Below are 139848 nucleotides of genomic sequence, written 5' to 3'. Positions count from 1 at the left end.
AATGTGAAGCTGAATACTGATCGAACGGACTGCAGTATCTTGCCGACGTGAGTACTCTACACACTATATTCTGATGGCAGATAATAACAAGAACATTACATTTGTTTACTGTGATACTTACAAAGTGAGATATGCAATGCAGTTGTCTGACAGCCATATATCTGTTTGCCAGAGAAGTAGCGCGGAAGCTGCGGTAATTCATTTACAAAACACAATAATCAGCAACAGGCGCTTGAAGCTCTATCAATAAATATATGCATTACCATATCCCACCCACCTAATATACTCTTCAAGAGATCTAACCTGCACATATATTTCGTTGATGGAGCTTCAAGCACCTGTGAATCAGCGAATGCGTATCGTACGCCTGCTGAAGTCCGATCATGATTTTAGAGATATTGTTGTCCTGGCTTCTCAGCTGGTGATTTTAAAAACGGCAACAGAGCTTACATATCTACAATGAATGAAGAATAATGCATGAAAACAGTTGTGAAAGACCGATCTAAAAACGACATATTTCGTCAGATTTGCGAGAATACCGTTAGTGGTGACGGTAAAATGATACACGTAGTTGATGGTGATCGAGGTCTGGTTACTGTAGACGGAGACGGTAAATTGGGCTGAAAGTATTCTGGACAAGAGATAAAGAAATATTGTACAACTAGGATCTGGGAGAAGTTGCCTATGTGATACACAGTTTAGAATACCCGCAGACTGTAGGCTTTGATGTGAGAAGTCGCAAGATTGTTGTAAGAGATGGAAACGAGCTACATGTTTTTCATGTTCAATAGGCATTATTTTCTTTTACATATGAAGTAGAGATCTAAATACGTTATTATAAAATGATTATTTATAATACAATATTGTGTGAATGCATGTGATGTTTCTTTTTACAGAATAAAATTATTTTTGCCTTAAAGCTCGGTTTGATTCTTAAAAAAATCTTAAACGCACGTGCAAAGGGCCTGAAGAGATGATGAAATGATAGAATATACTACATACAAAAATATCAGTATCAAAGAGACATGCTATTCACACAAAAGTATAAAACCTAATGTGAAAGTGTCAAAAGGAAAATGATATGCAGTATTGTTTCTCTTATATAGTGCATTTGCTGTCACATTTGAATCTACCCCATTTTTATTTGTTTTTCCCAGAGTCAGATGCCCTGTGATTTTCATGTCGGAATTTGCCAGGTTTTATTTTTTTAAGGTTTCGTGTCTATTCTATAAAACATGTGTGCAATTTTAAACGTCTTGTAATGCTTGTATTGTTTGATGATTCATTTTCGCGGTAACTAGATATGTAATACATATTTTGCGTGAAACTTTGACTCTGATAGGCGTTGCGTTAAAGTTCCAAGTGAGAACTTTGGTTTCCGAGATAACGAGGAAGTATTAGATTAACAGTTTTTTGTGAGAGTGTATTATTTTCAGAACGTATATTTTCCAATCAGGTAGGGCGTTTAAATACTTTCAACCTTTTTATTGGCATGGAGCAAGTATTCTTTAAATAAATTCAGTAAGAGAACACATTTTAGGATCCCTTAATTATAACCATCAAAGGTTCACAGTTATTCTGAACACAACCATAAGCAGTGTAGTAACAATTAAATAAAGAATCAAGTTATATTAAGAGGAAATGATGGTGAAACGCAATGCAGTGTTTTGAAAAATCAAGTTATCTGAAAAAAGTGAAATTTAATGCAAAGAAAAAAATGAAAATGTATAAGAAGAAAGATAAAAATTAATAAAACAAACACTAGGTTTCTTGCATTTTCGTGTATTGTAAGTATAACATATAAATTGCGAAACTTTCAGGCACAGAATAATGGCCTCCCAACTCGTTTTTATCAATATTATCCTGATTGGGTATTACAAAGTGTGTCAACTTTACGTTAAACTTTCTCTACAACTGTAGACAAATGAAACTTCGCTGGGATTTTCTTTGGATAGTATTCTACTGAAGTTTCTTTAAAAATCCTCAGGTTGCCACAGCAACAGTAAGGAAGAAACCCGCGAATATCTTCTTGTCAGACGTTTTATGCCAGATTGTAAAATACTCTCAAATGATCATTTCATCCTTCAAATTCGGTTGCGTTTCGTAACAAAACAACAAAATGCCGTGCCTACTTTTTCCTATAAGCAAATATATTTTTTCTAGTTGAAACTTTAAAAGTCTGCTGGGTTGATACAAAAAGGATTCCTGTATTCGATGCATATTGAATATGAAATTTTAAAGCGATTTCCGGTAACCACCGTTATTTATTTACTCAAGCAGTAAAACGAATTCAACAATTCATGAGCAAAATCTTGTCTTAGATACTGAAGAAAACGTTAAGTTTATTATTTTTATCAAAGAGCTATAAAATATACTTCTTTGTTTTTATTCATCAGTCCCGAGAAAAACAAGAAAAAATGGAAGCTTCCGATTACGGTGTACAAATTGCTATTAATTAATTGTCGAATTTGCGATCGTATTTCCCGTGATTAAAGAATTATTAAATAATTATGTTTCCTGTGACTTGCCATGTATTTAAAACAACGAAAAAATACGAGAACAAACTTTTGAAATCATCTCCCGTTTTAAAGATTAAATACAGTCTGCTCTTTTTTGTCAATTATCAGTTTTCATATTGATTACCGGACCTCTAGCCTGTCCTGTATGGGTTGTCAAGAGGTCCGGTGACCGGACCTCTAGACTCCTGGTCTAGAGATCCACTTACCGGACCCCTAGCCACTTCCTTTCTGTATGACATACTACTGAGATTTTTAGATTATTCGGATTCGTCAAAAATCATGGCCACCTTCATTATTTGTCATTTTCATAATGTATACTTCAAAATCTTATAGCCAGAGACTGCTGGTTTGATTTTAAAAGAATTCTACACTAACGGCCCTTCACAAAGACTGTTCAAACTATTACATTTCCTCAAGACAACATTGGCGCCAGAGCTGAAAATAGAAAACTCTTCAAACAAAAGCTCCTCCTTAACCTAAACCGCTGGTCCGATTTTAAAATAATTCTGTAAAATAATTTCACGAAAATGATCCTACAATTGATTGTTCCCCGTGGAAACTAATAATTTTGCCAGAAACTGCTAGCCAGTCTTAAAGATTTCACAAGGATGGTGCTCGAGTTACTATCCACAGAAATTGTTCAAATTTATAAGTTTTGTCACATAACATGGCAGCCAGAGGGTGTGATCACTTTGCACTATAGCCTACGTATGTACTTTAAAAACATTATCAAAAATCAAAAAAACTTCTGGCCAGGTTTTAAAATAATTTTACATAAATATGTGTGAGGTGACAAATTATACAGATTCATCAAAAGATGACCGCAAAGTCTAAAAGTTAGAACAATTTTCAAATAACCCCACGGCCGATTTGTAAACCACGGGACTGTTCCTTATAGGTTTCTGTACCATATTTGTTAAAAGCCATCTTAATTGTCTTAAAAAAATCCTACCGGGAAACGTGTCTAGTTTTCCCTATATGTCTCTATGGAAAGCTTTGAAAATCTGCTCTGTTAAATAAGCAGTGACATTCAGCTTAGCGATATAGGGCCATCATGACCCTCTTGTTTTAGAATAATAGTCCGACGGAGAAGACATTTTCACACAAAAGTGCACTACTGCGCAAAGCATGCATGCATTTATACCTTCTTATTAGCCTTACTCGATGACTTATTTTATGATCTGATATTTTATAGTTGTCATCCCAGTCAATTTATTTATTTATTGATTGATTGATTGATTAATTGATTTATAGATATACTTGCCTTAAGAGGATGCTCCAGTTTAAAACATCATTTACTAGTAAAGGGTATTCTCTTAGATTAATTAATACTAAAATTAGAAATGAAAGGGAGATCAATGCACATGTCTTGTTTGTCAATCTTATCAGCTGTAGCAGAGTTATCGTGTAAAAAATGGCGACTAAGGGGAGTACATCGGACGCATCGGATGAACTGTTTGACTATTTATGTTCTCCATGTAACAAACAAGACAAGAATAGTGAGGCAGTGAAGTTTTGTGTGGACTGTCAGGAGTATCTGTGTGTAACTTGTGTTAAAAGTCACAATAGTTTTTCTGTCCTAGCTGGACATACATTGGTTGAAAGGTCAAAATTTGGAAATGCAAGTAGAACAGACAGCAAGGAATTGCCGTCGGTGCCGACAGAGCGATGCAAAGTACACTCATTGAAGCTCGTGGACATGTTCTGTGCTGATCATGACACGGTTGGTTGTCATGTCTGCTTTACGATCAATCATAAGTATGTCTACTTTCGTTTTCAAAATCAGATTCTCTTATCCATCCTTTCAGTGTAATTAGATATCGGACACTTTTAAAGGGTTGATAAAGGGCGAATATTTTCACATTTTCTGTTTTTTAATTAACTTTAGTATCTAACCAATTTTATTTGTGCAGATCATGACTCATTCTGATGTCATGTCTGCTTTATTATGACTACTTTCGTTTTCAAAATAGGGATGAAAAATAATTATTGATTTCAATAAGTCATAAATTTTTAAATAAATGTTTTACTTTAATCGTGACACACACACACACAACATTCTTAAATGGGTAGAGACTTCAAAATTTTCTTTTAACTAATTTAAGCTGTAGTAACAAAAGTAACATTTTGTAAGTGTTGGCTACGATTCCATGCATTAACATGCACTTAAAACAAATTATTTAACTCTTAATTGCACTTGATAACTATTTTATAGAACGTTCACAGAAAATAAATGGAGCTGAAAACATTTTGCGGTTTTAAAGCGAGATACTGTCCTATATTTGATCAGATTATTGCTGTCAAACCTTATTAAGCAGCCAGCCACTGGAGCAAACACAATATGAATGATTAAAGCAGGTGGCTGCTTAAAAAGACAAGTTGAAATTGGAACCGTTTTAGAAGTTAGTTGACTGATTGCTTAAGGCAAGTGGTTGCTTAATACAGGTAGCTACTAAGGCAGGCTCAGCTGTACAATATACTAAATCATTATTATTTTGCTTTCATTAGGCCGTGTCAAGATATCCACTACATTCCCGAGTATGTTGAAACGACTAAACAGGCCGAAAGTATCAGAAAGATGAATGATGAGATGGACAAAGCAATTTCTGAAATGGATAACTTGATGAAAAAGAAACAGAAAGATATAGAAGATAATAAGAAAACAAAGGCTGCCTTGTTAAAAGAAATCAAAGCATTTAGGAAGGAAGTTAACGAAGCTTTAGATCGGCTGGAACAAGCTTCTATCGCTGAAGTAGAAGGGAAATGCGGTAAACAGGATCAAGAATTTCGAGAAGAAGTGAAGAATATACAGGATACTCTCGATAAACTTACTACGTGTAAAGCCGAAATGGAATCATCACAGAGGAATCCTTCGCAACAGTTTGTTAATATGAAGAAATCCGAGAATATAATATCAGATATTAAAAAGGCCGGATCACGAACTGCAGATAAAGTGAAAGATAGTCTATTGTTTGAAAGAAATTCAGAGATACTGCATTTCCTTCAAAATCATGAATCACTTGCAAAGAAGCCACTTCTAATGAAGCATGGGCTTTACGAAGTTCAAAGCAAGCAAAGCTACAATGTAACGTTGAATGACGACGTCAATACCTGTTATATTAGGTCTTCTTGTATACTTCACTCAGGTGATATTTTGTTAGCAGATAATAATAACATGAACATAAAACTTGTTGACTGTGAAACATATAAAGTACGAAATTCAATGAAGATGTCTGCTAATCCTAGATCTATTTGCAAGATAAGTAGCGTGGAAGCTGCGGTAACTCTTGAAATCAAAACAGTGCAGTTTGTGTCTACCAAGAATGAGCTTGTGCCTACACGCTCGCTGAAGTTTGATCATGATTGTAGAGGTATTGCTGTCATGGATGGTCAACTTGTGATTTGTGAAAATGGTAACGTAGCTTATATCTATACAATGAATGGAAGTCGTCTAAATATCATGCAGAAGGACACAACTGGAAATGATATATTTAGTCATATCCGTGAGGTTTGCGTAAGTGACAACGGTAGGACAATTCACGTCGTTGATAGTGATAGAGGTCCAGTAACTATAGATAGAGACGGTAATGTGGTCTGGAGATTTTGTGGTCAAGAGCTGAAAAGCGCCTGGGGAGTATGTACAGATGGAAACTGTAACGTGTTTGTGAGTGGTGCGTCATCGAAAAATGTTGTACAACTAGGACCTGATGGGAAGTTACTAGGAGAAGTTGTCACGAAAGCGCATGGTTTAGAATGTCCACATGCTGTGTGCTTTGATGCGAAAAGATGCAAGCTGTTTGTATCAGATGGAAACGAGCTGCAAGTGTTTCACGTTCAATAGACATTATTCTGATTTATGCAAATAAGAACTAACATTACACATAAAACCTTTCGATTTACTAAAATATAATTATCTATGTACATAAGTTCTTTGTTTTAATTCTAATACATTGCTAAAGGTTTCGTCTTTATTCACAGAACTGATTCCATTGGTTTTATGAGTCCTTTTTGAACACTTTAGGAAATAAAATTTTCTGCCTGAATCTATATACTGTATATAAGTAAGGAAAACGTGAAAACTGGATATGATATTTTGTACATTATAGATATTTGTAAGTGTTCATCCTCTTGATCTGCTTGCATTCTTCAACGGAATATAACTCAGATTTATTAAATACTGATTTATTTTTTTTCACAAACGTCATTTTCAGGAAACCTAATTAATAACAAGAATCTACCGAAAACTAGATATTGTCCAAAAATTGATTAATAAGAATTTCATATAACTCTTTTGCAATAAAGAAAGCGTCACAGAAAGTCATATTCTATGCATATGCTAACATATGTACTTCTGATAATGATTATACTTTGTGCTTTAGATTTTCAGGCAAAAGTGTTAATATATCTGTAATGTGTTTACATTGAAAGGTTATGTAATCTTGCCTATAAAACTGGAATAAATTATAACATTTATACCCTCCCAATCTCAAGAATATGGGGATATTGTTATGATTTTGCTGATCTGTGCGGTTTGGTGTAAGATTAGTATCAGGAAAATATTTGAGCCTCCAATGGATAATTGCTTGAGGTCAGTAAATAATCTCATCTGTGGGTCGAATGTCAAGGCAGCAATAAATAGCTGGAGATCGTTTCATTCTACGTCCGTCTAACGTCAAGATCACAGTGATATCATTAAAAAAGTTCTCTTGTCACTGACTGTAAAACTATAGGATGTTTGTCAGTGGTCAGTAGATGAACCTCTTCATGATTTGTTAGGTCAGTACGTCAAGGTTGTAATGACAAAGTCCGATGAACAATATGAAAAGGTATTGGCTAAGGAGAGTAAAACACCGTAGGTAGACCACAATTGTTCGTAGAGTCAATAACTCAAGAACTGTTTTGCCTACGTCCATTAAACTGCTTTTTGTGGATCCGTAGTTAAAAGATCAAGATCACAATGAACGAATTTACTGATGAACTTCAAAGCGTGATTATCTAAGACGTCAGTGGGTAATCGTCAAGGTGGTATAAATGACCTTGAAACTTTAAACGGATCTTACAGCAGCCATTTCCTGTGATGACTGTCTATGGGGAGTAAACCACCGTAATATGTTGTGGTCAGAGCGTCAAAGGTCAATGCCTCAGTTGCAAAGTTGCAGTGAGAATGAAAATACCCTCTGATCAATAATTAAAGAACGATTGAATCTTCGTAGGATAGCTGACTATATTCCAAACATGGTTCATAGTAGCTGTCCAGACTGGCAGAATGAATTTTAAAGGTTTAGAGTTGTTAGCATGCCTCAGATGACGTACCTATAGGAACTTTGGAAATTCAATTAAAAGTTCAATTTAATAAAATCATGTTAATTGTTCATTATCCGATGCCAAAAGGAACCTTTTTCGGTGTTCTGGATTGTGGAGTGCTCGTGGTCACGTCACCAATCACGTGATAATTTTTTGGCATTGCAGTATAGATATAGCGGTTAGAAGTGGAAATTCTCCAGCGTTGCAGAAATGTCCGAGAAATTCATCTTGATCCATAGACCAAAACATTACACCGGTAATAACACGATTGCAGGCAAACCTCACCTAAAGTACAAATGTCTTAAATTAAAACGAAAGAACATAAATAGAAGGTCATAAACTATAAAAAGCAAAAGCTTTAAACGGATATACAAGATCTATACATTATTTGGTTTTACATATTTCTAACAGAAACTGTTCATAGCTGTATTGTAACCTCATAGCGAAAGATTTTAGATACAGGCACTACTGATTGTCGAATAAATTTCGTGCTGGTGACATTGTTTATACGCCATTTTACAGTCACCAGTAATTGTTGTATTCACAATCGCATGATACGCAATCTTAAAAAAAGTTGTAATTGACGATATGACGTTTCTCTTCAATAAATATTTGTTGAAACTTACAAAAATGCAGTTTCCGAAAAGGTATAGGTAACAGTTACGACCATTTATTTCTGGGACGCCGTTAAAGGAAAATAAAATGGCTAGATTTGATTTAGTTATGGACGTCATTTTGACATTAAAGGTCAACCTATCATTCTAAGCACATTTATTCATTCATATGTATTACGATGGCTGATATCTACTCTTTCGTTCTGACGTGCGTTAGCACCAACACACCAACACGCTATAACGAACAACCGGCACACCAAAAGGCCAAAACGACCAGCTAGCCGGCCAATACAACAAATACCGTATTTCTATTACATGCAGAAATATGTCTTCCATTACTTTGATTCAATATTGTTATATTTCCTTGTTCTTTGGGATCATAGAGTCAATTCAAGTTATTTGTACAACAGAGTGCGTACCTCCTTAGTGGGGGAGGGGTGTGAGAAGTGCTGCACATTTAATAACCTTTCATGAACAATGTCAATCACGCTGCGTTCTAACATTCAAATGGTCTTCTTGTAGATATGATTGAAAATACCAAAAAGCATAACGATTAAATGGACTTTGAATCAAAATTACATGAAAAATGTAATAAAATTTGAGATACTGCTTGCACCGGACTAAATTTCGCGTATTTATAGAATGGGGGTGACCTCCTGTACGAAATTTTACAGCTCTAAAAGACCTGTATTTTTGTTCAAAATTACAGTCCTGAGGGGGGATCAGTACCAAGCCTAGTTGTATATACCGTCGACACATTCGCAGCACAAAATGGCCGCCAGAGCAAATGGTATACATAGGGGCAGACATATGTTTTTGTTTTCAAAACTGCCATGAAGAGGTTGTTTTAGAGGGTTTTTTTCTAGGACAGTTGTCGTGGTCAAAGTACACAGCAGTTAAGACATTTAAGCCAAAACATGTACATCTCCGCAAAGAATGCGAGTAGTATAGTAATTGTTTGTGCGAAAACAGTATAACCCCATTTAACATTCAGTCCCCGGTCCGAACTGACCAATGCCGGACAATTTAAAATCCACAGGTTTTAAACCCAGTAAAAACCAACTAAAAAGTTTTAAATACATATGATATAGATGAGTTTACAGAATAAAATATATTGTTTGAAAGAAAGAAGATTTACTGATAATATAAATCCTCATTATGTTACAACAAAAAACGGGAGAAAAATGATAAGGGCTACTTGTTCATCTTGTGGAAAAATGAAATCAAGGTTTGTTAAAAGTACAGGGGGTAATTTAGATATTCACAAAGCAATGTTACCTTTATTACCTAAGAAAGGTTTAACACTTCCAGGATATAATTATTGTGGGCCAGGAAATCCCCTAGATAATGGACCCCCTGTCAATGAACTGGATGCAGTATGTATGGACCATGATTTTTGCTATGACAGTGGTGTAAAAAAGGGTACATGTGATAAGCAAATGCTTTCCAATTTAAATAAAACTAAATCAAAAACATTTGGAGAAAAGATTGCAAAACATTTAGTTGTAAAACCAGCTATCAAAACGAAATACACACTTGGTCTCGGACAAAAATCAAAAAACGGGAAAAGGGGGTAGAGTATACCCCCGAAATCACTGCAGAGCCGGTAACTCTGAGCTACCGCTGGAGCGATGAATTAGCAGAAGAATTACACAAACCAATTAAAAGAAAATTTAGGAAACGAAGAGTGATAGTTAATGATATTGATGATACTTGGTCAGCTGATTTAGTTGACATGCAAGCTTTTTCAAAATATAATAAAGGAGTAAAGTACTTGTTAACCGTTATTGATATATTTAGTAAATATGCTTGGGTTATTCCATTAAAGAATAAAACTGGAGAATCTGTTACTGAAGCATTTGGAAAAATAATTTTAGAAGGACGATTACCAGTAAATTTATGGGTAGATGAAGGAAAAGAATTTTATAATAAAAAGTTTGAATCATTTTTGAATAAAAATAAGATTAATATGTACCATACATTTAATGAAGGAAAGGCTGTAGTAATAGAAAGATTTAATAGAAGTTTAAAAAGAATAATGTGGAAATATTTTACAGCAAATAATACTTATACTTATTTAGATAATTTGCAGGATATGGTTGATAAATATAACAAAACAAAACATTCTAGTATAAAAATGACACCAACCGAAGCTAGTAAAAACTTAAATAAAGGTACTGTTTACTTTAATTTATATGGTGATTTAAAGATACCAAAGAGTAAAACAAAATTTAAAATTGGTGATCGAGTTCGTTTAAGCAAACTTAAAAGACATTTTGAAAAAGGATATACACCAAACTGGACAGAGGAAATATTTATAATTTATAAAATTAATAATACAAATCCCAGAACATACTCTATTAAAGATTTAAATGATGAAATAATTCAAGGTTCATTTTATGAACAAGAACTTTTACCTACTACACAAGAAGTTTTTAGAATAGAAAAAGTTATTAGACGAGACTATAAGAAAAAACAAGCTTTAGTAAAATGGAAAGGTTATAGTGAAAAATTTAATAGTTGGGTACCATTTAGTGAATTGGAAGAAATTTAATTTAAAAAATATTAATAATATTAATTATATAAATGAGCAATAAAAATCTAATTTCTAATAATGGAATAGAAACAATAGATTAATTAATTATTCACTTAACTAAACTAGCTGCTGCTTACAGAAAAAGTTATAAGTTTTGCGGAAGAGTAAGTACTGGATTATATATTACAGCAGGTATTTTTGGTTGCTCAGCTGCATTAGCACTTGTTCCAGCTATTCCTGTATTTGTAGCAGTTGCTGGTGCTGTTCCATCAGTAATTACCATATTTACTAACAGACTAAAACTTGATGACAAGAAATTTATTTTAAAAGCACATCATCACAAAATAAAACAACTTATAACAAAAGCACGAATTGCAGCTTTAGCTGTTCATGACCCTAATGATCCTGGAAAAGTAAATAAAGAAGATTCAAATAAAGTTATTCAGGATATTTTTACAATACTATTAGAAATGCAGGAAGAAAAAAATTATTCAATGCCTTTTGAAATGTATATGAAGGAATTTAAACTTAACGGATATAAAAGTAAAAAAGAAGAAGAGTTGTATTAAAGATTATTAAAAAATTTTTCTATAAGTATTTTATATAAATGAGAAAAATTATATCAGTTGAAGGTAATATTGCATCAGGAAAAAGTACGTTTTTAGATATTATTAAAGAATATAATCCTAATTTTAATATAATTCCAGAACCAATTCACGAATGGCAAAATGTTATGGACTCTGATTATAATTCATATAACCTTTTTGAACTTGCTGCTCAAGAACCTTCCAAATATTTATTTCCTTTTCAGCTAACAACTTTAAACAGTCATATAAAAATGTTATCTTCTGCTAAACAGTTTGATGGTGTTTCTGTCCTTGAACGTTGTTATTTTAACTAACAGTAACGTTTTTACAAACAACATCACGACAATGGTGTTATAAATGACCCCGAGTGGGCAGTATACAATCTTTTCTTAACTGATCATATTATAAAACCATACGGAAAAAATCCAATTGATGGATTTGTTTATGTTAAAACCGACCCAGAAATATGCTTTAAAAGACTTCAAAAAAGAAACAGAACGGAAGAAAATAGAGTTGGTTTAGATTATTTAGAAAAACTACACAAATTACACGAAGAATGGTTAAACAGAATGTTTCAAGAAGGTATTAAAATTTTAACAGTTGATAACAATTTAGAAAAATGACTTTAAAATCTTATTCAAAAGATATAGATAATATAAACAAATTTCTCAAATCAATATAATTTCATTAGGTGCGTTTTTAAAGATTTTTTTCTATAAGTATATTATATATGATGGTTAATAGAAAGATAGATAGAATGATTATGCCAAATTATCTAGCACTTTAGGAGAAATAATGAATCCAGATAAAAATTCATATAAGTAAAGTTCTTAAAAGAAGAAATGTTATTAAATCAAAACTTGATCAAATAGTTAGCGATGAATATAAAAATCATGTCATTGATAAATTACAAAATGTTATAGATCCTTATCTTTTAAAAAATAATTTATTTGAATGGAACTGTGGTTGTCTATTAACTGAAGAAGAAAATGCTGAAAGATTATGTGATTGTCCCAGACCAAATAATATTCGAAACAATCCTAAAAAAGTTATTGTAACCGACTGTGATACTAATGAAGAAAAAACATATAAAAGCAATTATGCAGCGTCTAAAGACCTTGGTATTAATTCTGGGTTAATAACAATGTGCTGCAAAGGAGAAAACCGAGTAAAATGTGGAATATCAAAAGTTAATGGAAAAAGATATAAATTTAAATATTTTATTTCTTCTTAAAGATAATTTAAAACTTTATTTATTTTATTATTTTTTTAATTATTTTTTAATTATTTTTTTAATCCTTTTTTGCTTAACGAATTTTATTTTCTAAATATAATATATAGATGGAAATCGAGAGATCTACAAAACAATATTATAAGAAATTTGAAATTAAAATTACATATAGACAAGATCCAAAGAATCAATTATATTTAACTATAAACAACTCTTATGAAATACTTAAATCTGAACTTAAAACTTTAAAATGTATAAAAATAAACGTTGTTTTAAAATTAACTTTTGTAAAAATGGATAAAACTGATACAATATATAAATCAGCTTATTTTCAATCAAAGGCTTTAGAAATAATTAATACAAATGAAATAAAAAAACTTTACATCAAGCTTTTGATGAAATAATAAATAGAGTTGGTAATTGGATTTCAGAAGGAAGTGGCTGGAGAATAGAGTCAGTTGATGCTCATTATATAAATAGATATAAGTATAGTCCATTGGCTGCTTCAAGTTATTTAGAATTACCAAAACCATTACAAAATTCAATGAAAGGATTAATAAATATAAAGAATGATGATAACGAATGTTTTAGATGGTGTCATTTAGCTTACAAATTTCCTGTTAAAGAAAACCCTCATAGAGTTTCAAATTATAAAAAACATATAAACGATCTTGATTATACTGGAATAAAGTTTCCTGTTACATTAAATCAAATACCTAAAATTGAAGTTTTAAATGAAATATCATTTAATATATTTGGTTATGAAGAAAATAGTATTTATCCATTGTACATATCAAAATATTATTATTCTGAAAGATGTGACATGTTATTAATTACCAACGAAAAACAACAACATTATGTTTGGATAAAAGACTTTAATAGATTAATGAATAACAAAACAAAAAATACAAACAAGAAACATTTTTGTAAAAGTTGCTTACAACATTTTACTCAAGAAAGAATATTAAATGAACATATTCCAAATTGTTTAGCTATTAATGGTATCCAAGGTGTAAAAATGCCAAAAGAGGGAAGTAAAGTACAATTTAAAAATTATCATAAAGGTTTAGCAGTACCTTTTGTAATTTATGCTGATTTTGAATCAATAACTAAAAAAGTTTTAACTGCTTTACCATCAACTGAATCTTCATTTACTGAACCATATCAAAATCATATAGATTGTGGTTACGGCTATAAAGTTGTTTGTTGTTATGACGATAAATATACTAAACCAACCCAGATTTATAGAGGTCCTAATGCAGTTTATAAGTTTATTGAAAAAATGCTTGAGGAAGAGGAATATTGTAAAGAAATATTTAAAGAACACTTTAACAAAGAACTAAGAATGTCTAAAAAAGATGAAAGTGAATTTAAAAAACAAAAGTTTTGTCATATCTGTGAAAAAGAATATAAGGAAAATGAAAATCCTGTCCGGGATCATTGTCATATAACAGGAAAATTCAGAGGAAGTGCTCACTCAGAATGTAATATTAATTTTAAACTAACACATAAAATTCCTGTTATTTTTCATAATTTAAGAGGTTATGACGGTCATTTTATTATGCAACAAATAGGGAAATTTAAAAAAGAAATTAATGTTATTCCTAACAATATGGAAAGATATATGGCATTTATGATTTCTGACTTGGTATTTATTGATTCATTCCAATTTATGTCTCAATCATTGGATAACTTAGTAAAAAATATTCCAGAATTCAAATATTTATCTCAAGAATTTGATTAAACATTAATTTATTAAAACAAAAGGTGTTTATCCATATGATTACATGGATTCATTTAAAAAATTCAAAGAACAGAATTACCTTCTAAAGAAGAGTTTTATTCAATTTTAAATGAAACACACATATCTGATAATGAATACGAACATGCTAAAAATTCTGGAATAAATTTAAAATTAAAACAATGGGAGAATATCATGATCTATATTTAAAAAACTGACGTATTACTTTTAGCTGATGTATTCGAAAATTTTAGAAAACTATGTTTAGAGTACTACAAATTAGATCCTTGTCATTATTTTAGTAGCCCTGGTTTAGCTTGGGATGCAATGTTAAAAATGACTGGAATTAAGTTAGATTTAATAACTGATATTGATATGTATCTTTTTATTGAAAAGGGACTGAGAGGAGGAATAAGTTATATTTCAAACAGATACAGTAAAGCAAACAATAAATATATGAAAGATTATAATCCTAAACTTGTCAGCAAATACATTATGTACCTCGACGCCAATAACCTTTACGGTTGGGCTATGTGTCAACCTTTACCCTCTGGAAACTTTAAATTTATATCCGAAAAACAATTCAAGAAATTAATTGCAAAAGGTAAAACTAACTTTATAGTTGAATGTGATCTTGAATATCCAAAAGAATTACATAAAACCCACAACGATTATCCTTTAGCTCCTGAAAAAATTAAAATACCAGATCAATGGCTTTCTGATTATAGTAAAAATATTAAAACAGAATTTGAAATAGGAAAAAGTAATGTAAAAAAATTAGTTCCAACTTTAATGAAAAAACAAAATTATGTAGTTCATTTTAAAAATCTTGAACTATATACACAATTAGGGTTAAAAGTAACAAAAATACATAAAATATTAACTTTTGATTCATCTCCTTGGTTAAAAAAGTATATTGATTTTAATACTCAAAAAAGATCTAAAGCAAAAAATTCATTTGAAAAGGACTTTTTTAAGTTAATGAACAACTCTGTATTCGGTAAGACGATGGAGAATTTACGCAAGAGGGTTAATATTAAATTAACACATGATGAAAATATTTTATTAAAATACATAGCCAAACCTTCATTTGTTAGTTCAACGAGTTTAACTCTAACCTTTTTGGTATTCATAGAATAAAAGAAAGTTTGTTATTAAACAGACCTTGTTATGTTGGAATGTGCATTCTAGATTTATCAAAATATTTAATGTATGATTTTCATTATAATTACATTAAGGAAAAGTACGAGGGTAATTGTAAATTACTATTCACTGACACTGATTCATTATGTTATGAAATAAAAACCAAAGATGCATATGAGGATTTTTATAAGGACAAAGATTTATTTGATAATAGTGATTACGATAGTAATTCAAAATTTTATTTTGATAATAATAAAAAAGTAATTGGAAAATTTAAAGATGAAGCTGCTGGCATTCCCATTGTTGAATTTGTCGGATTAAGAAGTAAAATGTATTCATATTTATTAGAAAATGAAGTTAACATTAAAAAATGTAAAGGAATTAAAAAACTTGTTGTTAAGAAAACAATAGTTCATAAAAATTACAAAGATACTTTGTTTAATTCAACCCAAAGTAATCACACCTTTAAAGTTATTCGTTCTGATAAACACAATCTTTCCAGTTATGTTATAAATAAAACATCTTTATCATGTTATGATGATAAAAGATATATTCTTGATAATGGTATTGATACATTAGCTTATTCTTAAATTAATTCTTAAATTAAAACTTAAATTAAAACTTAAATTAAAACTTAAATTATAGAACCATAAATTGTTAACTGAATATTCATAACGTTTAAAGAATTAATATAAATAACATCATTTATTTTAAATTCATTTGCATAATTAATAGAAATAGATTCATTTTTTCTGTTATTTTTTACATGATAACTTTGAAGAATTACATTTTCTTTATTTTTTATTTGTAATTTAGCTTCTCCTTTATCTAATTTAATTGCATCAACAAGAATAATTAAGATGCAATTAAAATTAATTCTTACATTATTACCATTTTGAACTAAACCAGGACTAGCATTTACAGTTTTCCATTGAAATAATCCACCATCAGTATCTTGGGTATAACATGTTAAAAACAATGGAGGTTTTCTTATTAATTGTCTTTCTATTTGTTTTTCTATTTTATTTACTTTTTCATTTATATTATTGAATATTCCCATTATATTAATTATTCCAGTTAAATAAAAACACAGTTTTAATAAGTTTTAATTAAAACCTGGAAGAAAAATTTACATGTCCTTATTGGTTAAAGTAATTTATAATAGTTTGTTCATTTTGTTTTACATTATTAATTTTTAGTATTTTATACAATAAATCATACAACGGTACTTTATCTTGTAACATTTTAATGAAAAATAAACAATAATATCCGCAGAGTGTACTTGTTTTGTCTTGATATTGAACATTGTTGTATTTTACATTTGGTATATACTTAATTACTTCTTTCGGCGGAGGAAGTCCAAATGGATCGAAAAACATATTATTTAAGTAACAAACCCAATGTGTTCCAGGACCAACAGAGTCATCCAAATTTATAATTCCACACTCGTCCTTTACTTTTAATTTTAATAAATTATTTCTACTAAACACACCCCTAAAGTTTTTAATTTTTAATTGTTTTACCCATTGTTCAATTTCAAAGTTAGATATTGGTTTGTTTATAAATTTTATTTTTTTTTTACTATAGAAATTCGTCTGTAAGGTCTTCTCTGAGAATCAATCTGTAGTCCTTTTCCACTTAACAAAGATGTAATCAAAGGTATTCCTAGACTAGCAGCCAACATGCCTAAAAACCCGCCGTCTTGTTTTTGTTTTTGTGTTAATTTAATCACTCCAGATCCTACTAATTGCTTTCTTTGATTAGGTGTAAGATATGGTGATATCATATTTCTCTTATCATTAGCTACTGAAATCATACCATTTCCAAGTATTTTACTAACACCAGTACTGGCTAGCCCAGACAAAGCACCAATGCCTAAAGGGGCTAATATTTTTGGAGCTATTTTTGCTGCCATTGGAAGAATTGTTTTTCCTAACAAACCAGCTAAAGCTCCTAAAAATCCACCATTTTGACCTTGACTGGACATTTGTTTTTTTTGAAATTGTAATTTCTAATCCCTTCTTATTTGCAACAGCTTTTTTAATTTGATTAATTTGTGTTTTTGTTAAAAGTAAAGGGAAGTTTCCATCGTAATTGTTCATGTTTTAATCAAAAATTATATGGAGTTTTGTTGTTGTAGGCTCGGGCTAAATTTTTCTTTTGTCCATCTGTAAGGTTACTTTAAAATTCAATATAATTTGATATCATTATATATAATTTATATTTATTTTATTTAAACAATAACAAGTTCATTTCCAATAGTATTTATTTCAACTGTTTCCTCATATAATACAATTGCGTAAACACGAATATTAGCTGCTGGTGGCAGCATTTAATTTAGCTGTTAATGTAATATGCTTAGGGTCATCTGTAGTTATTTTCCTTTTTATATTCCAAAGTTAAAATGAACAAATCCAAAAATTTTGAAAATTTGATCGATTTAAGAGATTTCCCAGTAGTTTTGTTATTTTGTTTATAATAATAATTAATTACATCATCATATATTTTGATATCCCTTGTATATTCTGTTTCTGGATAAAAAACACCATTACCAACTTCAAGACGACGGGAGCTCAAGTACAAGTACTATCAGCTGCTGCATCAACTTTAAATGTATCTATAAATGGGGGTTTTATGTTGTTGTGAATTACTTTGTCAGGTGTTGTAAATAAAACAAATACATGTTGTGGTTTTGTTACACCAGCTGTTATTCTAAAGGTTATATTTTTTTGGGTTGTGTATCAGTTGATTGTGTCACCATTTCCCGAAGGTATGACCATCTTGCTTTTTTAAATCTTTCAGTAGTAATTAGATCAAACCCAATTCATTGAAAATTAAACGTGGAACCCATAGAATTAATTTTTTTACAATTACCCTACCTGGATCAGCAGCATTAGCTCTAAAAATTAATTCATCATCATCTGTCAGCTTTTAGTGTTATTTGAATTTGACTTGGAGGTAAAATATTAGTTTCTAAACCCCTGAAAAAATGAATAATTATTTAATGGAATTTTAGCATTTACTTCTTTACCACCTTGGATTAATAACTTCCTAGAAGCAAAACCCCGAATTATTATCAGCGGCGCAGTAGCAGTGTATCTAAATAAATAAACTCTTTTGTTCCAGTTGATTTTCATAATCTTCAGATAGTTCAACCAAACTCTTTACATTTATTACTTTGTAAAAATTTATTAAATCATAACAATTTTTCCATTTGTTTAACCACTAATGATCAATAATGAAGCTGCATTTTTAATTAGAGCAATTTGATCTCCATCACCGTAATTATTACCATTAGCAAGCTTATTTACTTTAAAACTTACTTAAAAATAACCATTAAACCAATCAAAATTATGAACTTCTATCATTAATTGAAAAGTGATATCCGTTTTTTTGTTGCTTAACATTATTTCCAGGACAGATATTAAAGCTGTATCTAATTGAATAGGAGTTAATTCATTTCTTTCAAAAATATTGTTTTGTTCTAAAAAATGTATATATTATATATTATTTTTTTTTTATTTTAGTTTTTTTTAAAAAGTTAAAACTTTATTTTTTATTTTATTTTTTAAAAATTTAAAATCTGTTAATACGTTTTTGTTGGGCTAAAGTTCCAGATCCTGACAATATTCTATTTATTCTCATATGAATATCCTCCTCCTCCTTACTATTTTACTGTTTTTTTTTTCTTGTAATTCCTTAGCAATTAAAATTACCAACTGCCGGAGCAGGTTTTTTTTTAAAATTTTTCAACAGCTTCGCTGCAGCTAAATTTCCAGCTTCAGTTCCAACCTTTTTGTTCCACTTTCTAGTGCTGCTTTTCCTGCTGTTTCCAGAGCTTTTTTCCAGCTGTGCTAATTGAAGAGCAACTCCGCTTGAAAAAATTTCGAAAAGTGTCAAAGTTTACCTGTTCAAGGCCGCGTCCTCGGAGACCACAGGTATTCCATGTATGATTTCTTTTCCGCGTGAGCATCAACATAAATAAATATTCCTTTATTTTGTCATAACTTTTTTGTAATTATATAAAACAAAAATTTAAATAAAAAGTTTTAATTAAAGTTTTGAAACTTTATTTTTAAATTTAAATTTTTTTTAAAATTAGTGTAAAACTTGTTTCAACCTCTTTAAAAATTAATTATTCTACCAAATACATCTATAATATAAAATTTTCTAATTGAAATTTATAATTATTTATTGATTTCAGAATATCCAACTCTTGTGGTTCTTTTGTAAATGGATAAGCTCTTGTTAAATCTGCAGTATTAAGCATAAATATATCACTGAAATTACCATCAACAAGTGAATTTTTCAATAAGATCGCAATGAATGTAAATTGTATCCACAGAGTTAGTTATATTTGGTGTTGTAGTTCCCCATTCAGTTTTGTTTACAAATTTTTTTTCAAATCCAAGCAATGTTATGAAATTTGACTTTTTTAAATCCAAATTAAAATTATCTGTAATTGAAATTTAAAAACTTAAAACTACTTAAATCAAATTCCAACTTATTGGAGCAATTTCTGATTTTTTAAATTCAAAAAAAAAATCATACTTATTATGTTTCCCTAATATAATAAATTTAAAATCTGGTAACTGTAAGAACCATTGTAAATATAATATCTTTCCTTTTTTTACCATTATTTTACGATTCTTTTATTGTCATATTCATCACTAATATTTGCCAAGAGTAGGTCTAAGTGTTATACTATCCAAACCAACAACATAAGTTTTATTTTTATCTAAAAATTAAAGAACGACTAAATTGATTTAAAATCACTCGGAGTATTTTTGTTATTATCTTTAACTGTTTCAGGACTTAAAACTTTTTTGTTCATTTATATAATTATTAAACATATCTTTTTAATTAAAAACTAAAGTTTTAAAACTTTAATAAAAGTGAAATCAAGAAAAAAATTTTTATATAACATTTCATGTTGTTTGGTAAGAGTGAATTCATTTTTAATTTGTTCATAATTATTCTAATACTTCATTTTTTAGTTCTTCATTTATTTCCAGCATCAATTTTAACCAAAATTTAAATCCAAGTCATTAACTAATTCTTTTGGATTTACACGGACAAACGTCATAACCTTGTCCCTAATTACGTTTTTTAAATTTCATAGATCTTTTATTGATAGGTAAACCTGATTTTTCTGTTAATTCTTAAATATTTTTCTTGAATGAATTGAATGCTTTTATTATGTTATATCTTTATTAATCAAATCAATTTTAAAATTATACACTTTAGTGTTAAAATCTTTCCAGTTATTCTATCCTTAGCAATTAATTTGTTTTTGACCATAAAGTTATTTTAAGTTAATAATTAAATTACCATATTGCCCAATTGGTGAAACTTTATATGGGTTATGATGTTTTATTCCTTGTCCATATGTAGAAGCCATACCAAGAATATTATTTAACCTGTCTTTGTAATTTATTAATTCATTTTGTTTACGTTTTAATTCTTTTACTTCTTTTTGTTTATTTGAATCTTTTGAATTTGATTTGCCAGTTATTGAACCATTTAATTTTTTAATATCTTCAGTAACCTTATCTATTGTAGCTTTAAGATTGTCTTTATGTATTTTATTAGGATTAGATTCAGCTGCAGTAAAAAAGTCAAACATTTCAGACGGTTTGTAATATTTATATTCTTCTAAAACATTACTATCCAGAAAAACATCTAAATCTACTGTAGGTATTTCCTTTTCTTTCGGTCTTGTCTCAAAATTTCAGGAAATTCTTCAGTTGTTCATCACTTGTTTCAGTTATTCCCCTCTTTTCTCTTCCGTAATCTTCTAATCTTTTAAGTTCATCTTGAGGAACCCATCCGACAGGTTCATCCCCCCAATCTATTGATGTATAAGGAGCCGGTTTTAAAGCTTGTTGTTTTTTAGATTCTTCTTGCATTTTCCCTTTTGTTAATTCAGCAAAACCTTGTGTCAAATCTTTGATATACTTTTTGGAAGTAACGCTAATTGTTGTTTTATTCCAGGTAATGCTTTTAACTGACTTGATAATTGTTCTTTTTGACTTTCTATTTTTTCAGTAATTGTTTATAAATTTCAGTGTACATATCCCGATTTGTAGCTTTTCTTATTTTTTCTTCATTATTTCTTCTCTAAGATCTCTATCTTTTGCCCGAAAAATTTTTTTCTTATTCTTATTTCATTAAGTTTTGATTGCATTTACATAATAATGTAAGATAATGTAAAATAATTTTAAAATAATGGTAAGATATTGTAAAATAATGTAAAATAATGTAATATTATATAAATGGAAATTCCCCAAAAATTTTGATACAAAAGTGATAAATCCAAAAACTTTAAACAATTTAAGGGAATTCCTTTTATGCCAGATTCATGTTTTAGAATGTTAATATGTGGATCTTCTGGATCTGGAAAAAACAAATACATTAATGCAAAACTTCGAAAACCTTATATATTATGATAAATTATACTTTATGCTAAAAAACCTAGAAAAAATCTAAATATCAAGATTTAATTAACAACTTAAACCAAATTGCAAAAAAAATTAAAGTAGATCCAAATGAAATACGTGAATATTCAGCTGATTCCAACCAAATTGAACCTTGTGAGAATCTTGAGTCAGAAAAACAAAAAGTAGTAATATTTGATGATTTTGTATGTGAAGATAAAAAGGTTCAAAATGAAATAACAAAATACTTTATTCAAGGACGTCACAAAAACTGTTGTGTTATTTATTTAAGTCAGTCTTACTATAAAACACCAAAAGATATTCGAATTAACTGTTCACATTATATTTTATTTGAAAAGTCCAGGTAAACGAGAAAATGATATGATTTGTAATGAACAAAATATAGATCGTGATTCATTTGCTAATGCAACAAATCAAAAATATGATTTCTTATATATTTACAAACCAAGGAAGTTTTTAAGAAAAAACTTTACTGGTAATATATAATAATTATATAATGGGAGTTTTTAATAATATAGAACAAATAAGTGAACCTGAGAGTATAAGTAAAGTTAAATTTGATATTGATTTAAGTGATTATGCTACTAAAAACAATACAAAAAGCTTAGAAAGGACATGGAATCATATCTTCACAGAAATAAGGAACTTGATAACACAATGAACAGAGCATTGGATATGGGAGGTAATGAAATAATCAACCTAGGAAATCCAGATAAACCCAACGATGCAGTTTCAAGACGGTTTGTGTATAAAAAAATTCAGAGTGTAATAGATGACTATAAACTTGAAGATGTCAAAAGTATAAAACAAACACTAGAAGCAGAAGTAAAGAATATTGAAGAATTAACAAAAGATTTTAAAAAGAATTCATTATTAATAGTTGAATTACAAGGTAAAATTGAAGAAGAAATGAAAGCTATGACTGATTCTATTAAAGAACTTGAAGAGAAATCTGATTTGACAGATGAAAACATAAAAAAAGTATTTAGAACTAATTTTGAAAAGTTATACACTCAAGTTCAAGAATTAAAAGATAGTATGATTAAACATGAAGAACTAAAAGACAAGATTATTGAAGCTGAGAAAAAGTTACAAAATATGTATCAGTTAGAAATCAGAACAGAAATAAATAAACTAAATACTGAAATGGCAAAAGGGAATCAAGATTTACTCGACACATTTTCAAATAAATTTGCAGAATATAAATCTGAACTGGAAAAGGCAGCTTCACAAAGAGGTGATGATCATGACACAGCATTAGAGAACTTTAAAAAAGAGCTCAATTCTAAAATAGATGACTTTAAAAAACAAATTCGAAATTGGATTAGTATTGTTGACAACCTTCATAATTTAAAGTATGCAGAATTAAATAATATTACAAAAAAATTACAAGAAGATATTAATGAATTTAATGATAAAGTTGAAGAACATAAAAATGAACTGGACTTTGTAGTTGAAAAATCAGTTAAACAAGGAGAGTTAATTACTGCTAATACTGAAGCAATTAAGATAATTAATGATCAAATTAAAAAAATAACAAATGATTTGGACTCTGTAGTTAAAATATCAGCTAAACAAGGAGAATCAATTACTGCTAATACTCAAGTAATTACTGCTAATACTAAAGCAATAACCGCTAATGTCGAAGAAATTACCACTAATGCTGAAGAAATTACAAAAGTAAAAAATGTTTTTTTTAAAACAAGAAACACAATTAGCTAGAACAAAGAATACTGTTGATAGTTTATCTGCTTCTGAAGTTGCTACAACAAAACGACTTGATGATTTAGCTGAAATAATTCTTAAACTTAAAAAGAAAGACAGGAAAATAGAAAAAAGGGTAGAGGAAGTGAGACATGAAATGTTTCTCTTTGAATACTATTATAATCATACTTTTGATTACATACAAATGAAAAAGTATTTTGACCGTCGTGGTGCCTGGATACATTCAACATATGAAAATATGGCCGATCTGAACTATTTAAATATATTTGAAATAAGACCTGGAATTATCGTAGATTATGAAGATTTTATACTCATAGACCAAAAATATAAAATAGATGTACTAGATATGCTTTTGAGTGGTGTGTTTATAGTCAGACAAACCGGAACTTATATAATAGATATTAAATTTTTATTAAAGGGTGTGAGCTCTTTAGGTGAACCGTATAAACCGACTAAAAGCCCAATATCACATTTTATATTTAGGTGGCGGAATTATAGGCCTCAGGATGATGTTTTATTTTTTGATATATTTGATAATGTAAATATAACAGCTGAGGCAGCTGAGGACTTTGACACTGATAAGTTAATATCTATGTATAAGAAAAAAATTAAAATTTATCTAAAACAAGGGACAATGTTTGATATTCATCCTTATAACGATTCAGCATCTACAGAATTAACATTTATGCTTTTGATGGGTAGTTACATCAGATTCTACATATCGGATGAACCTGTATCCTATGATAGAAACAGACTTTTGGATTAAAAGCTTAATTAAAGTTTTAATTACTATGTGTACCCTGATAATATACTTACTAATTGAAAATAAGATCAAATATGTTGTATAAACAACTGAAACCATTCGACGATGCATGGTTAAACAATATTCAAAAGCGTATGTTCAATCATGCATATGCCTATGGCATACTCAAACGGTTGAGTGATTTCAGTTGTTTGTACTTAAATCTTGTAATACTTGTTTAATAGTAAAAGTGCAAACGTATCAAATTTAAAATCAAACAAAACAGGGAAGTTTAAACGGGATTGTACTACAAAGTAAACATATCGGTTAACTTTATGAATGAAAGTAAATACCAATAAAGCGACACCGGTGTCGCTTTACATTGAGCTCACAAACGATATTGATTGATAAACTTGTTAAAGAAAATGACACCGGTGTCGTTAAAATTTATAGGGATAAGAGGTTAAGTCAGGTTAAACTGACCATGTTTTCGTGGTAGGATTTTGACAAATATTTGGTGGAAGTGTTTAATCATATTTTACTACAGGTTTTCATATAGTATTATGAAAACTTGTTTATTTTTTGGTTTTAAATTGTCCGGCATTGGTCAGTTCGGACCGGGGACTGAATGTTAAATGGGGTTATACTGTTTTCGCACAAACAATTACTATACTACTAATGCGTGTGTTTGTAACTACCCTATACATTTAGTTTGCTAATTCTTGACCAGATCAAAGACAAGACCGGTACATCTCTGTTACTTACGCAAGGGAGACAATACACATGGGCTTGTTTATCTAGATTTCATTTCAAGATATTCAAGAACTTGGCCCATGAATATGGGCATCAGCAAACACATGTACCTAGAACAAAGCGTATACATGTAATAATACATAGCAGATACAAATGTTCTATAACATCTTACTATAGGTTTTGAACGGAATATATGCATACCCGACATAACTCGAGAATTTCTGACTAGCACCAAATAAACAGATTTTTCTTTTCATAGAGTAACATACATAACTTTTGTGTAAATAATGCAAGCGTCAAGAGAAGAGTTTTATCAGAACCTTGAAACAAGCATTCAAAGTTGTTATCTTTTGAAATCTGGTAATGAATTTGAATGTATTTCTGTCTATCCAAATTAAAAAATACAACAATCACTCATCACCCAAGTGAGCATTATTATACAAGTGACATATGTCCTCTCATCATGGACAATATTCAAAAATGTATCCTTTTCAATAGGCAACTTATTATTGCGGCATCTGAAATGGCATAAAGGTAACGCAAGATTTGATGGTAATCATTTGAAATAGTCTTTTCTAAATACTTTATATCGCTCACATTTTCGTGAATTTTGAACCATTCTAGTCCAAATTTGTTTATACTGGTCCTTTAATCTAAGCTTAACAATATTACAAAGGAACTGACTGGTTAATCCAATATTCTGGAAATCCAAGTTGTTCTAATGCATCCGTAACATATAAAATCCAAGGGCAACAATATACACCACGAATATGAAGCTGATACATTAATTTTTACAGTATATGGCTGATCTTATCTGGTTTACTTCCAATAACCATGCACTACACCCTCGGGACCAGAAGAAAATTCCGGTTTTTTGAAGGTTTCCGGTACTTGGAAGTACGGAGTATTTTGGACAAACCCAACTGCATACCATTAATAGTTCTCTGTGATTTAGAGCAAGTTCAAACTCGCAAATTATTTACATTTTGTCCTGTAGGAATAGTTAATAGTTCAGTTTTACGATATTTCTACATTGTCTTAAGTCATTTTGATATTAAATGAAAATGACGACAATTTCGTAAAATGTCGTGATTTAAAAAGGTTTACTCCTTTTTTTTTTTGTAAACATACCTACATCTAGCTTTAAAGCTGCGACAGTTTGAGAAACAGTTTGACCATTTTACGTGTTGACAAAGGGTTGACAGAAGGCGAGCACTTTTTTTTTATATATTTTTCGATGAATATCAAGTACCAAATTAACAGTTTTAATAATGTCTCATTGCTTTAATATGTCTGCTTTTGTATTCAAAATAACTATTTATATATAAACAATTGTTTGCCTTTAATCATGACACAAATCCTTAACACTCTTAAAAGTGTCGGAATTTCAATTTTTTTTTTGGGGGGGGGGGGGGGGGGGGGGGGGGGGGGGGGGGGGGGGGGGGGGGGGGGGGGGTGACTTAACTAATCAAGGGTCTAGTAACAAAAGTATCCGTTTGTAAGAGTTGGCTACGATTTCATGCAATTTACATGCACTTCTAACAAATTATTTATCACTATTAAAATTAGCAAATTGAACACGTTTTAAAGGAATGGGGGAAATACATGTATGGAATACTAAAACTGCTTTCATTTGTCCATGTTAGTTACGATGTACATTTTATAAGCGTTCTTTGTTTATTTCTGTTTTGTTTTGTGTTTCATTTTACTTGTTGTTTTTCTGCATTTTAAGTTATTTTATTCAGTTTATGTGTTTATTTATTATTTTAGTTCGTCTGTTTATAACTCGTTCGGGTAGTACTCCTCGTTTAAATAGGCCAACAATAATGTTGTTCTTATAAAATAGACTGGGCCTGTTTATAGGTTGGTTAGGGCTACGGATATGCGATTTGTATTGTATTTTGTCATTATTTTTTAGAGTAGATCCCCTTCAGTTTGGAACCGTCCATGTTTACAAACACTTTTGTTTATTTTATGAGAAGTACAGGCTGTTTGTCGATTATTGATAAAACTAAGGGAAGATTAAAGTATGGATTTATCTATTTGACCTAGTAAGTTTAAACTTTTACAAAATGGCGACCAAGGGGTGTACAACAGACGCGTCGAATGAATTGTTTGACTTTATATGTTCTCCATGCAACAAGAAAGACAGGAATAGTGAGGCGATGAAGTACTGTGTGGACTGTCAGGAGTATCTGTGTGTACCTTGTGTTGAAAGTCACAATAGTTTTTCTGTCCTAGCTGGACATACCTTAGTTGAAAGGTCAAAGTTTGGAAATGCAAATAGAACAGACAACAAGAACTTACCGTCGGTGCCGACAGAGCGATGCAAAGTTCACTCATTGAAGCTCATGGACATGTACTGTGCTGATCATGATTCGGTTGGATGTCATGTCTGCTTTACGATCAATCATAAGTATGTCTACTTTCGTTTTTAAAATCAGTCTTCTTATCCGTCCTTTCAAACTAATAAGATATTGAACACTTACGGGTTGACAAAGGGCGAGGATTTTTTTATTTTCTGTTCTTATATAAACTTGAATATCTAACCAATGTTATTTGTGCAGATCATGACTCTTTCGGGTGTCATGTTTGCTTTATTATGTCAACTTTCGTTTTCAAAATAGGGATGAAAAATAATTATTCATTTTAATCATTCATTTTTAAATAAATGTTTGAATTTAATCGTGACACACATACAACATTCTTAAATGGGCAGGGACTTCAAACTTTTCTTTTTGTTTTGGGAACTTAACTAATTTAGGATGTAGTAACAAAAGTAAAATTTTGTAAGTGTTGGCATTAACATGCACTTAAATCAAATTATTTTACTCTTCAATACACTTGAAAAACTTGATAATATTTTTGAAAGACGTAACGTATATCACAGAAAGTAACTGAAGCTGAAAACATTTTGCGGTTTTAAATCGAGATGCTGTCTAAAATTTGATCAGATTATTACTGTCAAAGCTGTATTAAGCAGCCAGCCAGGATAGCAAAGAAAATATGAATGATTTTAATAGGTGGCTGCTTAAGCGAGTTGAAATTGGAAAAAAGATGTCCGTTTTAGAAATTAGTTGACTGAAGCAACTTGAGGCAAGTTGTTCATTAATACAGATGACCACTAAGCCGGGTTCTTCTGTATATTATACTAAATACTATTGTTTTGCTTTCATTAGGCCATGTCAAGATATCCACTACATTCCCGAATATGTTGAAACGACTAAACAGGCTGAAAGTATCAGAAAGATAAATGATGAAATGGACAAAGCAATTTCCGAGATGGATAACTTGATGAAAAAGAAACAAAAAGATATTGAAGAAAACAGGACAACAAAAGCTAACTTCTTAAAAGAAATCACAGCATTTAGGATAGAAATCAACGAAGCTTTAGATCGACTGGAACAAGCTTCTGTCGCTGAAGTAGAAGGAAAATGCAGTAAACAGGATCAAGAATTTCGAGAAGAATTGAAGAATATACAGGATACTCTCGATAAACTTACTACATGTAAAGCTGAAATGGAATCATCACAGAGGAATCCGTCGCAACAGTTTGTTAATATGAAGATAGCCGAGAGTATAATATCAGATTTGAAAAAGGCCGGATCACGATCGACAGATAAAGTGAAAGGTAGTATGTTGTTTGAAAGAAATTCAGAGATATTGCATTTCCTTCAAAAGCATGAATTACTTGCAAAGAAGCCACTTCTAAAGAAGCACGGGCTCTACGAAGTTCAAAGCAAGCAAAGCTACATTATAAAGTTGAATGACGATGTCAATACCTGTGGTATTTGGTCTTCTTGTACACTTGACTCTGGTGATATTTTGTTAGCAGACTTTAGCAACAAGAAAATAAAACTTTTTGACTGTGAAACATATCAAATACGAAATTCAATGAAGGTGTCTGCCTTTCCTAAATCTGTTTGCAAGATAAGTAGTGTGGAAGCTGCGGTAAGTCTTAACAACCAAACAGTTCAGTTTGTGTCTACAAAGAATCAGCTTCTGCCTACACGCTTACTGAAGGTTGATTGTGATTGTAGAGGAATTGATGTCATAGATGATCAACTGGTGATAAGTGAAGAAGGTAGGAAGGTATATATATATACGATGAATGGAGAACGTGTGAAGGTCATCGAGACAGACGGATCAGGAAATAGTATATTTAGTTATAATCGTGAAATTTCCGTGAGTGACGACGGTAAAATGATATACGTAGCTGATAAAAATCGAGGTCTTGTAACTCTCGATAGAGACGGTGGTGTGTTGTGGAAATTTTGTGGTCAAGAGCTGAAGAGCGCCTGGGGAGTGTGTACAGACGGAAACTGTAACGTATTCCTCAGTGGTGAGTATTCGAAAACTGTTGTACAACTAGGACCTGATGGAAAGTTGCTTGGAGAAGTTGTCTCTAAAGCACATGGCTTAAATTATCCAAGAGTTGTAAGCTTTGATAGGAAAAACTTTAAACTCATTGTCGCAGATGAAAACGAGCTGATTGTTTTTCACGTTGAATAAACATGATTTGGTTTCAGGCATAGTGAAACAGATTTAATGAAATACAGACATTGTGTAAATTGATTTACCTACTTTTTTGGCGTGTGTAATGGTATCTTTCAATTCTATAATGGCATTGCTACTCGGATTTAATTCTCAGAATTTCTTGGAAGGATTTAAATCTAATAAACTAAAGATGAAGACAATCTTAGTTCATTTTTCATGTATATGTGTAGCCTACATTATCTGACAAATTATAACGCAATTACAATTTCTGTTTGAAATCTATATAACTCTGTGTTAGTAGAGCGTGTGAATGTGATTGTATGTCTGTTGTATTATTTTGTCTGCTAAATCATTTTTCATTGAATGACTGCTCTCAGCACTCTTACTGCTTACATACCGGGTATTTAAAAGTATGTTATTTTTATTTACAGAAACGGTATCTAATATTGACACAAAATCAATTAAAATAAAAACCATGCAGCATAGAAACTGTGTAGATCTAGATCTAATTTTACTAACACCTCCTTTTTGTTTTCCACAATATTGTTCACTTTTATACAATATGTCTTCCATGCTAAATAATGTACACTCAAGGACTTTAAAAACGCATCATCTATGCTTTTAGAAAATTGGATCCAAGAACATTTTCGTTATGCATATAGTTATGAAATATGCATAGATCTAATAGATAAGGTATTAAGGTGGTATTTTTTTTCTGCGCTGAACGAAGCATGACTACTTCTCATCCAGCTCATATTCGGATCAGTTTTATTCTGATGTATTTTGAGTCGGTTGCCGGGAAAGAAATAGAGAATAATAGGTTAGTGCCTTAGATGAGAAAGTTTATCTGGCGAGGTGGAGGAGGTTATCGGGTGAGCCGGAGGCGAATAAACTTTCTCCATCTTAGGCACTAACCTATTATTCTATTTATCTTGTCATTACTTCATTTTCCGATATTTGGCAATTTATTTTACAAAAATAAGTGTGCGACAACCGTTTTAATGACGTCATATTCGTAATGACGTAACTTATATAATGACGTAATCACCGACACAGTAATGTGGTTACAAATAAAAAGCGCAATAACTTCTTCGTTTTTGGATAAAAACTCATTATTTGACCACTCATTTTCTTAGTTCGGACATTTCCAACACAATGGTGATGGTTTCAATGCAAAATTTCTTATGACAACAATATCGATCATAAGGTCACATGATCAACTGACCGTATATCACTGGTCACGTGTCAACTGACGGTATATCAAGAAAGATATACGGCACCCTGATATCGGGTCGAAAATACTGCAAGTGACAGGATAATATAAAATATCCGTTTTTATTATATACCTATATAAATTCTGGCAAAATACAGTTTGTATCTCACAAGTAAATAAACACAGGCAAAAAAATCCGTATTGTACATTTTGTATTGTATGTTGCTGGACTACTACTTTTTATTTACTATGCATGACCTGACACAGTTCTATAAATAGCGCAAATAAAAACTTCACTCATTTCTATTTAACATCAGCAAACACTTAAGATTTCGTTTGATAACAAAACAACAAACAAAAAGATGGAGGTATATAATAAAAGTGTCTTTACAACAGTAGATAGATCTAGGATTTCGTATTCGGCTCTCGTGGATTTTCCACTCGAGCCGAATACAGCATCCCAGATCGAGTTACTATTATTAATAATATCTGTCATATGTTTACGAATCGGATAGAAATATCCATCCCGAGGGCACCTGCGCATTGGGCGGTAATGAGGCTTGCCGAACTACCGCCAATGCGCAGGTGGCCGAGGGACGGATATTTCCATTCGATTCGTAAACACATGACTGATATTTTTTCTTGCATATCGTATACATGCTAGCATTTTATTCGGCAGATCATTTTTCTTACATACCGTATTTTACAAATAACAGCTAGAAATACTTTCTTTATAGCACTCTTTCTTACAGTAGAGAATGAACACAAAGCGCGGGAAATTAACGTCCGTAAGCAGAAGTGACGTCGTGATGTTTTGCGTTAAGCACAGTAACAAAGTTCCACTTTAGTTTTATCGTTTGTAGCGTAACGTTATGTTCTTATGGTAAACTAATGTACTTTGAATCGAGAAATATACTATAAGGAACAGAGAAAAACTATCAAGGTACCTGTTTTTCTCGTATTTTACATAAACAATATATTATCAGTGCATGAACCACTAGTTGTCATTAACAGCACAAGAGTCATCTGGCATGGGAGTTGGGGGGGGGGGGGGGGGGGGGGGGGGCCAGATGGGTTTTGCCGGCATGGGTAAAATCACCGGAAACGCCAGTCCGATGTGCAAGAAAACAAGTGTATGAAGTATTGCCATGCAATACAAAGTCCCTTACTGGAAGGCACCTAATTTTCTCTACTGCAGTATAACATAATGAACTGATATCTGTCAGTGATGTATAAACAATATTGTACTATCTATATATATATAGAATCTACAATATGTTATAACAAAGCACTTGGATTAAAATTTGCATATATAAAAACCTACAGTTGTTTTTATTTGACCGATTATAAAAAAGTTATCATAAAAGATATTTATAGTAACAACAATGGGAAATTAATCATAAGAAAAAAAATCTATATAATGTAAGTCCACAAGAAAGTATTTACCAGGTAGAGATAGGTCAACATACACCTAAAAATTGGATGTAACATGGATGTTGTACCACAGAAAAGTGGTCTCGATTTTTCCCTACGGCCAGTAATAAAGAAATTACAATATAATGTATTTATAGTAAAAACAAAGACACGTAATTCTAAAAACAAAGGTGCCTCATGGTGGTCAAAATCCCTCCATGCATAACGAAGAAATGCTCCGGACAAAGTCATTCTTGAATTTGACCTTTAACCTCTAAGTATGACCTTGACCTTAGTCATAGGGCCCGGGTTTTGCGCATGACATGTTGTCTCATCCAGGAGAATACTTGTGCCAATTGATATTTAAATTCTGTTTTGCATGACAAAATTATTGACCGGACAGGAGAAAAATCCTATTGACATTTGACCTCAGAGTGTGACCTTGACCTTTAAGCTAGGGTTCTGGGTGTTGCACTAGACACGTCGTCTCATCATGGGGAACATTTATGCCAAGTAATATTGTAATCCCTTGATGAATGACAGAGTTCTGGACCGGACAGGAAAAATATCCTATTGACCTTTGACATCCAATTGTGATCTTGACCTTTGAGCTAGGGTCCGGATTTTGCGCACGACACGTTGTCTAATCATGGGAAACATTTGAGCCAAGCAATATCAAAATCCCTTCATGGATGACAGAGTAATGGACCGGACAGGAAAAAAGCCCTGTTGACCTTTGACCCCAAATTGTGACCTTGACCTTTGAGCTAGGGGTCCGGGTTTTGCGCATGACACGTCGTCTCATCATGGGGAATATTTGTGTCAAGTAATATTAAAATGCCTTCATGACAGAGTATAATGGACCGGACACGAAATTGCGGACGGACAGACGGAATGACAGAATGACGAAATGACGGAAAAGCGCATTCCACTAATAACCCTATTAAGTCGTTACACCATTGAAATATTGACTAGTTTTTACAATGCTAAAATGTTAAGTTGATTGATTTATACGTTGCAATACGCCCATGCTGTCGACGTTGACATAATTTAAAACGTTCACGTTGTGATGTCAGACGTAGAACACTAGAGCCGCAGACTGTCCAGTATAATTTCGTCGACTATCCCATAGGAAATTACTGAATGGTATTTGAAATTATCGCTTTAAAGAGTTTCTATTTTAAAAAAATCAGAAACGACTACTTTTGAGAAGATTAAATCAATAGTAATTTAGTCGAGACATTTTGAACAAAATGTTGTTCACGAGTTTGTAATCAACTTCAGCATGTAATGACATTTAACTTTTGTAAATGCGCGCAGTGAATATTGTATGACTTAAGTTATAGCACAAGCTACACGTGCAAAGGTAACAACGGTCGTGCTTCAAGTATCACAAACGAAACCACCATATTGGATTAGATATCATGAATTATATTCATAAGAAAACATTTGAATACAAATTTCAAGAATGAAATAATTGCTGTATATAGATGAGTTTTTTAAGGCATTGAGTGTATATTTGATGTCAAGGATAAAAAAGAATAGGCTAAAATATGCTTTGTACATGAAAGTCCAATATATTTCACCTTTCACACGATAGTTCAATACCATTCACACGAAAGTTAAAGACCTTTCACACGAAAGCCAAATACCTAAAGAAAGGGTGTTTAAAAGAAAAATGTAATAAGACACATTTTAAAGGAATAAAATGCAAACGTTACCTCCAGCAGATGACCCCTTTTTACAGGGCCAACAGCAGATCTATCAAACTCCATGCGATGATTACCTGAGTGAACCCTTGTTTATAAAGCAAATAACAGGTACATCAAACTCTATGTGATCTATCATCTGTGGTCAGTAGATGACGCCTTTTGTTTATAGAGCAAATAACTAATACACCAAAGTCCATGTGATTATTACCTGTGGTCAGTAGATGGCGCCTTTTGTTTATAGAGTCAATAACTGATACACCAAAGTCCATGTGATGATTACCGGTGTTAGTAAATACCCGTTTTGTTTATAGGGCCGATTACTCATACACCAAACACCATGTGATAATTACCTGTAGTTTGGAAACGACCTCTTTTGTTAATAGGGCCAATAACAGATACAAAAAACTCCATATAGGGATTACCTGTGGTCAATAGATGACCAGTTTTGTTTAAAAGGCCAATAACAGGTACACCACACTCCATAACTGGTGTTAGGGCCTCCTTGTAATGATTTACTGAGGTCAGTATTTGATCCAACTGTTGTTGGGGTCAATAGACCAAAGGACAAGATCACGATGACATCAAGTTTGAATATCTTTGGCCTACATCAGTCAAAATTCAGATGGTCAGTACATGACTCATTTTGTTTTTGCTGTCAATAGCTGAAGAACGATAATTGGGGCTTCCGTCCGTCATAGTCCGTGTGATAACTAAATGTAGTGAGAATGTGGTAACGGGGTCTGTCAGGATCACAGTGACTTAAAGATTGAAAGGCGTTTTTTTCTGGAAAATACTTGTGTATACAGCTGGAGATTGCATGTGGCTGTATTATTTTGTAATAGTCAGTATGTTAATGTTAGACTGAAAGCGGTTTCCAGTCACTGATAAGATAATAACTGGTTCATGTACAGCCCCACACACTTTGTATAATGATTGTCTATGGTCAGTAAATGACTCTATAGATTTTGGTTCAGTAAGTCATATATGTCAAGGTCACTGACATTGAGAATGTAAGTGCTGTCTAATCAATAATGTGAGAACGTTTGAACCTCCGGTGGCCTTCAAACTTCACAGTTTAATTGCCCATGACCAACTTTTGTTTTTCTCAATAAAATTAAGTCATTGACGTACCGCAGTTTGAGTTCAAATGCTTTCAGTTGTTGCACAAATGGGTAACACAGTTAGAAAATTGAAAAAATAATAAACTTTTAAAAACTTCTCAAGACTTGTTCTTTTGATACAATAACAGAGGGAACCTTTTTAAAAATAAAAACACGTAGCTGACAGTGGGAAAAATACTGCTAATATCATGAATTTGAGACACTTTTGCCAGCGCCTGCATGGAGGATATCTGAGAAGTCCCTGCAGTATACCTAGGAAGTGCCTGGATGCTGTCTGGTAAACAAAGCAACACAACCTGGTGTCTTTGGACAGTTAATTTGCCCTATATTATTTACACATCATAAGATAATGCAGTTTGTAGCCTAAAATCTAACTTTAATATAAATACAAAATTATTTTACCGGTTGAAGACGTTACCTTTTCAACAGTCACCTTTTTGTAGTTTTATATAGATCTATAACTTCAAAAGAAAAATACACCACATTGGATGAATTAAAATAATGTGAAGGAAAGAGAAAACAGAACTGTACGTATAAGATATAAATAACGGTTTAATAATTTCCATTTAGTTATGAAATACAATATTGTGTAATATGTGACTTAGCATGCTTTAAACGGGCCCAACAATTTCATACCTGAATGGAAACTACTTTACTGCAATTTATTTCATAAAACAGGACAAAGAAATATATGAATATGTGTCACAGGAACGTGATTTTCAACAGTATAATTAGTATATGACCTCTGTGCTTCAGGACTTGATCAAATGAGAGACAACATTAGGCGTCAAAGCCACAAAAAGCAATGGTAAGCACAGCGATACCACGCAGTCTTCTGATAAAGAAGAATGGTACTGCCTCGAGTGTGTTGAACCTTATTCTAATAATAAATCCCGCGAAAAATGGCTTCAGTGTTATGGCTGCAAGGGTTGGGCTCATCTAGAGTGTATCGGTACAGAAGAAACAGGAATGTATGTGTGTCATCACTGTGATTCAGATGTCGATATCAGCATTTAAGAATAAACTGCATTTTATTGAAAGAGAATCATGGATTATACTAACATACACAAGCATTATATATATATAATGCTTGTGTATGTTAGTATAATGCTTGTGTATGTTACTATAATCTGATATAATAATGGCAAGAGTAGTAAACTACAACGCTTTTATGAAATGTAAACATGGACGTTGCTAAAATGTATAAAAACGAACAGCACAAGAACAATATTGTTATCATACTTTTCTAACTTTGACGTTTATGTTCGTTCTAAACTTTAAACACCAACATATGAATAACATTTTTCATTTTTTCGCTGATTGTTATTGTCTTCTGCCCCAGAAGGTGTGTATCAACATACCCTAAACATTGTATCAACATGCCCCAGACACTGGGTAAGTTGGTACATTTTAATAGGTCAGTTTTATTTCAAGGTATGGATAAAGTATGCATAATTACATGTTTTACAGTAGAAATTAAGCAGAACCTTTATTTTGGCAGTGATCAGTGATTTGAAAGGAAAAAAGTATTTAAAGATCAACTCTAGCCTTACTCATTTGGCTTATCCGGATAACGTTATTAATGATCTTATATTTATAGTTGTCATCTCTCGACAGTCAAACGTTATCACGCTGTCCCGAAACGTCCTATCATTTGGACTAGATTAAATCTAGACATGCCCTGGAAGGAGGGGAACTTGCGAAATTTTCTGTAGTAATATTTATCAAAAGACGATTTTTTAAAGTCATGGAAACACAAGTTAATATTTCTCATGGTGAAGCATGTTGTTGGAACGAATAAAAAATGAATTCGCTGTCTATTTAAAAACATATGCGTCAATGCATGCAACAAATATCTAGAAATTTGGGAACAAGTTGAGGACTGTTAGATACATTATTGTACTGTCATGTATTGCAGGTACTGTAACTAGATTAATTGTCCATTACTATAAAATATGATTAATATTGACAAAATTTACTTAACGCAACAATTTATGTCATCCCTTGAGAAAACAAGGGTCTATGAAATATTTCTGTGACGATGTAGATTGCTTACATTTTCGAGTGATGTTAAATGTCCTTCACTTCTATATGTATATACTTTACATATTTGATACAAAGATTGGGATTGCTATGGAAGTTTATGTTCTTGTATTTATTTACAGCCATTGCTGGAGAGACAACTGATCTGCCGAAACATTGATGTTGATGGTGAATACCTCAGGTAAATCTTATATATTAAGAAGAAATAGAGGTTTAGAATATGGTTGAAATGTTTTCCATTCAGTGAAACAATATGTACAGTAAATGAATTCAAATTCCATTGAAATCTATTCAATGCGGATTCTTTCAGTTGTCACTACCCTCGACTTATCACAGTTGTTAGCATTTGTCGTGTCTTCGTATCGTCGTGCAAAAGGTGCGTCACATGGGACATTTGTCCATACTTTAAACACTCCAATGTATTCATACACACATGAAAACTATTTAACCGAGAACAATTTCGTATACTTATTAAGCAGTACAATGTAGTTTCTTTTAGTGAATTGAAAAAATGTAGTGAAAAACTTTATATCTCTTGTTATCAGCATCAAAACTTTTGCGTTTTGGAACAATAAAATTTAATTTACGTAATCTGCTACGGTTGTGTATAGATGACACTTTTCAAATTCTTTGATAAAGATATTGTTGAGCAGTGCCGTTCAACATATTGTAAAAATGATTCTTTGATCTTTAAATTTTCTCTCTTGAGGTAGTTCTGCACGTTTGGATCGAAATTTGTTTTACAATGTAGCATTTGATTAAACTCTGATTTTTCAAAACTTCAGAATATACCTAGAAAATTCAGCAAATAAAAAGGGTAAGGTCGTGTGCTTGATTGTTTGCTAGACTGATTTGAGCATTTCGGACCTCGCGCAAGTTTTCATAATGAGAGTCTATGGGAAAATAGCAACTTTCATAACATTTTCGCAAACAGAAAATTTTCAAAATGTAGATTTTAATGAAACTTCTCACAGTCGTAAATAAACATATGGCCTACAATATAGTGAAATAAAATGTATAGGTCCGTGTGCTTATTTCTGAGATATTTGACCATGATTAAAGTGAACCGCCTATTTGAAGCTGATTTTAAGACATTAGGATTATCCAAAGAATCATCAGCCAGGATGGGGAGAAGATTCTATAAGATTCTATAGGATATCATGCAGACGACTGCTTGTAAGACATTTATTACATGTATATCTATTGCAAATACTGCAGTAATATACAATAATATGTACTGTAAATTGTGGTGTAGTGCATGAATACTTTGGAAGATCTAGTCAGATGTTAATAGCTTTAGATCAAACGATGCTTTACATATTTTTTATATTTTTTTTAAGTGTTGTACGATGAATTTTAGGCATTTATAAAAAGTCCCTGCATAACATAAATTTTTGGACATTTTCTGAGTTATAAACACATCATAAAATGCCTGAATGTCGACCGATTCACCCCCCGTCTGTTGTGCTGGTTAAGGAATTGCAGAAAGTTGTAATAAATCACAACAAAAGAAACCTTATTTCATACTGTTCATAAGAAATACCATATAACATGCTCAGCCGCCAATGTGCGCACTTTATTGTGATCTTGCCGATTGAAATTGAGCTCATTAGTTTGCAAATAGAGAGGAATATGCTACTGCTGTCATTCGTGAAAAACGGTTTTAAGATATGACATTCTGTAAACGAGAGAATCTTATATACAAATAAAATTTTAATTCCATGAAAAAGCTGTATCATATCAAAGACAATCAATCATCATAGTTTAAAGCAGGGAATGTATACTTATATATCTATGTCAGGCCCGGATCCAGTGCCGGACCGAGGGGGCTCGTGAAACCCCACTCTGCCACTCCACTCTCCCCAAAGTTGGCTGCAAGGTGGCCTTTACTTATCAAATATGCACCCAACTATTTTGGCAAAGTAATAATGATTTGAAAAGAGTTAGATCCAGAAACGCACCAGAGGCCACCATTTGATACCTATATTTCATAATTTTCCAGTGGAAGCGCCCATACATCCCCTTCCATCAAGAGTTGAGTAACCTTGCTTCAAAATCTAGATCTTAAATGCACCAGAGGTCAGAATTTTATACCTGTATTTCAAAGTATCCATGGTGAGAGCCCCTCACCCCTCCAAAGTGAAGGGAATACCAAGTAAATGCCCCTAAGTCCACTATTTCATACATGCATTTCAAAAATGTCAAGGAGAGACACCTCTGAATCCCTTACATGGTCAGAAGCCCCATCTCTGTCCTACCCGCTATCGCGCCTGGCTGTTAACGTCTATTCTAAACTGGTACCCACCCAGTCATTTTTTTCTGGATCCGGGCCTTTATGTTAAAGCTATTTAACATTTCTATGGCATGAGCTACTGATGTCGTTAGCTCGTGATGGTATACAATGAAAATATCACTTGGCATACATTACAAGAATCAAACAAACAAAAAAACTCCCTTCGTTTAAACATGTAAGATATAAGACAAAGTAGGTCGCCTGGTACAAAGAAACAAATACATTATTACAACAATAACTCTCGGCCGACTCACAACAATAATGATTAACAGACATATAAAACATTAATAAAAATAACAATAAAAGAGCTTCAAACTAATTACTTCAATGTAACAATAATAATTTCAAAACTTCATTTTTATATGCTTGTCAAAGAAAATTTATTTCCATATGACACCAAAGTGAAAATTCTGCAATGGATGGTCGTTCTATTAGGATTGTTCGTAATACTGGAATTTAGAGCAAAAGTGATCGTAACTGTTAGATGCATATCATATCAATACATGAAAACAATAACAAAACAAACAAATAAATAAATAAAAAAAATAAATAAATAAATAAGTAGAAAAAAAATAAGATAAAAGTAACTATCCTTCATAATTTAGCTAAAACTATGTACATATGAGTCATTCATCGTTCTTAGGAATACCGCATGGAAGATTCATGATCTCCTTGTATCTTGCAATATTATTTTTCTTTTATTGTAAGAAAAGTCCTTTGAAAACATTGACATACACAAATGCACCCGTATTCATATGAAATGACAGCTTTGACTTTGTCTTGTCTTTAGGCTGAAGATTTCTTCTAGACTCCACCTGTCTTACTGGCAAGCCGAATTGATTGAACTATCAAAAAAAAAATGTATAAATTAAGACAGAGTTTTGTAACCAGTCAAATCACAGAATTACGTCTCGTCTAGGTATGAAACTCACAGCCCCGCGTTCCGTAGATCTCCGCTCTCCCTACTGAGCTAAGCAGGCGGGCATGAAACATATATGTGTTTTGTTTATATCATTACTTAATTCTTTAAGATTACACATGCTTATTCACAGCCCTTTCAGATACTAAATACTTGCACACCATAGTGTAATAAACAGTATACGTTAACAAGATAAAAAAGATAAAAAAATAAAATAGAAATATAAATAAATTGGACAAATGAACAAAATAAGTAACAAAACTATTTTCAACAAGAATAAAAGTGCACAACGAAAAAATTAAATCATACAAGATCAAAATATATGGTGTAACACTGACTATGTCCATGAAACATCTAAATGTATATTCTAGCATCAACTGATGTTCTTGAGAGAACGTGTGTTAACAGAGAGATTATCGCGCTCGAGTATTGTTAAAACACCTTTTTATAATATTGATAGTATGTTTTAGGGATCATCTTTTTTGTTCAACTGCGAGATAAACTGATTTTCACCAAAACTCTGCATTACTTGACTATGGAAATAGGCAACCCAATTTTTCTGGTACGCAAAAAAAGTCTCTGGAGGGCTTTCAGCAAAACATCACGGCGAAAATGCTGTTCTTGTAGCGCATCAGTATCTGATAGCGGCAGTCGAAAGGATATTTCATTTCAAGAAAGATATAAAACTTTGATCTTAAAAGCTAAATTGTGTGTTGTCAGTACACTCAAATTAAAGTCACCGAGAAAGGCGAGAAACATCAATGCCACGCGGTAAAATTACGCTTTAAATAATGTTGTCTACAAAAAAGAGTAATTAAGAAATAATAAGTTCCCAAGTGTGGTTTATCGTAGAATAACCCGTGTGTTTGAGTTCTTATGCGTAAGAATATATCACGAAGGCCGTATGCCGTATGCCATGAGTCGACATGGTACCCGTTAAGAGTTCTATCGGGGAACCATGGTAGAGCTCTGGTATACGAGAATGATAAACACGTATACAACTTTCAAAAGAAATGTGGTGCATTCGTTTAGCTTTCAATTTGAAATGTATAGTGTGCATTTAAATCTTTCTTAAAAGGTGTTTGTGCATGATAATTACGAACAAGCAGTGTCTTTAAAGAAGATACACAGTTGCATTAGTTAGTGCACACTTTAAGCTACGAAACGTGCATTCACTCCGCGCTTTTACATACGATCGGGTAATTATAAACCAAACCAAACCAAACTGTAGTTTTATAAGTAAAATTTTCATGTTTTTTTCTGTAGAACATATTTTCCAGAAAACAAATTTTACGCCATACTTATATTAATCTAATATTAAGGCTAAAAATGGAGGGACCAAAATGTGGGGGACAAATAAAACAATGTGAAATCTTCCAGGGATACGAAATGACAAAAATGGGGACGAGTTCACTGTAAATCGTCTGCGGGAGATTACTCCATATCAGAATGGCAGAACCGTTTCATTACCGAGGGGATTCAGTTTATGACGCATGCTTTTCCTGAGGAGTCTTGCAATAGATTATACTGTCTTAAGAATAAAGCTCAGAGCACCTGCACACCTCTTAAGAAAATATGATTTATGCCATTCGAAAACCTGTGGAATTTTCCACCAACCAATCAAAATGTACAGTTTTATAAAGCTGTCAAATGACCTTCACCTCAGGCATTTACAAAATGTTAAAGATGAAATCAATATCGTTCTACGGCCGGAGGGAAAAAAACGGCAACCGTTTCATGCATGATATAAAACGTGTATTTTGTCATGTCGAGTCTCAAATCTAGGATTTTTTTATCGATCAGTTCTGTGTTTTTGTTTTTCTCAGGCACGACAGAAAGTAATCTTTAGTTTCACTCCGAAATTTTGAGCCACTCAGAAAATAAATGAAGAAGTTCGAAACATTGTTGCAATAACCGATAAGTATCATTATATTGTTGGCATTAAAATGGTTGCTGTATTCAATAAAAGACCATCTGACGTAGATTACATTTCTAAGCACGAAAATGTAGGTATTGTAACACAAGTCAGGCGTCACGCACAGGAAATAAACGATGTTTACAATAAGTAAGGTTTTGGTGACGGATTTTATTCGTTTTTTGTTTGATTTGTCCTTTCCAACGACATTTTTTGTTAGTGCCTTAATTATATAAATCATACAAACCAAATTTACGATCCACGCACCAATAAGGAGTGTTTTGCCGATAAAAAAGTTTACCCTATACGCTATTCTTTTGTTTGTTTGATCAATTAGACATTGTGGCGTATCCCTAAAAATAACGTAGGTGTACACATACGTAGTTAAGCCCGTTGTTGAGATGGCAATAAACCATACAGCGGTGACGATCAGTCGCGCGGCTTTTACGGTAAATATCAGTTTGACTTTATGCGGAATTTTAACACTCACGGCTCTCTCGATAGAAATAACGGCCAACATCATGCTTGACGCCCTTGATCCTGCCCTAGGCAAGAAGAGCCGGAAGAGGCAGTCGACCTCATGGTATGCCTTTACTATATAACCGTTCGAAATCAAAAACCCTTCTAACAAATATATACTAATGAACATGTCGGAAAACGCAAGGGAACATATAAAAATTGACGTTGAAAAAATTCTGCTAGTTTTCTGCGTGAGAACAATTATGATAAGAACATTGCCAAGAATACACACAATAGCTAGAACAAGGGTCAGCTTTGTCCATAGAAATAATTCCAATTTGAAACGAAATTGATTGTACCACGCCTCGTAGTCGAAGAAATAGAAGTACTTGTAATCCCAAGGGTATCCTGGATCGGTGGTTACATTATCAAGAGAAAAACTTCGATCCTCTGTGTAATTTCCAATGAGTTCCACAAAATCAGCAGCGCCTTCCAGTGTTGTGTTATCCGAACGAAACATTTCTGAAATACAGTCCTGTTTGGACAGATAAAGGGAAGAAGTTAACAAGGCACAATAAATTTTACAAAGATGATCATAGTGTTGTATGTCCATTCAGCCGGAATATATTCAATCAGGTTCAGATATAACTATGGTTTATATCTCTGGTTGTTTTCTATAAGTCTACTGTGTAAGTGCAATCTAAAGAATTTACTTGTCTGACAAAATTTTACTTGTTCTGAAAGTAGTTCTAGAATATTGTAAGATGTCCTCAATTAACACCTCATAAAATGTTAAAGTTAATTGTTGGGAATACATCTTACAACTGTCTTAATTTTATTGTTTCGAGATAGTTATGCACGACTGATAAACCGAGAGTGATTGCGTAATGTTATTTTTCCGGAAAACTTAGAATAAAGTCTGGATTCTGCGTACTGAAATGAAAATGATTTTATGAATTTTTGACAACCCGTGCGTAAATTATGACAATCTTTATAAGATTAAAATGATATCTAAACATCTGACCTGTTAAATATTTCAAAATAGATAACTTTAACCATAGTCAAATACTTCAAAAATGCAGATAAACCTCTATATTTTATTTACCGCATTAGAGACAATATTTCTATTTACGACTGTGAGAAATTTCATCAAAATCAACATTGTGGAAAAACTTCTGTTCGCAAAAATGTTATGAAAGTTGTGTTTTTCGCATAGACTCCCATTCTGAAAAACTGCGTGAGGTACAGTATTTTCAAATCAGTCTACTTGTAAAAAAATCAAGCACACGACCATTTTCTTTTTATTTGCTGGATTTTCTAATTATATGAAAATAAGGGATAATCAAATTCTACATTGTAGAAAAAATCGATCCGAACGTGCAGAACTACCTTAATAGTTTAAATCAAACACATTAAAAATTATTCTGTATACTTTCATATACAAATGCGCTAGTTTGCATATATGACAATGTTTGCATATGTAATAATAATGTTTACATATGTAATATATAGTTACAATTTCAACCCTTATTATTCTATATACGATTGAGTCTGCCTTTGCGACCAGTGCAGATCATGATCAACTTGCACATCCGTGCAGTCTGATCAAGATCTCCTCTGTTCGCTGTTCAGTCGGTATCTTATAGGTGAGTACCCCTTTTAACTGCTAATAGTACTATCCAAATTGAAAGATGGACAAGTTCATTACAGAAATTTAGCAGGGTTAAAACATGATAAACCATTTAACTTCATACCTTTTTTACGCATGCGCAAAAGTATGGTAAATGTTACAAAATGTTAGTTCTGTGTGAATTTATATGTTGCATTAAACCCGTACAAAGTATGTTTTCTAATAAATCAGGCAAACTCACCAAGGCTCAAACTAGCAAATCTTATCTCCGTTAGGCACTAGAGTGAAAAAAATATTCGTAGCAATCTGCACTATTTCTAGGAGCAAACTTTGCAGCAGATTTTGCTCTTGTAGATTGGGGTCAGTTACGTCTTCAGTTCTTATTGTACACACTTCAAAGATATCTATGTTCAACTGATGTTCACTGAAAGAAAGAAAAGATGGTATTTATTGACTTTGATATCGTTTTACTTATTTATATGTATTATTTCCCCCTAGTTACTTTATTGGTGATACATCATGTTAATAGGTTATTTATTTTCTATGATGTTCCAGAACGTTCTACCACAATACAGATAAACAGGATGTTACAATAAATTTTAAAGCCTGGATTGTTCATTGGCTTTCCAGAATATTTTTATTCTTGGTGATAGATGGTGTGGTTTGTGCATTACGATGCCATGAAACAACGGATTACTGTACAAATAGTCTGATGCGAGGAAGGAGGGCAATTCGAAAATATGTAGATTACATCACAGGTTAGGTACCGTTTGTTTGTTTGTTTGTTTGTTTTTTAGTTTAACGCCATTTTTCAACAGTATTTCAGTTATGTAACGACGGGCAGTTAACCTAACTAGTGTTCCTGGATTCTGCACCAGTACAAACCTGTTCTCTGCAAGTAACTGCCAACTTCCCCACATGAATCAGAGGTGGAGGACTAATGATTTCAGACACAATGTCGTTTATCAAATAGTGACGGAGAACATACGCCCCGTCCGAGGATTGAACTCGCGATACCGTTTGAGCCAACCTATTATGTGCAGTGGTGGATATAAAGCCCTGCGTACAGAGTTGTCTATAACTGTCGGAAAGTGAAGTTGAGGATATACAGCCCTGTGTAAAGAGTTGTCTATAACTGAAAGAGATTGCAGTTGAGGATATACAGCCATGTATAAATAGGTGTCTACAACTGTCGGAGAGTGCAGTAGTGGATATACAGCCCTGTATAAAGAGTTGTATTTAACTGTCGGAGAGTGCAGTTGAGGATATACAGCCCTGCATGCAGAGTTTTCTTTAACTGAAGGAGAGTGCGGTTGAGGATATACAGCCCTCTGTAACGAGTTGTTTATAACTGAAAGAGATTGAGGTTGAGGATATACAGCCCTGTATACAGAGTTGTCCATAACTGTCGGAGAGTGCAGTGGAGGATATACAGTCCTGTATAAAGAGTTGTTTATAACTGTCGGAAAGTGCAGTTGTGGATATACAGCCCTGTATAAAGAGTTGTCTATAACTGTCAAAGAGTGCAGTCGTGGATATACAGCCCTGTATAAAGAGTTGTCTATAACTGTCGGAGAGTGCAGTTGAGGATATACAGCCCTGTATAAAGAGTTGTCTATAACTGTAGGAGACTGCAGTTAAGGATATACAGCCCTGCATACAGAGTTGTCTAAAACTGTTGGAAAGTGCAGTTGTGGATATACAGCCCTGTATAAAGAGTTGTCTAAAACTGTCGTAGAGTGCAGTTGAGGATATACAGCCCTGTATAAAGAGTTGTCTATAGCTGAAGGAGAGTGCAGTTGGGGATATACAGCCCTGTAAACAGAGTTATCTAAAACTGTCGTAGAGTGCAGTTCAGGATATACAGCCGTGTATAAAGAGTTGTCTATAACTTCCGGAGACTGCAGTTGTGGATATACAACCCTGTAAAAAGAGTTGTCTATAACTGTAGGAGACTGCAGTTGTGAATATACAGCCCTGTAGAAAGAGTTGTCTATAACTGTCGGAGAGAGCAGTTGAGGACATATAGCCCAGTATAAAGAGTTTACTATTACTGTCAGAGAGTGGAGTTGAGGATATACAGCCCTGCATAAAGAGTTGTCTTTAACTGAAGGAGAGTGCAGTTGTGGATATACAGCCCTGCATACAGAGCTGTCTATTACTGCCGGAGAGTGCAGTAGTGGATATACAGCCCTGTATAAAGAGTTGTATTTAACTGTCGGAGAGTGCAGTTGAGGATATACAGCCCTGCATGCAGAGTTTTCTTTAACTGAAGGAGAGTGCAGCTGAGGATATACAGCCCTCTGTAACGAGTTGTTTATAACTGAAAGAGATTGCAGTTGAGGATATACAGCCCTGTATACAGAGTTGTCCATAACTGTCGGAGAGTGCAGTGGAGGATATACAATCCTGTATAAAGAGTTGTTTATAACTGTCGGAAAGTGCAGTTGTGGATATACAGCCCTGTATAAAGAGTTGTCTATAACTGTCGGAGAGTGCAGTCGTGGATATACAGCCCTGTATAAAGAGTTGTCTATAACTGTCGGAGAGTGCAGTTGAGGATATACAGCCCTGTATTAAGAGTTGTCTATAACTGTAGGAGACTGCAGTTAAGGATATACAGCCCTGCATACAGAGTTGTCTAAAACTGTTGGAAAGTGCAGTTGTGGATATACAGCCCTGTATAAAGAGTTGTCTAAAACTGTCGTAGAGTGCAGTTGAGGATATACAGCCCTGTATAAAGAGTTGTCTATAGCTGAAGGAGAGTGCAGTTGGGGATATACAGCCCTGTAAACAGAGTTATCTAAAACTGTCGTAGAGTGCAGTTGAGGATATACAGCCGTGTATAAAGAGTTGTCTATAACTTCCGGAGACTGCAGTTGTGGATATACAACCCTGTAAAAAGAGTTGTCTATAACTGTAGGAGACTGCAGTTGTGGATATACAGCCCTGTATAAAGAGTTGTCTATAACTGTCGGAGAGAGCAGTTGAGGAAATATAGCCCAGTACAAAGAGTTTACTATAACTGTCAGAGAGTGCAGTTGAGGATATACAGCACTCAATAAAGAGTTGTCTTTAACTGAAGGAGAGTGCAGTTGTGGATATACAGCCCTGCATACAGAGCTGTCTATTACTGCCGGAGAGTGCAGTTGAGGATATACAGCCCCGTATAAAGAGTTGTCTATAACTGAAGGAGAGTGCAGTTGGGGATATACAGCCCTGCATACAGAGTTGTCTATAACTGTTTGAAAGTGCAGTTGAGGATATATAGCCCTGCATACAGAGTTGTCTGTTACTGTAGGAGAGTGCAGTTGTGGATATACGGCCCTGCATACAGAGTTGTCAATAACTGTTTGAAAGTGCAGTTGAGGATATATAGCCCTGCATACAGAGTTGTCTGTAACTGTCGGAGTGTGTAGGTGTAGGATATACAGCCCTGTTTAAAGAGTTGTATATTCGATCTACTGTCGGAGAGTGCAGTTGGGGATATACAGCACTGTATAAAGAGTTGTCTATAACTGAAGGGGAGTGCAGTTGTAGATATACAGCCCTGTATACAAAGTTGTCTTTGACTGTCGAAGAGTGCATTTGTGGATATACAGCCCTGTATACAGAGTTGTCTATAACTGTCGGAGAATGCAGTAGAGGATATAAAGCCCTGCATACAGAGTTGTCTATAATTGTCTGCGATTCATCGATTCCTCACATACATAGTTGCAGAATAACTTGTCTTCATTGATACGTTAACACTTTATATGGAATTATGCTTGATATCAACTTTTTTTATCTCTGTTTATCAGCATTGATTTTAAGCATGTAACAATGTGGGGCAATACCGAACTTTAGCTTTAATAGGATTAGCATACATTCAAGTAAAACTGAGAGGCTTAGATGTAGTAACAACGAATGACTCACAGCATCTCCTTTTAGCACCAACGGTTATTTTATGTAACATTTTTGATCAAGTCTTGACCCGTATGTACTCTGGATTTCGTCACAATAGGCATCGATAACACACCAAAAATGCACACAATTTGATAGCGAATGCTAAGATAGATGACACCCGACCTTCGAAACGGTAACAACCTGGCCCCAATTTCACAATAAACTTATGTAACTTCTTAGCTAAGAATGTTATTTCAAATGCTCCTTTATGCGTCTTCAATGTTGACATTTTCATCTCTATCAGAACCGTATATGACTATTTCACAGATCAAAACTTGTTGTGTTTTGATGTATCGCTTGCCCATGATGGAGAAGCGTGAAATATGAAATAACGATGGCGAAGCTGGAAATCCCAATGGCAATGTATGATATTGCAAACATTTTGCGATTTCGCGCTTCGATTTCGTAATCTTATACTGTGTCATCATGATTCCACGCTTCGCATATCGCTTGCACATGATAGAGAAGCGCAAACTCATGATGGCGAAGGCGGAAGCAGAGAACATGACGGCGAAGTGTGTAATTACAGAAGTTTCGCGATTTCGCTTTTGCTATCGTGATCTCATGCTAAGCCATCGCGATGTGCGATGTGTTGCTTCCAGCTTAATGCAAGGCTTTCTCTATCGATATGCAAAGCGCGAATTAACAATGGCGAAGCGCGATATCACGAAATTTTAGCAATTTCACGCATCGTCAACGTGATCTCTGATTGCAATTTATCCGATCACGCGCCAGGAAAAAAAAATCTTTGTTTAGAACAGCGTTAACTTAGGTGACGTCACATAGTACTGACACTACAATGACTAAACTATATAAATAATGCTAGGAAATATTCAGATCTATTTGACTCCATAATACGGATGAGCATTAGTGCCAGGTGCGTTTTTATTATCCCGAAATTTCAAGTTAGTAACTCAAAATTTCGAGTCTATTCCAAGTTTGAATACTTCCCGGTCACCTTCTATGACCTCTCCTCAAAGTCTAGATCTGTCCACGTACCCAATCTTGGTCAGACTCATAACTACTCGTTCATTTAGGGTATATTTCATTGCCATATGGGCTCAAACTAGGTCGAAAATCTTCCAGACACATGGTTTAGGCATCTGGGATCTTCCACCAACATAAAAGCTGGAAAGTCACCATATGGCCTATGGTTGTGTCGGTGCGACGTTTTACCCAACAAAAACATAAATAAATAAACACGGTTTAAATAGTGATATTTTCTATGAGTAATTGCTGCCCGGTCATCTGAATCATATGACCTGTAGGGCCAATCATGGCTAAGACCTATACATCAACGTAAACTATTGTAGTTAATAACTCGAAATTTCGAGTTAGTTACTCAAAATTTCGACTTAGTAACTCAAAATTTCGAGATACGTAACTCGAAATTTCGACTCAGTAACTCGAAATTTCGAGTTAATAAATAACATACACTGGCAATAATGCTCTTCCATGATCTATTTTGAACGCGACATGCAAGAAAGATTATCTAGTTAAAATGTCTGCCTGTGTAAGACTATAAGGTTCTTTCACTGGTTATAGGTGCAGATGGGAATATCCGGCCTCGAGGGTAACTGTTTAGGCGGTAACGAGGTTCCTACCGAGTTACCGCCTAAACAGTTAACCGAGAGCCGGATATTCCCATCTGCACCTATAACCAGTGACAGAATCTTTTTCTTGCATACCGATATCAAGATATAATTATAAAAATAAAGTCAGTCGAACGGCTTTCTTTTTAGAACTATTTCTTATAGCAGCGTATTTAAACAAAGCGCGGGAAACCAACGTCCGTAAACAGGAAAGACGTCATGACGTTTCAAAGACAAATAACAATGTTTAGTTCCGGTTTTGTTTTGTCAGTTGCAGCGTAACGTTATGAATTTTTGATAAAATAACGTGTTTTGAATCGAGAAATATACTATCAGGAACAAAGAGGAATTGTCAAGGTATTGGATTTCTATTCCGTTTTTCGAAATAAAATGTAAATAACTACATAAATCTTCTACATATATGTAGTTAGTAATACGTCATTTAAAGCACGAGAGTCATTTTACACCCCGGGTCTAAGATGGATTTTTCCAGCACCGGTAAAATACCGGAAATCCCCGTCTGATATGCAAGAAAGCTTCTTTTCTCGACCCTCACGACAGCTTGATAAAAAAACTCGCTAACGCTCGGTTCGGGAATTCATTCCACACTATCGCTCTGGTGGAGAAAACTCCGTCTTACACAGGTATGCAAGTAAAATCCTTATAACCCGTTACATATTTTCCTTTAAGGACGTATGCTAGAATTTGGTGCGAAAATTTTCCCAATAACAGAACTTCTTCAAACTTTGGATATTGAAGGACAATCATCTAAGAAACAAAAAAATGCAATAAAAATCATAGGTAACCGGATTCGAAAAAGAGTTATCTGCCCTTGAAAACGGCATTTCCCCCAAAAATGACGTTTTCAAGGGCAGATAACTCTTTTTCGAATCCGGTGACCTATGATTTTTATTGCATTATTTTGTTTCTTAGATGATTGTCCCTCAATATCCAAAGTTAAAAGAAATTCTGTTATTGGGAAAATTTTCGCCCATCTCATATACAGGGAATTCTAGCATACGCCTTTAAGTATGAAAGCAGACTGCAATATATCAATTATATAAGAAACTGCGACTTAAGTAGATCTACCAAATCTATAATAATGGTAAATTTCTATCTTAAAGATTCTCTTGGTAAACTAAATATTTGATATTTTTTACGATAATGATATTCTAAATTATCTAACGTGTCTTAAATTCTTTTAAAAATGAAAAAAATAAAATATATAAAAACTCTCTCTGTACTTACAAGTGACATTTTATTGTAGTATCAGAATACAACATAAATTGCTTAAAGCCAAATATACTACTTTTAGACATAGTAGATAAAACTTTTGGGTAGATTTCAAAGAAACACAGAACACACCAAACATAACCAAATGACAATGGAGGCAACAAAAAAATGAACTGTAGCAAAAAGATAAAAAAAATCTGACAACAAGTGTATAAAAGCTCTAAAAATACAGTTTGAATTAATTTTAATATCTAGTTTATAATTTTGTTACGATACATTATTATATTAATTTCATGTCATTGTCTCGTTTGAAAGGTGGTCAATCTCATTATAGTAACCGTTTTTGTGACATTTTCCAGTTTTAGTATATTTTGTTAGAAATTTTATTAAAGGAACAAAAGGACCCTTTTAAAGAGTTATGTCCCCATTAGAAATGTGCATTTTTTTTTTTTGTGATTTTTGGTTGCGGGTTTACCCGCTACCAAAGTTACAAGTGTATTTCTGACAATCATTTAGCATTTTTATTTTATTCCTAATCACGTTCAAAGGATGTTCATGTGCTACACAAAATAGTCTCATTCATGAACAATGCGGATGAATTATCAATGATCAAGTAATTCTAATTCAACCTGTATCCGTTCACACTGACCATTTAGATTATATAAGATCTATCAATGATAAGGTATTCCAGCCCATGGTTACATCACTGATTTTCAGCTGGCAATTTAGATAAGTTCATGTAAGGTCAGACAGAGTTCATCTTAGATATGAGGCACATTTGTATTTGTTTCTCATACATGTATATTTATAGATTGGCATTTAAACAGAAAATAAATCTACCAAAACCCGCAACAATCAGACGTCTCAGGGCTTTGATTTATTATTATTAGCCTCCTTTAATACAAAATTGTTTAAAAAGTGGTCTATTGATTTTGATTTCAATAAAGGGAGGTAATAATATTGTTTACGAACTTGCATTTCTAATGAATTTCGGCCTGATACTTATTTCCAATGAAAATGTTTGACAATAATAATAATAATAAAAAAAATAACAGAACAATCTACAAAGGTTCTTATATTCATATGATTTCTTTGGTAAATTAAATTTTATAAATATGCTAAAAAACTATAACATGGTTGAGCAACCCAGACAAGAAAATCAAATTTTGAAAATAAGCAGTCAGTGAACAGAAATATGTGTAAATGATCATTTGTTAAACTATCGATTAAATCCATTAGTTGATCAAATACTGATTAACCACCTTTAACCATTGTAGTTCTGTTTTTCAACATATATGCACAACTTATATGTAAATCTCAAGTCCGTTCAAATTCTCTTGAAAATATTTCATGTGTAGTTGGTGACACAAAGTGCGGTATTACAGAAATCTTGCTTTCCTCAGTACAAGTAGCATGAAGTTAGCATTTATACAAATCCTTTGCAATAGGTCGATCGAGCGTTTTCCTCCTAGTCTAGAGTATACTGGTACTCAATCGATATAGCAGATGCCTTTCATACAACGAGAAACGACGTTTGGATCTAGATATAACGTGGGCGGAGCTTGTGTCGTCTATCTCTCATACTCCACCCCTTACATTTTGTTCGCTATATCTGATATCTAGATTAGTCCGCTTCTTACTTTTTTACGGATATGCAAAATATCTAGTTTTACCTTGCGGCCGTGCTTAATGCTGAAATGTCTGTTCTTACTGTCATATTGCAAAGCTTAATGTTTACGTAAGTTCACTTCTTACTATCTCACTGCTAGGCTTAATGACGAAATAGTTCTGCTCTTACTTCTATATCACCGAGTCCAATCGTTACCTGGAAAAACCGGATCAGTAGCGCATGCTCTCGGATCAAATGGGACGGTTTTAGTGATTTTAGGTAAGAAAATTATATTGTTCTGTTACTTAGAATTTGTTGTCAAGGATGGTATATAACGCAAGATGTGCTCCGAATATTATGAAATACTCGTTGCTATTCATTTTCCAGCAAATCTAAGCACTTTTCTCAATTACTTAGGAAAACCATGCGAAAATAGCAGGTAAACAATGTCACGGCTCAGAAAAATCATTATTTCAATACGGTTCAGCAAAAACACTACATCAAAACTTCCACGATATTACTGACACATTCCTGTAACATATTTATCATAAATGGTGAATTGTATTTCTTGGAAAACCGATATAAGACGGTTCATGACCGTGCTGGTCAGTAACGCAGTAGACATTGGAACAGCGAATTCAAAATGTAGTAAGCAGTAATATAGAAGTTTCTGAGTTTTCTTCTGTGTTCGTTTACATCAATTTACAAGGGAAACATACCTTTGTACACTTTATTTATCTATCAAAACAATGATGATTAGTGGCCACATAAAGAACAACATGGTCCAAAAGATATTTAATGTTCCGCTCTGGTAAGAGTTACGCCACTATAAAAAACTATGTTGCTACTAAATTGAAGTATATGAAAATTGAATAGATGAAGGTAGAACAAACAGGACGGCTCAAACTTACCTAAGAACATGAAATCAGTACTGATTCTTAACGTATACAATTATACTGGTTGTTATAAAAACGCGTTACACTGTGTGGACATACCATTGGGTTCTATGTTCCATGAAGGTTTACATCAGCTCGCCAACACATTAGAATGATTTATTACATCTATTACACTGGCGAATTTTGTCTTTGTGTCTTTTCGTATGTCTCTTCAGGCTAGATTTTATTAATTTTGTTTGATAGCAAATGTAGTACATGACGACATAATAATAAAAGAATAATGCAACGACTAACCTTCTTTACTTACATTTAGAACTCCTATACTTCCGGTAAATATATCGCTGCTATGGAAGTATCATGAACTCTCTTTTTTGACTCATCTCCTGTTTACAGGTCGAGATTTTGAGAGAATAACTGGCAAAGCAGTGGTATGATAATTTGTATTTTTAGACAAATTGAATTATGTCAGCTAAATATTTGCTAATCCCGTAATTCTTCAGTTTAGATACTGTTGGTTTTTATTATTGAATAAAGATTGTAGCGAAAAGTCTGTAATTGTCGTCAAGGACACGATAGCTTTTGTCTTACTTTAAGTCTGAAAAAGGAAATTTTACATACTAATCTTAAGAAGGTAAAGTCACAAGGGTGAGAACCATTTAAGAATAATCACGTAACTGGGGACAAGTTCTTACTTGAGGAATCCTTAAAGGTACACGTGCGTGTTCTTTGCGAATGTTTTTGACATTTCGGTAGAAACGCATTAATAGATGTGCTAAGGTGAGAAATAAAATTACACTGTATAATAGTAGCATGAAAAGTACTTCCAAGTCACAGCATTTTAATCTTGATCTCAGGAAATATCTCTCGAAAATGGCTGTCTCGCTATCGTGGTTATGATCTAAAACGGGGCAAGCTATCTGTACAAATCTTTTTTTTTTACTTTATATAGAAAATATAGACAACAGGATTTAGTACATACATGCATTTTTTTCTGTCTAAAACATTTTGACCACAGTGCGACCGAATTCTTGCCCTTAAATCAATAGTTTATTTAAACATGTAATTTAAAGTAACATTTTTTATTTAGTCTCACAAAGTAATGCCATTAAACACGGAATTAGACATCTAATTCAGAGACGTGTACCAGTTTATCCGGTGTCATCAGTTCACGTGTACTAAGACGGGCAAAAATTTCCAAATTAGTAAAATCAGTGATATTCAAACGTTTAGGGAAGCAAGAAGACATAAAAATAACTTAAAATTAAACTCATTGAAAGAAAGATTAACCTTTCTGGTTTACTTCAATAACTTAATAAATGTTGTGAGTTGAGTACAAATATGAGAATATATTATCTAAAAAGACCATGGGAAGCTTAAAATCTATCATTTCCTACAGAAATCGATGGGACTCGGGATCAAAATTAGTTTCTTAATTCAAACGCTTAGGGAAGCAAGAAGATCATATCTTATTTTATCAAAAATTGATAGAAAGTGCAAATATCGCAGATTACTTCAATAACTTAATAAATATGGTCAGATAATGCTTTTGATGTCATTTGACGTGTTAAATATTTTCCCCTTCTATATTTCAATAGGCGTAAATTGACAGATAACGGCTGATCGATACACTCGATTAGCTGTTTTCAAGGGAGACAATTTCGTCAATAAGCCAGCAATGTGGCACAGTTTCTGATAGATAAATTAAATTTCCCTTGGAATAAAACGAACACAGAAGAAAAATCCAAAGCTCCTGCGTTACTGCATTTTTCAGCCGCCGATCCTTTGACTCCTGTGTTACTGATCAGTTCAGTCATAAATCGCCTGATATCGGTCTTCCAAATAATTCAGTTTCTCTTTTGTAGCACTAACATGTTATATGAATGTATCAGTAACAACACGGAATTAGTAATATAGTAAAAAAAAAAAAAACAGTCCGTGTCTGATAACTTCGGAGTGACTATTTGGACGAGTCCAAGTCAGGAGGGTAATCGAAGTTAATCATTATCTAAGTACACACTTTCTTATTATACTACTAACTGGAACGCTTACTTAGTACCGGTGTAATGAAGTATTTCGACCCCCATAGAATAATGACCCCCCGATCATTATTCTAGAGAAAATGTGACTCCTTCCCTGTAAAATATTGACTCCCCTTATAAAACACTGACTCCCTTTGAAAACTCTATAGAATAACGACCCCCCGGTCACTATTCTATAGAAAAACTGACCCCTCCAAGTAAAATACTGACTCCCTAAAGATGACTCCCTTCGAATCTCATAGAATAACGACCCCGGTTATTATTCTATAGAAAATGTGACTCCTTCCATGTAAAATACGCACTGCCGAAATTACTACATTCGAACTCTCTCATACAATATCGATTCCCGGACATTATTCTATTTAAAAAAGTTACTCTTTCCGTGTAAAACACCGGCTCCTAAAAAGACTTTCGACGATAATATCTATTAAAAAGTGATCCCCACTAAACCTAACGGACAATTTTACTAGATCTACAACTCTAATACCCTCCATTGCCAATAGTTAACATTTTGATTGTACTACTACTACTGGTGCCGCTACTTCTATTGCTATTACTACATGTACTTCTTCTTCTTCTACTACTACTACTACTACTACTACTTCTACTACTACTACTACAACTGCTACTACTGATACTACTATACCTGCTTCCACTAATACTTCTTGTACATCTACCTTTTCTCCTCCTCCTGCTGTTGTTGCTGTCACTTATTCCTCTGCTGCTGCTGCTGCTGCTGCTGCTGCTACTGCAACTGCCACTACCACTGCCACTGCCACTACTACTACTACTACTACTACTACTACTTTTCTATTGTTGCCGCTACCGTACTTTACTGCCACTGCTAAGTATTGCAACTTCTATTAATACTAAGTTCTATGCTAGCAGTTTCTTGTGCAGTTTTCTTCTGAAGAATTACTTCATACCGAAGTTTGCAGGGATTATTGACACTGGTGTGTTTTGTGACCGTATTGTGAATTGTTATTTTCCTGAAAAAAATGTATACACCAAGATACAACGTCTAGAAATAGAATCCCTTTTCCCGTTGCGGAATGCTCTGATTTCTGTGTCAAGTGATGGTATCTGGGGCTAATGGTCAAACGGAAGGACGGACAAGGGCAAATCTATATGCCCCCCTCCCCCGAGTGGGAGCATAAAATGCAGCAATTAGGCCTTAGATACATGAGTTATCACTAAATTTAACCAAATGACCGGGGGTCGTTTTTTTATGGGAGTCAATATTCTTCGTGAGGTTCAGTTTACTTCACGTGGGGGAGTCATAGTACTATGACCTGGAGGTCATAATACTATGACCGGGGGGTCACTTTTTCTATAGAATAATGACCGGGGGTCATTATTCTATGGGGGTCGAAATACTTCATTACACCGGCCGTAGAGCGTTAGCCTTACATGTGCGATTCTTTTTATTTCCATTGTCGCGCTGGTTCGAATCCAATCGAATGCTACTGATTGACACAATGTTGAAGTATTAGAATAAATAAAGGGGTCAGCGATATGTAAACGTTTCGACTAAATCTATCAAAAACTCTTATTACACAGCAATGTCGCCACAAATTATGAGTGCTAACAAGTAAAGACTCTATAATTCTGTCTTCATTATTTGGTTCATAATTACTTTTTAATGTTAAAAAAAAATATTATGTTGAGTTTCCAGTAAATGTTTTGACCCTTACAATCTTTCGGTATAATAAAATAAATATTGCATTCCTGAGAGGGTGATATAAAAAATGTTCACCGCGAGATATATGAATATTGACCCTAAAAGAGAAACTCGAAAAAAAAAATAATAACACTTACCTGGAATCGAACCTACGGCCCGCAAAATTCGACATTTCAAACATCAATGTTTACCACTGAGCTACCGGGACTGACAGACGTGTTGCAATAAAATATACCCAATATTATTGTTTATGTAAGCTGCTTTACCTATTTTGTTAGTTTTATAAGTCCAGAAAACATAAACAAACGTGACGTCACTCCGAAGTTGTCAGACGCGGGCTGTATGTTAAACAAAAAACGTACTATAAATAACGCATGTTCTGGGTCATGGTATTGTTTACCTGCTATTTTGGTATGGTTTTCCGAGGTATTTGATAAAAGTGGTTAGATTTGCTTGAAAACAACTAGCAACGAGTATTCCATAATGTTCAGAGCACAGCTTGCGATATATGCCGTCTCTGACAATAATTTCAAAATAAATGGAAAAGAAAATTTTCTTATCAAAACCGCTCCATGCGTTACTGATCCGGTTTTCCAAGTAACGATTGGATATGGCAAATCTTAATGTTTACATTAGTTCACATCGTACTATCTTACGACTATAATGTCGAAATTATAGGTCATATGGCGACTTTCCGGCTTTGATGGTGGAGAAAGACCACAGGTACCCCTTCGTGCATGATTTTATCTCGAGCGGGCACAACTCAAAGAACGACCGACTGAATGGCTTCCTCACATGAAGTATTCAACGCCCCGATTGAGGATCGAACCCACATCGATGAAGGGCAGGTGATTTGAAGTCAGCGACCTTAACCACTCGGCCACGGATGCCCCTGAAACAAACAAATATTCTCTAAATATCTTTATTCAAGTACAATACTGAATACTTTTATTACAACTTCAATGCTCAACGCAGGGATTATATAAAACATCTAATTCAATAGAATTGGTGACAAGCCCAATAAAAAGGTTCTTTGTTCTCTTTTAATATAATATGAAAGTAGGTGCTACCTAAAAGGCAGAGCTCCCATGAAAAATCACCAGTGCCCGTTAAAAATTAAAGGAGTGGTGCTGGAATGATCTGGAATTATGGATTCGTTTAGGAAGTTTATGTTCTTTAGATCTATTAAAATTATTAATGATAATTCATGATTTCTGAATGCATGTTTTAGACTGCATCGAGATTAATTCTCGACAGGTGAAAACTCTACAAACGCACTGCATCAACAATTTTACATAACTAATTATCATACTGGAAACCAGTCACAAAATGATAACTGCTTCAAATTGAAAAGCTTGAACTTTGAAAATTTCAAACCTAACAGAATCTCATTAGGCCAATAGCCAAAGGAATTCTGTGTCTTTGCGTGTGAATGTTGGGCAATGATGACTTAATGTAAAAAGTTAATGTTCCAATTCCAAATTTAATTACAATAGACTTTAGTTATACAATATTTTCAAAACTCATAATAATATAAAAAAAATGAAATAAAAAATAAAAATTAAAAAAAAAAGATCTGGTACAGGTGAGATTCGAACTCATGACCTCTGGATTACAACGCGAACTCGCTAACCACTACACCATTGTGGAGTTATGACGTCATGAGACAAACATAAGTACATATAATAAAGTTCAGTAATGGCAGCGTGACGGAAGTCGTTTCAAAATGAAATATTGTGTTTTATTTCTTTTTTTCTTCGTAGAAAATGTATTTAGCATTTATTTCTTATTATCAAACGCTCATTTGCATTTTTATTCAATATTCAAAGCAGTAAGCGAGACGCTTTTGTCAACTGTAAACAGTAAGCGTCTACTGACGTCTTTACTGATTAATTACTATGTGCATAGTGCACATGAAAAAATCCGAACAACACCGATTCCAAAAAGTACCACGAATGTTCAACTCGATAGTAAACACAGTTAGATCTCTCTATTCATTTTCTTTTTCATACGTTTAACCGTAATGCGACGCTGTCGGCGCCGCTTCGCGGCGCCGGTAGCTCTGCTATTAAAGACTTCTCCAATCTAAAGAAACCGAATAATAAAAAAAAATACCAAAGGATATGACTGAAAACCTGGGTTCTTTTGTAACAGACACTAAATCCCAAATGTAAATTAAATAATATAATATTTATTAACCAATAACAATTTTAAAGAACCGCCATATTAATTTGGTAATGGTCGTTTGTATATAATTTCAAAGATAACCATTTATCTTCAAAAGCTATAAACAGTATTTATCACTGACTTCTTTTCTTTTGTAGGCTAGTTCTCTCACTACATATCAAAAATAATGCATCGTCATTTCTTCCAGCTAAGAATACTTAAATAAATATTATATAGTTTTACTTTAAATTATGAGATCAGTGTTTTATCATCTAATAAAAGACAGACACGAATACTTCTAACGCCTGACAATAAATCACAAACCTAGCACAGGTCTTCCACCTAATAAAATTAAAATCTATGTTCTCTTATTTAAAACATATTTAGAAGCGCTGGATTGCCATCGCATGCCTCGTTCCAAATGCAAAGGTCTTTTCACAAATAAAAATACCAATGGACATAATCATGTTACAGCATATTCATTTAATAACACCGTTAAGTTTAAATGGAACCTGAAAGTCAATATTGACCCTATTGGCGTTTAAATTTCTTATCGGGTTTGTGACATCATTTGTGACGTCAGTTTCGTGTACCTCGTCGCGTTTAAATGTTCTTTTAAGACGATATGATTATGTTGTCAATTTCACTCGAGCTGAATAACAAATATGTAAAAAATGTAAATGCGTACATGTATGTAATGATGAGATTATTACAATTGCCTTTAAATCAGTAAATGTATGCACTCGTTCTTTCGCGGAATAACATGTCTTTAACCTTCAAAATTTCTATGCGAACATGCAGAACTACCTTAATTATATGAGCCGCGCCATGAGAAAACCAACATGGTGGATTCGCTTTTAAAGCCTATTGGAATTGGAGGGACTGTTAGCGAACAGCATGGATCCTGACCAGACTGTGCGGATGCGCAGGCTGGTCTGGATCCATGCTGGTCGCAAACCAACTATGTTGGTTTTCTCATGGCACGGCTCATATGTTTGGATAAAACACAACTGATACTCCTGTATTTGAATGAATCGGTCTGACCTAAATATATGAAATGCAGAACCTTGTAGGTTTAAACACCAAACTTTTGTGATCAGAACCTAATTTTTACGGCGATTACAACTTTTAACTCATAGAATAATTATTAGATCTATTATAATTTGTTTAAGGGAAAAACCTAATCGTGATCACTTGTTGTGGTAGTTGCTTGAAAAAGTAATTCGGAAATAACAGAAAGTGACTATCTTTTTCTCTGTTTCGATAACGCATTGGCATACACTTTTTTTAAAAGAGCTCAGTCTGGGTTTAATTCGGAAAATTGCATAAATGATTTTTTTTGTTTTGTTTTGTTTTGTTTTGTTGTTATTTTTATTTTCTTCTATAAATGTAAATGTTTATAAATTCATAATGCTGCGAAGTCATGTTCAATGCTAAAGATATTTTCTTGTATCGTTGCTACATATGAGCCGCGCCATGAGAAAATCAACATAGTGGCTTTTCGACCAGCATCAGCGAAGTCTGGTCATGATCCATGCTGTTCGGTAACAATTTCTTTAATTGCAATAGGGTTAGAAAGCAAACAGTATGTGTCCGCAGGCTAGTCTGGATCCATGCTGGTCGCAAAGCCACTATGTTGGTTTTCTCATGGCGCAGCTCATATGTTATTTTTACATAACAAGAGCCTCATACATTTATATTTTTGCAGATATTTCTAAACATCTTTATACATTTCTATGGGTACCACCAGAACGGCTGCCAGTATCTTAAAGGGAGACAAATACTTCAAACAACGTGAACTGTCTATAGCCTACGAGAACAAATAACATCAAGGACATGCAAACCGAGGGGGCGAGGGGTAATAATGGGCCTACCATATCTAAATCCCTCAACATATACATGCACTTCGGGCATAACATCTTTTTTTCAAGTCGTCCCAAGCTTGGCAAGTGGCTCGAATTCATGACCCCGTGATCCGCAGATCAGTGCTATCCCAACTGTCCTAATCAAGCTGACTAAAGTCCGGGAATTCTCAACGCTACAATATCTTACCGTATATTTTCGCTTATAAGACGCATTCTCATTTAAGACCTCAGACATGCATTCTGGAGTTTCTATTTCTTTAAATTCCTTGCAGTAAACGCTTATAAGATGCTCCCGTCTCTCTGAACTGGAAATATGACTCACAATAATGCGTCTCATATAAGCGAAAATATACGTTATGTATAATTTTTTCATTATGGTACCAGTCGAGATATTAACATTATTTCAAACATGGATCTGGATATTGCAAAACTGTGATACAGTCACAGTACCCTCCACATGCAATTGGGATTTTATTGACGTTTATGTCTTAACTTTTAGCTTGCTGGTGGCTGATCATGTAATGCACTCACTGCTTTTCAGTCAGTAAATTGTCATTGAACACCTCTTTTAATAGTAAGTGGTACTGCCCAAAATGAATGAGGGACCGGTCCATTTTCGAAATTTAGTAGGGTAAAGGTCAACAATTATTATTTTCTCCCTCGCTGCGCATGTCCGAAAATAAAAATTTCTTTTTCAAATATACTTCCTGGATAAACAACAACAACAACATCAAGTATTTTGTACAAGTAGGATAGGCGGGCTACTATCTCTATTTTATTTCACATGCACATGCATTATTATGTAATATTTTATGAATTCGGCATTTGAAGAGACCATAATCATGTAAACACCATTAATCGTAATATCGTAATGTTAAAGACCCAACACGACCTAGTGACCCTTTTTTCACCCACAAAAAGTTAATGGAAATCATTCTTATAGTGCAAGTAATATACTGCTATACTACAAGTTTTCAGTTGGACAATTTAGGCCCTTTCTGAATAAATGTGTTTCGACAACTTTCATCTGCAAACTTATTCAGTCAATCTCTTTTCAGCATAGCTATAGAAATATAGATGAATAATTGTCTTACACTGTAGAAACAAAATTTGATTGAAATTTTACTAAATACATTGATTTCTGTACATATTGCTACAGTAATTTAATAAATTGTTAAGACATTATACACATTGTCTTGGCTTAATATATGTCACTGTCAAATTGTAACTAAATACTTGTCATGATATCTCATTTTTTATTAACATCGTGATATACAAAAGACTACAGTTATTTTGTGGTGCGTCTTTATTATTATTTTTATTATTATTATACCAGATTTGTAGAGCGCCCTTTTCATATGTAATATACGTTCAAAGGCGCTTTACAATTAAACATGTGACACATCGCAGATATGTAGGAAAATAACAAAACATGACATATGCAATCACAAAACTGAAACTGAACAATTTGATTAAACGCCTTTTTTATAAATGATATTTTCAATGGCGTTGTACATAATAATAAAAAATAACAACAATATCATAAATGAACAATGATAATATTTACAGCCTTATTGTAACAAACAGCCATGACCGCACCCCCACCCCTGAGGTCGTTTTACCCCTATTGCCAATACCAGTGCTTTAAACATCTGGTACGCCCAGACGGGCTGCATATAGTGGTTCAACCTCCCGGTAAATGGTGCCATCATGTACTGTTTTAGATAGAAATACCACACATTTCAAGTGAAACTCAAGTCTTGCGAAAAACACACACATAGAACGTCATAACCCTTAAAATGTGACATGATGAAATAAAAGATGGATTGTCAATTTAGTTAATTACATGATGAATTGTACAGTTAAGAGACCTTCGTCAGCGACGAATGACTTGCTGTAGTTCTGTATTACAAAAATAACAATGGCATATTTATTATGAGTAGAAACAGTCACAGTTGGTATCTATGTGTTGTAGAAAATTTTGAAAAGGTGTGTTTTGAGAGCTCGTTTGAATGAATTAAGTGATGAATCTTTTCTGAGATTGTCAGGGAGAGAGTTCCATAGTTTTGCGACGGCAACCCTGAAACTTCTATCCCCGTAGGTAACCAGTCGACTTTTTTGTGGCACAAGGGTTGTTGCTGCATTTCAAGTGCTGACCTCAGATTTCTAGTTGGCACGTACACCTCCAGTAAGTCTCTCATATACACCGGCGACTGTCCATGCAAGACCTTAATTGTTTGAATGAGAATTTTGTATTTGATTCTATCTTGTATTTGAAGCCAATGAAGATCTTTAAGGATTGGTGTTTTTAACTCATATCTATGATATACTACTTCTATATTATTAATGTTTTTAGAGTGTATCGCTCACCCCTAGAATTTCATGGTAATCTTGCTTAAATCTCTGAATTAGAGGTAAACGTATCATAATTGTAAACGTAATTATAACTCTCAACGTAACAAGACCAACTCTCTTAATATTTACAGAAATTTGCCGCCCCAAATAGGAGAGATCGTGTTTGTATACAAGTCCGTTTTGTTTTCTATTTTTAGAACTGATAAGACATTGATCGGGTGGGCAGAACGCCGAACGGCCAAGTTTTTTGTAAACACTGATATTTTTCTAACGGCCTAAACTTTCTTAAAACACAAACAACCTATCTGTGTGGTTAGCTTTCTCCCTAGCCTGGGAAGCCGTTGATAATATTTGTGCTTTGTCAGAAGAAATCATACCTAATATTTATGCATTATAGATGCTACTAATGTGCGCTAATTAGTGTTAATTGGCATTCATCGAGTTTCTGATATTATCAACGCCTGGGGAAATCTGAAGGGGTTTCCATGTCACTACTGATTATCGATTTTCTATAATTAGCCTAATTAACATGTGATCATATTTGCGCTTGTTTGAAACGAAAACGAGGCAATGATGCCGAAAATTCGGCAAATTTCCTAGATTACTAGGTCTGCATTAATATAACATCTTGACAACTATGACGCAAATTTAAGTTTAAACTTACATATTTTAAAGTTGTTACAACTTGCTGGAAAAGCTATGGGAGGTACAACCTGGAATTTGTTTATGGCCCGGAAATGTTTAGAAACCTTCGGGAGTACACGATTCCGATCTGTCTTTTCCGTGAGAATTCCGTTTCTATTTTTAGCCATGGATTATTGCTTTCAGAAGTTATCGTTCTTTATTAAACACCCGCATATTTCGGGTGTAATATAGGTGGCGCTGCGATAGGAAAACAGGTTTCCCCAGGCTGTCAATTTGCAGGTAAAATAAAGATTAGAAATTGTCAGACTGGATTCCCAGGCTACTTTCTCCCACTTACATGATCAACAATTAGGTAAAATTTGTCGTCTTATCGGTAAAATTATCCCCCTTGAAATCACCTGGCAGTGCGATATCGATTTTTATCTGGTTGATATTTTCCAATAGAAACAAAGAAGGAAAAAAAGTTTGAACAAATATTGTTTTAATTAGAATGAACACACAATATTTATTATCCTATTGAAGTGTTCGTCATTCTTTTCTCTTTACAAAGATATAAAAAATATTTATCTAAAATGAAGAATTAATGCTTCCCTTGGCGATTAAAAAACATCACTATCAGTCTCTGTTTACGGCATATAGTTACTGAATAAAATAAGCAAAAACCTGTGATACGTATCTTATTCTTTTCCCTGTAGCCACTTTATTCATATATTGAGAATATTTATTATCCTGTTGAAGTATTCTACAGACAATAAACTTTTTATATATGTTTTTATTTTGAAATTATTTTAATGTCTTCTTGCTTCCCTAGACGTTTAAAAGTTGGTGATTAGTCAGTACAACAGAATATTCCCTACGATATCTACCCCAAAGGGTTAAATACCGAAAAGAAGAGGAGATAATATTAGATGCCGCTGATACAGTATTTATTTTATCCCCTGACAACGTTATCAGTAAACAGAAGCAATCATAATAACATTCAAACATTATTGCAGTCTGATCTTGATCTGCACTGTTCGCCATTCACTCAGTATAATTTTGGTAAGTACCCCTTTTAACAGTTAATGATACTCTCGCAATTGAAAGATGGACAAGTTCATTATAGAAATTAAGTAGGGAAAGGGCAAAATAGACAAACAAAGCTGCTGCAATCAAAGTTACACGTAAAACAGAAATAAAATTCAGCCGCGCCATGAGAAAAACAACAAAGCGGCTTTGCGATCAGCATGGATCCAGACCAGCCTGCGAATTCGCGCAGTCGGGTAAGGATCCATGCTGTTCGCTAACAGTTTCTCTAATTGCAATAGGCTGTGAAAGCGAACAGCATGGTCTTGATCCATGCTGGTCGCAAAGCAAGTATGTTGGTTTTCTCATGGTGCGGCTCGAATAAAGATATAAGCATTCACATGTTCTCATTTCGCATATTCACAACAAGATATATGTATCAAGAGAAAAAAAAACATGATTTACACAGAAAGAAAATAATTCACTTTAAGATTACGATTAAAAGTTATGCTTTCATTTAAGTGAATTGTGGCAAATTTTCAAGACAAAAATGATACAAGGGCAAATACCTCATTTAGAGAATGAAACACTCCAGATGAAATACATTTAAATAATTAGTTTGAAATGACGAGGAAAGTAGTTTTTAATTATGATGATTCGCTTATTTGAAATTCTGTCTCAAGTTTAGTTTCTTTATCATACTGATGTAAAGGCTATTTGTGGCGAAATAATATCAGCTTATTATATAATTACAGAAATATAGGAGGTAATAAATTAACATGATTATGCTCAAACTTAATTTAATATTTCTTAAGGCTGCGGACTATTGCAGTGATAACAAAAGATCAAAGTTAAGATGATTTATAAATACTCATAAAACTTAAGATCTAAAAGAAATAAATAACTTCGCTTTTTAAAAGAAATAAATAACTCCGCTAGCAGAAACTATTTATTTAGTTCCGTTTCATGTAGTTCCGTTTCATGTTTCATGTAGAATCATTTGGAACATGTTTTTTGAAAGTTTCTACTGCAAACAAAGTTGCCTCGATCTCTTTTATTTCGATTAAAATAAAATTCTCTAAACTAAAAACAGGTTTATGAATAATTTCATAACAATGTTGAGATAAAACGTCCGCGCGGCGACAAATATTTTCTTACATGCAAACTTTTGTTTAACTTGAGTGATCATGATGTCTATATTTTCCTTAAATACATAACAATTACTCAGTATAGTACTTAATTAAGTCAGATGAGTTCTTGAGATATTCTTAGATATTCGATATTTCACGCTGACATGTCAAACTAATGAAGAATACTTTAGAAAAACGCAGACTGTTCTAATTTTATTTTATTTTTTTGAAAAGTCGGAAAACATATGAAAATAAATCTAAATCTATACTTAACAGCTAATCCGCCACTGGTTCTTTTGCCAGGACTAAACAAATTACTGGACGTACAATACTGAAATCCAGATTTCTCTTAGAACAATATGTTATTGATAAAATTTCACGATCTTAACAAAATCAAACTGCGCTATATAAAGTCGCTCATTTTTCGTCCTCAACCCATCTTTGAAATGTCACACTACACTGAAACATCTAGAATTTACAATTGGCGAAAAACGTTCTGTTACACTTGCATATGAATTTACGCATTCATTCCTGAATTTCAGAACGTGACTCATCTTACACCTAGGATGTAAGCACCGAAAAACAAACGCGAGAAAATCCTGTCTGACATGCAAAAAAAGCGCATCTACTGTATTCCCGACTTTCAAATACGAAATGCTAAAATTTATTATCACATGTTCGGAAATCCGGATTTTACATCCCCAAAACAAATCATTATTGAGATCGCTGTTGATCCGAGGAGAAAACTGAAGAGAGGAAAGGGGCGAAATGCTTTGGAGTGATGAATAATGAGTACGAAACGAATACATATACAGAAACGTCCGTAAATTAATCCGAAAGTGAGCGTTATTTTACGGTTTCCGTTACACACGAAAATGCTTGCAATTCAATTGGTCGACGATAGATAAATGGAAGATAACGAACGCATAGTTACTCTGATTTTACAGATTTTTAAATTTGACAAAGAAAACTGTTTAAAGGTTTCATCCTGTTACCTTATGCTAAACGCTGTTTTCATTGTATCAAATCAAGAATTAATTTTAAAAAACGACGTTTAAACATACTAAAATTTTATCATGATAATCGAATATGATAATAGACTATGTTACTTTACGGACAAAGTTACTTAATGTATTAATCAGATTCTTTTGGCATGATCACATACCTTTATACATGTATCCGTTACTTATTTATTTATTTATTTATTTATTTATTTGTTATTTATCTATTTATTCATTTACCTATTTAATTTTGTATATATTTACTCATTTAATTTATTAATTTATTTTTCTGTTTATTTATTGGTTTAATTGATTAATTAATCAGTTCCGTCTATTTGAGAAACTACTGCTTAATTCATTTGTAAAAAATTACCGAGTGTTCATATATGTTAATCAAACAGACGAAAAACTTGTAAATTGTTCTTTTGTAATACTAGTATGATTTTAAATGATCAATTAAAAACTAGTTTTAAACATAACTTTTTATAACAACTAGTCTCCGCTGATCTCTTGAGATAAACTCTAACAAAGATACGATAAAGAATTTTACACGAAAATAAACGTCACAACAAATGTGGATCAAACAATACTTATACACTTAAGCTAAGTGACTACGATGGAAATGTTTTTAAGACTAAGGTCATCTACGGACTGTTCACCTTTTTATTAAAAGAGGATTGTACATTTGTCTTTATGCCGAGGGTGATTAAAATGTAATAGATAGTAGAAGGTTATTTTGATTTACAGAAATGATATCTGATATTGACACAAAGTCAATTAAAATAAAACCCATGCATCATAGAAGTACATTCAAGGACTTGAAAAACGCCTCATCCATGTATTGCAAAATTTGATCCAAGAAATTAATGTAATATGCATAATAAATAAGGTATATTAAGGTGGTATTTTTTTCTGTGCAAAACGAAGCATGACTTCCGCTCATCAAGTTTCGGATTAGTTTAGTTAAATAGCGAGTCGTCGATATAGGAAATGAACAGTATTGAAAAGATTGACCAGTTTTTCCAATGATAAAAAGTCAAGTTGATTTAACGTTGCGATACGCCAACGTAGTTGACGTAATTTTAAACGCTCACGCGGTAATATCAAACGTGGAACACTAGTGCTGCACGCTGCCTAGTATAATTTCGTCAACTATCCCATACCAAAATTACTGGATGATGTTTGAAATTTAGAATTTGAAATACATGTATTAGGATATTTTGGAAACATAATATGTGAATAAGTTTGCACCATTGGTAATTTTCACAGATTGTTGCACCACGATGATACTGAGGATGGAGCACTTACAGCTGTCATTGTCCGTCCGTCCGAATTTGTATCATGCATGTCTAAAAAAGTATTTGACCCACAGTCATCAAACCTCACAACATTGTTATTCAGCATGTGAAGTTGTGTACCTGGTTTATTAAAAGGGATCTCACACACCAGACCAGAGGTATGGCCTTTGACTTGGTCAAAACATATGCTTAAAAATGGCGTTAAGGTTATGAAATATTACAGGAATATCATTCAGCATGTGAAGTTGCGCACCTGAGGATTTGTTAGAGATTTCATTCAGCCAGACCAGAGTTCTGGTCCTTGATTAAGTCATACACACGCGTTAAAGTGTATAAACGTTTGTTTCGCACGTGTCTTAAAAGGTATAAGACCGAAGGTAATGAATCATAATAGGAATATTATTCAGCATTTGCAGGAACGCACGAGGTGTTCTGTTTTAAATTTTATCCAGCCAGACTAGAGTTATGGTCCTTGACTTAGTGAAAGTGCTTAAAGGTTTGTGTTGCATATATTTTAAAACATTTCACCTAGAGTCATGATACCATGATACCATGTAGAAGTATTACTCAGCATGTGAATTGGTAGACCTGAGTTCTTTTGGACGTCACCCAGCAAGACCAGAGTTGTGGGCATTATTAAAGTTTGTGTCTGATGTATCTCAAAATGTACTTGACCTAAAGTCATAAAACAAAGAGGGTTCTTATCTAGCATGTGAAGTTGTGTACCTGTTGTTCTCTTTGGGATTTCACTCAGCTAGACCTGAGTTATGACCCTTTGCTTAGTGAATAATACACATAAAGTGCTTAAAGAGTTTGTATTAAATGTTTTATTTTACTCGTTGACAGTCATTGCCAGTAAACATAGCTCTGACCAGTCCTCTGTTGAGTAGATTCGACCTCGTCTTGGTCTTTTTGAATACCCAGTATGAACAATGTCTTCTCTTACATCTCTGAAGGCATGCATCAAGTTGATTCTGATGACAAGCACTCGGTGACCTGGAGTTACAGTCACCACCGGTTACCCATATAAGCGACTCCCCTTGAAAAATTTAGTGGTTTTATTCGGAGAATAGACGCTCCAATTCCAGAAGCTTCCCTGGTTCTTTTAGAGTGCCAGGTGTAGAGAAACATAAATGTTACTTATGTTTTATGCTATTTCTGTTGCAGCTGCGGCCAGAACACTCTACCTAGGTTTCATAGTCAGAATGATCACAGAATCACTCCAATCATTTGCCCTTACTTAAATTTTAAGAATTTATCACACACTGTCGATTTGGATGGGAATTTCCATGAAGCTGGCTGAGTATTTCCATTAATGTTTAACGCCTTAGAAGTCAAGATGATTGCATTTTCTTGGCAAGTAATTTTTATAATTTTTTTACCTTAAGCAAGAATGTTTTTAGATAATATTTATAAAATATACATACCTTTTTACTATGAATACATTTGATTTCATAGGCATGGAATTTTGTGATTTTACCTAAAATGGTTATTTAGAAAGCATGTGAATTTTCGGATTTCACACATAATGTATGGGAATTTTACTTGTTCATTGGGATTTTATCTGGTGGATTTATTTCACCACAAAATTTATAGACATTCATTGTCCAAGAATACTTACGTTGAAGAAAGCCTAAAAACTTGATTACAGGTTGTCAGATTTCGCTGCCGACCTTAAAACAGGCAGCTACATCTAACAGAAATATACATAAGGGCTGTTGTTTCAAGTAAAGGCAAACTTGTATTAAGCAATCATCCGAAATGGCACTGCTAAGATAGATTGTGAACGAGCAGTTAGCTTACATGAGAAGTTGAATGGCATGTCAATAATTGTGACATTTGAGAGTCAGTTATACTACATTCTTGTGATATTATGTTGACATGCTACAACAACAGGGATCAGTATGCAAGATATGTAGCGGGAAAATGAGTTAGTATGAGCATTAGTACAGTGCCGTTTCAGTTTTTGCAAAGGCATTCACTGAAATATGATCATGGCTTTCAAATACTGGTATGCAAGATTAGCAACGTGGAAAGAGTTGTAAGCTTGGACATAAACACACCACTGTTTCATCTGTTGCCGACGCATTTACAAAAAAAAAATGTGTTCATTTCGTTTGACTTGCTTAAAGCTGTTCTGAAAGGGTTTATATCATATCTGCATTATGAAAGTAGAGTTCTGAATACCATCTACAACATCCAGATCAAGTTTTACTTCGATATACAATTAGATTGTTTTCTTTTTTCTATTACCATTCGTACTTAATTAATGACGGAAGTTTACAGGATATATTTCCTTCGCTTACAGTTATTTATTGGATAATTTTAAAGAAGTTATTGTTCCGCACTGTTGATTTTCTTCAAAATGGATAATATAGCTATTGAAATGCTCCGTTGACATGCTTTCAAGTTAACGTTTTATGGAATAAAAAGCGACTGATTAAACAATAATTTCAAAAATAATATATTAACAAAACTCATTAGGCATGTTGAGCATAGTTTTTGTTACAGTCAAATATCTTAATATTTTTCAGTTGGAGAACACCATGAAGTTAAAGCTGTAGACGTTATGGAGGAAATGACAGTGGAAACGCTCCTAAAGCTTTCATCCCCAAATACAAATTATTTTGATCAAATGACAAACTATATCAAGGTGAGTAGTGGTTTTAGTGGTTAAAGTGTCGGCTTGTCCGTCCGGTGGTGATGTGTTCGATCCCTACAAGAGTCACGATTATGCTTTCTCATATAAGTCGAGTACAGAAAGCGGATTTGGGAGTGATTGAAATAAGGTTCATGCTTTCATCAAAATCGAATTTGTATAAATTAATAATAATTTTTATAAACTAATACATTTGTGTAATAACTAAATGAAAAATAGATTAACTTTATTGATTTATACTAACTTATGTCTACGCATTATTTACCTGTCACGTAATTAATACATTACTTTAAAGTTTTCGACTTCAGTAATTATAAATAAGCTCCTTAAGTTGTTTAAATGTTTCTAAAACACTTACAAAATATGTTTATTACTCTGTAACAACAGGTCCATGATGGCCCTATATCGCTCATCTGAGTTTAATTGCTTGCTTGAACAAATTTCTTTGCTAAAGCTTCAAAAAAACAAAAAAAACTAGGTGAGAAGGTCATGGTATAGATTCTTCAAGATAAGTACTGAAACTGTTGAAAAATTATACAAATCTCTTTGTTGTAGCTTCAAAAACAAGAAAGTAGGTCAGTAGGTCATGATAAGAATATTAAGATGAGTATTGAAATCTTTATTGAAAGTTACTGGCGTGGTCCAAATTTCTATGCTGTTATGATTGGTGTGCAAAACTGTACATGTCATCCAAATTTCAAGGCTGTATCTTAAAAACAAGAAAGTAGGTCAGTAGGTCAAGTTCATAGTCAAGAGACCCCTAACTACTTGGGGTCATCAGGTAATTATAATTAAACTGTCAAGGAAATATGATCAGATAATTTTTGAAGTATTTTTTCCTTATATAACTCATATACAAGTAACCCCCGGGGCGGGACCTCTTTTCACCCTAGGGGCATAATTTGAACAGTTTAGATAGAGAACCACTAGGCAATGCTACATACCAAATATCAAAGACTTAAGCCTTGAACTATCAGACAAGAAGATTTTTAAATTCTTTCTTATATAAGTCTATGGAAAACGTGGGGCCCCTGAAGCAGGGCCTCTTTTCACCCTAGGGGCATAATTTGAACAATTATAGAAGAGGACCATTAGGCAATGCAATATACCAAATATCAAAAGCCTAGGCCTTGCAGTTTCAGGCAAGAAGATTTTTAAAGTTTGTTCCTTTATAAGTCTATGTAAAACTTAGGACCCCTTGGTTGGGCCTCTTTTCACCTTAGGGGCATAATTTGAATAATCTTGGCCTTGGAGTTTCAGAACAAAAGAGTTTTTAACGTTTTTTCCTATATAAGTCTATGTAAAACTTGGTACCCCCGGGGCGAGGCCTCTTACCACCCCCAGGGACATTATTTGAACAAACTTAGTAGAGAACCATATGGCAATGCTACATACCAAGTATCAAAGGCCTAAGTCTTGTGGTTTCAGAAAAGAAGTGTTTTTTTTTCTATATAAGTCTATATAAAATTTGGACTAAAGGGGCGGAGCCTCTTTTTACCCCAGGGTAATAATTTGAACAATCTTGGTAGAGGACCACAGGCAATGCTACGTACCAAATATCAAAGGCCAACCTTTGTGGTTTCAGACAAGAACATTTTAAAAGTTTTTTTCCTATACAAGTCTATGTAAAACTTGAGACCCCCCGGAGCGGGGCCTCTTTTCACCCCAGAAGCATAATTCGAATAATCTTTGTAGAGGACCACTAGATGATGTCACATATCAAATATCAAAGCCCTATGCCCTGTGGTTTTTGACAAGAAGATTTTCAAATTTATTTTCCTATATAAGTCGATATAAACAACGTGACCCCTGAGGCAGGGCCATATTTGACCCTTGGTGATAATTTGAACAATCTTGGTAGAGGACCACTAGATGATGTTACATATCGAATATCAAAGCCCTAGGCCCAGTGGTTTTGGACAAGAAGATTTTCAAAGTTTTTCCCTATATAAATCTATGTAAACCATGTGACCCCATTGGGTGGGGCCATATTTGACCCTAGGGGGGATAATTTGAATAATCTTGGTAAAGGACCATCAGATGATGCCAAATATCAAATATCAAAGCCCTAGCTACTGTGGTTTTGGAAAAGAAGATTTATAAATTTTTTCCTTTCGGTTGCCATGGTAACCAGAGTTCTGTATGGAATTCATTTCTTTGATTAATTTTCAATGAGGATCATGCAATGAACATTCCTGTGAAGTTTAATCAAAATTGGACTGGTGGTTAAGGCTGGGAGGTGTTGACGGACGACGTACGACGGACGACGACGAACGCCGGACAATCACTGACCGCAAAGCTCGCCATTGAGCACTTCGTGCTCAGGTGAGCTAATAAGCGCTTTCTGATTTTGTTTCAGAAACATCTTGAAGAATATTATATATTTACGTTTTTTATTTCTTTTAAAAACTACATAAAACGTTACATATTCGTTAACGTACTGAATACGAGATTGACAGAGCGGATATTGAAGGTTCGTTTATAAGCATGCCTCAGATAAAACGTATCCTTGTTCAAGATCTTTGGAAATTTAATTAAAAGTTAAATTTAAGTAAAATCATGTTTATTGTTCATTATCCGATAACTATGCCATAAGGAACATCTTTCGATGGTCTGTATTGCATAGTGCTTGTGCTGACGTCACCAACCACGTGATTATCTTTTGGCGTTAGTTCTTCTATTGCATTGTAAATAGCGGTTAGAAGAGGAAATTTTCCAGTGTTGCAGTAATGTCCCAGAAAATCGTCTTGATCCATAGACCAAAACATGACGCCGGCGATAACATGATTGTAGGCAAACCTCACCTTAAGTACAAATACAATACAAAACAGCAAAAGCTTTAAAACGAATAGTATTGTATTGAAACTTTAACATTATATTGCCATGCAATCGTATTTAATGTTTGCGAAATAATTGTTTATGCATATTAAATGATGATCGTTGGAATCGAATTCAACTTCCATCTGGTTGCCTGTTTACTTCATCTTCCTGCCAATTAACCTAACCATTACCCTGCTAAACTTCTATAATGCCCTTGTCCCTCTTTCAATTTGAAAAGTACCATTTAATATTAAAAGGAGCGCTTACCGAAAAGATACTGACTAAATGGCGGATATGCAGGCTGATCAAGAGCTACACTGGTCGCAAAGGCGAAATTAATCGTGACCAGTATGATAAGAGTTAACAGAACCTGAAACCTGTTGTTGGCCTTACAAGTAGTAAAAAGTCTCAAAAGTATCTTTTGAAAATTCTAGATGAATCTTTCGAAACCTAATATTATGTGCACCACCTCCACCCAAACAAAAAAAAAAGATTGGAATGAATCGGTGTAATAAATGGTAAACAAATCGGGTGATTTGTTCACGATTTGATCACGATTCAAATGGTATGCAAATGAGCGAATGAATCGGTAATAAATCGTAAACAAATCGTTTAATAAATCGGTAACAAATCAGGACTTTAAATTGTTTTGCTAAATAATGAATCGATAACAAATCGGGTATGCTGAAGTTGAAATGAAAGGAATTTGGAAATCAGTGGCACTAATAAATCGGTAATAAATCGTGCTAATGAATCGTATTAATGATAACTCAGCATTATTTCTAAGTGACGAAAGCATGGGTACAAAAAGTTTGAGGACGAATTGTAATTCTCTAGAAAGGGTAGCATTAACTATAAAAATGGCAAACTAAATGTTCTAGTAAGGAGAGAACAACATGAAATATATTAATTTTATTTACAGTATAGCAATTGCAAAATTCAAAAATATGATATATATTAATATGCATCAGATCTAATTTATAAAATTTCTTTAAAGTTGTCATGAAAACATATGACAATCTTGTAATTATTTCCTAAAAACTTTACAGCTTCAAATATAGTGTAAAGAGTTAATGACTGCACTTAAGCATGTCCTTTTACAACTATATTAGACAATCAAACATTTGCACTTACTCCATAACAGTTAAAATTCCAGTATTTTAGAGGATGTGGTGTCTCTGTGTATTTAAGTTATCCCGCCAAAATGCATTAAAGATGGCTGACAATATACTCATGTTTCCCGCCCAAAAAGTCACAACTTTACTTTTTAATGAATCGGTAATAAATGGTACTGCACAAAATATCTGTTTCTAATGAATGGTAAACAAATCAGTTATTTGCAATGAATTGGGAAGGGACTTTCTCTGCAAACCCCGATTTGCTTCCGATTCATTAAATGAATCGTAAACAAATGGTGTTAATAAATCGGCAAATCCCGATTTGTTCACCATTTATTCACGATTTTGATACCATTTGTTACTTGATTTTTTTGTTTGGGCAATTTGCACAGGTTACTTAGTTTAATATTGGAAATATTATTTAAATTAAGGTATGCAAGTTTTCCTCTGCCATTTGAATAGCCTCCTTAACAAACATTGTCAGGCCGTTGAACTAAATAGTACGTACATTTTTCAATGATTTTGCTTATAGATTTGATAGATATTCTTATGTCATATTAAGTATGTAACTTCCGATACCTCAGTTGGTACACATTGCTTTAATAACTTTATTGCCTTATCAGTTAAAATATTGCCATCTTTCACTAAAATATGTTATCTTTCGAATTCGATTTTTACTTCAAATGCTTAAAATCCTCATCAAATGTATTTAACTTAACTAACTAAGTGTACATATAGAACTACATTCATAAGTAAATAAGTCATGCAGTAACAGCTGATTGTTGATAAAATAGCCAGTTAGTGGTAGTACACATTAATATTGTGACTACTATTTTAGACCTAAATCGTAAACTGTTGATACACTAACATTTGTTAATTCTATGTGTCTGGAATAACTATAAACCTTCCTGACTATATGAAGTAATTGTTTATGTTCCTAGGTATGAAAATGTGGATCAAATATATTACTTGAAAGGTACAATGGACGTTATGCACCTAATTGAGGATTTTGTGACCCTACGAACTGTAGCATTCCAGTGGACGTATGTATGTCGTCTATCAAAAAATCACTCTAGTGTTGGTTTTTATATTTGATGTGTCATATGATCTAAGTAAACACAGGTGTTACTATAGTGCTGAAGTTTGTTAATATTGTCCATTATGAAGTTATGCGATTTTCCCGTGTTGGAATGTATTAACCTATACATGCATTGTGATATGGCTTGGCAAATTCCGATGTTCGCCGGTGGAAATTTTGTTTTTATATTTTGGTCCGTCTATGCAATAGTAACTCATGTATGGCTAAACCAGGTCATTGCGCTTTGGGCCTATCCTAGTCAATAATCAGACCCTATGTTTTGTTTCAAGGAGATAACTCATTAGAGCATTCAAATTTTGTATAATTATACCTCTTTCTTCTTAAAAAAATAGATAATCAGAGCTATGTGGGAATTAGCTGAGAAATCAAAGGGAAAAAGTAAAAATTTTGAAAAAGTGTTTCTAAAAAGTTTTTTAAAAAAAAGGCAATGTAATTAGTACCAGTCTATGCTGATCGTAAAGTACATAACTGCTAAACTACGGGGTTTTTTTTTTGTTTAAAAAGCTAAAAACTGTAAGTATAACTTGAGTGAGTTTTACAATTCTTTGAAATTATGCACCAAAGCTAATTTACGAGCCTAAAATATGGTACATACCTTTTCTTTCATACTTTTCTGGTTACCGTACCCAACCCACTGGTCTTCCATGTAGGCATATGCCATCTTCTGTTCATCATCCCAGTGATGTTTTGCACCGTGACTTATCATCTCACATACCTACGACATATACAATACATATTTATTTTGTAAGACAGAAGTCATGTTCCATTTCAATCAGCATGTTAAAAAAACAGATTTAACAAGCAATATCGTTAAAAGTTTTGTTAACGAAGAGTAAACGTTTCCAATAAAAACTTCGAACCAACAAAAATACCAAACAAAAAAAAATTCTGTTAAACAATACGACAAAATTACTAATATTCTGAAGTATTCCAGTTTTTAAAATATCAGTTTATATGAAAATAAAATGGCTAAATTGGTTCAAATCACAGACGACATCATGGCCTTAACCTGTAGCCTGCTGGTGGCAAATTGTTTTGCCGACCAAGATCAGCCTGCACGTCCAGTTCTGCTTTTGTTTTGTTCGGTCACTTTCTGTGCTTCCAAATCAAATTATCTTCTCATAAATAATATCAGCTCTTACAACAGCAGTACTTAAGTGTCGTAGGGCTGCTGTAGTAAGTCTCCCCGTAGTAGTACTCAGAATTGTTATACTTTCTGTTCCTATAGGATCATGGCGTCTATTCAAATCATTTATATATATTTAATAGAGTTCCGCTTAAGCTGGTGCTAGAAGGTGTGAGAGGTGTTGAAAGCTTTATACAATGAACGGAGTCTACTATTAGTTTGCTTGTTTACGTTCCATGCTTCTAAAGAATCTTTTTGTAGATTTTATTAATAGTGGTCATCATCTTAACATAAAAATATTGTCAAAAAAGATTAAAGATATCATATCAAACAAACACACACACAAGTATCTTATAGTAATATAGTGTATAATTATAAACCTGAAAATAAGTCTCGTGTCCAAAACGGCCCAGGTACAGTCCTGCTTTACCAGGACTCATCACAGGGGATCTTACATTAGTCATTGTTCTTTTTTCCGAGCGAGTAAATGACGTTGCGGTTCAACTTGTTGCTAGAAGCTCCTTTTAATATCCACCTGTCGACAGTTCACGATGTTGTTTGATACAAAGTAGTACATACTTTATTGTAATAACATAACTATACCCGATAATAAGGTGCGTGTCCACGACGGACCAGGTACGGTCCAGCTCTGCCTGGACCCAGCACTGGGGATCCTACACCAGTTGCAGTTCTGTTTGCAAGAGTAAATGTTGTGGCAGTCCCGGTCAAACCTAGAATCAACTTGTTGCGTGGAGCCCCTCCTGATATCCACCTATCAACAGCCCATGCCTGAAGTTTGATCATTCATTTCTATAAAGAAGCATCTAATTACATATTTACTGGCGTTACATAGACCGTATATGTTTAACGCTTCACAATGTGGAAAATTTCGCGAATTTCACGAAAATACCAGGAGCGGGAATTAAAAAGTTCATCAAGGCATATTATTATAGTCAAATAAAAATAAACAGTCAGCTTTGAAACTTTAATTTTAGGCGATTCGCGAACATTTTCACTAGCGAAACTTATGGAATCGGCAATGCGCAAATAGTTTAACCCGGGAATTATATCAGCATATACAGTAGCGTATTTCACTGTTTCCATTATAACTTACATTGCTTTTGTTAAAACTTAGGTTGTATTCATTGGAATTGCATATTGTCGAAAACTTATAGGCGGCTTGATCTGTTGTCTGTAAAAATTCAATGCTTTTCTCACTTCAAATGCATATGGGAATATAGACGTTCTTTTTTCTGGCTTCCTTTCTATCTAATAGATGCTCAAGAAATAACTGTATTTAAACCCGCCATAAGAATACAAAACTTACGCCATAAAATACAAACAAAATACTGGCTAAAACTGTAAACGCCTGAAGTTTGATAATGCGAACACACAATAACATGATGCGAACATGCGATATTAAGATCGAACCTTTATGTGCGTGTGTGTTTGCGTATTTTCGCGCTATCCCCCTCACCAATCTACAGGCCAAGAAACGAAACAAATACGGCCTAAACGGAGCGTCGTACAGAACAGAGTTTGAAATACAAAACTTGCAAGCGCCGGGTCAAACAAAACAAATCTTACCTGGCTACGCTGTTGATTGAATCTTGGATTAGATGCACGGGAAAAGAGTGGTGAGGAGAAGCTTGTGATGTCACTCCATGGTCCATAAAAATCATATGCCATAATTTGTATGTAGTCAACATACCTAAAATAGATAATATATAAACTACAAAAGTGCAAATAATCGATTGATTTCTGGAATCTACAATACAAAAAAATGATGTCACTTATGTGGCATACCGCGTTGCGAATATTTCAGGTTGACAGATGTTGAAAAAAAACATGTTTTGTCTTATAAAAGCATCAAACAGACGAAATGATGTAGAAATAATTTGTGATTTCGATTCTTTTATCACTCTTACCTTGAAATTTCTGAAATGTTATATGAGTCAGTTATTATTTGTTCCCCGACGCCGACGGCGATGGAAATCAACAGACGTGGTTTATTAGTTCTTACAGATTCTTTGTCGAACTCATCCCTCATTATCTGCAAACACAAACATACTGATGCACTACTTCCATTGTTTAGGTCCACGACAAATTGTCTTGCATATATGCGATGTTAAAACAAAACTAGAATATGTTGCCTAAACTAATGGTTATTGTTATTGGTGAAGAATCAAATTTGTTGAAGTCTATTGTTACTTTAAACAAATATAAATGCTTTTGTGTACTGTTTACATTAAAAAATTATGTCAAATTCAGACAAACATTCGCAGATGTAATAGTTTGTGAATATAAGTATGTAATGGTTCTTTAACCTTCAGCCGGCTGACGGCAAATGATTCTACCTTTGATGAGTAACGAGACTATTATCGCAACTAAAATGTCTCGCGCACATTTCAATGACATTTCGCGAGGATGGCGTTATTAGCTAGCATTATACGTATGCATCTTGTCATAACATGAATACTGCAGACCTATATGAATTGATGCTACTATATAAACATGGGTACACTTACGACACTACCGGAAACTTGAAATGTGTGATCATTGTTTAGACCTCATCGTTTGAACAGGGCTACCAGACATTTGCGAATAAAGGCGAATTCTAGAACAACAGATATTGTATGGGGCTCATTTCGACATAATTTAATCATGTTATGAGCGGTAGGAAAATCTTGCTAATAACGGTGATAAAGTTTGGTTTATTTTGCCACCACTTTGCGGTGAGGATATAGATTTGCCATTGTCTATTCGTGACACAAATTTTCTCTTACGTACGGACGAACAAATGAATCTGGTGTAATAATGATAATACTAATAATAGAGAGACAAAACCAAAACATATAACCCTCAAAGGCTCGCCCATCCCACCGCACAAACGTAGACAATATCTTCAGCAATGCTGAATATCTGTTGCGATATATATCGTCTGCCCATTCCCAGTCAATTTCGATGCCGTCGAAATCGCGATCCCTCAGCTATATCGCGACATTCCTGGAGAATGTTTTCATCGTTTCTGGTAAGTAAACGATTTGAATAAATCCGCTTAGACTGGCTGAGTCACCTTGCACAGACAATAGCGTCAGTTAGTGCGGATGTTCTATCTTTAAATTAGTAAAATCAAAATATATTCCTTCGTTCGCGAACAATCGATATGTGTAATAATAATCGCGATGGTTTTATTTTCGAGGATATTCGCTAACAGAGCGATACGTGTACTGTATTTCTGTTAGTGAAAGATTTACTTTCGCTAATACCCACGGACAGAGCGATACGTGTACTGTAATTCCATTAGTGAAATTAGTTTTCATTACTTTAATTTTCGCTAATATTCACGGACAGAGCGATACGCGAGATGCTTTTATTTTCGCTGATATTCACTTTTACGTTTGATGCGCGTATTTATATTAGCGACTTTCTTCATTTTCGCAAATTCTCGAGGACAGAGCGATATGCGAATTAATATTCGCGATGTTTTTATTTTTGTTATTATCTGCGACAATTGCGACTAGTGGATTCGAAATATTCGTAAATATCAATCAGCGTTATCTGAACCATTTCAACTACACATGTAGTTAACAGTCACTAGTTCTGAAGCATATGAACATTCCTGGTGTCTATCTAATATCAAAATTAACGTGACGTAAAGATTACCCGATCTCCAATAATAAAACATCTTTTAGATTTTTTCCCGTATCACTAGTATTGTTATTGTTAAAAAGATATGCTAGACCACATACACATAATATACCTTTAGCAATGTTGAATATTTGTTTCGATATATATCGTTTGGCCATTCCCAATCAACATCGATACCGTCGAAATCGCGATCCCTCAGATATATCGCGACATTCCTGGAGAACAACTTCATCGTTTGTGGCGAATTAACGACTTGTATAAATCCGCCATGTCTGGCCGAAGCACCGCCTATAGACAACAGTGTCACTAAGTTCCGATGTTCTATTTTCAGTTAAAATCGAAATATCTTCCTTTCGTATTTACGAGTTGACCGTTGTCATCGTCATTTTCAGATGGTATAAGTTTCATATTGGTTCCATCGATGTTGGCAAAAGCGTAAATAAGGTGTGTACACAGAGTAACAAAAAATGTCCCTGATTTCAAATCTGGCATCAAATGACGCTAGTTTGTTCGACCAGTTGGTGAAATAGCAGAAGTTCTTCAGTTCACATGCTGAATTTGAAACGATTCCATTTTTATTTGTTTGGTGATGAAAAGGAGAATCGTTCGGTGTTGTGGCATGTGTAGTGCTCGTACTGACGTCACCAACAACGTGATTGTCTTTCAGTGTCAGTTCTTTTACTGCGTTATAGATAGCGGTAAGAAGTGGAAATTTTCCAGCGTTGCAGTAGTGTCCCGTAAAATCGTCTTGATCCATAGACCAAAACATAACTCCAGCAATATTGCGACTGTATGCAAATTTCACCTAAAATACAAGAGCATTTGATAAAACTTCAATATACCAAACCAGAAAGATTAGCACACGTATCTATGATAGTAGTATCAGCAGTTTCTAAGTCATAATCTTTAGGCCTTGTTAAGACAATATAAAGGAAATGAAGGGAGTCGGATTCATCTCCTAGGCGACGAATCTGCAATCTTTGAAACCTTTTAAAGACCTCGGACATTGAAAGAAGTACATGTACGAAGCTTTCATGGAATCATTTGGAAAAATACTGATGAGTTTCATACACATGAGTTTCAGTTCTTTTTTATATAGGTTACTTAGTCTGATATTGTAAAAATGGAGGTTTAACGTGTCAGATTTCTCATTTGCTGTTACAAACGCTATCTTTACCAGCATTGTCAAACGACGTCTTTAATCAGACTTGTACAAATTATATGTAAAAAGTCAGATGTTTTATCATCTCCCGTGTACAAACTCAATTAAACCGAGTCTGCTCACAGGTCCCCTGCGGCTGGACATAAAGCTGTCGTGTTGACTACCCGCCGTGATTAGACCGTTATTTCAACCGTTAATTTGAAATTCTTTACATTAGCTGTCATCAAATAACCCCTGGATATCTCGCTCTTTGAATCTATCCTCGCGGATTTTGACGTTGTCATTGTCAAGCTGGATTCAATCCACTTCCGCTGGTTGAAAAAAAATGGCGTGAGGACTACCTTGTCATCATTTTTAATATCTTCGGCAAATTCTGGATGTTTCAAAGACGCATTGAAATCGAAAGTTGTGGGTTATTTGGTGACTATATATGTAAAGAATTTCAAATAGGAAAAATAACGAGAATCACGGCGGCTAATCAAAACGGCAGCTAAATGTCCAGTCACAGCTAGAGTACTTGTGAGTCTGCTATTATAGGTTTGCTTGTGTTCAATTCTTCCAAAGTAACTAACCTTCACCACGCAAAGTACTTGGACATAGTGTTGTTGTTACTTCTTTTGGGATCATGAATGTATTTTGAAAATGAGTTTCGCAAAAACCAGTGCTATTTCACAACCTGTCTCGAACAAACTCACTTAAACCAAGTCAGGCTGCATTATCTGCTTTCAAAGATTGATTCGTATTAATATAGTCTTATTGCTATATTATGGCTAAATTTTAAAAATAGTTAAGTGAATGTTTCCTTAAAAATAAAAAGTACAACAGATTTTAGCACCAACACTATCACTGTGTATCATTCTACACCACGCTATCTTTTGGAGGAGTTAAAGAAAACCAACATAATGTTGATTTTTATTTTGTACTATATGTTCCAGATACATTTTTGCATACTCCTGTTGTTATAACTGATATTAACCATGTAAATGTTATAGATAAGTTGAAACAGGGTATATGGTCTCAGAATTAGTTTGATTCTTAAACATTTTGTGTTGAATTGATTCTTTAGATAGTTTGTGTGGAAGTAATTCATTAGATAGTTTGTGTGGAATTAATTCTTTCAATACTTTGTATAGAATTGATTCTTTAATTAGTTTGTGTGGAAATGATTCTTTAAACATTTTGTGTGGAATTGATTCTTTAAATAATTTGTGTGGAATTGATTTTTCAGACAGTTTTTGTGGAATTGATTCTTTAAATAGATTGTGTGGAATTGATACTTTATTCTTTAAATAGTTTTGAGGAATAAATTCTTTTGATTGTTAGTGGTGAATTGATTCTTTAAATCATTTGTTTGGAATTGATTCTTTAGATAGTTTGTGTGGAATTGATTCATTAAATAGCTTTTGTGGAATTGATTCTTTAGATAGTTTGTGTGGAATTGAATCTTTAATAATTAGTGTGAAATTTATACTTTATTCTTAAAATAGTTTTTTTGGAATTAAGTCTTTAAATGATTTGTATGATATTGATTCTTTAAATAGATTGTGTGGAATTGATTTTTTAAATAATGTGTGTGGAATCGATTCTTTATTCATTAAATATTTTGTTTGGAATTTATTCTTTAAATAATTTGTGTGGAATTGATTCTTTAGATAGTTTTCATGGAATTGATTCTTTAAATAGTTTGTGTGGAATTATTCTTTAAATTGTTTGTGAGGAATTGATTCTTTAAAGGATTTGTGTGGAATTGTAAAATGACTAATCACTTGTTTGTTCAGCAAATAGGCAGAAATGAGCTGATAACATATTGTGCTTTCTAAGTATTACGAAAAACCATATTTACTCCATTACAACGAGCAGCACTAGTAAATTTTGCTGTTGACCACATTAGACTTGAAATTGAGAGATACAAAAATTTAGATGAACAAGAATACGGTAAATGTCCATATTGCAACAATAGAGCGAGATTGCATTGCCCGATGTATAATTCTGTTTCTTTCATACTAATACCCCTATGTATTAGCATATCTGGCAAAACTCTACTTCGATATTCTTAGAAAAAAACAAATTTTATTTTTGTTTTATATTTCATCAATGAGAGGTTCCTGTTTGATATTCGATCTAATAGAGGTGATATTTAATGTTTACTCCCGTCTTCTGTTATGTGCACGAATGATGTTATTCTTTCAGTTCCTTACATCTGTTTGTATCAGAGGCTTATATAGACACACGGGCACAATTATCAAGTAAACAACTCAATCATGCATGCAAATCCAGGATATTTAACACACACTGTCGATGTTTTGATTTATTTCAAAGTGACATCATTAGGCACTATTTTATGCAACATGTACTAGCTTTCTAAACGTTCAGCGCTATTCTAAGATACTGTGCCTTAGGTTTTATGTCACACGTGAATTCACTAGCTATTACAACGTTTGACAGTATAAGAATTAGGTGAAATGTTGACGAAATACCTTTTCTTTCATACTTTTTGGGTTGCCATACCCCACCCACTGGTCTTCCATGTAAGCATATGCCATCTTCTGTTCATCGTCCCATCGCTGTATCGCACCGTTCCTTATCATCTCACATACCTTTAGACACAGTTAAAATAGTGTTATCATCTCACATACCTTTAGACACAGTGAAAATAGTGTTATCATCTAGCATACCTTTAGACACAATGAAAATAGTGTTATCGTCGCACACACCTTTAGACAGAGTGAAAATAGCGTTATCATCTAGCATACCTTTAGACACAGTAAGATAGTTTTATCATCTTAAATACATGTAGACACAGTGAAAATAGTGTAAATTGCACCGTTCCTTTCTACGATGTATACAGTACACAGTCATTTTGTAAATATGTTGATAAGTTGAAAAAAATATTGACAAGCAATTTTGTTAAGGAGGTAGGTTACCTTAATATCTGTATGTGCGCATGTCCAATCGGAAGCTAACGTGACGATTTACGACGACGTTTACGACAAACTAAATGTGTTTGTATATCCATTCTTCAGAAAAAAAATCATGAACCTGTCTCCGATCTGATGCTTAATGGTTTAATAATGCAGAAATAATGGATAAATTGCCGCAGAAACGCTTCAAAACATTGTTGCTTTAAAATGACGTCATTGACGTCATGACGTTACGTGTCAGTTACTGCGCAAAATTAATAGCTTTTATTTTGAAAGTACGTAATTCTGTGCATTTTCTTTATTTGAACTATTTTTAAACAGCCATTATTTGCTGAAATATCTTTAATTCGTCTTTCGCTCTGAATAATAATCAATATTTTGCTTCTTTTATGTAGTTATATTGAAATGTTATGCGGAATGTAAGAAAATGGATGATGGTAACCAAAGTTGTTGGGAATATAGCTGAGTGAAAGGTTACTTAATACGGCCATTTTCAAATAAAAAGTGGGCAGTTTGATTTGTAATACCTATTTTTCAGTTTCCGTTGATAATTTGTTTGTTAATATTAAAACTAAGCACTAAAAATGTTCTAATTTCAGTGGAAAATTGTGGTTTACTGAATTAAATTGATGTTACCATGGAAACGAAGCCCGTGACCTATATATCTAAATGAAAAATTCAAAAGCGTTGACACTCGTCTATTTAAGGAACACAGCTTCGGCTTTTTATTTTAATTTCAACAATATTCATAATAATAAGGGCAGCATGCAGAGTGATTTTCCATAAAAAAATGTCAGACGAGGGGTACTGCTGTAAGTATTGTAAGCTGTGAAATGTGTTTAAATAAATGCAACTAACACGAAAATATTACTTGCATTAAAAATAAAATGTTTTTAAAGCTACATCAACAAGAAGTATAATCTTATCTAATATTTTTTATAAGAAATTACGATAAAAAGCAAGATATAAGCTATTTTAAACATCTTTGTTGCCATGATTACTTTAAACTTAAAGAAAAATAGGGTACCATGTAAAGTGTTTGGTATTTTGCTAATAATATTACCTAAATATTCCATCTTGATAATAAACAGAATGGCACTGAAGCCGTCTAATACCTGTTTTTATACACAGTTGTTTAAAAATGAGAAAAATGAGTTACCATGGAAACACGAGCCTCGCGACATATACATTTTAAGCTTATATTAGAAAGCTAACGCGCATACTAGTAAAATTGTTAATTATGCAGACTTCTACGGATAACAATGAAACCAAAATACACTGAAAACTGTTTAATATACGTATTTTCCTTCTTCTTTCTATATAAAATACCTTTGGAGGGTCATGTTCTTCAAACCTGTATAAACATTCTACTTGAAGGGTCAGAGATAAACGAAATTGCGATTGTAGAAGTTAAAACATTAAATTACACGAAATACAAAAAATTGCTGCGGTTCAACTAATCTGAATTTACCCTGGTAACAAGGTAACCTACCTCCTTATACGTTCAGCTTACGACTGGTACAATTTTCTAATACAAACTTCGGTTCTACAAATACAGCAAAGAGAAAAAACATTCCGTTTAACCATCCGACAAAATTAATAACATTCTGAATTTATGAAACATCACTTTGTATTAAAGTAATGGCTCAATCGGTTCTAGTTACAGATATCACCATGAGTAGTATAAGAAATGGCGGTACTGGCACACTTTTTTCAATTTTAGCTAGCCACCCTCTTCTAAAAAATCCAAAGCCGGCCAATTCAAAAAACAAAAATTTTTTAATAAATAATTTATTAAAAAAATTTTTAAAATGAAGAAAACATATATTCAAAAATAAAATCCAGAAGGAAAATTTAAGAGATTCTTTATTTAAACTCCACACTTAAAATAGTTTTATAATAATTTATAATTGTTTGTTCATTTACTCTTTGATTGTTTACTCTCAGTATTTTATACAATAAATCATACAACGGTACTTTATCTTGTAACATTTTAATGAAAAATAATGAAACAATAATATCCACAGAGTGTACTTGTTTTGTCTTGATATTGTATGTTGTTATACTTAACTCCGGGTATATATTCAATTACCTCCTTCGGCGGAGGAAGTCCAAATGGATCAAAGTACAAAGTACTTTTCCGAAAACCTCTGGTTTGATCAAAGTACAAAGTATTTAAGTAACAAACCCAATGTGTTCCAGGTCCAACAGAGTCGTCCAAATTTATAATTCCACATTCATTATTCAACTTTGATTTTGGTAAATTATTTCTACTAAATACACCCCTAAAATTTTTAATTTTTAATTTTTTAACCCATTGTTCAATTTCAAAGTTAGAAATTGGTTTGTTTATAAATTTTATTTTTTTTTACTATAGGAATTCGTCTGTACGACCTCCGTTGGGAATCAATCTGTAATCCTTTCCCACTTAACAAAGATGTAATCAAAGGTATCCCTAGACTAGCAGCCAACATACCCAGGAACCCACCATTTTGTTTTTGTTTTTGTGTTAATTTAATCACTCCAGATCCTACTAGTTGATTTCTTTGATTAGGTGTAAGATATGGTGATATTATATTTCTCTTATCATTAGCTACTGAAATCATACCATTTCCAAGTAATTTACTAACACCGGTACTGGCCAGTCCAGAGAGGGCTCCGATACCTAGAGGGGCTAATATTTTTGGAGCTATTTTTGCTGCCATTGGAAGAATTGTTTTTCCTAACAAACCAGCTAAGGCTCCTGAAAATCCACCATTTTGACCTTGACTGGACATTTGTTTTTTTTTGAAATTGCTATTTCTAATCCCTTCCTATTTGTGGCAGCTTTTTTAATTTGATTAATCTGTGTCTTTGTCAAAAGTAAAGGAAAGTTTCCATGCAGTTGTTCATATTTTAATCTAAAATTATATAGAATCTTATTATTATAAGCCTGTGCTAAGTTTTTCTTTTGCCCATCTGTTAGGTTAACCTTATATTCAATATAATTTGATGACATTATATACTTTATATTTATTTTAATTTTATTTTATTTTATTTTTATTTTATTTAAACAATAACAAGTTCATTTCTAATAGTATTTATTTCAACTGTTTCTTCATACAATACAATTGCATAAACACGGACATGTACTGCCGGCCGAACATTTAATTTAGCTGTTAATGTAATGTGTTTAGGATCTTCTATAGTTACTTCCTTTGTATATTCCAAGTTAAAATGAACAAATCCAAATAAATTATTAAAGTTTGATCTATTTAGCAGACTTACAGTAGTCTTATTATTTTGTTTATAATAATAATTAATTACATCATCATATATTCTTGATATACTTGTGTATTCTGTTTCTGGATAAAAAACACCATTACCAACTTCAAGACGACAAGATTCCAATGTACAATCATCATCTGCTGCATTACCTTTAAATGTATCTAATAAATGCGGATTCTGTCTTTGTGCATTACTTTTCTCAAGTCGTTGTAAATAAACAAATACATGTTGTGGTTTTGTTACACCAGCTGTTATTCTAAAAGTTATGTTCGTCTGTCGTGTATCAGCTGATTGTGTTATCATTTCCCGAAGGTATGACCATCTTGCTTTTGTAAATCTTTCATAAATTTATGTATTTACTCTTCCACAAAACTTATAACTTTTTCTGTAAGCAGCAGCTGGTTTAGTTAAGCGAATAATTAATTGATCTATTGTTTCTATTCCATTATTAGAAATTAGATTTTTATTACTCATTTATATAATATATTTTCAATTTCAATTTCTTCCAATTCACTAAACGGAACCCAACTATTAAATTTTTCATTGTAACCTTTCCATTTTACTAAAGCTTGTTTTTTCTTATAGTCTCGTCTGATAACTTTTTCTATTCTAAAAACTTCTTGTGTAGTAGGTAAAAGTTCTTGTTCATAAAATGAACCCTGAATTATTTCATCATTTAAATCTTTTATAGTGTATGTTCTGGGATTTGTATTATTAATTCCATGAATTATTAATATCTCCTCTGTCCAGTTTGGTGTATATCCTTTTTCAAAATGTCTTTTAAGTTTGCTTAAGCGAACACGATCACCAATTTTAAATTTTGCTTTACTCTTTGGTACCTTTAAATTACCATATAAGTTAAAGTAAACAGTACCTTTATTTAAGTTTTTACTGGCTTTGGTTGGTGTCATTTTTATACTAGAGTGTTTTGTTTTGTTATATTTATCAACCATATCCTGCAAATTATCTAAATAAGTATTATTTGCTGTAAAATATTTCCACATTATTCTTTTTAAACTTCTATTAAATCTTTCGATTACTACAGCTTTTCCTTCATTTAATGTATGATACATGTTAATCTTATTTTTATTCAAAAATGATTCAAACTTTTTATTATAAAATTCTTTTCCTTCATCTACCCATAAATTTTGTGGAATCCTTGCAGTCTTCGGGGACTTTCGTCCCTGAATTCTACCTTTTAAAATTATTTTTTCAAATGCTTCAGTAACAGATTCTCCGGTTTTATTCTTTAATGGAATAACCCAAGCATATTTACTGAATATATCAATAACGGTTAACAAGTACTTTACTCCTTTATTATATTTTGAAAAAGTTTGCATATCAACTAAATCGGCAGACCAAGTATCATCAATATCATTGACAATCACTCGTCGTTTTGTAAATTTTCTTTTAATTGGCTTATGTAATTCTTCTGCTAATTCATCACTCCAGCGGTAGCTTGGTACAGTTATTTCGGGGGTGTACTCTACCCCCTTTTCCCGTTTTTTGACTTTCGTTTTTGTCCAAAACCAAGTTTATATTTCGTTTTAATTATAGGTTTTACAACTAAATGTTTTGCAATCTTTTCTCCAAATGTTTTTGATTTAGTGTTATTTAAGTTGGAAAGCATTTGTTTGTCGCATATACCCTTTTTTACACCGCTGTCATAGCAAAAGTCGTGGGTCTTACATACTGCGTCCAGTTCGTTGACAGGAGGTCCATTATCTAAAGGATTTCCTGGTCCACAATAGTTATATCCTGGAAGTGTTAACCCTTTTTTAGGTAATAAAGGTAACACTGCTTTATGGATGTCTAAATTACCTGCTGTCATAGTACTTTTAACAAACTTTGATTTCATTCTTCCACAAGACGAACAAGTAGCCATTATCATTTTTCTCCCGTTTTTTGTTGTAACATAATGAGGATTTATAGTATCAGTAAATCGTCTTTCTTTCAAACAATATATTTTATTTTGTAAACTCATCTATATTATATGTATTTTAATTTAAATCACACAATATCAAGACAAAACAAGTACACTCTGTGGATATTATTGTTTATTTTTCATTAAAATGTTACAAGATAAAGTACCGTTGTATGATTTATTGTATAAAATACTGAGAGTAAACAATCAAAGAGTAAATGAACAAACAATTATAAATTATTTTAAACTATTTTAAGTGTGGAGTTTAAATATAGAATCTCTTAAATTTTCCTTCTGGATTTTATTTTTAAATATATGTTTTCTTCATTTTAAAAAATTTTTTAATAAATTATTTATTAAAATTTTTTTGTTTTTTGAATTGGCCGGCTTTGGATTTTTTAGAAGAGGGTGGCTAGCTAACATTGAAAAAAGTGTGCCAGTACCGCCATTTCTTATACTACTACCATGACCTAAACATTCACTCCATGAGAACATTCTAAGCACTGTTATAAACGTTTTGTCTGCGTAGAAAACACATCCAAATGTATAACAACAAATGGTATGTTACTTGCAGAAAACAAGTTATAAGAGGTGATCATTTCCGAAAACATTTGGTCCGAAAACTGCTCGTTGTTACAGAAATACTGTCTAAAAACGCCTTAAAAGTTTAAACTGATATGAAAGAAACAAACATATATCTTATAGAGGTTTTGTATTCGTACCCGATAATAAGTCACGCGTCCTTCACGACCCATGAACGGTCCTGCCTTCCCAGCACCTTTCACAGGGGATCCTACATCAGTCGCGGTTCTGTTTGCCAGAGTAAATGACGTAGCGGCTCCGGTTAAACCAAGGATCAACTTGATGCGCGGAGCCCCTCCTGAAATCCACCTATCGACAGCCCATGCCTGAAGTTTGATAACGCATTCATAATACGTAGAATAAAAATGGGCAAATCACTGCCAGCTACGATACAGGAAACATTAAAATAGCGTACTGTCAAACCAGCCGATAAAATCTACAATTGTAGTCTTTGTTTGCAAGCTGAAATACTCTAAGTACACTAAATGTGTTTAAATGGCAAATAAACACGCAATAACATGATACGAACATGTAATATATAAATATCGAACTTTTCCATCGCTTTTTTCATGTTTTTGCATTCTTATATCGCGCCTTAGAATCGTATTTTCGCACTATCACCCTTACCAATCTACTGGGCCAAGAAACGAAACAAATATGGCCCAAACGGAGCGCCGTACAGAACAGAGTGTAAAATACAAATTTGCAAGCGCCGGGTCAAACAAAACAAATTTTACCTGGCTAAGCTGTTGATTGAATCTTGGATTAGATGCACGGGAAAAAAGTGGCGAGGAGAAGCTTGTGACGTCACTCCATGGTCCATGAAAATCAAATGCCAGAATTTGTATGTAGTCAACATAGCTAAAATAGATAATGTATAATACTAAAAAAGTGCAAAGAATCGATTCAATTCTGGAGTCTACAATACAAACAAAACATGTTGCGAATATTTCAGGTCGGCAGATGTTAGAAAAGAAATATCTTTTATCTTACAAAATCATCAAACAGATAAAATAATGCCGAAAGAGTTGGTTATTTTGATTCTTTGATACCTTGAAATTTCTGAGATGTTATATGAGTCAGTGATTGTTTGTTCCTCGACGGCGACAGCGATGGAAATCAACAGACGTGGTTTATTAGTTCTTACAGACTCTTTGTCGGACTCATCCCTCATTATCTACAAACACAAAAATACAGATAAACTACCTTCATTGTCATTTGGACCAACTAATTGTCTTGCATGTATGCGATGTTAAAACAAAACTAGAATTGGTCGCCTAAAATAATGGTTATTGTCATTGGTGAACAATCAACTTTGTTTAAGTCTATTGTTATTTTAAACAAAAATAAATGTTTTTGTGTAATGTTTACATTCACAAATTATATCAAATTTAGACAAACATTCGCAGATGTAAGAATTTATGAATATAAGTATGCAAATTCTCGTGGACAGAGCGATATGCGAATTAATATTCGCGATGGTTTTATTTATGTTATTATCCGCGAAAATTGCGACTCGCGGATTCGAAATGTTCGTAAATATCAATAAGCGTTATCTCAACCATGTAAACGAGTTAACAGTCACGAATTCTGAAGCATGTGAACATTCTTGGTGTCTATTCAATATCAAAATTAACGTGACGTAAAGTTTACCCGATCTCCAATAACAAAACAGCTTCTTGTTTTTCCCATATCACTAATATTGTTACTGTTAAAAAGATATGCTAGACGTCATACACATAATATACCTTGAGCAATGTTGAATGTTTGTTTCGATATATATCACCTGGCCATTCCCAACCAACATCGATACCGTCGAAATCGCGATCCCTCAGATATATCGCGACATTCTTGGAGAACAACTTCATCGTTTGTGGCGAATGAACTTGTATAAATCCGTCATTTCTGGCCCAAGCACCGCCTATGGACAACAGTGTCTCTAAGTTCCGATGTTCTATTTTCAGCTTGTTAAAATCGAAATATCTTCCTTTCTTATTTACGAGTTGACCATTGTCATCGTCATTTTCAGATGGCATTAGTTTCATATTTGTTCCATCGATGTTGGCAAAAGCGTAAATAAGATGTGTACACAGAGTTACATTAATGTCCCTGATTTCAAATCTGGCATCAAATGACGCTAGTTTTTTCGACCAGTTGGTGAAATAGCAGAATTTCTTCAGTTCAGATGCTGAATTTGAAACGATTCTATTTTTATTTGTTTGGTGTTGAAAAAGAGAATCGTTCGGTGTTGTGGCATGTGTAGCGCTCGTAATGACGTCACCAACCACGTGTTTATCTTTCGGTGTCAGTTCTTTTATTGCGTTATAGATAGCGGTAAGAAGTGGAAATTCTCCAGCGTTACAGTAGTGTCCCATAAAATCGTCTTGATCCATAGACCAAAACATAACTCCAGCAATATTGCGACTGTATGCAAATTTCACCTAAAATACAAGAGCATTTGATAAAACTCCAATACACCAAACAAGGAAGATTAGCACACGTATCTTTGATAGTAGTATCAGCTGTTTCTACTTCATAATCTTCAAGCCTTGTTAAGACAATAAAAAGAAAATGAAGGGAGTCAGATTCATCTCCTAGGCGACGAATCTACAATCTTTGAAACCTTTTAAAGACCTCGGACATTGAAAGAAGTACATGTAAGTAGCTTTTATGGAATCCTTTGGGAAAAATACTGGTGAATTTTGATACATTTGGATTGCAGTTCTATATAGCTTACTTAGTCTGATATTGTAAAAATTGAGGATTGACCTGTCAGAAATCCCAATTGCTATTACAAACGTCATCTTTACCAGCATTTACAAACGACTTTAATCAGACTTGTACAAGTCAGATGTTTTATCATTTCTCGTGTACAAACTCAATTAAACCGAGTCTGCACACAGGTCCTCTGCGGCTGGACATAAAGCTGCCGTGTTGACTACTCGCTGTGATTTGACCGTTATTTTTCCTATTTGAAATTATTTACATTAATGGTCACCAAATAACCCACAGCTTTCGATTTAAACGATTCTTTGAAATACTAGTAGCTCTATTCAGAATTTGCCGATGATATTAAAAAAATGAAAAGGTAGCTCTCACCCCATTTTTTTCAACCAACGGAAGTGGATTGAGCCCGGCTTGGCAGTGAAAAAGCCAGCGCACCCTGGTAATCTCGCTCTTTTAATCTATCCTCGCGGATTTTGTCGTTTTCATTGCCAAGTTGGATTCAATCCCATTCCGCTGGTTGAAAAAAATGGCGTGAGAACTACTTTGTCATTTTTAATATCTTCGGCAAATTTTGGATGTTCCAAAGAAGCATTGAAATCGAAAGTTGTGGGTTATTTGGTGACTATAATGTAAAGAATTTCAAATAGGAAAAATAACGAGAATCACGGCGGCTAATCAAAACGGAAGCACAGAGTACCTGTAAGTCTGCTATTATTGGTTTGCTTGTGTTCAGTTCTTCAAAGGAACTTCTTATATATTTAATTAACCTTCACCACGTAAAGTACTTGGACATAGTGTTGTTGTTGTTTCTTTTGGTATCATGAATGTATTTTGAAAAAGAGTTCCGCAGGAACAAGTGCTCTGGGAGTAAGAGGTGTTGAATATTTCACAACCTGTCTCGAACGAACTCATTCAAACCAAGTCTGTTTGCATTATCTGCTTTTAAAGATTGGTTCGTATTAATATAGTCTTATTACTTAAAGGTCCAATACTAAGGAAAGTGAACATTTTAATTTCTTTTAAAAAGCACAGAAACTATTTCATTTTATTGGAAAATGAAAGTTGGTATGTAGAAATTCGAAATAAATCGCAGTATATGTACAATTATTTTTCTATGAAGTATGAAGAAAGTTAAAAAGACCTGGGGGGTCATTCTGTCGATTCATTGAAATTTCAACATAATACACATACATTTCTTTGAGTTCCAAAGACCTTCTGTAAATTTTGACCTGCCAATCTTCATTATTTAGTGTCTTGCAGAAGTCTATGCACTGGCTATGAAAAAAATTGCCAACTCACTTTCCCTTAGTAATGGACCTTTAATTGTGGCTAAATTTGTACAAACTGCTTAAATAATTAAGTGACCTTTTCGTTAAAAGTAAAAAGTACAACAGATGTTAACATCAACACTTGCACTGCGTATCATTCTACACAACGCTATCGTTTGGTGGAGTTAAAGAAAACCAACATAATGTATGTTCCAGATACATTTTTGCATGATCCTGTTGTTATAACTGATATTAACAATGTAAAAGTTATAGATAAGTTGAAACATGGTATATGGTCACAGAACAAGTTTGATTCTTTAAACAGTTTATGTTGAATTGTTTCTTTAAATAGTTTGTGTGGAATTTATTCTTGAGATAGTTTGGGTGGAATTGATTCTTTAAATAGTTTGTATGGAATTGATTCTTTAAATAGTTTGTGTGAAATTGACTCTTTAAACAGTTTGTGTGGAATTGATTCTTTAAATAGTTTTTGTGAAATTGATTCTTTAAATAGTTTGTGTGGAAATGATTCTTTATTCTTTAAATAGTTTTGTGGAATTGATTCTTTAGATAGTTTGTGTGGAATTGATTCTTTAAATAATTAGTGTGGAATTGATTCTTTATTCTTAAAATAGTTTGTTTGGAATTAAGTCTTTAAATGATTTGTGTGGTATTGATTCTTTAAATAGTTTGTGTGGAATTGATTCTTTAAATAACGTGTGTGGAACTGATTCTTTATTCATTAAATATTTTGTTTGGAATTGATTCTTTAAATAATTTGTGTGGAATTGATTCTTTATATAGTTTGTGTGGATTTTTTCTTTAAATTGTTTGAGAGGAATTGATTCTTTAAATGGTTTGTGTGGAATTGTAAAATGACTATTCACTTGTTCAGCAAATAGGCAGAAATAAGCTGATAACATATTGTGCTTTCTAAGAATTACGAAAAACCATATTTACTCCATTACAACGAGCTACACCCAGTAAATTTTGCTGTTGCCCACATTAGACATTGACAAAATTTAAATGAACAAGAATACGGTAAATGTCCATAATGTGACAATAGTGCGAGATTACATTGCCCGATATATATTTCTGTTTCTTTCCTACTAATATCTCTACGTTGTATGTATTAGCAGATCTGGCAAAACTCTACTTCGATATTCTTAGCAAAATAAATTTTATCTTTGTTTTATATTTCCTAAATGAGAGTTTCCTGTTTGATATTCGGTCTAATAGAGGTGATAATTAATGTTTAGTCCCGTCGTCTGTTATGTGCACGCATGATGTAATTCTTTCAGGTCCTTACATCTGTTTGTATCAGCAATTTATATAGACACCAAGTAAACAACTCTATCATGCATGCAAATCCAGGATGTTTAACCCACAGTGTCGATGTTTTGATTTATTTCAAAGTGGCATCATTAGGCACTAATTTATACAACATGTACTAGCTTTCGAAACGTTCAGCGTTATTCTAAGATACTGTGCCTTAGGTTTATGTCACATGTGAATTCACTAGCTACTACATCGTTTGACAGTATGCATTTTGTGAGATGTTGACGACATACCTTTTCTTTCATACTTTTTTGGTTGCCGTACCCCACCCACTGGTCTCCCATGTAAGCATATGCCATCTTCTGTTCATCGTCCCAACACTGTATCGCACCATTCCTTATCATCTCACATACCTTTAGAAACAGTGAAAATAGTGTTATCACCTCACATACTTTTAGACACAGTGAAAATAATGTTATCATCTCACATGCCTTTAGACACAGTGAAAATAGTGTTATCATCTAGCATACCTTTGGACACAGTGAAAATAGTTTTATCGTAGACACAGTGAAAATAGCGTAATTAGCACCGTTCCTTTCTACGATGTATTCAGTACACAGAGTCATTTTGTGAATAAGTCAATAAGTTGAAAAAAAAAAAGATTTGACAAGCTATTTTGTTAAACATTCTGTTTACGAAGGGTAAAATTTTCTAGTATAAACTTCGATTCTACAAATAAAGAACTAAGAGAAAAATGTTCCGTTAAACAATGCGACAAAATTAATAACATTCTGAGTTCGTGAAACATCAGTTTATATCAAATAGTGGCTCAATCCATGCAATCGGTTCTAGCTACGGTCGTCACCATGACCTTAAAGGTCACTCCATCAAATACATTCTTAGCACTTTTATAGACGTATGCATTGAAAACAAATTCAAAAGTATGGCATGAACTTATGGTATGTTACTTGCAGAAAACACACTATAAGTTGTAATCATTTCGGTAAACATTTGATCCGAAAAATTACTATCGTTGTTACAGAAATACTGTCGACAAACGCCTTTTAAGTTTAAATTCATTTGAAAGAAACAAACAAATATCTTATAGAGATTTTGCATTTGTACCCGATAATAAGTCACATGTCCTTCTCGACCCAGGTACGGTCCTGCTTTCCCAGTACCCTTCACTGGGGATCCTACATCAGTCGCGGTTCTGTTTGCCAGAGTAAATGACGTGGCGGTTCCGGTCAAACCAAGGATCAACTTGTTGCGCGGAGCCCCTCCTGAGATCCACCTATCGACAGCCCGTGCCTGAAGTTTGATAATGCATTCATGATACATAGAATAAAAATGGGCAAATCATTGCCAGCTACGATACAGGAAACAGTATAATAGCGTACTGTCAAACCAGTCAATAAAATCTATCATTGTGGTCTTTGTTTGCAAGCTGAAATACTCTAAGTACACTAAATGTGTATAAATGGCAAATAAAACATGCTCTTTAAAGACATGTGGTATTTGTTCAAAGGTGGTCTTTAAAAAATGTTTGACTGTAATTTGCTTTTTCAATAATACGTAAAGTGTATATATTGTCGATACTTTTTGGACAGTTTAATCTTTTTATGTTGTTAAGAATGTTTATTTAAGGAAACTCGACTCTTTTCTGGATTTCTATCTATCTGAATAATACAAAAGAGCATAGGGCATTACGGCATTTCAGTAAAACGCAACAAAGAACCCATCAATAAAAACATACACGATTAAGATAGCTTTTTTAAATTATAAAAAAGTATACTTAAACATAACTTACCTGGCTAAGTTGTTGGTTAAATCTTGTATTAGACGCACGAGGAAGAGTGGCGAGGAGAAGCTTGTGACGTCACTCCAAGGTCCATGAAAATCAAATGCCATAATTTGTATATAGTCAACATGCCTAAAATAAATAAAATAAAAACGTAGACATCTTGTTTTATGTTTTATTGCATATTTAAATAACATCTACATAATAGAAACATTGATAGATATACAATACAAATCCAGCGTTCCAAGAACTCCGCTCCCACAAACCGCAAATATAGAACTGTGTATGTATGGATATGTACACGATTATTTTTTTTTACAACAATACATAGTCAGAAGACAAGGCAAATTATGCAGACAAACGAGACCAAACCAAACAGAGGACACAAAGGGACACTGCCTTGGAACGGTCGGTGGCACAAAACACCATCTGGGAGCAATAATTGGTTAATGGTGCACTGACCAAACCTCTCATTTAATCCTCACCATGTTCTTTTGTTACGGGACAGTGTCAAGAACAATAATTCCTGCCAAATGAGTCTCCTTCACAAGTAGTGATAACAAAATCAGTTTGGTCCGAAACTAGGCATACTTTCTCCTTTTGGAATCGTTCTTCGCCTGTATCTTGTCTTAAACAGGATGTTAACAGAAATGAATAAAACTCTACAGAATACTTTGTAAATGTTCAAATATTCAAATTATTTTATATTTTGTAAACTGCAAGACCATATGAGCCGTGCCATGGGAAAACCAACATAGTGGCTTTGCGACCAGCATGGATCCAGACCAGCCTGCGCATCAGGTCAGGATCCATGCTGGTCGCAAAGCCACTATGTTAGTTTTCTCATGGCGCAGCTCATATAGAGATAATGTAGAGTAATTATTACACATAAGAAGTCCAATGATGTTGGAAAAAAAAACATAGCTAATCATACCAAATCACCAAACAGACAAAATAATGTATCAATGATTCATTTAATCGTAAATGATTTCGAAGGTTTTGCTTGCACTTACAATGAAATTTCTGAAATGTTGTACGAGTCAGTAATTGTTTGTTCCCCGACGGCTACCGCTATTGAAATCAATAGGCGTGGTTTCCTGGTTCTGTCAGACTCTTTGTCGAACTCCTCCCTCATTATCTACAAACATGAAACACACAGTAACACTGCCTCTATAATCTTGGCAAGTACAGAAAAGAAAATTTGAAGTCCCCAAATAGTTGTCTTGCACTTTATATTATGTGATATTGACTTTGCACATATGTTTTCGGCATATATTAGTATTTTGATCTGTCTTAACTACTAGTGTTCATCAAAATGTTACTAATAACGTAATACATTGTATATATGAGTTGTAGCACAGATTGCATTTTCGGCATTAAGAGTTTTCCCCCGGGCAATTACATTTAACATAGGCCTAACTAAAGCAAAGGAACCAGCGTGGGAGCCATCTGGTCTAGTCGCGTAATTGCTGCCATTAATTGAGGAATTGGACAGAAAGCTATATCAGCTTACGGTTGTCCTCTCCTTATTGGTACAATTACTTAATAATTATATTTTTTCATGGCATAACTGATTGTACATGAATACAGTATTATATGAAAGAAAAAAAACAATGACATATTTCAACAAAACAGTATTGATTTGCATATCTAAAATAAATAATATTGTTACGTAAGATTCATTAAGATGTAAGAGTATTGAAGCAATGCATATAATAGAACCATTTTGAAAAAGGTTGTGAATGAACATTAACAAATGTCATTAAGAGGGGTATTGGATACTAATTGAAATTGAAAGTGCAAAGTGAAATAATAATACATTGTTATGAAATATAGAGTATAAACAAAAAAAAACGTAAAAAGATGAAAGGATGAACGGATAAGGTACAGTGTGAAAAAAATAAAAATAAATAATAGCCGAATCTTGTTTACTCTATTGGATTTCAACATGTATAGATAATATCAGGGAAATGTAGCGGGTATGAATTTGCTATCTATGAAACAGTACATCATTTTATCTCTAGAATCGTTTCGTTTCTCTTATGTATTTTTGGACAGCAATAAAGATTGATATATTGGTGTCGAGAGATAATGAACTATTACCCTTAACGATGACATTGATGGAAGGGTTACAGAACTGGGAAATAGTGGTTAGTAGATCAGTGCGTAGATTTGTGTATTTTGGACAGACAAGGAAGTAGTGGTAAGAGTTTTCTATTTCACCGCATGTGCACAAAGGAGAGTCAATGATATTTTTCTCAAATAAATCAGATGATAGAGAGCTGCAGTGGGTACGCAATCTTGTATGAAGGACTTGCAGTTTGCGGTCACCAGAATAGAAGTAACCGGGAACATTTGGTAGATCTTTATTTAACATCCGCTTAAATGAAGCAACTGTTGTAGCATTTTGTGTCTGAAGTGGAAGAGCATTAAAATCTCTGATAACAGAAGGTAAAAATGATTTGTAATAAAAGTCAGTATGTGTAAGAATGTATTGCGTGTCATTAGCATTTCTTAATGGATAACGATGATCACTACCAACTAATGACGGGACAAGATCTGAAAGATATTGCGGGGTAAGATGGTTTTTCATTTTATAAAAAAAGAATAAGTTTATGTTTGTATCGTCTGTTCTCCAAAGATTCCCACCCAACCTCCCGCATGAGTTTGTCAATAGATACAAGTTTTGTTGATCCGGTAATAATTCTGGCCGCTTCATGTTGGATCTGTTCTAGGTTAACAGAAATGAATAAAACTCTACAGAATACTTTGTAAATGTTCAAATATTCAAATTATTTTATATTTTGTAAACTGCAAGACCATATGAGCCGTGCCATGGGAAAACCAACATAGTGGCTTTGCGACCAGCATGGATCCAGACCAGCCTGCGCATCAGGTCAGGATCCATGCTGGTCGCAAAGCCACTATGTTAGTTTTCTCATGGCGCAGCTCATATAGAGATAATGTAGAGTAATTATTACACATAAGAAGTCCAATGATGTTGGAAAAAAAAACATAGCTAATCATACCAAATCACCAAACAGACAAAATAATGTATCAATGATTCATTTAATCGTAAATGATTTCGAAGGTTTTGCTTGCACTTACAATGAAATTTCTGAAATGTTGTACGAGTCAGTAATTGTTTGTTCCCCGACGGCTACCGCTATTGAAATCAATAGGCGTGGTTTCCTGGTTCTGTCAGACTCTTTGTCGAACTCCTCCCTCATTATCTACAAACATGAAACACACAGTAACACTGCCTCTATAATCTTGGCAAGTACAGAAAAGAAAATTTGAAGTCCCCAAATAGTTGTCTTGCACTTTATATTATGTGATATTGACTTTGCACATATGTTTTCGGCATATATTAGTATTTTGATCTGTCTTAACTACTAGTGTTCATCAAAATGTTACTAATAACGTAATACATTGTATATATGAGTTGTAGCACAGATTGCATTTTCGGCATTAAGAGTTTTCCCCCGGGCAATTACATTTAACATAGGCCTAACTAAAGCAAAGGAACCAGCGTGGGAGCCATCTGGTCTAGTCGCGTAATTGCTGCCATTAATTGAGGAATTGAACTAATGACGGGACAAGATCTGAAAGATATTGCGGGGTAAGATGGTTTTTCATTTTATAAAAAAAGAATAAGTTTATGTTTGTATCGTCTGTTCTCCAAAGATTCCCACCCAACCTCCCGCATGAGTTTGTCAATAGATACAAGTTTTGTTGATCCGGTAATAATTCTGGCCGCTTCATGTTGGATCTGTTCTAGCTCTCGTTTTTCATACTGATTACAGTTGTCAAATAATACATCACCATATTCCAGAATTGGTCTTATGAATGATATATAGATAACTTCAAGTGACCTTCTATCAAGCTGAAATTTTATTTTTTTCATAATATTAATCCTTTTCCAAGCTTTACTTTTTATGTATTCGATGTGTGCGGACAGCGCAGATCCTGTGAGAGATTGATACCCAAGTGTTTGTGATTACGGACTTCATTAATTTGTATGCCTTGCATTTGAATTGGGCAATGATTAATATTTCTTTGTGTTTTACGTGATATTAGTAAAGATTCTGTTTTGGAAGGGTTAAATTTCACCAACCATCTTTCTGCCCAAGAAGTAATTTTTTGTAAGTCAGAGTTTAAGATACTCGAAGCAGTAGCAGGGTCTTCCACTATAATAAAAATATTTGTATCATCAGCGAAAAGTCTAATATTTGCTTGGATGTCTATGACTATGTCGTAATGTAAATAAGAAAGAGGAGGGGCCCAAGAATTGAACATTGTGGTACACCAGCAGTGATGACCTTATCAGACGATTTGCAACCGGGAAGAACGACTCTTTGTTTTCTGTTGGTAAGGTAAGAAGAAAACCATGAAGAGATACGTCCGGAAATACCGATAGAATTCAATCTGAAAATAAGTCCCTTGTGCCAGACACGATCGAAGGCTTTACTTATGTCACAAAACACAGCTCTGACCTCTTTACCAGAGTCAATGGCATGTGCAAATAAGTTATAAATGTATGTAAGCTGATTGACAGTGGAGTCACCTGGAACAAAACCAGACTGAAGAGGAGTAAGGATATTATTTTCCCGAAGAAAATTGAAAGTTCGCTTGAATACTATTCTTTCAAATACTTTATTGACAGTACTGATAAGAGATATAGGACGATACTTGTTGACTAATGAAGGATCACCAGATTTAAAGAGAGGACAGACATTTGCTTCCTTCCATATGTCAGGAACTTGAGATGACTGAATAGAATAGTTGAAGAGAGAACAGAGAGGACTACTAAGTTCGTAAGAAAGCTCACGATGTATTCGATTGTTGATTTCGTCAGGACCAGCTGCCTTCCCTAATGGAAGTGATTTTAATACCAACTCCACATCTGCATGAGTAATAACGATGTCGTCCAGAGTTTGGTCGGAGTCATGAAGCAAGTCGGGAAGAGAAGGAGCTTGGTTTTCATAAATTCGTGTCTGGGCAATGAAAAAGTCGTTCAAGAGATTTGCCCTTTGAGTTTCATCGGATATGATGTTATCGCCAGAAGAAAGTGAGGGTATTGAGAAAGAAGAATGAGGCTTGATAAAAGATTTTAGACAAGTCCACCAACACCTCGAGTTTCGATTTTCTTGTTTTAATTTCAGGGCTAAATTATCAACGTGTTGTTTCTTTGCCTCACGGATTTTTGATGTGATTCGATTTCTCAGGTTTCGAAAACGGTCCCAGTGATATGTCGAGCCGGTGTGTTTTGCTTTACGATAGAGTCGTTTATGTTTTCTGATAAGTAATCGCAGGTCATTCTTAAACCAAGGCGGCTCATTTTCCCGTATTAAAACTTTTCTATTTGGAATACATTTTTTTTTTAAATATTTATAATTTTACTAGATATGTTATTGGCATATATATTAATGTCATTGTTTTGTAGAGAATCCCAGTCACTCTCAAAGGCCAATCGTCTAAGAAGATCGTAATTCCCCTGTTCAAAAATCCAAACTTGACGATAAAAGCATAGCCGCTTTGGCTTTTTCAAGTTAAGTAGACAATAGATAGGGCAGTGATACCGGACGTCTTGTGGAATGAAAGGATCCCCAACACCACTAGAGTGGATAAGATACTTGCTTGAGGCGAAAATGAGATCAATTGTGGAGGCTGATGACTCTGAATAATGAGTAGGCGAATCTATAGCCTGAAACAAAGACAACTGAGAACATATATCATGGACTTTTCTGGAGGATACAGTATTCGCTATGTTTAAGTTAAAGTCGCCCATGATTAAAATATTTTCAATTCCTGTATCAATGGCTAGATGCATCGAATCAACAATCAAAGCATGGTGAACAGGATCTGTATTAGGAGGTCTGTAAAAATCTCTAAATAGAATGTGCTTGTTGGAAAATACGATTTCAATCCAGGTGCATTCAACACCATTAATTTCAAGATCTTGTCGTCTTTTGTAGTGAATATATTCTTTAACATAGAGTATTACTCCCCCGTAATTATCTGCGCGATCCTTTCTTTCGGGATGAGCAAATGAGTTCAGAATGAGATCAGAAGTAGGAGAACGTGGGCCTAGCCAAGTCTCTGAGAAGGACAGAATGTCAAAATCCATCAGTTCTGCATAAAGTGTGTCGAGTTTTGGAACTAAGCTCTGGACGTTATAGTGAACAAAAGAAAGGTTCCTAGAAAGGTCAATATATTCACTTCCAGAAGAGATAGACGATGTAAATGACGTATTAAAGTTACAGGATACAGGTCCTGGATTTTTGTGAACATCACCTGAAAGAAGGATGATTGTAGAAATGTTCCAAAATTGAACAGAAACAAAAAGAAATATGACGGAATAGAAGAGATGGAGAGAAAAGATAACGTTTAAATGATGGTTCTTGCCAGGTGGATGTAAACGACGGTGTACTGGTAAAGATAAGTTTTTGAAAGTCAAGTCATGATCGTTAATACACAGTCTGACGCAAACAGGGATATAGTTGATGTAGGTGGATGTGAACAGTACAATTTGTAAAAGAAGAAATCTAAACATGAAGTGAGTACGAAAAGCTCTAATGCTGGTTGATGAGGAACGACTATTTATTCTTACGTTATTGCTGACAATAAGCACAGAAATTCAAAAGTAACCAGCATGAGAGAACAATGTAGATGTAAGTTATATGAAGCGATCAAGATCCAGCAAAACAAATTGTAAGTGTGCGTGTTCATCCTTGAGAATAAGCATAGAGAAGAGAAAAAAAGTAATATGAAACCGAGAAACATTGTTTCATGTGATAAAGATAAGAAGTTGGAATGGGTGCAAGTATATGTGTACAATGAATAGTGTAAGTGTAAGGACTTATGGAAAATTTCATTTCACACTGTGTTGAGAATAGTTTGTTATTAAGTAAAGTGTATTGGAACTACCAGTATTTCAAGCGCATTCAATTAATGCACAGTGATATTACTGTTTTGTATAAATTATATTATACTATATTGTTTCCGCATGTTTAAGTAACTTCGCGTTGTGAATAAAGTATTTTATTGTAATATCGTGAAATGTATACTAATAGAGGATATGTTTCGAAAATATATTAATGTAGGTGAAATTATGAATTTAAAATAGGGATGAATAACTACTGTTCAGTTAATAGTTTTATCGACAGGTTATTTCAACGGACATCAGCTTTATACCTAAATACTAAAGTATAAGTTCAGCGCGGACTAGTTGGGCTGAATATTCTCATTTCAAACCGTTGTTTAAAAAAGGAGCAGTCATAACATTTACTGTCAACTCATCGAGCTAAAATGTATAATATAGTCATAATGTTCAACTTTATATTGATCAGCGAAAAGAACTATTATTTTTTTTATGTATTGGTAGAACAAGTATGCTATGAATTGGTAGAATAAAGCGTAAAGTCCAGATTATCTCATTATACCTGTAAATGTTAAACGCATAGTACTTGCTACATGTGTATATTAGATTTACATGTTAAACAGGCTGTATATTGTGTTTGTTTATTTACATTATATATTTAATATTGTTATATCACCATTGTTGCATTATCATGCTGTTACTGTAGCAATTTAACATAAATAAAGTACTGTCCGATTTGTGGGATGATAGAGGTTAATAACAATAAAAGTTCATATTGTTATATAGAGGATATTGCATGGGTGTCTTTTCATATTGCGTTTGTTAAACGGGTTGAATAAGATAATAAAACGCGAGGCTCTGCCGAGCATTTTGTTAATTTTATTCAGGAAGTTTGATGGAGTCAATGTGGAAGGTCACGGATGTAATATTCTTTTAATCACATGTTAGCTTTTGCTATCGAAACATCAAAAATTCTACTTTCTTTTACTATATAATCAAGTTAATTTGACTAACGTCTCCTTTACTATAAAGGACGTCGACGTCAAGGCTTTATTACACTAGTGTTTTATCATTTTTAAATAATGGCTCTCTTACACTTCCGCGACGTCAAACATGTGATTAAAAGATTAAAAGGTGTTACATAATGATGCTAGTCTCTGTCTGTTTTCATTGTTAAACAATCATTATGTATCAATATATAAATATACATATATAATATCAACTACCCATTACTGTCGCCATATATGTATATGTATGTGTTTGCCACATGGGTCGATGACCTACTGGTGTTTATAAAATAAAATCTTAAAAAATCTATATCGATTAAAAAGTATAATAAGTTTCAAGATCAGCCCTTGTAATTTGGCCAATGCAAGGTTGTGCTAAGTCTATGTCTAGACAGAAAATCACTTTCTAACTGTGAATACGGGTAGCACGTGCTTATCATGTGTAAATTTACGGCTAAGGATTTACATATTATGATTATGCCAGGTATTTGAACACTAATTCTTCACTTGGCATGGCAACATAGGTCTAAATTAAAGCTAGTTTCTGTTTAAATTTCATTGTGGATGTTTTTTTGACATTTTGGTAGGAAAATTGGGAGATCAGGTTGTATTTAGTAAAGTGAAGCTCAATTGTAGTATGAGTAGTACTTCTAGGTCACAGCAGTGTGATTTTGATGTGATTTTACATTAAGCAAATGTGACCAGAGACATCTCTCTTAGAAGATACATGACCCCTACTTTCCTCTTCATTTTATATCAGTTTTATCATAACTCTTTAAAATGAGGTAAGGATTTGTTCTCTGAAATGGGTCTAGCTATGTTTGGTAGCTCTTTAAAAAATGTCAGTTTTATATAGAATATATAGGGAAAACTATTTACCTGTTTGTGGCCACAAAGGGATATAATTTTAAAAGTAGGCAAGTTCTGGCACACTGCACGGCTCTCAGTCATAGGGTGAAGTTATGACAGAATCCCTTTAAAATGCTAGAGCTCTGCTGCTCCGATCAAGATTGATCTTACGCTCATTGTCGGCGCTTATTAGCGTAACCGACGTTATCGTCGTTTTTAACCGTTTTAACGTTACAAAGATAACATATTTGGGGTGTTTGGGCTACAGTTTTCATTAATCATGTAAGAAAGTATCTGTAAATAAGTCATTTTAATTTAATTTTAAGTTTAATTGAAATGAAATTAGTTAGTAATTATCAGACAGTGAGTTATATTGCAATGTTTGGATACAATTGTAATACGTATGACGCTTTTTATTTCAAACGTAAAATCGACGTTACATTAATTTCACGATTGTGACATTTCGGCTAGACTTTGCATTTTTCATGTGTTAAATTCAATTTATATTCAACGTAAGACTTATGCACATCAATGTGCAGACAACTGTATGATCTTTCAGACTGTCGTCGCAGTTTTGTAAACAAATACATACTTTCTTTAGATATTTCGGCACGTAACAACTTCGTTTTTTTTTGTTGTTGTTTTTTTTTTTTTGTTTTTTTTTTTTTTTTTTTTTTTTTTTTTTGGTTTTTTTTTTTTTTGGACACGTGTGACATTGTGACATGCAGCTAGTGTAAAGTATATATATATTCTTGAACAGCAAATGATTGAAATGACGTCAAATATAGTGGACGTCTCGCCACCGAGTCTTCTTTTTTGGCGAATTTTTTTATGTTTACCAAGCCGTTAAATAATGCGCATTGGCAAGGCAGAGTTATAGTACTTGTTTCTTTTTGCACTTTCTGTTGGTGTCTTCCATCTTTGTGTGCATTTTGGAGAAATTCTTTTCAATACTTAAAAAGTTTTGTCATGGACAAATAAATTTCTTAAAGGTAAATAATTCAAAAAGTAAGCAAAGCGGAGTAATAGTTTTTGAACATTCCACTTCCCTCCAATGTTCTCCGTTTTTGTATGCAGCTTGAATGAATTCTCACCAGTGCTTACAGAGAGATACTCCGAACAAATTCCAAATTTAAGAAAAGGATATAATAAAAAAGCAATAATTATAGAATTATAATTATTGCACGTTTAACCAATTCCCTCTAATGATTCGGACAAAAGAGTTTTGTGGAAATATGTAAAGGTAGAATATTCCATGTATAAGTGTGGTTCTTGTACTCTACTCCCCTAAATGGCCTCTTATTTTTTAAACAATTTTGGAGTTATGCTTTGGATGAATACTCAGACGCATGGACATAAACTAGTTCCATATCCCTCTTCGCTTTTCGGCCGATGGAAGGGGAGATAAGATGAAGTTTAGTAAATGGTTTTACATTTTGCAATGAAACTATTAACTTTCTTTCAGCAATCTCCAGTATATAAGGATGTATGAACTGGTGAATGTCTTAAGTACTTTAATTCAAAATATGCATGTACATACAGTTGATTACAAACACAATTACAAACTTCAGTCACAATTCTGGAAAATTGTATACGGATATTGGCCATGCACATTCATTGGTAATTTTCAAGATATCTCGAATGATATTTCAACCGAAAATAATTACGTCAAATTAAACCGACATAAATGACCGTCGTTAAAATTGTAATTAGTTATGATTATACTGGCTTTATTAATATCGTTGCAGCTATGTCATATTACAGCTATTTCTATTTATGTCGATTCACACTGACATTAGTGACAATCGTTATCGCTATAACCAGTAGTCATGTTACATTATACTGACATTATCAATATCGTTGCAGCTATAACTGGTTATGTCAAATTACACTGACATTAAATAATATCGTTACAGGTATTTCTATTTATGTCAAATTACACTGACATTAAATAATATCGTTACAGGTATTTCTATTTATGTCAAATTACACTGACATTAGTGACAATCGTTACCGCTATGACTTAGTCATATTACATTATACTGACATTATCAATACCGTTGCAGCTGCTAGTAACTGGTTACGTCAAATTACACTGACATTAAATAATATCGTTACAGCTACATGTATTTCTATATATGTCAAATTACACTGACATTTGTGACAATTGTTACCGCTATAATTAGTAGTCATGTTACATTATACTGACACTATCAATATCGTTGCAGCAATAACTGGTTATGACAAATTAAACTGACATTGAATAATATCGTTATAGCTATTTCCACTTATGTCAAATTACACTGACATTAGTGACAATCGTTCCCGCTATAACAAGTAGTCATGTTACATTATACTGACATTATCAATACCGTTGAAGTTATAACTAATTATGTCAAATTAAACTGACATTGAATGATACTGGTACCTAACCCCACTCATAGTAAAAAGGAAAGTAGGTGTCAAAGTGGGGGCCGTGGTAAGGAAAATAACACCGTTAAGTATACAAGACAATACACATAATATATAATACGAAACTAGCAAAAAGCAAATTATAGGTTACCGCCTTTACTACCTGAACGAAAATAGGACCTGTTTTACAGCTGTAAAACATCTGTAAAAGAGCTGTGTTTTGAAATTACAGCTGTATAAGACCTGTAAGTGGAAATTATGACCAGAGTTACAATTGAAATCTACAGGTGTTAAACATGCAGGTCTCAAAAAACAGTTGTAAAATGGTCATGCCTGAAAATTACAGCTTTAACTTTTTTGGAGGGAAACATGAGTTTTGTCAGTCTTCTTTAATGCATTTTGGCGGGATATAACTGAAATTCACAGAGACACTGCATCATCTAAAATATTGGAATTTTAAAGGTTATGAAGTAAGAGCAAATGTTTAAATATGTAATACAGTTGTGAAAGGGCATGTTTAAGTGCATACATTGACTATTTGCACTTTCTTTGAAGCTGATAAATTTAAAAGAAATAATGACTGATTGTCAACTACCAAATCTCAACATCGCGTCGTTTGAGTTTTCCTTCTATTTCTATGTGACATCACACAAATATTCTGGACGTGTAAAAGAATAGTCCTATATTCAATTTATATAATATTGGTAATGTTTGAGTGTGTGAGCAACAGAGGACTACTGTTTTAAAAACAAAAACAAGTAGCAACGGATTCTAGAATAATTATGAATTTTATATACCTATTCGAAATATTCAGAATCACTCCGCTCTAGGGTTAGGGTTTAGGGTTAGGGTTGAAATTGGCCCCACCCTGGGGCAAACTTAGTTTTACATAGAGTTGTATAGAGAAAACCTTTAAAAATCTTCTTGTTTTGAACGATAATGCAAAGAGCTTAGATATTGTCATGTAGCATTGTCTAGTGGACCTCTACCAACATTGTTCAAATCATGACCGGTCTATGCACAATGAAATGTTGATTCTTCAGTTGTATCGGTTGCTCAATACGCGCTGGCTGCCTTTGATTTGAACTTCTGCTGTTTTTCATGTCTAAAAATAAACACTGGAATGTGTTATATAGTTGCTATTATTATTTATATTACAGTTAAAATAAATAAAAAGTAATATTTCTTTAATTATTATACACATACAATACCTTCAGCAATGTTGAGTATTTGTTGCGATATATATCGTCTGGCCATTCCCAATCAATATTGATACCGTCGAAATCGCGATCCCTCAGATATATCGCGACATTCCTGGAGAACAACTTCATCGTTTGTGGCGAATGAACGACTTGTATAAATCCGCCATTTCTAGCCGAAGCACCGCCTATAGACAATAGCGTCACTAAGTTCGGATGTTCTTTTTTTAACTTATTAAAATCGAAATATCTTCCTTTCTTATTTACGAGTTGACCATTGTCATCGTCATTTTGAGATGGTATAAGTTTCATACTGGTTCCATCAATGTTCTCAAAAGCGTAAATAAGATGTGTACACAACGTTGCATTAATGTCCCGGATGTTAAATCTGGCGTCAAAGTTCGCTAATTTGTTCGACCAGTTTGTGAAATAGCAGAAGTTCTTCAATTCAGACGCTGAATAAGGGAAAAAGATTCATGCATAAACATTATCATTTTTTTAAAATAAAGAACACGCTGACGTCGCTGTATCATTGACGCTTTTATAACATTATGGTCTTGCGATGTTTTTTTTTTTATTGCTTTTTTTTCTGATTTAAATCATTTATTAAAATTAAAGTAAACAATTTTCCAGGTAAAAAGCTTTACAACTGAATGTTTTGGTGGCCATTTCGAAATTTGCTCAAAGTAGCAGTAGTGTTACCTGTGACCTTGTGTACCCTTTTTAATTTTTCCAAGTAAGTTATACTATTCTCTAGCTTTACTGAAAATTTGGTGCTTTTGTCCAGTCTGTTTAAATCCGTCCAAAAAAAATCTCTCAGATATTAGCCCTTACCCTGCTAAATTGCTAAATTTCTATAATGAAATTGTCCATCTTTCAATTTAGACAGTACCATAAACTGTTTAAAGGGAACATGATCTCTTTATATATATATATACTCAAACTTGGTGAATTACAGGGTCCAAGAATATATTTTCAATGCATGTGTTCCAACTTTACAAACCATGCAAAATATCAATTGATAATATTTCTTAGTCCTGGTAAACATAATGTACAGAAATTAATTATAGAATTTACATAGCTAGTCTTTTAATCATACAGTTTCTGTCCTCTTCATATATATGTATATGCAGTCGATAGAAAATGAATAATTAATTGAAAAAAAAATCTGTAAATTCTAGATATGTATATGATAATTATCAAATTATAGGATTTAAATGAGAGAAAAATATAAATTGTAAAAACCTTGACAAGCCTGTGTACAGTAAAATGCAAATCCAGAAACAATAATGAACAATAAAACTCCCTTCATAGTATTTTTTTTTTTATTTATTTAAGTAACAAAAGTATCAAACGTATATTTCCTAAGGGATGCAAATGTTATATGGTATAATGAAGGCGTTACAAATGGGAGTATATATGTACAAAACATTCTAAATATATAGATGACAAGTTTTTGGTGGTTGTATCCTTGTTTAAGAAACTATTTGACGTACCTGGTATTTTAACATTTAAACGCTGCTTATCTTAAGATAATACTGTTTTCGTCTTTATCAGACAACGGCGGTTTGGTATTGGCATTCCGTCTTACTATAATAGAAGGTGAAATGTAAATAAGGAAAAAAACTTTTAGTAGCAGACGACATTATCTAACCTACGACACGTGAATAATCACGTTGTTAGGTGAGACGAACTGATTCATTTTAAAATCGCACTCAATGGCCGCACATATCCTTGGTTTTCCCTCCTCTATAAGTAATTAATTAATTTCCTGGAGTGCTGTGATAAATATTGTTAAAAGTAATATCAACTTAAAGGGACTTGCCCACATAGTTTAGACGTTTTTTTTTTCTTTTACAAATCCATGAAAAATGAATACTCTGAAAATTGCTGGTGGTACAAACTTATTATCATATGATTATTGCAAAACATCCGTTTAAATAATTAAAAATATTGTGCAGAAAGTAGTCAACCGTTGCAACGCTTTTTAATTAATGCAGAAATGTAACATTATTCTTCATTTTATACCAATATCTAGCTCTTATTTTCACCAACTTTATCGTTTTTCACGGTCATATATACATACCTTGCTGAAAAATCTTATCCGAACTGTGGGCGAGTAGCTTTCAGTTTGAAATAAACATACTGAATGCTTTCACCTAACTCTGGTCGAGTACCTTTAATTTTGAAATGCACTTGTTGAGAAATTTCACCCAACCTGTTGGCGAGTAGCTGCATAACGAAGTAAAGCAAACAACTTAGCTAGGTTAAACTATATGATATTTGAGCCGCGCCATCAGAAAACCAACATAGTGCGTTTGCGACCGACATGGATCCAGACCAGCCTGCGCATCCACACAGTCTGGTCAGGATCCATGTTGTTCGCTAATGGGTTCTCTAATTGCAATAGGCTTTGAAAACGAACAGCATAGATCCTGAACAGACTGCGCGGATGCGCAGGCTGGTCTAGGTTCATGCTGGTCGCAAACGCACTATGTTGGTTTTCTCATGGCGCGGCCCATTTATAGATATCTTACATTCTATTCCGTCTGCGCTATCTTTATTACATCTTTGATACCTTAAAACCATTTTACATTTAGTGCTACTTTAAATTATATTATAATTAATGATAAAACTAATAAGAAAAGCGATAAAAAGATCCTTTGGAAGCGCAGAACTCAACAAAGTCAAACAATAGCAGACTCAGTCTGACTGAGAATGTTCATTGAATAAAAAGCACAACACCCTCAAGCCTCGTAACACCGGCTTAAGCGGAACTATGTCATTCAGAAGTATTGACCACATGTTCACAGAGGGCCAGAAAATGTAACAACACTTAGCCCAAGTGCGGGGAGACTTTTTAACGGCCGCTATTAGGAACTTAAAGACTACTATTGAAGTAGTTAATAAAACCTGTAAGAAAACTCTCTGAATGCATGCAGCACAATCAAGCAAAATAATAGCAGACTTTATTTGATGCTCATGAAAGGTACTTAAATGTGCAAAAGACTTCTAAAGGCGGAACTCAGTCATTGAGAAATGTTGAATAGACACAATGATTCCAAAGGATCAGAAAATATATATGAGCCGTGCCATGATAAAACCAACTTAGTGGCTTTGCGACACGCATTGATCCAGACCAACCTGCGCATCCGTTAGCGAACAGCATGGATCCTGACCAGACTGTGCGGATGCGCAGGCTGGTCTTGATCCATGCTGGTCGCAAAGCCACTATGTTGGTTTTTTCATGGCGTGGCTCATATATACAAGAAGATTCTTCGGAAGAATATAACGCAACTAAACAAAACAACAGCAGACTTGATTTGAGTCTGTACATGGTAAATTTTGAGATATCAATAAATACTTAACCGTACATTGTAATTTGAGTTTAAAAATATGACAAAATAATACATAGCAGGAATGGGAAAAGGGCACCCATCTAGTAGCAGCATTAGAGCTTTTTATTACATCGAAAAGTGAGTTGGATTTAGCAAACATATCACTCGTTTTTCACAATGATAGATGCTATTCATCCACGGGATATCTAGTTCATGCAGAAATAAAAATGATATTATCCATATAAAAATCAACGTTATGGGGGATATATATTTTAGTTTTAGTGATGTAACCTAGTGAGGACGTGCCCAATGCAAAGTGTATATATAAATATATATGAGAAATTTGTTTTGTTTGTCAATTTATCCTGTTTTCCAAGCGTGTATTAATGAAACGTAATTCAACTACGTAAACAATGTTCCTACATTTTACTACTGTATACGAAATAAGATTTTGATATGAAATTAAACAGTTTTTAAAATATCTTCTAAGACAAGATATATCATAAAATGACTTCAACGGGATTTAATTGGCAATTTCTGTAAGATTCTGGATCATGACAATTTTCTTATTGTATTTAGTAAAATTATTTAAGTTTTTATTACAAGAAGATTTTACCCAATTTTTTTTGTTTGAAGCATCGGATGGCTGGTGTTGACATGTAGTACTATTGCCGTTTGCCGCTATGCTTTCCATTTCTGTTTGTTTCTGACGGGAATGCAGGTGGACTCTATGATGGGCAGTTTTAAAAGCCTGCTTTGATATTTGTCGCCTGGCCCATATCTCAATCACTTTAAATATGTTTCTTATGCTGTTCTGTTATACATGCGTTTATAATTCGTTAGGACAATATTTGTTTCCAAAATACAAATATTTGCATCATTTGCTAATTGGCTCTTCTGAGGAAGAAAATTACAGCTGTTGCGGCAGAATCGAATGTGCTAATATTTACACAGATGATTTATGATTATTGGTATAACAATTCTTATACTTGTTTATAAACACCTTTTTTGTTATGTCACGTGGGGGGGGGGGGGGGGGGGGGGGGCTTGTTATCTGATAATGAATATTTCGATATAAATATATATCTGTTTCTGGTTTTCTTTTAATTTTAAATGGACTTTTTACAGATTTTATTGTGTAATATATCTATGCATCTGTAAATGATTTTGATAAAAAAAAAACATATTACATAATTAATTAAATGTCTATATTCAATTATAGTTTTCTGGATTTCTGTGAATCTTTCTTGATGTTTCAAATAGCTCATGAAAAAATTCAATTCCAAGGGCTTAAACCTTATAGAAAAAAAAGATATGAGCCGCGCCATGAGAAAACCAGCATAGTGGCTTTGCGACCAGCATGGATCCAGACCAGCCTGCGCATCCGCGCAGTCTGGTCAGGATCCATGCTGTTCGCTAACAGTTTCTTTAATTCCAGTAGGCTTTGAAAGCGAACAACATGGATCCTGACCAGACTGCGCAAAGCCACTATGTTGGTTTTCTAATGGCGCGGCTCATATAATTATAGTGTTTATTATTATTATTATCATATATGTATATGTGTGTATTTGTTTCTTTTTTTTAAAATGGGTTGAGATGGTGAAATGAACAATACTATGATGACATATTTTAATTTTGTTGGCAATTTATTATGTTATTAACATTAAAATAATAATTCGTTATTGATAGCACAGTGTCCTAAAAATATTTTAGAAACCATATTCTCGTAATTTAAAAGAGGTCTTGCCTAAGAAGATTTTTAAGTGAATATCTTACGTTTCAGGCAGTTTGTAAATACCCCGAATCTGTTTCAGACAATATTTTGAAAATAGAATTTCGTCCATTTCTATTCAGCGGAACACAGCTGATCTTTTGATATCGTGCTTTGTTCATCGTCGGTCAACATTTTGATTCAAATTATTGCCTCACCGATTTCATTACGTTTTATTTGTAGCATCCTTCTTTACCTTTACTCTGCTATATTTCTAAAATAGACTGGTCCATCATTTAATTTCCGCAATACCATTTTTATTCGAAGGGATGTTCACTGAAAATTTACTGACCGAATAGCGAACAGTGCAGACCATGATACTTTTACCCTTACTCTGCTAAATTTCTATAACAAACTTGTCTATCTTTCAATTTGGATAGTTCCAGTAACTGTTAAAAGGGGTGCTTACAAAAAGTATACTGTACTTGATCTGCACTGGTCGCAAAAGCAGAATCACTTGCCACCAGCAGGCTAAAGGTTAAACTTTTTTTCAAGTTAGTTCGAAACATTATTCTCAGTTCATTTTTGACCACGCTGATACTTGTGTAGCGTCAAACTTCATTTAATTTCAAGCAGTCTTTGTTGCGCAACCAAGAGGGGCTAAGGAAGGTAAAAATAATTTTAGTAATTTGTATATCTAGTAAATTTTGACCATATACGTAATTGTTAGTATAATTCTTCAACAAATACAATAAAATACTTCTTATTTTCATATGAATCCCTAACCTAAGTAAGTTTATCAAATCATTACTTCTACTAAAATGACTCTTACTTATTTGGGCAACCAGGACAGAAAAAAAATACCTCCAGTGAAAATATTACACATGATAACCCTTATCATGCTGGGCACGACTGATTCTGCCTTTGCGACCAGTGAAGATCTTGGCCAGACTGCACATCCGTGCAGTTTGATTGAGATCTGCACTGTTCGCTATTCAGTCAGTATCTTTTTTGGTAAACACCCCTTTTACCAGTTAATGGTATCGTCCAAATTGAAAGATTGACAAGTTCATTATAATAGAAATTTAGCAAGGTACGGGTTAAAGCATTAAATAGTCCATGATTAAGTGCAGATAATCCGATATTAAAGTTTTGAGCTAATACATCTTATAAAAAAACACGTTTAAGGACACTACAGAGATGAAGGATTTTAAACAGAGTTACATAAGAAGCAAGTAAATGTCTTCTTCACCAAAAGTACGAGACTCAGATACAAGAAAGTTTACAAAGGCTAATGGCCCAAAGCGATGTCTCTTGGGGCTGAAGTTGGGACCCGTTTTCAAAAATGGGTCCCAACCTTCTATCTATTATATGTCAGTCACACTACACCGTATAGCGTTAACGAACGTCAAACGTATAGAAACATCGCGGCAGAAAGTTATCCGTTGACGAAAGCGGAAGTCATCCCTCGTTGCTGCTCGGTGCTCTCGGGCATAAAACGCACAATGACCGCAAGATTAACGCACATATATAAGACGGACAACGTTCAATAAACGGTTATCACCTTACTAATAACAGACTTGTACCGCGTAAAACGTAAGCGCAACGCATGAGAAACTGAAAAAAACGTTCTTGTCAGTTATCGTCCGTTGAACATACGTTACATCCGTTGCATGTTCGGTAGTAGTCCGGCTGTGATTCAGGTCCACCGGACAAGAACGGATGCGAACCGGACAAGTACAGAACAGGGAACGCACGAGTAACGAATATCAGCGCATTGCTACCGTACATCTAACGGACAACTTTGTCCGGTGGTGTACTTTCTAAATTTTGAACATGCTCAAAACCTTCCACCGGTTGGAACGAACATCGCCCGACAAGGAGCGCAGGCGCCGCATGAGAAACGGAAAAATAAACGCATGTGAACGGACACGAACGGATTGAAAACTTTGTTAAATGTTTGACGTCCGTTAAAGCTATACGTTGTAGTCTGACTGAGACTTGAGATGCAAGTCTACGACACAAGATATCTGACATGCGAAATGACAACACATGTTTCAGAGGAACTACAATGTTAATCCGTGAAATTGTATATTGATTGATATAACAAATAGTACTTGTAATACTATATTTTTCTTTTGTGTGTAAACTACACTCGTGGCAACATTTGGATAAGTATAAAAACTACGCAACAGAAATAACAAAGGAAAATCTGTTGATTTCTAATCTATCTAATAAATAAGTTTAAACAGAAAATAAGCATCAATAACATGCGCACGTGCAGTTACTCATATTTCACTAATAAAACAATATGTGAAAAACCTGTTGATTAACAATGTCTATGCTATATGCAGTTGAAGACAAAACGCATTAAAACATTCACAACTTTATTTGCATAATAAATATGGCAATATTTAGAAAAATATTTTTTCATAAAAGATTTCGTCTTGTTATCTGTCTTATAATTGGGATATATCTAATGATGTCTACGCCGTTTTGGATGGAACTTTCTGCAACACTTTTTGCTGACATTATGGAGAGTGTCACCAGGAAAAAAGGTATATCATTTAGTTATGATTGATTAGTTACTTTATCGACATGTCACTATTACATAATATTTCATTGTTTCGAATTTGAAAAGAAATATAGTCACAATTGATACAATGAAAAAAAAAACGAAAAAAAAAATCAAATAAATGATATACTACTGTTTTGTGGGTTTCAGCAAATTTTTTATAGTATTTCGAATGGCTTAATGAAACATAAATTTTGACAGACTCGAGAATTATTAAATCATGTAGATTTAGAAGTCTAGCTGCTTTATCTACATTCAATTTGGTTAAAATTAATCAAACACTGGTTAAACAATTTTAAATGATATCGGATAAACCATAAAATAAGCTATATATTTTTAATTTTAGTTTCAGATGTTGTTAATGTTATCAGGACAGACAATTTTCTATCAACTAACGTTTTGCCATCGTTTAAAAGAATTTATTCACTGGAATCTAGAATACTTCAAAACAAAGCTACATATTCCAGAATACCACATCCAAGACAAGTGGATGTAAAAGAAAATAATGTGCTTTTAAAACAGGACGTCGAAAGCGATGTAAGTGACATAAATGAAAATTTTTGTACTGATAAAAGTAAATGGAGTAAAATACTTTCTGAACGTCTAGGAAAAGTTACTTCAAATATGAAAAACTGGACTTTTGACAAAACTGTAGAATGCCCATATCTAAATATAAGTGAAATAAAACATTTGAAACCGACACGCAAGGGCTCGCTTAACTGTAACATAAGCGAAGATGTGTTCCTAAATGTGACTTGGACAAACGATATTTACATTGCGTCGTTTTACGATGATTGTGTAGATATGTTTATAACTGATTGCTGTAAAGGAAATTCCCGCGTACCGCGTATTGTCCACTATGTCTGGTATAAGAGAGGAGAATTAAGTTTTGTGGGTTTTACCAGTTTTCTCAGTGTTATTCGTTTTGTTAAGCCTTACGCTATAATATTCCATGGAGACAGTCTCCCCTTCGGTTCATACTGGGACTTCATTGTCAATATGTCACCAGCTATCATTCATCTCAAACGTGAACCTCCGGAGTATATCGCAGCACAAAAGATAAAGCACAAAGAACATGCCAGTGACATAATGCGCATAGAAGCTCTGTTAAAGTATGGTGGGATATACATGGATACAGACACACTAATCGTAAGGTCCATAGAACCATTAATGAATTATTCATGTGTAATGTCAAACCAGAGTTCCGGTTTAATGGCTTCAGCGTTTGTAATGGCTGAGAAAAACGCGTCGTTTCTTCAGTTATGGATGGATGGTTATCGATTTCACTACAATCCTTCGAATTATTACTACAATGCAATGGTATACCCTTCGAAGGTAGCTCGTGACCATGTGGACTTGATTCACATAGAGTATGCAAAAGTTTCCCGACCAGTTGATATGATCGGTTGGAAAATATATAACAATACATATGCCTCATACAACTGGTCGCACATATACGGGATACACTTATATAGCAGAATATATAGGAAGCCATTCAATGAGTATACAATACGGACTATGAATACTACAGCAGGATCGATCTGCCGTCATATTTTATTTGGCAATAAAGAACTCTGTAACTCATTAATTGATCATAATTATATTAGGTAAAAAAGAACTCAGTAGCTCATAATTTCATGTTATATTTAGCAGTAACCTTTGTTACTATTAAGGCCATGCTATATTTGGCAATAAAGAGCATAGTAACTTATTAAAAAATGATGCATTTGGCAATAAATATCTCTGTTATTACTTAGGGCAAATACATAGTTTTGTAACTAGTAAAGTAATGTTAAGTTTAAGTAAAGAGATCTGTAACTAATTAGGTCATATAAAGAGCTCTGTATCAAATTAAGCAGTATTACATTTGGCAATAAAGAACTCTGTGCGTAATTCGGCCATGTTACTTTTGACAATAAACCTTCCTGTTTCTAATTAGACTATGTTATACTTGACAATAAACCTCCCTGTTTCTAATTAGATTACGTTATATTTGACAATAAACCTTCCTGTTTCTAATTAGATTACGTTATATTTGACAATAAACCTTCCTGTTTCTAATTAGACTACGTTATATTTGACAATAAACCTCCCTGTTTCTAATTAGATTACGTTATATTTGACAATAAACCTCCCTGTTTCTAATTAGATTACGTTATATTTGACAATAAACCTTCCTGTTTCTAATTAGACTACGTTATATTTAGCAATAAAGCTTTCTGATTCTAATTAGGCCAAGCGTTATTTGACAGTTGAAAAAAATATTTCTAATTCGTCAATGTTATGTTCGGCAATAAAAAGCTCAGAAACTGGTCATCTCGTGTTAATTTTGGCAATAAAGCTTTCTGTTTTAATTAGGTAATATCATGTCTGGCAATGTAGAACTCTGTTACTAATTCGCCCACATTATTGTTGGCTTTTAAGAACATAGTAAAGGATCCAGACATGTTATTTTTGGCAGTAAAATTTTAAGCCTTGATTAGTTCACGTTATATTTGGCAATAAAGTGCTCTGTAACTCATTAGGTCGTTTTATTTGGCAACTCAAAACACTGTTCCTAAGACGGCTAGGTTATTCTTTGGCAACAGAAAGCGCAGTTGCTGGTCAAGTCATGCCATGTTGGGCAATAAAACATTTTGTTTCTAATTGGCTCACGTTATGCCTGGCAATAAAGAGCTCTGTTCCTAATAAGGTCAAGGTTTTTTTGGCAATAAAGAGTTCTTTTTCTAATAAGGTTATGTTATGTTTCGAAATAAAGAGCTCAGTTACCAAGTACATTTATTTTATTGGCGATGGTAGAACCTATTATGAACAGCAGGCAGTATGACCAGTAACAGAGAGATAGCGATATCATGCGCATGCGCATACAAAATGTTAATTAAATTTTTACAAGTATACGTTATATTCAGCGTTTGCCAAAGACTTTCAGGTAATCTTTAGCTGATCAGAATTTATACGCTTACACATGACTTATATGTGAATAATTTTTACTTGTCTGATTTTTGTCGCATCAGATGTTCTTTGAATCTACACGTATGCGTATCCGCCCAAGTGCAACATCGCAACCTCTCTATTACAAAATATGCAGCCAGACCTGTGTCAAGCAACCCACAAAGGAATGAACCCATGAAGTTGCCAAAGGCAGATTGCTGTCTAATTCTTGATGCAAGGGCCAACTTAAGATCGGTTACGATCAAGGTAGAACATACAGAGATTTTATGAGGTTCGCTATATCTATGACAGTCATTTTACGACATCAGTACAAATATTCTTAACTATTCTTATTAGCATTCACAAACAACAAACACACAGGTAGATGGGAAATGGCCGCGACTTTATTTCATTGATATTATGGCATATAGCATGTTTAAATTTAAAGAAATGAATATGAACACAAGAAAAATCACTAGCTAAATGGCATAGCAACTTACAGGCAACGCAAAGAGGCAGAAGCCCATTTTATAGGCTGACAATGAAGAGACTGGCAAATTGCAGAGATTTCTCCATTCACAGCCGATGAGAAAGTGAGGCGAATTGCTCATCACAATCCCGTAAGGTAATAGGAACTACATGTAAGTCTGGTCGTGAAGATATCATGCAACAATTGCTTTTACATATTAGTTTCTAATAGAATCACCACAGTAATATTTTGCATTTTTCAACGAAAAAGGGGTTGGATCGCGACAGTAATTTCGACCCGAAATTATAATAGAATATCCAGGAAAGACTGCACTATTGATAAGTGAATAAAGAAGCAGGAAGCGCTACCAGATATAGCAGGTGGTCTTATATTTATAATCAGACCAATGTGTTAGAGGTATGTAGCAAAGGATGTTGTTTTTCCGGTCTTGCCAATACATCAACATTAACCCTGCTAAACTAAGAAAAAGCCATTACGAAGGTATTTGTAAATGACCGACCATTTCTGATCAAGGTCTCCTCTAACAAAGGTTCGAAAAGGATTAATTCGGACTCGAATGCCGGGGAGGATCGCGTCATAACGCGATAGATTAAATACCATCTAAGCAAAAGGCTGTACTGATAAACGGACTTATGGTAGCATATAACTAGGGAGCCACCACTAGCGCCAGACCAGAAAGAAAATGCCTCTGTACATGTTATACCCTGCCCCTAGGTATTCTATAAGAACCATGGTCATGAAGGGGAAAATATACTAACCCGTTTCAATCGTGCATTTCTCAACTTAAACGCACAGTTCGGTGAATGGGTACCTGGTATATTGAACAAGCGATAATTTATCTTCCATCGTGCACCAGTCACATTGTCTCAATATTCCAAATTGCTGAGATTATCAACATATTGTATGCTTTCGTCAACGTTACAGAAAAAACTTGCTTGACCTTCCCTAATGAACATCCGGTCTAGAGGTCACGGCAGTGTGCACATGTTTGGCGAAATGTAAACAACAAAAACATGATTTAAAAAAAATCACATTTTTACAATAAAACTCGAAATAATGAATGAAATTCATCTTGTATATGATCTTTAATTTGAAATCGTACATTGGTCTGCATCTGTTCTGTTAATTTTATTCATTTTGCACGTTTCTGATGCATTTTCACATTTTAGCGAACACGTGTAGTAAACTGACGACTGACATACATTTTCACATTAGCCAATCAGAATGGTTTTGTAATCTAGAACGGAACTTCACCAGGGAAGTTCAAGCAAGCTTTTTGTGTAACGTTGAAATAACTATAAACTACGCGTTGTTTTTCTAAGATAAGATGTATTGAAGAAATGTGACCGGTACACAATGGAAGATAAATTACCACCTGTTTGATATCCATAGTACACATTTACCGAACTGCGTGTTTTAGGTATGAAATGCGCGATTGAAATGAGTTAGTATATTTTCCCCTTTTTCCCGCCACAGACAAAATAAGGAGCTGGTTTACAGGCGCTTCCAGTTTAGAAGGGGGTCAAGTTAAATATACAAGACCCACATAGGTTGTTAGAGGTATGTAGCAAAGTTGATCCACACAAAATTATAAAGATATGTACGGCCCTACTCGTACATATTAAAAAAAACCTCCTCCCGAACGGCATAACACCAACTTGGTCGGAAGGAGTCACCCTGCTAAACTAAGTCACAGTCAGTGCAAGGATATATATTAATGGCCGACCATACTTTTGGTACACGGTCCCCTCTAACAGGTTGCAGCCGGTTAAACCCTGCAACACCAATATACGACATGGTCATTCGAGCGCAAATATTTTCAGCAGATACTCCTGACCAAGCTAGACTTGTGAGCGTTTTTGATTTTTGATACAGCCGTTTTATCGTAATGCCAAGGAAGGTTTTATCAAACTATATGTGGATCAATTATAAAAAAATATCTATGCTCACTTTAGAACGGACAATTAAAACTTTTACTGCAACAAGCAAAGTTAAAAAGTGTCGTTCGCATCCAGTCCTACACTAGAAATGTTCGTTGCTTTACGAAAGTCGCGACAAATATATTTGTAATCCGCGCACCAAAACCCTAAAAACTCATGCTGAGAAAAGTACGGGAAAGCATTGGATTACATTTGAAAGCAGTAAAATTGTTATTATATCTGCACAAAATTAAATACAAGTAATAAAAGAAATAGAATAAAGAAAACATAAAATATAATAAAATTGTTACGGTGATTGAATAATGTCATTTTCACTTTAAATCTCGAAACTTAAAATGTTCACCTCTTTCAGAAGTTACCACGAAACATTAAAACGTTCGTTTCACAATTTTCATTTAACTAAATAAATAATCACTGCGACAGTTTATAGTAACATGTATAGGTGAGTGCAGGAGGAAGCCTTCTGAATACGACCAGACCCTTGCGAATATCACGCTGGCATGCCTGAGACTCCGTAAATGTATCAGTCTGAATCTGAAAAACAAACTTGACAGCAGAAATACGTCAAATTGATACTATACATATATCATTAAATGGAATTTTTCTATCGATGTTGTTCGGACGATTTCAGCTAACAAACTGGTTCAACGGGTGTGGCAAATACATGCACGGACTTCTCGTATTTTTTTGCCGCCAAGCGTGTAGATTATAAATTTACGAAACAAACCGTATAACGGAATGTAACTGATGTTGAATAATAGCAGACAAGTAATCTCTTACAACATGACAAAAAGTAACATCATTTATTTCTACAAGAGAACATAAATACATGCAGTTGCAAATAAGAAGTGTATGTATTTTTAGTAGATCATACATTAGAAACTGCATACCGTTAAAGCAGGATGTGGTCAAGTATCTGATAACAAAAAAAACGGACAATTCTAGATTTGTTGTCAAAATATTAAACATAAACGATTAGAAAATACTTAAACATAAAGAAATAAATAAATTATATATATTAACATTTATTGGAATAAAACACTGGATTGAGATGAATGTTCACGTATTTGACACTCGCAATTTCTGCTGAGTGCGAAATTGTTTATAACATAGTGCTGCGACTTCCTTTTTTATGATTCGGGCCCAATGGCTAACCCAACTTATCATCATGTTTAACGGTATGGTAGGGGTTGGTGTGCCATCTACCTGTCAACCTTAGATATTATAAACTGTTCAAAATGGTTTATACATTTGTAGTTGATAGTAAATGCATGCACATATAAAACGTAAATGCATCCGTGCACATATCATCTTGCATTACAATTTCAATAATTTGTGTAGTACAGGGTGGGGGGTTCATTTTAAAAGATATTTTTGAAAAGAACCTCAAATATTTAATTAAAGGAATAGACAACGCATAGCAGGAAAAATTGTTAAAAATAAAAAAAAAACTTTTTTCATTTGTTATATAAGTAGCTCTATATATCTATATATCAAATACAAAGATAACTGTGTACTACATCTTAATAACCCATCATTTGTTTCATACTTAAAATAAATTCTTAACACTCAAATATATCGCCACGTAAATCAATTATATACATAACGTGAAAAAAAGATGTGATTTCTACAATTCAATAGATTTCTAACTTCTTTGTATCATTTAGTCTTCCACAACTACAATTTATAGACAAGCTTTAGCTTAAAGCTAATTTATAACGGGATTAGTCCTTGACAATTGACTTTTTAAAATGATTTTTAAAGCTGTAAAAGAATTATAGTAAAGAAACTATTAACTAGGCATACCATATGTCTTTTCGTTAACAAACACAAGAAAAACAGTGTGTACACTACGACAGAGCTTTCATACTGAGGCACTGACGAAACTAATGACGTCATGCTCTATGTATAGAACTTAAAGAAAATGGTCGTACTTGTGTTGTGAAATAGGCCTACATGTTTTCTCAATCTTTTTAGAGATCGGAGGAAAGATATATCACAAAGTTTGGATTCTGACTCACTTGTTGTCCTTATGCAGGGCCGGGTCCAGACATTTTTAATGGGGCACCAGTCTTGAACGGAGACGTCACCGCCGAGGCGTATAGCAAGATATTGCACGGGGTACCAGTCTTGAACGAAGACGTCACCCCCGAGGCATATAGCAAGATATTGCAGGGGGTACCTTTGCCAATGTTAGGGGATTCATTTTTTTCCCTTGATTTGTTTGTGTTTGAAATACAGGTATGATATGATATCCTCAGGTGCATTAATTGGTGGGATTACTCCCGTCATATAAGGGGGTCAGGGGGCTCTCCCCCTGGAAAAGTTTGAAACTAGTACAGGCATGAAATGGTAGTCTCTGGTGCATTTTTAGGTATAAATTATGAGGTATTGTAGGGATCCAGGCCTGTAATATGGGTAGGATAAATGTTGTCCTACATCAAGGAACAAGTAAAACTCTTTTCACACCGAAAAAGGTAGATCTAAATTCAGTCGCAAATAATTATCAAATTGTATTTATTTATTTATTTATTTGGGTTTTACGGAGCACCAACACAGTATAGGTTATATGGCGCCAATCAGGACTACAAATTTTGGTTCCACATCTCATCAAATTGTAAGACTAAGAGGATTACATATTGTAGAAATTGTATACTGTTTAAGCAATGTCTGATCAAGTAGAAATTGTATACTGTTTAAGCAATGTCTGATCATGTAGAAATTGTATACTGTTTAAGCAATGTCTGATCAAGTTAATGATAATAAATCATGGAACAGATCTTGTCAAAATCTTGAAACACATAGGAAACATTTAACACAAACAAATAATTACAAAATGTACGTTTATATCTTATAACATTCACTGGAACAAAACACTGGCAAGAGCTGAAAGATCACATATTAGACAGTCATAGCTTCTGCTGAATGGCAACAACAGTTCAATGGTTGAATAGATCTAGATCTATCTGTTCATGGCAACGAAAATAAAGAAGCACAATGTTAACAAATAATAACGTATTCCTGAGATAACTGATCCGTTATCGACCATTTCATAAAAGTTTATTCCATTTTTATTTGTTTTGTGATGAAGACGAAAATCTATCGGCGTTGTGGAATGTGTAGTACTTGTGCTGACGTCAACAACTACGTGATTATCTTTTGGCGCCATTTCCTTAATTGAATTGTAGATAGCGGTGAGAAGTGGAAATTCTCCGGCGTTGCAATAATGACCAAGGAAGTCATCTTGGTCTATAGACCAAAACATCACACCAGCAATATTGCGACTATATGCAAATTTAACCTGAAAAGTAATTTTAACTATGATAAAATTGGGGCTCTATGACCTAATATAACAGTGGATTCCGTCCTAGCTGTTTTACTTATTTTACAATATGATTTTTAATGTCATAAAGATCTACCATTGCAATATAGCGTTCTTCGAGTAAGAAAATGAAATTCGGTTATTAAGTCACAAGATCTATTGTTACAAATTTGTTGTTTTTTTTTTCTTATTATTTTTTCTCACTTCACAACTACTCCATTATAAAAGGCGAATTACTTAAAAAAACTGTTTTGTGTCGATATATTAATTGATAGACTCTACATGTGATTTTAACTTAAACGGCGTATTCAGTCAGGAACTTTTTCATTCCACACTCGAGAATATTTACGCAGTCACCAAATGACATACATCTTGTCAATGTAAGTCAACATACAACATATAATAATGCAATAAATGATCATTAAAAATGTCCTGACGATTTGGAAATTACAATTACATTCAAATCCATATTTTATACACATCAAAATCTAATGTGGGTTGAGGTTTTCTCTATGGTGGCATGTTTCTACCAACGATGTGTTGAGGTTATGGCCTCGTTATGACACTCGGCAGTTTCCGTGTGATTACGTATTCACGATAGGCAACTCGGCAATCTTCGGACGTTTATAGATATCAAAGGGCAACTAGCTTTCCGTAAAAACCGGAAATGCCGACCCGCAGACGAAGAATACGCAAATGTACAGAAATTGAAGATTGACATTACGGGTCCGTAGCCGTCACCTTAAAATGCCACTTGATCAGTTATTATCTTGCAAATAAGAAAGTTCGTGTTCTTTTCAAGATAAAACTATTTGAGTGCCAACTACTGCCACTACGACTGGTTGTAAGAACAAGAAAACGTCAACATACAGCCGGTCAAAATATGCTAACTAGCCAACATCATCTCCCTTTTACTTCAGTGTTCATGATTTCAACCAGAGTTGGAGTTTTGATTCATACAGTTTTAGAAAAAAATATATGTATATTCTTCTTTATGAATTTTACTGAGTCGATTTGTAATGACGGAATATTAACACTGGATGTAAAATTTGCAATGGCGGAACATTTGTGTTGGCGCAAATAATAACAAATTTTGGTACATGTGTACTATAAGGGCTCTGTCTGCAAATGAATTATTACTACTGTTATTTTGCTTAAGAGAATCATAAGCCACGGAAACACTAGGAATGTTCATGCATGAAATATGGTTAAATGTAATTTTAACATCTACGGAGTAATTTGAAATATATAATTTCAAATGCGTCTATTCGAATAAAATATTTTTTCCGCTGTATCTTATTTAAGAAATAATAAAATCATAGTTTAGAGTTCAGATGCCAAGGAATCGTGTCGCAAGCATTCAGCCTGATTCATACAATAATAAGCACCTAAACGTCAAACTACGATTTCATCCAAGAGACATACAATAACTGATTAACTGGCATTTTATAGGCAGTTATTCTTACGGTGAACTGTGATTTTGTGGCACTATAACATCTCTGTTTATAGAAAATATCAGGTCGAGTTAGAAATAATACTAAAGTCTTATCTTTCGCTAAGTTATGATTGACGGTATCAGCTGTTTGGCATTGACGAATACATACCTTTTCTTTCATGCTTTTTTGATTGCCGTACCCCACCCACTGGTCTTCCATGTAGGCATAGGCCATCTTCTGTTCATCGTCCCAACGGTGTATAGCACCATTCTTTATCATCTCACATACCTTTAGACACAGTGAAAATAATGTTATTATTTCACATACCTTCAGACGCAGTGAAAAAGGTGTAAATATGTTATATCAAATATTACAGATTATAGCAATAACTGTCGAGTATGGCAATTACTTTCGATTATCGCAAATTATGCCCATCACCATCACAATAACTTCAATAAGCAATTTGTCCCCAAAAAGTGCCAATAAAGGGTAAGAGCCTACCAAATTCGATCTATGCTAAGCGAAACTCTCAGTTTTTATAACAGACCTATCAGAAATGAAGAGAAGTTTTATCAAATAAAACAAATCTTTTGTATCTACGACAAGACAGAAAAAAAACAAATGCAGCAAAGTTTAACAAAGTAAATGACTAGATTAAAACAAAGAAGGAAATCAAGCTCTGTACCTATTTAAGAACTAATTTATAGCTAAAGAGTGTTTTAACACTATTTATGCACGATGGCCGGTTATACATCGGGAGTAATAATTCAACGAGGGCGCAGCCTCAGTGAAATTATTTGTACGTCGCTTTACCGCCCGAGTGTTTTAATAATGTTAAAAAAACTCTTTTGCTATATATTATTTCGATTCTAATATGCCCTTAATCTTAAACAGTAGATAAAATGTAGTAGCGCTCTTTTTTGGTCGCATCAAAAACTTTGACATCACTGCACGTTAACGTGACGTCATTCTAGGGTAAGTGTGTTTTAACAGAGACAAGCATATTAGAATCTGCGATATACAACGGTTGACGCGCGGACCGGTAAGAGAGCATTATGACGTCAGTTATGACGTCAAATTGCCGCATTACGTCCGACAATTACTCCTCGGGTAAATGAAGTCCAGCATAATATTTATTAAAATCTGTCAATGAGCATGTCAGAATGAAAAAAAATCAAGGCCTACGCACCTGAACTCGAACCGTGGTAAATTAGATGATAAACCACTCGAAGGCCTTGATTATTTGTTATTTTAATTACTTTTCAGCATTTAAACATTGCCTTTCTCTGCTTCATGATATGACACTATCAATTATATCTGAATGTTTAGTATATCTTAAAATGACTTCTAAAGCATCCTCTAGTTTGAGCAACATCACTACGTGGTTTTCAAAATTTTGTTGCAATAAAATTTGAAATTCTTTGATGTTTCATCACATTAATTATACATTTTAATCATCTTAAAATTACTACAAAAAATGTTCTATGTGTTAATTAAAATCAAATACCTATACAGCCTTAAAAAAAGGTTAAATCTTATAACTTTGAAGACTCCTTAGTGGAACACTATCCAGGAGCATGCAGGCGCACTCATTAGGTTAACACACCCCATTTCATTACTGGAATGATGTTGAAACATCATTTTCTGTAAACCCCATATAAAACAAACAGACAAAGTTATGTTTTATAGTATATAACATATCTATACCCGATAATAAGTCACGTGTCCTTCACGACCAAGGTACGGTCCTGCTTTCCCAGCACCCTTCACAGGGGATCCTACATCAGTCGCGGTTCTGTTTTCCAGAGTAAATGACGTGGCGGCCCCGGTCAAACCTAGGATCAGCTTGCGGCGCGGAGCCCCTCCTGATATCCACCTGTCAACAGCCCACGACTGAAATTTGATATAAAGTGGTATAGAACTATGTATTATTTTCTCTAAACATCCGAAAACATTTAGGCTCCATCAAAGGCAAAGATCGGTAACGGAAGTATACATTTTGTTCATCCAATCAATCCCACTGTGACCATCTTTTTGGGTAGCTAACTTCACATTTTTGTCTCATTTTTACCATTAATGGGAGCAAAGTATTCTTTAAGGTTGTTTATCATGTCAATATATATGTCATATTATTAATTATTAATTATCATGATTGTGTTTTAAGCCATTGTAAAAGATCCAGTGCCTGTTGTATTAGCCAGAAGCCGTAAGCCAAGCGGTAATACTACAGCTATAGGATCGATCTATTACAGGGCTATTGTCAAAACCATTGTTTACTGACAGTATTATTACATGATCGCTTTAAAATGTTTAGAATAAATACAGACGAATAAAAAAAGGTTCATTACGAGTAAAACTGATGATTCTCGATCGCAATGCCCAGTCATCACAGACTTGTCAAATAATGGGTATAATGCTGGTATAATGCACGGGCTGGAATGACCGATAAAGGGGCTATGTATTGTAACCATGTTTGATTAATCATAAAATAGCCCTTTGGTTGGCCGACAAGACAAACTTGAGTTAAAACTGGGTCCAATAATGTAACGATATGACCCAAATTTCGTCTAGCAATTCAAAGCGCCGATTAAGTCAAACAACAAAAATGGGTCTGACAATACAACAGGTCAAACTACTTGTTCTGACAATGTAAAGACATAACAAAAAAAAACACTCGTTCTAGTGAAAAAAAAACATCGCTAAACTTTCTGGTCTATAAATAAAAAGACATGGCAACAACTGGGCCTTAAAATGAAAATACGTCACAACAACTGGTTAGATGGATGGAAGATTTAAACAGCGACAACTTGGTCTAACCAGAACAATACATATCTATGGCCATTCCCGTTACTCTAGGGAACCATGGTAGACCTCTCGTATGCGAGAATGAGCGATATATGACAATTATTGAGTCAAACGGTATAAGACGTACATTGCAGCAACTGGGTTTCACATTACAAGTTTTACAAGACAAAAACTAGGTTTAAAACTACAAAACAAAATTTTAACAACTGGATGTAACAATACAAAACATACCAACAACTATATGTACAATACGAAACCTGGTAACACCTGGATTTAAAGGTACAAAACATGGCAACAACTTAATGTACAATATAAAACATGGAAACAATTGGATTTAACGGTACAAAATATGGCAACAACTTCATGTACAATACAAAAATGTGAGAATAACTTCATGTACATTGCAAAAACATGGGAACAACTGAATTTAATGGTACAAAACACGGCAACAGCTTCATGTACAATACAAAAACATGAGAACAACTGGATCTACCAGTGCAAAACACGACAACAACTTAATGTACAATACAAATACATGGGAACAACTGGATTTACCAGTACAAAACACGACAACAACTTAATGTACAATACAAATACATGGGAACAACTGGATTTACCAGTACAAATCACGGCAACAACTTCATGTACAATACAAAAACATGAAAACAACTGGATCTACCAGTACAGAACTTACTTGACTAAGCTGCTGATTAAATCTTGGATTAGATGCACGAGAAAAGAGTGGTGAGGAGAAGCTTGTGACGTCACTCCAAGGTCCGTGAAAATCATATGCCATAATCTGTATGTAGTCAACATGTCTAAAATAAATAAACAAACCAGTTACATCGTATTCGTGTGAATGATTTCTATGTGTCTCTACTTCTCTCCATGAAATTGTTCCGAAAATAATCCAAATTTAAGATTAACTAGATAATGAACGTTGTGGCAACGTTAAATGTCGCAACGCCGCTAAATGTCGCAACCACCGTTATATGTCGCAAGGTTGACGTTAAATGCCGCAACCACCGCTAAATGTCGCAAAATCGTCTGCCGCTAATTTTTGCGACATTTAACGTTAAAGGTGCGACATTTAGCGGCAGACGATTTTGCGACATTTAGCGGTGGTTGCGACATTTAACGTCAACCTTGCGACATATAACGGTGTTTGCGACATTTAGCGGCGTTGCGACATTTAACATTGCCACAAACGTAAATATGTTCTAAACTAGAACAGGTTATCTTATGGTAGAAATACGCCACCATAATCATATAAGTAATAAGATCTCAGGCAATTATCGGTCGAAGCCCTAAAATGAACTGGTCCACCTTTTTTTGTATACTGCAACTGAAATTTAAGCGGTAAGTCTGATTTATCCCTGAACTGACATTCTGTTTTTATTTACACTTGCCTTAAGCAGTCACGTGCCTTAGGTTTCAGACTTTAAAAGCTGATAAATATGGATCCAAGTCCGATTTAAAAGAATTATCTGCGTATTATTACTATTTTCCAGGTGTGTGTGTTTTTTTTTTTTTTTTTTTTTTTTTTTTGGCATTTTGGCAGGGACCGTAGAAAGGTTGGGTTTTACTGGCGATGCGCGGAGGCATGCGAATTTTATAAATGCTAGTGTATTACAAATGTCGAGCTCTACCCAGTATCGAGCCAAACATGAATGTTTGCGACATATATTTGGATCATCGGCTCGAAATAATTGGAATTGGCAGCTTCTGCATAGTCCTTGTTTGAAAAAATAGCTTGTTAAATGTTATTGTAAAAGGTCCATGTACATTTAACGGTTCGAACTTACAACTTTAGGCATGAATAGAGAAAACTGTTTTCATTTTGACGTTGCTTTTCTTTTGAAACAGTACACGGAATCATTTGTCTGTGGACAAGTCTTCGGTTTATTGCTAACATCGGGTCAATATGAGAAGTCCGATGTTGTTGGGAAACAAAATCTTTTAACAACAAAAAAAAAGAGAAAAGTTTGAAATTTCGAACACAGCACGGGTAAATGACTAAATTCTTTTTAATAACTATTACCTTGAAATTTCTGTAATGTTATATGAGCTGGTGATAGTGTCTTCCCCGACGGCAACGGCAATGGTAATCAACAGGCGTGGTTTACTGGTTCTTACAGCCTCTTTGTCGAATTCCTCCCTCATTATCTACAGACACATAAGAAAACACGTGAAAAACGTGCGAACGCCATTAAATGTCATCACAGAAAGAACCAGCACAAAAACCAACAAAACCATATCTTGAATAAATGCTATTTTCAAATAAGAATTTGCCAAAATAGTTTTTATACTTATTAGGCATGGAAATGCGTTTAGATAGACACTTTATCACGCCGATGAGACACGTCGAGTCTCGATTTCATACTATCATTCTAACAGTATTATGTGTTTTTATACCTTTTAGATGGAATAAATCATAATTTTGAAACTAATTTCCTTGATTAATGACAATTAATCTTTAAAAATATGAACGTAAAAAGGGGGAAAAACAAACGTTTCACTCATCTCAAGCATTTCCATCAAATATTTAAGTCGATAAATATTTCAAATAGTGAGCGTGCGTACGGTTGAGAAAGGTATACATTTTTCATGCTGCATTTATAAACTGACTGATTAATGCATAATTTTTATTTGATGTTAATGTTACATAGTAGTTATAAAAACTTGCTGCTTACATTATAAATGACAGATGGACTATCTTGGTAGTCTTCCGTGTTTGTAACATATTTATGTGGCACGTATTCTATCTTTTGGCGTAAACGTATCTATGAAAATTGCTGTCTGACATGTTTTCTTACTTCTTTCAAGGAATTGACAGAGTTACAAAATTGGTTCAAAAATGTAAAAATGCTGACATTTCATTGGCAGCCATTTTGTTTCCATGGCAACATGAATCAAAATGGCTGGTTCTAATTTATTTTTGGATTTTAATTTCAACTGTCTTTCTTTCACTTTGCAGAATATTTTTTGAATGTATTTTTTCTATAATGTATTGTGCTTTATATCCCAACTCAAGAAACTTCAGAATTTAATCAATTCAAAGGGATATTACCTAATACTTGATCCAACAGTGTGTGTATGACGTCATAAACACACAAATATGGCAGCCTTCGTGATCAGCCACTTTCTTAAATTTCTAACTATCCATGTTTATTTTAATAGTGATCCGATAAAACTCTGTCATCATGATGGAATACTTAACGATGGCTTTCATACAAAATGCATACTTGGATTAATTTTCGTCAGAAAAAAAAGACTTAGTTTTGTCCAGTAACTGTAATAATTCACGTGACACGAGTCATAAAAACTAGCGGTCTGGAGTTTATGCTACTGACCGGTCTATAGTTCAGCACTACATTTTGCAAGTAAGAAAAATGATTCCTGATTCAATCTGATAAAACACATATTGAATGGCTTGCATTTTACTATAACTATAAATAAGAAACGTACTATATGTAAATCTGGCGTCAAATGACGCTAGTTTGTTCTGTTTCTAGGGACTACGTTCCCAGGGCAATTTATAATGCAACCGGATGAAACCATCCTCTTACTTTATGCACTTTTGCTAGAGATTGATAAATATTGTTGATACAAACGTCATATGTTTGTCACAGGTATGGAAATAAAAACTTCACGTTTGATAAACGTCTCTTTTCATTCGACAGACGTATCAATATCTTGCATGTTTAAGCGGACTCACATTCGCCTTAGAAGAATACAATGACAACATTTACAATTTATTTAGTCACATTACACTGACATTTATGGCAAACATAACAGCTATAACTAATCACATCGTAATAGATCAGAAAAACAAGTTGTTTATTATATTTCCATTTGATAATTGACCTGCACTCATCTATCTTGACATAAACATCTGTAAATTAGATTTTTAGTATTCGCGGTAGTTTTATATTCGCTAATATTCGCGAACACTGAGAGAAAGAGCGTATTCATATTCGTTCGCGAATAATCGATAAGTGAGTAGTAATGGGGCCCTTACTACTTAAGTGTATTAATATTCGCGATGGTTTTATTTTCGCTAATATTCGCGAACAGAGAAAGAGCGTTTTCATATTCGTTCGCGAATAATCGATAAGTGAGTAGTAATGGGGCCCTTACTACTTAAGTGTATTAATATTCGCGATGGTTTTATTTTCGCTAATATTCGAGAACAGAGAAACGAACGGTATTCATATTCGCTCGCGAACAAAGGATATGTGTATTAATATTCGTGATGGCTTTATTTTCGCTGACAGAGCGATTCGTGTACTGTATTTCTATTTTTTAGTGAAAGTTTTACTTTCGCATATATCCACGAACAGAGCGATACGCGAGATGCTTTTATTTTCGCTGATATCCATTTTAAGTTTGATGCGCGTATTAATATTCGCGACTTTTTTCTTTTCGCAAATTCTCGTGGACAGAGCGATATGCGAATTATTATTCGCGATGTTTTTATTTTTGTTATTATTCGCGACAATTGTGACACGCGGATTCGAAATATTCGCAATTACCAATCAGCGTTATCTCAACCGGTTTAACGAGTTAACAGTCACGAATTCTGAAGCATGTGAATATTTCTGGTATCTATCTAATATCAAAATAAACGTGACGTAAAGATTACCCGATCTCCAATTACAAAATATCTTCTGGATTTTTTTCCCATATCACTTATAAAAAGATATGCTAGACCACACCAATCAGTAGATACACATAATATACCTTCAGCAATGTTGAATATTTGTTTCGATATATATCGTCTGGCCATTCCCAATCAACATCGATACCGTCGAAATCGCGATCCCTCAGATATATCGCGACATTCCTCGAAAACAACTTCATCGTTTGTGGTGATTGAACGACTTGTATAAATCCGCCATTTTTAGCCGAAGCACCGCCTATAGACAACAATGTCACTAAGTCCGGATGTTCTATTTTCAGCTTATTAAAATCGAAATATCTCCCTTTCTTATTTACGAGTTGACCATTGTCATCGTCATTTTGAGATGGTATAAGTTTCATATTGGATCCATCGATGTTGGCAAAAGCGTAAATAAGATGTGTACACAGAGTCACATTGATGTCCCGGATTTCAAATCTGGCGTCAAATGACGCTAATTTGTTCGACCAGTTGGTGAAATAGCAGAAGTTCTTCAGTTCAGACGCTGAAATTAAAAACAAATGTTACTTTAGTTTTAATGCAAGTCTATGGAATATGACAGGAAACAAACCTGTCCGATGAATATAGTCTAAATCGACGTCCGTATCACAGATTAGTCAAAATAATGTACACCCCGGAGTTTTTCCAGCACCGGCAAAACACGCGGGGAAATCCTGTCTGGAATGCAAGAAGCACATATGCACCATATCCGCAGTAATTGCAATTTAATGTTTTATCCTATGAATACTTTTTTATTTTATATGATACTAGCCTATACATTTTCTTTTATATCACATATAGACAGTTTCTAGTTACGATTATCAGTGTCTCTTAATAAATTGTGATTAATTACTCTTACTTAAATTTTAAAAATGATGCATTTTCGTCGTATGATTAATCAGTGAAAATCAAGTCCAAGTAAAGCCGGGTTAAGACAAAGTCTTTGCATTTAACTCGTTTTGATGGCGCCGTGGAAAAACTGTTCAGATCGATTAAATTCCCGTTCCCATTTCTGCAACCATCCCAAGAATTCAAAGTTGTAACAAGTCAAATGGTTTATCGCGCCAGAAATTTGTACAAACCGGACAGAAGTTGCGAAATTGTCATTTGTGCAGGAAAGAAGCGTTTACCATAATGTCCAGTACTGGACAGGTATAGTGACTATGCACGGACACAGCCAATTTTCTCAGAGGGGGTCCGATCCCCTGCCCCCCCCCCCCCCACCCTGGAAATTTTGAAATTTGGCACTTCATTTTTTGCATTCTGGGACAGTTTTATGGACTAACCTGTTAAATTTGGGAAAAATGATAAAATCAAGCTTTCTTGAAGGTAAAATTCTTAGTTTCTTTTAGATAAATAATATGAATTATGTCGGGGTCGCATGTAGCAGCAGCCGCATATACTTTACATGCAGTCCTAATGTTGCCTTTTTCGAAAAACAGTTTCTTTCCTTCTTGTCTTCTTTCCTTTTTTAAAGATTTTCCAGAGGGGGTCCGGACCCCCGCCCCCCCCCCCCCCCCCCCCTCTGGATCCGCGCATGGTGACATATCATGCTTTCTGTTTATGCAGGTAAACTTGTGTTTGGTTAAATTTCAACAGAGCACAATTGTCTGAACAGTGTACAAACTCATTACTGTTTTTTTCAGGCAAGGGTGGAAAGTGGTAGAAAATGAAAGCAGTAACATTTTTATTTAAAAAAAAAATAAACAATGAGACAAACATTTCCAACATCTTTGGACGGTTCAAAAATCTGTTAAACATACGATAAAGCCCGAAACGCGTGAAAATGTTCCGAATGTAAATCGGGTGAAGTAAGCGCTCTGTGTATGCGTCTGGATTGATTAAACTGGGCGAGTCTACTTACTTATTACTTGAGGATGAAAAAAAAACGTGTTTTTTAAATGTTGCTCTTAAACAAGGGTGGCGGTTGAACTACTAAAAATACAACAACAGTTAATTCACAACAAATCGTACGGTATGTTTTATAATCAGTAGAAGCTAGTCGTATTTACGCTTATGAGACCTGTTTCACCCACAAGTAAAGAATTCACAGGTCCATCATGAAATATTTTCCCCAGCGCACATATACTTGTCCTATTCAAAATGATCGCGGCCTCATCAATGAACAAAATGTCTTTCAATAAACATTACTTATGTACCTTTTGGGCTTGTGGGTATTTCGTACATAAAACTTTAACAAACAAACAAATAAACAATCACGTACATCTTATTTATTTTTGTTGTTACATTACTTCCATGAAATTATTTTATTAATTGATAACAACAAATATGATAATGCAAAATAACCTTTGTTTAAAACTGGAATGAATCTTTTACAACCCATACACTTATATTATCATAAGTTTTATATTTCTATATAATTATATGTAATATCATATCGAACTCTATCCGACTGGAAAAAATCGCATCCGGAATTGGGAGAGGAATTAACGATTAGAGAATATATTATTTTTCTTAATCATGAAAGAATAAGTGACCAGTTTTTCTTTCGCTAGAAAGTAATAATAATAAAAAATATTATACATAATTTCGTCTAGTTCATTTCCGCGTCGGCTACATTAAGACAATAACGAAAGCATATATCGCCTCAGTCTAAATATGTAGATTTATTATGATAATCAAAACAGAGCATAAAGGTAGTTAATCAGATTTCAGTCAAGTAATGTATTTGCATACGATCATATACACTTATCTGTGATCACTGAGTGCTAAATTCATGATAAGGAAGTATTTTTAAAATTTGATTTTCTCTATCCTGGTCGTCAAACCAAGGTTGAGATATTTTAGCATAGGTATAAATTTAATAAACATACGTAGCCTAGGGAGTGATATGAATATAAAACATACTGTCTTATACTGGTCAATTAATTGCATATACAAATATATATTTAGCCGAAATTCATCAGATGCAAATGAGAAAAAATATTATTGCCTCCCTTTGTCTATCTTGGTAACTGGTTAGAACCAAGACAGATGGAAAATGCATTAATTTCGGGGCTAAAAAAGTTTTAAAACTAGCCTTTTAGTTCATAGGATTGAAGTTTATCAAATGGAAAGTAAAACTAGAAATTATATTGAGATCAAATATTATACTCAGCTTTTTAAATAACTTTTATATTAAAGAGTGTGAAAAAACAGTAAAATATACATTTCCTATAATCTTACACTAATTTCCTATAGTCCTTCATATTAAAGATATAACTGTATGTAATTGGGTTTTTTTTCTTTAAATAAATCTCTTATAGAAAAATTATACGAAGAAATGAAAAAAATGTCATAAAATGTTGCTTAAATTTGATTGACAACCTAAATGAGTTAGAAAAATAAAATTACACCGACCTTTGTCTGCCTCTGTGTATAATGTTAATCCAGACACGATAAGAAAAAGTATAACTCCCTTCATGATATCTTTTCTTTATGTAAATGAATATAACAAGTGTATCAAACATATATTTCGTAATAGAATGTATGAATACAGTATATACCGGCCTTGTTTATAGCTATATGCAAACCACACATGATAATTTTTTTTGGTTGACTACGTCGCTGTTTAATCACCTGTTATACCGAGGGCCGTTTACAAATTAATGATATTTATCTTTACACGTTTTATTTGTTGACCTCTGTGCACAAATACGATAAAACAAAACAGATAACTATATAATAAATACAACTATCTTGTATCGCATTTTAAACAAATTATTTTTAGCAATTATAGAATGTGGTGTTTTCGTTGTTTTATTTGGGGTTTTGTTGTTTTTTGTTGTTTTTTTTTTGTTTTTTTTGTCGTCACAAATCTCTTCAAATTAAAACTTCT

General features: G+C 33.7%; 8 protein-coding genes across 8 annotated transcripts; 3 read left to right on the top strand and 5 right to left on the bottom strand.

Moving 5' to 3' along the window:
* The first annotated feature begins 3933 nt into the window (after positions 1-3933).
* Positions 3934-6994, top strand: LOC128549959 (uncharacterized). Its single transcript, XM_053527754.1, has 2 exons — positions 3934-4277; positions 5028-6994. The coding sequence occupies exons 1-2, from the start codon at positions 3934-3936 to the stop codon at positions 6358-6360; spliced, it is 1677 nt and encodes a 558-aa protein (XP_053383729.1). The 3' UTR covers positions 6361-6994.
* A 20240-nt stretch (positions 6995-27234) lies between these two features.
* Positions 27235-31537, top strand: LOC128549887 (uncharacterized). The gene is made up of 2 exons (XM_053527599.1): positions 27235-27769; positions 28533-31537. The coding sequence occupies exons 1-2, from the start codon at positions 27426-27428 to the stop codon at positions 29863-29865; spliced, it is 1677 nt and encodes a 558-aa protein (XP_053383574.1). The 5' UTR covers positions 27235-27425; the 3' UTR covers positions 29866-31537.
* Positions 31538-39203: 7666 nt separating this feature from the next.
* Positions 39204-44982, bottom strand: LOC123537179 (melanocyte-stimulating hormone receptor-like). The gene is made up of 2 exons (XM_053528628.1): positions 44810-44982; positions 39204-43473 (listed from the first exon to the last, which is right to left on the bottom strand). Exon 2 carries the CDS (start codon positions 43456-43458, stop codon positions 42364-42366), a length of 1095 nt encoding a protein of 364 aa, XP_053384603.1. The 5' UTR covers positions 43459-43473; positions 44810-44982; the 3' UTR covers positions 39204-42363.
* A 29141-nt stretch (positions 44983-74123) lies between these two features.
* Positions 74124-92220, bottom strand: LOC123535819 (acidic mammalian chitinase-like). The gene is made up of 9 exons (XM_053527598.1): positions 92095-92220; positions 91498-91683; positions 85141-85260; positions 81614-82306; positions 79779-79903; positions 79438-79561; positions 78454-78639; positions 77320-77439; positions 74124-74491 (listed from the first exon to the last, which is right to left on the bottom strand). Exons 4-9 carry the CDS (start codon positions 81731-81733, stop codon positions 74261-74263), a joined length of 906 nt encoding a protein of 301 aa, XP_053383573.1. The 5' UTR covers positions 81734-82306; positions 85141-85260; positions 91498-91683; positions 92095-92220; the 3' UTR covers positions 74124-74260.
* On the bottom strand, positions 85117-97971 carry LOC128549957 (acidic mammalian chitinase-like). The gene is made up of 6 exons (XM_053527753.1): positions 97771-97971; positions 96924-97043; positions 93106-93798; positions 92364-92534; positions 91498-91683; positions 85117-85260 (listed from the first exon to the last, which is right to left on the bottom strand). Exons 1-6 carry the CDS (start codon positions 97969-97971, stop codon positions 85117-85119), a joined length of 1515 nt encoding a protein of 504 aa, XP_053383728.1.
* Positions 97972-100451: 2480 nt separating this feature from the next.
* LOC123537336 (chitinase-3-like protein 2) lies at positions 100452-112160 on the bottom strand. The gene is made up of 4 exons (XM_053527752.1): positions 112027-112160; positions 110794-111236; positions 101540-101664; positions 100452-100869 (listed from the first exon to the last, which is right to left on the bottom strand). The coding sequence occupies exons 1-4, from the start codon at positions 112091-112093 to the stop codon at positions 100452-100454; spliced, it is 1053 nt and encodes a 350-aa protein (XP_053383727.1). The 5' UTR covers positions 112094-112160.
* A 5890-nt stretch (positions 112161-118050) lies between these two features.
* Positions 118051-120340, top strand: LOC123537241 (uncharacterized). The gene is made up of 2 exons (XM_045320894.2): positions 118051-118388; positions 118752-120340. The coding sequence occupies exons 1-2, from the start codon at positions 118235-118237 to the stop codon at positions 120014-120016; spliced, it is 1419 nt and encodes a 472-aa protein (XP_045176829.2). The 5' UTR covers positions 118051-118234; the 3' UTR covers positions 120017-120340.
* Positions 120341-124555: 4215 nt separating this feature from the next.
* On the bottom strand, positions 124556-139568 carry LOC123536956 (chitinase-3-like protein 1). Its single transcript, XM_045320472.2, has 7 exons — positions 139371-139568; positions 136073-136515; positions 133371-133495; positions 132024-132147; positions 130232-130417; positions 128693-128812; positions 124556-127067 (listed from the first exon to the last, which is right to left on the bottom strand). The coding sequence occupies exons 1-7, from the start codon at positions 139432-139434 to the stop codon at positions 126729-126731; spliced, it is 1401 nt and encodes a 466-aa protein (XP_045176407.2). The 5' UTR covers positions 139435-139568; the 3' UTR covers positions 124556-126728.
* Between the last annotated feature and the right edge of the window lie 280 nt (positions 139569-139848).

Source organism: Mercenaria mercenaria, chromosome 17 (genome assembly GCF_021730395.1).
Source record: "Mercenaria mercenaria strain notata chromosome 17, MADL_Memer_1, whole genome shotgun sequence".
Classification (NCBI taxonomy): domain Eukaryota; kingdom Metazoa; phylum Mollusca; class Bivalvia; order Venerida; family Veneridae; genus Mercenaria; species Mercenaria mercenaria.
Note: the sequence above shows the minus strand (reverse complement) of the source record. Positions and strands in the feature narration are given on the sequence as shown.

Coding starts and splice junctions, on each gene's coding strand:
- LOC128549959 (XM_053527754.1), top strand. CDS start 3,934: ATGGCGACTAAGGGGAGTACATCGGACGCATCGGATGAACTGTTTGAC. Junction 4,278..5,027: donor TGCTTTACGATCAATCATAA/GTATGTCTACTT, acceptor TGCTTTCATTAG/GCCGTGTCAAGATATCCACT.
- LOC128549887 (XM_053527599.1), top strand. CDS start 27,426: ATGGCGACCAAGGGGTGTACAACAGACGCGTCGAATGAATTGTTTGAC. Junction 27,770..28,532: donor TGCTTTACGATCAATCATAA/GTATGTCTACTT, acceptor TGCTTTCATTAG/GCCATGTCAAGATATCCACT.
- LOC123537179 (XM_053528628.1), bottom strand. CDS start 43,458: ATGTTTCGTTCGGATAACACAACACTGGAAGGCGCTGCTGATTTTGTG.
- LOC123535819 (XM_053527598.1), bottom strand. CDS start 81,733: ATGAAGTTGTTCTCCAGGAATGTCGCGATATATCTGAGGGATCGCGAT. Junction 79,904..81,613: donor AATATTCAACATTGCTAAAG/GTATATTATGTG, acceptor TTGTGTTTGCAG/ATAATGAGGGATGAGTTCGA. Junction 78,640..79,437: donor TCAATCAACAGCGTAGCCAG/GTAAGATTTGTT, acceptor ATCAAACTTCAG/GCATGGGCTGTTGATAGGTG.
- LOC128549957 (XM_053527753.1), bottom strand. CDS start 97,971: ATGTATCATGAATGCATTATCAAACTTCAGGCACGGGCTGTCGATAGG. Junction 97,044..97,770: donor ACCTGGGTCGAGAAGGACAT/GTGACTTATTAT, acceptor CTGTTTCTAAAG/GTATGTGAGATGATAAGGAA. Junction 92,535..93,105: donor AACATTCAACATTGCTCAAG/GTATATTATGTG, acceptor TTGTGTTTGTAG/ATAATGAGGGATGAGTCCGA.
- LOC123537336 (XM_053527752.1), bottom strand. CDS start 112,093: ATGAAGGGAGTTTTATTGTTCATTATTGTTTCTGGATTTGCATTTTAC. Junction 111,237..112,026: donor CTGTACACAGGCTTGTCAAG/GTTTTTACAATT, acceptor TCCCTTATTCAG/CGTCTGAATTGAAGAACTTC. Junction 101,665..110,793: donor AATACTCAACATTGCTGAAG/GTATTGTATGTG, acceptor TCATGTTTGTAG/ATAATGAGGGAGGAGTTCGA.
- LOC123537241 (XM_045320894.2), top strand. CDS start 118,235: ATGGCAATATTTAGAAAAATATTTTTTCATAAAAGATTTCGTCTTGTT. Junction 118,389..118,751: donor GAGTGTCACCAGGAAAAAAG/GTATATCATTTA, acceptor TTTTAATTTTAG/TTTCAGATGTTGTTAATGTT.
- LOC123536956 (XM_045320472.2), bottom strand. CDS start 139,434: ATGAAGGGAGTTATACTTTTTCTTATCGTGTCTGGATTAACATTATAC. Junction 132,148..133,370: donor AACATTACAGAAATTTCAAG/GTAATAGTTATT, acceptor TATTTATTTTAG/ACATGTTGACTACATACAGA. Junction 128,813..130,231: donor GACACGTGACTTATTATCGG/GTATAGATATGT, acceptor CTGTGTCTAAAG/GTATGTGAGATGATAAAGAA.